General features: G+C 43.8%; 5 protein-coding genes and 1 long non-coding RNA gene across 10 annotated transcripts; 3 read left to right on the top strand and 3 right to left on the bottom strand.

The window, feature by feature from the left end:
- Positions 1 to 38,139: 38,139 nt before the first annotated feature.
- LOC128835536 (interleukin-20-like) lies at positions 38,140 to 42,290 on the top strand. The gene is made up of 5 exons (XM_054025068.1): positions 38,140 to 38,298; positions 38,997 to 39,062; positions 41,407 to 41,559; positions 42,035 to 42,109; positions 42,213 to 42,290. Exons 1-5 carry the CDS (start codon positions 38,140 to 38,142, stop codon positions 42,288 to 42,290), a joined length of 531 nt encoding a protein of 176 aa, XP_053881043.1.
- A 31,547-nt stretch (positions 42,291 to 73,837) lies between these two features.
- On the bottom strand, positions 73,838 to 89,778 carry FCMR (Fc mu receptor). Of its 3 annotated transcripts, none has more exons than XM_054024612.1 (7): positions 89,429 to 89,778; positions 87,328 to 87,660; positions 86,885 to 86,989; positions 83,981 to 84,188; positions 83,681 to 83,799; positions 82,597 to 82,758; positions 73,838 to 75,623 (listed from the first exon to the last, which is right to left on the bottom strand). In XM_054024612.1, exons 1-7 carry the CDS (start codon positions 89,463 to 89,465, stop codon positions 75,577 to 75,579), a joined length of 1,011 nt encoding a protein of 336 aa, XP_053880587.1. In that variant the 5' UTR covers positions 89,466 to 89,778; the 3' UTR covers positions 73,838 to 75,576. The 3 variants fall into 3 exon arrangements, with proteins under 3 accessions (XP_053880587.1, XP_053880588.1, XP_053880589.1); XM_054024613.1 differs by having other exon boundaries at positions 82,597 to 82,722; XM_054024614.1 differs by having other exon boundaries at positions 82,597 to 82,719.
- Positions 89,779 to 89,825: 47 nt separating this feature from the next.
- LOC128835275 (small nuclear ribonucleoprotein F-like) lies at positions 89,826 to 91,300 on the top strand. The gene has a single exon (XM_054024616.1). It carries the CDS (start codon positions 89,890 to 89,892, stop codon positions 90,349 to 90,351), a length of 462 nt encoding a protein of 153 aa, XP_053880591.1. The 5' UTR covers positions 89,826 to 89,889; the 3' UTR covers positions 90,352 to 91,300.
- A 2,368-nt stretch (positions 91,301 to 93,668) lies between these two features.
- On the bottom strand, positions 93,669 to 122,723 carry PIGR (polymeric immunoglobulin receptor). Of its 3 annotated transcripts, XM_054025844.1 has the most exons (12): positions 122,497 to 122,723; positions 119,788 to 119,913; positions 106,737 to 106,832; positions 105,191 to 105,529; positions 104,205 to 104,534; positions 101,929 to 102,252; positions 101,063 to 101,377; positions 99,463 to 99,577; positions 98,579 to 98,697; positions 97,774 to 97,902; positions 96,021 to 96,079; positions 93,669 to 94,330 (listed from the first exon to the last, which is right to left on the bottom strand). In XM_054025844.1, the coding sequence occupies exons 2-12, from the start codon at positions 119,825 to 119,827 to the stop codon at positions 94,253 to 94,255; spliced, it is 1,944 nt and encodes a 647-aa protein (XP_053881819.1). In that variant the 5' UTR covers positions 119,828 to 119,913; positions 122,497 to 122,723; the 3' UTR covers positions 93,669 to 94,252. The 3 variants fall into 3 exon arrangements, with proteins under 3 accessions (XP_053881819.1, XP_053881821.1, XP_053881822.1); XM_054025846.1 differs by lacking the exon at positions 119,788 to 119,913 and having other exon boundaries at positions 122,497 to 122,721; XM_054025847.1 differs by lacking the exon at positions 119,788 to 119,913 and having other exon boundaries at positions 122,503 to 122,721.
- On the top strand, positions 119,924 to 142,626 carry LOC128835932 (uncharacterized). The gene is made up of 4 exons (XR_008444713.1): positions 119,924 to 120,691; positions 136,023 to 136,125; positions 137,394 to 137,466; positions 141,627 to 142,626. It is a non-coding gene; the product is annotated as an uncharacterized LOC128835932 (long non-coding RNA).
- Positions 126,156 to 141,515, bottom strand: LOC128835931 (polymeric immunoglobulin receptor-like). The gene is made up of 12 exons (XM_054025848.1): positions 141,435 to 141,515; positions 136,300 to 136,453; positions 134,721 to 135,101; positions 134,050 to 134,379; positions 133,546 to 133,875; positions 132,271 to 132,466; positions 132,025 to 132,147; positions 131,781 to 131,903; positions 129,806 to 129,924; positions 128,963 to 129,097; positions 127,618 to 127,683; positions 126,156 to 126,604 (listed from the first exon to the last, which is right to left on the bottom strand). Exons 2-11 carry the CDS (start codon positions 136,334 to 136,336, stop codon positions 127,622 to 127,624), a joined length of 1,836 nt encoding a protein of 611 aa, XP_053881823.1. The 5' UTR covers positions 136,337 to 136,453; positions 141,435 to 141,515; the 3' UTR covers positions 126,156 to 126,604; positions 127,618 to 127,621.
- Positions 142,627 to 143,216: the final 590 nt, after the last annotated feature.

The following is a 143,216-nucleotide window of genomic DNA, read 5'->3' as shown; positions in this document are numbered from 1 at the left end:
ATAGTAAACCCCTGCAGTACATCATATATGGTCCTGCACACCTGAGGAATGCAGCATGGGGAATAAATGCGGTGGCCTTGCAGTATACAACAGGAGAAATTGCACTCATGTTCAGTACTATCTTGCACCCCTGATATACAGAGGGGAATAATAGTATTCCCCTACACTATGCTGTCTGGCAGATATTCCACCTCTGCTGAGCCCAGCATGGGTAATATTGCACAATGGCTGCCTAAAACACTGATCATATTGCACACCAGCCAGGGTAATATACAGTAATACTGTAAATATACAGATGTTGCAGTATCTTTATTCCATGCTATCATTCCTGAAATGCAATAGCATTGTGTACTTATACAGAGCATTTGCTACAAAGATTTCCAATTGCTTTACAAAGGTGGGTAAGTATCCTTCCATTTTTTATTGATGGGAAATCTGAGCCAACGTCAGGTTAAGTGTTTTTGTGCGAGATCACACTGTGAGCGAGGGGCAGAGTAGGGAAAAGAATGCAGGTGTCCTGATTCCTGGTACACTACTCTAGCTACTAAAATGTGCCATCTCCAAATAAATAATTGCTCCTGGAAATGACATTTCCAGGGGTCAGGACTGTTATTTTGGTGGTTTGAAGCATTCCTGAGCAGAGCCAGGCCAGTTGGAAATTGACTTGGGGCTTCAGAGAGAAACAGCTGACCTTTGCTGGGCTTTGAAAAGTGGCATACTGGTTGAACTGCTTATCACCACTTTGATGTCAAGACTACATGTAAAGCCACAATTCATGTAACTGGTACAGGCTTTAGAGTAAACGATACCAATAAAGAAATCAGAGGATTAAAGGAAACTTCTGATGATACAGAGACAAAGTGAAGGTCTCCGTCAAGTCTGAACAGAGGGTATATTAGCCTTAGTGATTGCATCACATGGCTGACTCTTCCTCTATTTCTGATCCACTATAAGCTCAGATCCTTTTCGGCAGTACTACTACTTAGGCAGTTATTCCCCATTTTGTAGTTGTGCATTTGATTTTTCCTTCCTAAATGCAGGACTTTGCACTTGTTTCTATTGATTTTCATCTTGTTGATTTCAGATCAATTATCCAATTTTTCAACGTCATTTTTAATTCTAATCCTGTCCTCCAAAGAGCTTGCACCCCTCCCAACTTGGTGTCATCTGCACATTCTATAAGCATACCGTCCACCTCATTATCCAAGTCATTAATGAAAATATTGATTAGTACAAGACCCAGGACTGACCCCTGTGGGACTCCACTACATACATCTTCCCAGTTTGACAGTGAACCATTGATAACTACAATTTACATAGTCTTTCAACCAGTTCTGTACCCACCTTAAAGTAATTTAATCTAGACCACATTTCCCTAGTTTGCTTATCAGAAAGTCATGTAGAACTGTGTCAAAAGCCTTATAAAATCAAGATATATCCTGTCTACCACTTCTCCCCATCCACTAGGTGAGTAACCTTGCCAAAGAAAGAAATTAGGTTAGTTTGGTGCGATTCTTGACAAGTCTGTGCTGGCTATTCCTTATAACTCTCTTATCCTCTAAGTGCTTACAAATTGATGGTTTAATAATTTGCTTCAGTATCCAGGTACCAAAGTTAAGCTGACTGTCCTATAATTTCCTGGTTCTTCTCTGTTGCCCCTTTTAAAGGTAGTTACTATGTTTGCCCTTTTCTAGTTCTCTGGGCCCTCACCGATCCTCCAGGAGTTTTCAAAGATAATTACTAATGATTCCAGGATTGCTTCAGCTAGTTTCTTAGTTATCCTAGGGTAAATTTCATCAGGCCCTGCTGACTTGAATACATCTGACTTATCTAAATATTTTTTTAACCTTGTCTTTCCCCATTTTTGGCTTGTGTTCCTTCTCCCTCATTGATATTATTTGTGTTAAATGTCTGGTCACTCTTAACTTTTTTAGTGAAGACAAAGGGCAGGTCTACACTACCCGCCGGATTGGCGGGTAACGATTGATCTATCAGGGGTTGATTTATCATGTCTAGTCTAGACGCGATAAATCGATCCCCGAGCGCTCTCCCGTCAACTCCGGTACTCCCGTCGACTCCAGAGAGGCGCAAGCGGAGTCGACGAGGGAGCGGCAGCAGTTGACTCAGCGCCGTGAAGACGCTGCGGTAAAACGACCTAAATACGTCGACTTCAGCTACGCTATTCTCGTAGCTGAAGTTGCGTATCTTAGGTCGATTTCCCCCCCTTCCCCCCCCAGTGTAGACCAGGGCTAAGCAAAATAGGCATGAAACATCTCAGCCTTTTTGTTGACATCAGTTATTCACTCTCCTTCTCCTCTAAGTGGGACCTACACTTTCCTTCAGTTTTCTCTTGCTCCTAATGTATTTAAAGAATCTCTCTTTTGGACTTTTATGTCCCTGGCTAGGTGTTTCTCATTTTGTGCGGTAGCTCTCCATTTGTACTTCTCCTTAGCAAATTTGTCCATGTTCCCACTTTTTGTAGGTTTCTTTCTTGATTTTCAGGTCATTAAAGAGCTTTCTGATGGAGCCATGTTGTCCTCTTACTGTTCTTCCTGTTCTTCCTTCACATCAGGATAGTTTTGCAGTTGTGCCTTGAATATTGTCGTTATGAGAAACTGCCAGCTCTCCTGAGCTAATTTATCCCTCAGATTTTCTTCCCATGGGACCTTACCTACCAATTCTCTGAATTTGTTAAAATCTGCTTTTTGAAGTCCATTGTCCTTATTCTATTGCTCTTACTCTTTCCTTTCCTTAGATTAGTGAAATCTACAATTTCATGTACGCTGCCACCCAGGTGCCTTCTACCTTCAGATTTGCAACCAATTCCTCCCTGTCGCTCAGAATCAGATCTAAAATGGCGGCCTTCCTGTTTTTTCTCTCGGCTTTCTGAAACAAAGAGTTGGCCTCGGTACTTTCCAAGGACTTGGGGCCATTTTATTTTTTGCCATATTACTTTTCCAGTGGATGTCTGGGTAGTTAAAGTCGCCTGTTAGTACCAGGCCTTGTGTTTTGAATATTTCTATTAGTTCTAGAAATGCTTTGTCCACCTCCTCTTCCTGATTTGGTGATCTATAGTAGACCCCTGCCATAGCATCACCCCTATTTCCCCCTCTTTTATCTTTACCTAGAGACTTTTTCAACTGGTTTCTCTCTCACCTTCTTCTGGACCTCAGAACAAGTGTATATATTCCCAATGTAGAATGCAACACCTCCTCTGTTTTTTCCCCCCGCCTGTCCTTCCTGAACAAGCTCCACTCCTATGTCTCGCTATACATCTCATTGTGCACTGCGAGCAAGTGGTGCTCTGACCCTGCTCATAATGAAGTGTACATATACTGTGGCCCTGATTTTGCATCCTTTCCTTATGCTGCTGAACCCTTACTCAGGTGAATAATCCCATTTTAATCCCGTCTCACTCAAACCAGTAACATTTAGAAAGAAGCTACATTTTGTTATGGGCTCTGGAGTGGATAAACTAATGAGGGAAATTTTTCCAGTTCCGCTACTCTTGATGGGGCTAGGAGAATGATACTGACTTTCACTAGTGAGCTGAATGCGTAAGCGTTGCTGAAGGGACAATTATAATCCATGTCAGCCATGGGTACTTGACAGCTAAGGCTGGGATTGTGAAAAGCACCTAAAGGGCGGGTAACATTTGCAAAAGCACCTAAATCCTATTATCAAAAGAGGTGTAGCACTAGATTTTTAAAGGTATTTAGGCACCAAAAGGTGCAGACAGGTGCCCAGTAGAAATTTTTGAAGCCCCTGGGCACTTAACTCCCACTGATTTCTAATTTACATTGATTTAAATGGAAATTAAGTGCCTGGTGCTTATGAAAATCCCATTAGGTGCCTATTTGCATCTTAAATACCTTCCAAAACATGGCCCACAGGCACTTAAGAGACTTCCATTGATTTTGGAATCAGGCACCTAAGTCACTTAAGCACTTTTGAAAATTTTACCTCTGAGATTAATTGGAGTTGGGCACCTGATTCCTTTAAGAACCTTTGAAAATCCCACCCTAATACATTTTTGAAGCACAGACATTGCTGATCTGTGTTGATTCTATTTCTCTAATAATCCATTCAATATGGCGGGAACAGGTAACTGCTAAGTAATCTTATTGTGCGCACACCAGGGAAACTTGTCACTGCATGTCATTTCTAATGTATTAATTAGTCATCTGACTCTGCAGTATGTTGTATACGTACTGTTGTTAAACCCCTAGATTTCCAGACTATCAAATCAAGATATTGCTTCCTTTTCTTTCCCAAAATCCCCCGTTTCGCATCTGTGTATGTGTGAAATCCCACCTTTAATTGTGACACTTATGGGGAAACTCATACAGACTCACAGTCCTTGTTGTTCATCTGATGCGAATGGCATTAATTAAGCAATCTTGCTTGCCCTATCTGCAGCTGTGTTCTGATGACTAACAGTTCCTGGTGGGGTCAAGATAGAGGGGATCTCTTTCTTTCTCCAAGCATCACATGAGATTTTTCACTTCTAGACACCTGCTTTTTTAGAAGTCTTGCTCTGAATTTAGCAACATGACTGATCTCCTTAACGGGTAGAGGACCTTACAGAGTACCTCATCCAATAATTTCTGCATCAAGCCCATAACTTCTGTTTGAGTCATAGAATCTCTTTTAGAAAGACAGCCAACAATGTAAAGACTTCAAGCATCCACCACATCCCTAGGTGAGTTGTTCCAGATGTTAATTACCTTCACTGTGAAAAGTTTAACCCTGATTCCCAGTGTGAATTTGCCTAGCTTCTTCCAAACACTGGATATTGGTGTGCCCTTTTCTGCTAGATTCTACTATCAGAAATTCCCCATCTAGGTACATGTAGACTGTGATCAAATCACCTCTTAACCTTTTCTTGGGTAAATTAAATAGAGCTTCTTAAGTCTTTCATTATAAGGCAAGTTTTCCACACCTCAAATCATTATTGTGGCTCTTTTCTGAACCCTTTCCAGTTTTTCAACATCCTTTTTTGAAGTGTAGACATCAGAAACACACTATTCCAGCAGTGGTCTCTCAAATGCCATATATAGAGGTAACACTATGTGTTTATTCAGACTTAATATACTCTTTCAATGAAAGCAGGGTTAGGCCAATGCTGTGTGCATTTTGAAAACGATGTCATTGATATGCTCTGTGTGGCTTTGTGCAAGGCCAGGGTTGAATTTTGCATTTCAACAGGAAAAGGGATCCATCTGAGAAGTTTGTGAATTGTTTGCAGGCAATTTATGAACAGTGAAAAAACCAGGCAAAAAAGGTTGAATAAATGATCCATCATGAATTACATATCAGCTCTACTAATGTCTTATGCTTTGTGTGGCTATGTCGGGCATTGTAGGAGCTTTGGACACCCCTTACAAGAGGGTTCCTTTCATAATTCCTATTTCATGAGCCTCCTTAGTTACACTTGTATAGTAGTTATGCTTAGGGATATAGTAGATTCTCCATCACTTAAAGTATTTAAATCAAACCTGGATATTCTTCTAAGACCTCTTCTAAGTGGATATGGGCTTGATGTAGGAACCATTTGGTGAAATTCTGGTGTGTTATGCAGGAGCTCAGACTAGATGATCATAATGGTACCTTATTGCCTGTGAATCTATGAATCTATAGTACTAACCATCTGAGTATCAAAATATGCTTCACAGGTGCTAATTAAGCCTGGCCATGACACCTCTGAGATGCAGGTAAGTGTTATTCCCATTTGGGGCCAGACCCTGTCACAGATGAAGATTGCTGTGCATATAAGCACAAGGTAAAAAGTGGGGAGCACAGAGGACCTGATCTGGCAATAATGTGAGCACTGTTTTCTCATCCCCGTCTAGAGGCTGGACCACATAGAGGATAACAGCCTACAACTGCTATCCATTACTTTGTTAGCTGAATATGTAGAGGACTTTACTGTGGATCTAAAGGTCCAAGCCCTGCTGACAACCCATGTGAGGCTCAATATGGTTCCACATGGTGGAATTTAATTTGCTTTTAAAAAAACCTAGGAAATCACACACACAAACTGACACAGAAAATTGATAAGGCTGCAAAGTCAAGGACTCAAAGTAGGGAACGTCAGAATTAAGTTGCCTGCACAAACTTAATTCAGCCCCTTTGTGCATATGCATTATGATAGAACCTTTTCATTACATGATCACAAGCTATTTTTTCCACAGGATCCCTGCCTCATTCAGAGTTCAGGGCCAATATTTGCAGAAGTGTCTCTTAATTTTGAGTGCCTTGCTTTTCAGGTGCCCAGTTCGACATCCTTGGGTCTCAGTTTCAGGGTGCTGCTGGGAGTGAGGCTGCCAGCCTGGGTAGACAGATTTGCACTAAAAAGGCTTAAGCTAGGAGTTTTAAAAATAGCAGGACATTGCTCAGGCTCTCAAGCCTGGGAGTCAGATGGGCTTGAGAGCCCAAGCTGCAAATGTCCACATTGCTATTTTTAGTGCACTAGCTCGACCCCCATTAGCGAGTTCTACTTGGGCTGGGGGGCTCCCTTCTAACTGCGGTGTAGACACAGCTTCAGAGCTGCTGAGCTTAGTGGGAACTGCAGGTGCTCAGAACTTCTGAAAATCAGGGACTTTATCTAAAGTTGGGCACCCAGCAGCAGAGACATCCAAAGCTGGTGGAAATTTGATCCTCATGTGTCTTGATTATAGTGGTACAGCAAGCCAGTGGCAGAGATGGCAACAAAACGCAGAAGTTCTGACTTTGAGTTCCCTGATCTATCAAGGTCGTATTTTCAAGTGCTCAACACTTGCAAATGGAGCCAGATTTTCCAAAGAACTCAACTCCCATTTACGCATCTATATCTGGGCTAGATTTTTCAGATGTGCCTAGCTCCAGATGTGGGTGCTGAGTTTAAAATTAAGCTGGCATAATCAAGGTCAGCTGCAGCTCAAACAGGTTCATAGAAATATCTCTGCTAATTTACAAAGGCTTTGCCATTGCCACCCGTGGAAATGCTAAGCTCTTGATTGATTTGTTCTTGTTTCATTCTTTCAGACCTTTGAAGATTGCTAGTGGGATTATGAAGAGGTTCCTTCTGCGCACACACAAAGTGGCTCACCCTATTGTGTGCTTGAGAAATCTTGGACTTCCTTTTTCATTTTATAACATGACCATGAGCATGGGCAGCAGTAAGTGACACATAGGACAGCACAGATGGGGGTGGGTCATCACAAGACCTTACAGGGTAACCCAGGAGCTTAAATATCAGTAACAGTTTTGTAAGAAGGGGTTTTCCCTGCTTTTAAAATTATCTGAGTGTGTGTTACAATGGTGGCCTCCGAGGGACTCTCCCTCTGCTATTCCCTAGTGAAGAATTCTGTAAAAACTAAACCACCCTGCTGGGTTCAAGTGTTACTCACCCAGATAGGAAAATGGATCAGCACGCAAGTATCTATTCAAATCTGACATTTGAATGTGTCTGTTAACACTCTAAACACGGTCTATCTGAAAGGCAAAAAGAGCACGTTTGTGATATGGATTCCCGGAATAACGGTTTCCTGAAACTCTAAATTTTTTTTTTTTAAAGTGTGATTTTTATTTATATGGCTGACAACGAGCCGCCGCGTTTGCAGCTTAGAACACTTGGATCAGAAAAGCGTCGAGGGCAGCAACTGGCTACTAGCGCTTTAGCACAAAACTGTATTTTCATTTTCCATGATTTGTGGGGTGGGCGGAAATGGATTTGACCCCTTGTGCACAAATAGAAATTTTCAATAATAAATTACACTTTAAACAAATCTTATACAAAGACACAAATGGTCTTAATCTCTGTGCCTCTGTTTTCATAGGTTTGTAAACTTATCCATGTTGCTAAGGTACATGGGGATCTTCAGATTAAATACATGTATTATTACTGTGCTATAGCTTAATTAGAGATGTGCTTAAAATTCAGACTTTGTCATTTAAATACTAAATAGAAGGGAGAAGAAAATGAACCTCAGCATGAAGGCTAGGGGGTTTAGCAGTTGATCTTGACGACTGAGAATCATATTACACCCTTACTGAAGCAAAAGGGCCCTTAGGAGGTATTATCAGCTCTGTCTCTCATTTCAGGTATAAAATAAATGTTCAATGCACTTGACTGTCTGGTCTGCAGCCTGCTAGCTTGCTATGTGTAGGGGATGTGCTGTCTAATACATCAAAGAGTTAAAAGTTCTGGCATGGCAGTTTTAGGTTTGCAGGTGTAACTTGGTAGCAGGTGTATATACATAAAGAAGGAGAAGAGAAGATTTGGGTTTCCCCTGATGCATGGATAGAGTAGACTATGAGGTCTGTTGTAAAGAGAAGCTGCATTTTCTACCACTGTAGCTTTTGTTACAGAACAAGTAAATACGTTGCTCTGGAAATCCCTCTGCATGTATAGAATGCCTCAGAGATAGCAACTCATAGAGCAAAAGTTATTTCCACTCCTTCTTGTAAACTGTTGAGAATTGCCTACTTCCAACTTAAATTGAATCGGCTCGTTAGCACCGACCCCCGACCTGGTAAGGCAATTCCCATCTTTACATATGCTGTGTATTTATACCTCCCTACTGTATGTTCCACTCCATGCATCTGATGAAGTGGGTTTTAGCCCATGAAAGCTTATGCCCAAATAAATGTTAGTCTCTAAAGTGCCCCAAGGACGCCTCTATGTTTTTCATAGATAGCAAAGTTAGGATGAATCTGCTGAGCATGTATTTCCTGTTTCCCCTATGGAATTGTGGCTGTGATGTCTCCCTGTCTTTAGGCAATACATTAACAGAGTAACCGTGATCCCCATTCTGGCTTGATCTCCGCTATTTTTGTCTTGGTTGTAACAATGGAAAAGCAGAGGGCTAGGAGGTGAATCCTGGGGGTTTCGTTATAGGGAGGCAGCGCTTGGATGCAGTGTGAGCTCAATTCTTCTTTCACTGAAGGCAATGGGGATTCTGCTATTGATTTCAGTGGCAGCAGGATCGGCCCTGTGTTTGTTTATTGGAGTTTTGGTGCTGTTTTTGAGTTTTGTAATGTGGGAAGTGGCAGATGAATATGAAGTCTGGAAAATCCCTATCACTGAGCTAGGTATGATAATGTAAAAAAAAAAAGGGGGGTGGGGGAGGGAAGAAAATTGGGAAAAAAAAAAAAACCCACCAAGCTTCCTCTGCTAGACTTTAACTCCCTTGTATTGGCTCTGCAGTTTACTGTTTCTGTCCCCAGAAAAAGCAGTTCTGGCAGGCAGCCCTTTCTGCCCAACGTGTATCTTTCGCTCTGATTTTTTAGTGCCAAATGTGATCACTCACAATTATTTAATTCTTCCCGTTTTTATTTATGTCTAAAACACTTGGGGAAAGGGAATCTTTCCACAATCCTAGCCCCAGAACCAGTTTGGGAAAGTTCTGCTCTGAATCCAGGCTAGGTCTCAGCTCTGACACAAACCTTCCAATTTGCTCTCATAGCTCAGATGCCTGCCCTGCTGTGGGAGAGCTGTCAGGTATATAATAAGAATACACAGATATGTATCACTTAAGATAGTTGGCAAAACACCTGGGCCTATCCCTTCACGCACCTCAGAAATGCATCCACTTCTGGGGGTGGGAAGGGGCAGCACACAACACCCTGAAGGGATTCTAGGCAGAATAAATCTACTCAAACTGGAATTTAGCCATCCTAGCTTGGACAAATGTCCCATGGGATCTTTAATGAGCATGAATACATCTTATTCAAAAGTTACCTTCACCAGCAGGGTGCCAGCCAGCTGCATGGTGGGGGGAGGGTATTGGCTTAGGGCAGACTCGGAGGGAAAAGCGCTAGAGCAGGGGTAGGCAACCTTTCAGAAGTGGTGGGCCGAGTCTTCATTTATTCACTCTAATTTAAGGTTTCGCGTGCCAGTCATACATTTTAACATATTTAGAAGGTCTCTTTCTATAAGTCTATAATATGTAACTAAACTACTGTTGCATGTAAAGTAAATAAGGTTTTAAAAATGTTTAAGACGCTTCATTTAAAATTAAACTAAAATGCAGATCTCCCCGGACCGCTGGCCAGGATCCAGGCAGTGTGAGTGCCACTGAAAATCAGCTTGCGTGCCGCCAGTTGCTTACCCCTGAACTAGAGAGTGAATCACTAGTGCCACTTCCTGCATGACCTGCTCCAGCTGGTGGGAGCAGAAGCAACCAAAGCAGGGAGCTCTGAATGTTCACACAACTTTCTACCGTTTTGACTGGGCTTTCTCTGCCCTGTGCTGATTGGCTATTTGCTCCAACCCTCTCCCTCACAGTCTCTTCACCTCAGTTTCACTGCACACTTGCCCTCATACAGTCATAGCATTTAAGGCCAGAAGGAACTACATGCTAATACAGTTCTATCATCATCAATATGATTGATGATATGAGTGATAAAGTCCTCAACCAAATTCCTCACCCAGTCCAATTGTGCGGAGCTGACAAAGGATGTCTGACATGATCTTTCATGCCTTGAAGTAGCTTGGTAGAGGGGACATATTGGTCTGGAAAAATTAACCCAGCCTGGCAAAAATGTCATAAAATTTACCATCCCAGGCACTAAATCATGACCTGGTGGTTGATGAGGATGAAAAGAAGTCATGATATTGTCCTTCTCCAGCAAAAGAAGTGATTATCTCCAAGTGGATGGGCAAGTAGATGCTTGCCAGGCTGTTTTTAAATGCAGGGCTGTATTTCAGAGATGGGATGAGCCAAAACCCTAAATCCAAATACCCTTGTGCTTCGGGGGAAGTTCAGATCCAGATATGAGCTTAGACCCTTCTCTTGAGTATTTCCTTTTTTCATTAGAATATTTATCTTTCCCACTCTGATTCCCCTCCCCCATAGTTGCTTGGTAACTGTCGTTCGCTAGGCTTGCTCCATATTTTATCCTAGGGCTTGTCTACCATATAGGCAAGCCACCTAGTTTTCTACTGCAGTGGTTCTATCTTTCCAGTTAGCCTGAGGTAAATCCTGCAATCACTGAGACAGGGACCCTCTCTTTCATCACAAGCTGACCCTGCTTACATGGAGGGGGGCTTCTGGCAATTATGGTGTCCCTTGTAGATGCATCTTTTTGGAAAAATCCTATCGAATTTAGTAGAAAATGATTCTATAGTAGAAATCTTCCTGTAGATTTTCTTGAGCCACAATATAGAATTTAAAGGAGAATTCTACCCCTGCTACAGTCGGGAGAAGCGAAGACTGAGGGGGACATAACAGTTTTCAAATACACCTCTACCCTGATATAATGCGACCTGATATAACACCAATTTGGATATAACGCGGTAAAGCAGCGCTCCGGGGGTGGGGTGGGGACGACGACTGCGCACTCCAGCGGATAAAAGCAAGTTCGATATAACGTGGTTTCACCTACAAAGCGGTAAGATTTTTTGGCTCCCGAGGACAGCGTTATATCGGGGTAGAGGTGTTCATAAAAGATTGTTACAAGGAGGAGAGAGAAAAAATGCTGTCTTTAACATCTGAGGATAGGACAAGAAGCAATGGGCTTAAATTGCAGCAAGGGCGGTTTAGGTTGGACATTAGGAAAAACTTCCTAATTGTCAGGGTGGTTAAGCACTGGAATAAATTGCCTAGGGAGTTTTGTGGAATCTCCATCATTGGAGATCTTTAAGAGCAGGTTAGACAATCACCTATCAGGGATGGTGTAGATAATACTTAGTCATGCCATGAGTGCAGAGGTCTGGACTAGAAGACCTCTTGAGGTCCCTTCCAGTCCTATGATTCTATGAATTTTATAGAATGGTTCAGGAAAGATCTTGTTCTCTATCACATACTAGATTTAAAAATTTTATTAAGATGATGTTAAAAAAATAGTGAACAGAGTTTGAGCATAGAAGTTTCTGGTTATCAGGGAATAACATACAGATTATCGAGGGTGCAAAGTTTGGTTTAAAATAAGGTGGCATGAGGAATACATAATCTGCAATATCCCTGATTGGGGGTAAAAGGTTGATTGGTCAAGGTATAGACATTGAGATATAAGGGTATGAAGTTCATAAAGTGGCTATGTTCGGGTGTGGGTTATAATGAGTGGATATGATGATGAGGATGGATTGACCCTCATTTGGTGAGATTTAATGTTCAGGGAGTTTATGGTTCCAGTTCATATGATCCAATGGAGAAGGTCACTTGGTCCCTTTCTTGTAGTGGGAGAACGATGTCACTCTGGCTCACGCCTCCTGGTACTGTCGGTGGCCGGTGATGTGCTTGATGTAGATGTCCCTGGACCATCGGATGGCATCTGAGACCATGAGGCGCCGCATGAGACGTGCATAGCATCGACTGATCCCGCAGGTCCGCAGCACACAGTCGTTGCAGGGGTCCCAGGCGCCCAGGGCTCCGACAATCAGGGCGTCCATCTGCACTTCATAGCCCTTCGCTCTCAGGGTGTCGGCCAGGGGGGCGTACTTTTCCAGCTTACGAGCTCTGGCTTCGTGAAATGCTGGGGTCCTGGTCTCAAAGGAGACCGTGACGTCGACGAGGATGATCTTTTTCTGGGCCTCGTCGGTGATGACCACGTCAGGCTGTAGCTGGCTGTCGGTACCGGCGATGGTGCAGTTCACGGAGATCTCCCCCAGGTGTGGCGCGATGGCTTTCACCAGGCGGTTCTGGATGGCGTTGTGGCACAGCTGTCAGGTTCTGGAGTGGGGTTTGCAGCTGCACAGAACGTGGGGCAGGGTCTCGTTGGGGTAGCCGCACTTCCTGCAACGCTTGTCTTGGTTCCCGTGGCGGACGGCTCCATTGAGCGGGACACAGTTGAGCCGGTCACGATGGATGAACCGCCAGTCGGCGAAACGGGTGAAGCTGCCCCTGTCAAGGAAGTGGTTGCTGGCGTCCCACTTGCTGGTCAACTCAAAGGCTTTACCCTGGTCCGGTTTACACTTCAGGGTTTCCACGTACAGCGAGCGGATGGCGGCCTTCAGAGTCCTCTCCAGCAAGCCCCTGGCTGTCAGGGTAACGACGGTGTTGTCGTCGGACCTGATCTGCGGCACCCGGATTCCCAGCTCCTGGCGCTCCTCGCACCACTCCCAGCGGTAGACAATGCGCTGCCCCAGGCGACGCATGGCGTTGCGAGTGCGGGACCACAGTGAAGCGATGTCGCGCCCGTCCGGTCCGAATTCCCCATCCAGGGAGCCGCTCAGGAAGGTGGCGATGTCTTGGTTCGAGGGGCCTCTGCCGATCCGCTTCTCTGTCGCATCACGCAGGGCGTTCGCTGCAATGTTCCTCACCGTGGCGTCGGGACATGTCAGCAGGCAGAAGGCGTGGGTGATCACCGTGACGTTGCACAGGTCACCCAGGCGGGGGACATTGGCACCGTACGAATATTTTCAATACATTCCAAGTCAATGGGAATCTTGTCACTGGCTTCAGTGTGGCCAGGATTTCACCCTCCGGGGTTTTAGCGTGATTTCTATGGAACCATATGGTTTCATCCCTGTCAAATTCTATAGGACTTTTCCATAGGGAACAGTGTAGGCTGCCTCCAGGTAAGCAAGTCATAACTTGAAAGGTTGGCAGGCAAAGGAGTTAATTGCCTAGGGGAAGGAATGCAGCCTTCTAAGTCTGGGATAGAACTGGCTAGACGTGCCAAGGCTTCCCAAGTGTAACACGTGAGAACAGATGAGGCTAATTATCTTCACCTGGCAATTGTCTACCAGGTATTGAGTTATATAAGAGGGAGCAATTGGGAAAGCAGAAGAAGGCATCTTCAAATTATTCTCTGTGTGGCTCCATTTGACTTTGGGGCGGTTCAGGACTGGGCCCTGTGTTGGCTGCTATTGCAGCATCATTTTCTACAGGAACTGCACCTATCAGATAATACAGGAAGCAGGAAAGCCAAGACTTGCTTGCATAAAAAACCCTTTTGCATTCCCTTTCTCACTCCTGTACCCCTCCCAGGTTCTTTGAAGTGAATGAACCACACTCCTCACCCCCACCTTTGAAACCACTTCCGTTTTAATTCTTATACATCCAGCACCAGTGAAACCAGTTTTCATCCCCTTCTAGTGAAACTGGCACTGATCCAAGCAATTATTTCAAATGAGTTCAGGACAATTTCTGTCCAGCAAAACTGAAACTTATATTTGAGAGCTGAGTTATATTCTGCATGTGCAGGCAACTGATTGAATCAGTAAGTTTTGGTTTTGGTGAAAGCTAAATCTATTAGGGCTCTGACTGGCTATTGGATGATTCATTCACTTCTGAGATATTTCAGAAATTAAGCCAAGAGAGCAGTGAACAGGCAGTTTCCCCTCTATTAGCACCATTTATTGTATGCATCATCAGCATATTTTTTTTCCAAACCTCTTAAGCAAACGAAAGCTGCATTGTGGAGAGACGGTTGTACTGCTGGTGTTAGTCCTTTACTGGTAGGAGCAGGCTTTGAAGACCCACAGAGATGACTAATGGGGCCCGGAGTGTGTGCTCTTACTCTCCACGGTTAGCCAAGGCCCAGTCATTTTAACACATAACGAGGTTTTCTGCAGCCTCAGACAATATCAGCAGCGTGTGACTGTTGTGATTCCCATCGCCTCTGCTAGTCTTCATTTTTGCATTTGGGGATTTAATTTATTTATTTGCTTGTCGTGCACTGTGAGCTAAGGGCTTGAGGAGAGTGATTGCTGGGGGACATGTTTGAGCAGGGTCTTGTGTGTGGTCTTCCCATGCAGATCTCAATTCCCCATGGCACCTTTTCTCTCTCAGCCTCTCCTGAGCTCAGACAGCTGCTAACTGTGCTGTACTATGCAGTCCTTGTGCAATCCTTTGGGACAGTGCAAAGTGAGTGTATCAAGTCAGAATCCTAGGGTTTTACACCCGCTTGGCACTCGTTGTGCCCTGGAGTTATGGTAATATGTATTCATTTTTTAGAATCTCATAATTTTTCATAGAATCATAGAATATCAGAGTTGGAAGGGACCTCAGGAGGTCATCTAGTCCAACCCGCTGCTCAAAGCAGGACCAATCCCCAGACAGATTTTTTTGACCCAGATCCGTAAATGGCCCCCTCAAGGATTGAACTCACAACCCTGGGTTTAGCAGGCCAATGCTCAAACCACTGAGCTATCCCTCCCCCAGGTTTTAAGCCAACCTCAAGATTTTGGGAGGGATAACTCATGAGTTTTGAATGTCTGGGGCTGGTAATACTTCATAGTTAAACTGTGGAACTCATTGCCACAAGATATCACAGAGGGCAAGAGTCTAGCAGAATCTGAAGAAGGATTGGACATTTATATGGCCAAGGCATCATGTGAGCTATTCTCTGAGACCAGAGCACAGATACTTTGAAACAAAAGATAGGAAGCCTCAGGGTCTACCAGTGCTAGGATCCAGGGGATGGATCATGTAAGAGATGCTAGCTAATCCCAGCAATGATCTGTGCTAGGCAGTGCACCCAAAAGTACATATGTCCCCCAGAAAATTCTGCTCTGACCCCCTTTTTTGTTGGGCAACTGGATCAATATACTGCACATCTGAGCAGAAATCACTGAGTCTGAGCCCAGAGTCATGAAACAGAGTTGAAAGAGAATTTTACCAGACTAGTCCCAGGTATGGTATGATGGGATAGCCTAATTTTGGCAATTAATTGATCTTTGACTATTAGCGGTAAATATGCCCAATGGCCTGTGATGGGATGTTAGATGGGGTGGGATCTGAGTTACTACAGAGAATTCTCTCCTGTCTGGCTGGTGAGTCTTGCTCACATGCTTAGGGTTTAGCTGATCGCCATATTTGGGGTCGGGGAGGAATTTTCCTCTAGGGCAGATAGGCAGAGGCTGTGGGGATTTTTCGCCTTCCTCTGCAGCGTGGGGAATGGGTCACTTGCTGGTGGATTCTCTGCACCTTGACGTCTTTAAACCACAAGTTGAGGACTTCAATCACTCAGCATAGGTCAGGGGTTTGTTACAGGAGTGGTTGGTTGAGATTCTGTGCCCTGCGTTGTGCAGGAGGTCAGCCTGAGGTCAGAAGGGACCACTATGATCTTCTAAAGTCTGTGAGTCTACGATGTATATCCTGAAAGACTATTGCTATCCAAGTCACTGTCCTTTTCTTCCTCATCCCTTGAATCCAAATGATGTGGATTACTTATGTGGTCAGCTCTTCCGGGGGCAGGGACCATCTTTTTGTTCTGTGTTGAGGGAGGGGTAGCTCAGTGGTTTGAGCGTTGGCCTGGTAAACCCAGGGTTGTGAGTTCAATCCTTGAGGGGGGCATTTAGGGATCTGGGGCAAAAATCTGTCAGGGATGGTACTTGGTCCTGCTAGTGAAGGCAGGGGACTGGACTCGATGACCTTTCAAGGTCCCTTCCAGTTCTATGAGATAGGTATATCTCCATATATATAAACACTTAAGACAGCAGCATCCTGGTCCGGGACTGGGGCTCCTAGACACTACCACAATACAAATTAATAATGATTAATAAGTAATGATGATTTTGTTAATTAAGATGACTGGGGTTGTAGTTCACTGTTGGTGTAAGTGGGTACAATTCCGTTGAAGCCAATGAGCTTTTTACCTGAAGCCAAAAAATGACACACCTGTTTTTGCCTACTGGGATTTCAAAATGGAAACCACATCAGTGCTTTCAATAGGATGAACGTTGTTGCAATGTAGAGTATCTCTAGGGAGACTTTAAAGGGCTTGGAGTCTCTGGCTATCAGGTAGATGGTAAATGCAAAATAATTGCCAAGAAAGGCAAAACTTCTCAAAAGGCGACTTTCTCCATTTCATTACAGACTAAGAAATGAGTCTATTCTGCTGAAAACAACAACCAGCTCATGCAAATTTTTTTGGCTTGGAAAATGGCCCCTTTTAGCAGTGAAAATGGGCCATTTTGAATGAAATCCAATCTTAAACCTTGCAGATTCTAATTTAACTGACGGGTCGAGGAGTGGTTAGTGCAATGAGTGGATAATTCCACTGGCACTCAGAAATGCGTTCGGAGGGAATACCCAGCTGTACTCTTTGTCCAATACATAGGTCTCTATTTCAACAAGTCCCTTGAGATTCAACTGACTGGTAGTGTAAAAATATCTAAGATTGTGTTAGATAATCTTTTGATGAGCTTTCTGCAATTTGCAGTTGCATCCCCAGTTTCATTACTGAAGCCTTGACTCACTGTAAACCTAATATTCTTTTTCAATCTACACTTATTGCTAAGGATACTTGCTACTCTACCTGTCATCACAGGAGAACTTTGCTTGCTGTAAATTCTACCCGAATGTACTGCAGTGATTGAGGACTATTTGAATGGAGTGCCATTGATGTTTATTCATTGACCATTGTCCTAAGACAAAAAGAGTGGCAGAGAATGCAACTGATCACTTTAAAAGACAGGACCTTCAAGGTTATTGCCTGCCTGAAGCATTAGATATTACATGTAATTCACTGTATTTCATAAAGGCACAGCTAATTTTGATGCTTATTGTGAATGCGGGCCCCTCGCCAACCTCTTTCAAAATCCCAGATCCTATTTATTATATATACAGAATAAGATAATTAGTTATAATCATTTTTAAATGACTCACTGCTTAATTTTTTACCCCATAATACCTGTTTGTTGTGGGCAGAGTCAGACAAATGATGTAAAATAAACATTCTGTGAGAATTGGATCAAATGCTTAAATGAATTCCCTTCACATTCTGAACCTCAAATACTTGCAACAAGCTGCTTGCAGATGAACCACAGGCCCAGAGTTATTTGCAAATTGTTGAACAAATAATTCAGAAATGGAGGATAAATTTGAAGATATCACAAGCTGGCTGTGGGTAATATATGAGCAGTAAAAGCGACAACATTCTTCGAATAAGTTATTCCCTTTGAATCCTGGCTCTGTCACTGACCTGCTGAAAGTAAGTTAACAAATAAATAATTCTGATGAATTATACATCTAGCTTTACTTGTGAGAAAGCGACAAAGTTCTGGATTCAAAATTCATGCCTTGGCTGGTAAGCAAATGTAAATCATCCAAGGAAGGATATATGGTATGTAGGTGGCTTTTGTGGGCTTTGAAGAACCTTAAAATTCATCTATGCAAAATGAGCTTCTCACTCATTGAGTGCAACATTCTTTCCTAGAAAGGGCACCCAGGAAAGTTTTTATCCTTTCTATTAAATTGTTGGATCTCTTGCTGAACCAAGATCTGGTACTTTCTGGGACTTACGATACCCTGAGGATCACAAACCTTTTTGAAAATTGTCTGGTTTTCATTTTTCATTCACCACCGCTGCCGTTTACCTTTAGAAGCTCAAATACCAAAATGTCAGATCCCCACATCAAAAGAATTCCTAAACTTTATGAAAACTGAAACATGTTTGTGATTAAGCTAGTATCTAAGATCTTGCCAGTGGAGTAGAGAGACTCTACAGAGCATGTGTGTTTGCCAAGTAGTGCAAACCTCGGCATCTGAGGTCACTGGGGTTTTTTGCACTTTTTATCAGAAAGCTTTTGGCCGTATTCAATTACAAAGCAGTTATTTTTTCACATTTTCTTCCTCGTTTTTGCTGAAATGACAAGTTTAATTAAAATGATCAAAAATGACAACAAAATCCATAGCCTGTGAAATTACATGGAAATGATTGCCAAACTGCGAAATTCACCCCAGTCGGGTGAAAGTTAAACCCTTTGGAAAATTCCCGGAATGTTGCAGTTCTTGTGTGAAAATTTCACAAGACCAAACAATATTTTATGCGTCCAGCTCTTTAAATTAGCGGAAGTTCATTGAACTCCCTCATCTTGGGCCCCAATCCAGGAAAGCACTTAAGCACATGTTTAACTTGAAGTACACAGGAAGTCCCATTGACTTCAGTTGGACTACTTGCCTGTTAAAAGTTCAGTATGTGCTTAAGTGCTTCGCTGGATCAGGACCCTGACAAAGAGAGTGGGTCCTTATTCCAGTCCATGTGATGTATGTTTCAGGTGAAATCTATGAATATGTCCTTTTACCACCTGACGTGATGTAAGGTTAAATTGTAAAGACATTCAACATGCATTTCTCTTTGCGAAAGATGCCAGCTGTGGTTATCAGAATAATGAGCTCAAGTTTTAGCACCGCTGTGGAAGCCATTACTTCATTTTAAATTTTATTTTTCCTTCCTGAAGACTCAATTCCTGTGTTTATCCACAGAACAGGTACAGCACAAGTAGTGGCAATGGAAGCTTCCTCAAAGGGGAAATCTTCAAGGGGTTGGCGTATTTAAACTTGTTGCATAGAGGAAATCCTGACCCCACTGGGAACTTGGCTATTAAGATGGATCAGGATTTCACTGCACGTCTCTATTACCTTCTGTGAGGAAGTCAATCAATTGCGATGGTGATTTTTGTGACGTGGATACCTGGCCACTTAGGACCTGGACTGAGAGCCATCAGAATAATTTCCTATAGGCCACCAATGGGGACAGCTTTTGGGCAGCTTAGTAGAAATGGTGACCAGTGACCTTGCACTGAAAGACTCTAAATCCCATCACCTATTCCTCAGGCCATCCATTTTCCTCGGTAAGGTAGAATTTGAACACACACTTTCTGCCATGCCTGCTGAGCTGTAATTAACAGCTGTAGAATAATGTGCCTTAAATGCAAATATAACTTTTCCAACAGTGTTTTATTTTGTGCCAAGCTGAGGGACTGGTGCCCTGGGCAGATTTGCAGCACTGCTGAACCAGATCAGAGCTACTTCAGACTCCTTTTGCCTCTGTTGCTTGCATATGTTGGAAACTAATTATTAGTAATTAGCAGAGATGGATGTGGATATGAGAAGTAGAGAAGTGATTAAGCCCCTGGGCTAGGACTCAGGAAATCTGAGTTCAATTTCAAGCTCATTCCAGACTCCGCCTCTTTGTGCCTCCGTTTCCAAACTGGAAAATGGGATAATAATACTTCTTGTCTCCCACCTTTGGTCCATCTTGTTTATTTATGCTGTAAGCTCTTGGGGGAAGGAGCTATGGGTCTTTATAGTCCTGTGCACAGTGATATCCTTATCTTGGTTGGGATGTAAGAAATAAAAAGAAGCAAACTAAGATTTTGTTCAATGTTCAGCTAGAACGTGAAATATTTTTTGATTTTCAAAAGAGTTCTTTTATAAACTTTGCATAAGTCTGAAATAAGCATCTGAATTTTGGCTATAACTAAAGGGCTAATTATATTTGAGTCTATTGCACACCAGGGGTGGAGTTCTGGCCCCAGTGAAGTCAATGGCAAAGCTCCCAGTAACTTCAGCGAGGCCAGGATTTCATCCCAGCTGACTGTTTTCCCTCTATCAATCGCAAGTATTCATATGCCCCCCCGTCTTCCTAGTACTCGAGCATGGCACAATCTTTACTGTAATTACCCACACCACACACTTATGAGGTCGACATTGTTATCCTCATTATACAGATGGGGAATTGAGGCACACAGAGACAAAGCACCAGATTTCTAAAGGTATTTAGGCATCTAACTCCCCTGGTTTACCCAAGGTCACACACTACATCTGTAGTGGAGCTAGGAATTGAACCCTACTCGCCCAAATCCCAGTGTAGCATTCTCACTTCTGGAGCACCCTTCAGTCTATAGCATTCTTGTAAATAAGGTCCTAGCTTTCAGGGAACACGTGCTTTTCCATGCTGGGTAGAAAAGCAGTGAGAGAGCTTTTGAGGAAGGACTCCTCCAGGTTTGTAAGCTGATTCAACTGCTGTTTTTATCTCTTGCTCTTTAGAATATCCGTTCCTGTGCTGAATAAGAGTTGTATTTTCTTAAGGTTAGCCATGAGTGAGCTTTGTGAATCTCCAGAATGCAATGGGTCATGTTTGATTTTCAGAATTAATAAAGTGGTTATGGTCAGAAACGTGACTGCAAAGACGGCACTGTTTGTATCATACCTATCAGCCCATATCAGCTCCCAGCGTGTCTTCTGAGTCATATCTGCTCAGTTTACTGAGAAAAACAATTTTCTCCTTCTGTCAGCAGCCTTGCAGAGCTGTGGGTATGTGAGCCATATCTTTCTTTGAGCGTTAAGATTGGCAACTGTATTCTGATGACAGAATCTTGGGTGCTGTTAATAACGTACTGTGCCAAGGAAAAGAGAACAGAATGCAGCCAGATTTTTCTGAAGGCCGGAGTGAGCAGAAGAACCAGCAGTCCAAAAATGTGATTCTGTCTTGTACATAGAGCAATTTCAGCGTGCAAGTTTATTGACGGAGTAAATGTAAAGTGATTTGATTCTGATCTCATGGACCCTAGTGTAAATTCATTGACTTCAGTAGAGTTACTCCTGATTTGCACGGATATAAAGAGAGATCAGAATTGGGCTTCGGATCTAATTTTCTTTTATGATTAATTTCATGACCATTAAACCTCCACTTTTAGGCCGTCAGAACTAAGAGCTTCAGATTAAAGCAGTAATTCTGGGAAACAATTATTAATACTGAACATAAGGAAGCACCTGTTATAATTATGAGTCTAGTATAGTTTGTTAATTTCTGTGGCAGATTTAAGGAAACAAGCAAGCACAAAAGAATCAGGTCATTAATTCTACTTTTAATCCCCCAATGTGTAATGGAAGCAGTTCCCATAAACCCACAGAACTAAAATCTCTTGGCAAATCCAAGAGATTTGTTGCTTGTTACCTGGGAGTCATTGATAATGTTGTTAAATATGTGTGGTCATGAAAAACAAAAAGAAGAAAAACTGGATTAGGGTTATTCCAATACATTTGCATCTTGAAACAGGCAAATTAGACCAAGACTTCCAAACCCCAATGCCTAAAATTAGGCTCCTAAATCCATAGTCAGGCACCTAAATAAGTGAACTGTTTTTTTGAAAATGCTGAGTACCCAGCAGTTCCCACTGTCTTCAGTGGAGTTACTTCTGACTTACACTGGAAGATCTGAAATATACCCTATATCTTTTTCCCAAGAGCAGTGTAAATAGATGAAAATTCTGGTTTACTAGAACATGGTATGTTCTTCAGGCTTGATATCTTTTTCTCCCAATTTTCCTTAACAGTGCATCTGCACTGGTTCTCGTGGATCTTTGCCAGAAGTATTTTGCAAACAATTCCTTAAGATCATTCAATTTGGGTTTTGCTTGTGTCCCACTAAAACTAATGAAAATATATTTATAATAAATGTTTTCTTATCCAGAGATCCCAGTGCAAACCATTACCCAATTTTACATAGGTCTCAGGGAAGGGACACACCTAAACCTTTTCTATAAAATTGGGGAAACATGAAATAACCTGCAAACCAGAAATGTTTAGTAAAATGTTTTCATTTCTGTAGTTTGGAGTGAAACTGCCATGTAATGCAATTGATATGAAGTGCCGATCAATCAAATATCCCATGAAAGAGTATACTAATGCAGCTGATGTGTACAATTTTCAAAAATGCTGAAGTGATTTAAGAGTCAAAGCACCATTTTAAAAAGTGACTTAGGAGCCGGAGTATAATTGAAAGTCAATGGGAGGCTCCTAAATCATGTAGGTGTTTTGGAAAATTGTATCTGAAATCTAAAATTTGCATGAGCTCAGCTATTCCCAGGGAGGTTTTTTGATAAAACAGAGTTTGATTAACTTGGAGTGCATAGTATGGGGGTTGTAATGGCTATACCCCCACTAGTGCAAAGGACTCCACATGCATGGATCCCTTATGCAGAATCCCATTGACATTAATGCCAGATTGGGATCTATGTTAATCTTTATTATTGAATTTCCCTGAACATAGGTGTCTTTCTGTCTCGCTTTCCCACTGTGCTCCCCAGGAGACGGTTGCTTGGTTCTTCACCCTTGGCTCATTCAGTCATTCATCATGCATGACTGTAGCCTTTTCTACAATGACTGCAATTATTTTTGTCGATATCCTTGTGATGCTGCTTTTGCCATTTTCACAGTGACGTGAATTGAGCAGCCTGTTTTGCTCTGGAGTGCTGATGACACTTAACGATAAACACTTTAGTCACCGCACTAATCGGAGATGACTGTGGAGATGATATCGATAGATAAGGGAAGTGGGGTGCAGGAACAGGAGTAGTCTCTAAAGGTTGTTTTCCAGAGGGCGACAGCACTTCACAGTATCATGTAGGGAAGGATATGCTGGCAAGGTGAATGCATCATTTATGTCACTGGAAAAGAAAGAAACACTGGACACTTCAAAGGAAACTACACTAAGGAGAGTTTGTGACTGACGCAGCGTTAGAAGGGAAACTAAGAGCCCACATTTCAGTAATGACACTCTAGTTTTGCGTGTGCATGTGTAGGCAGCTGAGAGTGCGGTGCAGGGGGGGGAGGAATGAACTCAGGTGCTCTATCATATTTGTGGTTTTATTTCAATCTTTCATTTCAGCTTTCGATGCTTTGCATAGTGCTGTCATGTTATGTTCTCTGCTGCTCAGTTGCTGGGCAGCAGGGATGCGCTGTAGTCCTGTGGCCTGAGCATGAGGCTCAGAGCCAGGGACTCTGGGAGTTGTCTCACATTCTGGGCACTGTAGAGTAGGATCCCCTGACTTCTAATTCTGTCTGTTACCTACTCCGTGTGCGATCTTGGGCAAGTCACCAAAACTCTCTTTTAGTTATTTAAACTAAAACATGGCACCTCTCTTAATTCTAAATGCACTACATGGATCCTCCCATCCTCCAATCCACGGGGGAACAAGTAAGTGCCAGAGAGGTGACATTAATCACCGGGGATGGAATCTCCTGGCATGGGAGGAGGATTACTCCCCCCCACGCATGCACGCACGCACTGGGCTTGGGAACTGGCCCCTAGGGTTTGTCTAGATTAGGGGAATTTGCAGTGGTGTAAGAGCAAGCCCCTTTTGGCATTGATGCAGCACAGCTGTATTGGAAGCATGCAAATTTCCCTGTGCATGACATGGTCTCAAACAAAACAGAGCCCTAAATTATCAAGCCATGGTTGATAGTTTATTGCCCTCTAGTGCTACCTAGTGGGATTGGATTCAGGAACTATTTTTTGAACAATTATTTTGATTCACGTGTGTCCAGAAAAACTTTGTTCTATGAAGAACCCCTCCCATCCCCCCCCCCCCCCCACGCTGATGAAAACCCTTAATATTGTAGGCCCTGGTGGAGTCTCACACAGATGGGTATTTATGTTTTGACACCATCTAGCTGTGACGGATCCCGCCACAGTATTTGCAGTCCCCTTTGCAGTTCCCAGGGTGCAGAATGAACTCTCTCCCTTGACATCTGTCTGCAGATAAAATTATTTTTTTTCTCATTAAGTTCTCTATTTTTGGTGTGACTCCTGTGAGAACTGTAGAATGTTTACTCCCATCTTTTAAGGAGAAATGATTTTTCAGCCAGCCTAGTACATCTTGAAGTCACGATGGACCCCGGGCTCAATAAACTGCAATCCTGAAATTACCCATCACATGGCTGAGACACAACTTTTATTATAAAGACTTCATAGAGGAGTTTCCCCAATTAGTTCTGACTAGTCTAAACAGCAGTCACGGGGGAGAGAGAATTTCAACACGATACTGAATGTTGCTGAGGAACATAAAATTTGCTTGCTGATTTGCTCCATTTACTATACATAAGTGCTTTTATCATTAGCCTCAGCGTGCCAATTCCCATTTTACCATTCAGTGCTCTATATGTATTGTCATTCCAGCATGTTCCAGGAACGCCTATTATCTGGGATTTTTTTTCCCTTCCTTCCCAGCCTGTGAGAGAAATGGCTTTAGAAGTTTTTTTTGAGGTATTTTTTTATGTTTTTATGTCCGTGATCAGGAAGTCTTTGTTTTGAGTCTGTGTGAGCTTTGAATTCTGGGCCCACTCCAATGCTCTTTGCAATTAATGGGTGCGTTTCCATTTATTTTAGTGGACATTGGGTCAGACTCTTAGGCCATGTCTACACTACAAAGTTAAGTCAATTTTACATAAGTCGACATCGAGCCTCCGATTTAAGCAAGTCGATCTTGCATGTCCCCACTATGCTTATTGTGGCAGCAGAGTGGATCCTCACTAGCAGGGCTTGCATCGATGCACGGAGCGCTGCACTGTGGGTAGCTCTCCCACAGTGCATGTATCTGAGTGGAATTTTGGGTTGGGCTTGCAATGCCTTATGGGACCTGCACGGGTGGTTATGGGAACATGGCATTAGCCTCCCATGATGCACTTACCTCCCTCCCTGAAAACAATGGCAAACAAACCAAGCCTTTTTCGTGCTTTTTTTCATAAGCCTGGGTTACCCACGCAGATGCCATAGCACGGTAAGCATGGACCCCACTCAGCTGTACACTGCTGTGAACATTACAAACACCTCGTGCCTTATCCTGCGGTATTCACACAGCCGATACAGGAGCCGCCGTGCGGAACAATGTGATGCACGCAAGCAGCCCTGCTGGAAGACAGAGAGCGGAGAAATTCGCAGTTGCTGGTGACAGTCACACATCACCTTGACACAGTTGAGTGCCGCTTCTGGGCCCCGGAAACAAGCACTGACTGGTGGGACCACATCATTATGCAGCTATGGGATGATGAGCAGTGGCTGCAGAACTTTCAAATGCGTACGGCCACTTTCCAGGAACTGTGTGAAGAGCTTTCCCCAGCCCTAAAGCCCAGCACTACTAAAATGAGAGCTGCTCTGACAGTGGAGAAGCGAGTGGCGATAGCTCTGTGGAAGCTTGCAATGCCAGACTGCCACCAGTCAGTGGGGAATCAATTTGGAGTGGGTAAATCTGCCATGGGATCTGTTGTGAGTTTGCAGGGCAATCAACAGACTTTTGCTAAGAAGGGTAGTGACTCTGAGCAACATGCAGGACATAATGGATGGTTTTGCCATGAGGGGGTTCCCTAACTGTAGTGGGGCTATAAACAGAATGCATATACCTATCTTGGCACCAGACCACCTTGCCAAAGAGTACATAAACTGAAAGGGATACTTTTCAAGAGTGTTGCAAGAGCTGGTGGATCACAGGGGCCGTTTCACCGACATCAATGTGGGATGTTCAGGAAAGGTGCATGATATGTGCATCTTTAGGAACTCTGATCTGTTTAGAAATCTGCAAGCAGGGACTTTCTTTCCAGACTACAGACTAACTATTGGTGATGTTGAAATGCCAATCATGGTCCTGGGAGACCCAGCCTACCCCTTGCTCCCATGCTCATGAAGCCGTACACCGGCAGCCTGGACAGCAGTAAGGATGGGTTCAACCATAGGCTGAGCAAGTGTGGAATGGTGATAGAATGTGCCTTTGGACATTTAAAAGGTCACTGGAGTTGTTTGCTTACTAGGATAGACCTCAGTGAAAGCAAAATCCCCATTGTTATTGCTACCTGCTGGATGCTCCATAATATCTGTGAAACAAAGGGAGAAAAGTTTCTAGTGGGGTAGGGAAAATGATCAGGAACAGTCAGCATGGATTCACCAAGGGCAAGTCAAGCCTGATTAACCTAATTGCTTTCTATGATGAGATAACTGGCTCTGTGGATGAGGGAAAAGCAGTGGATGTGTTATTCCTTGACTTTAGCAAAGCTTTTGATAAGGTCTCCCTTGACAGTATTCTTGCCAGCAAGTTAAAGAAGTATGGGCTGGATGAATGGACTATAAGGTGGATAGAAAGCTGGCTAGATCGGGCTCAATGGGTAGTGATCACTGGCTCCATGTCTAGTTGGCAGCCAGTATCAAGCAGAGTGTCCCAAGGGTCGGTCTTGGGGCCGGTTTTGTTCAATATCTTCATTAATGATCTGGAGGATGGCGTGGATTGCACCCTCAGCAAGTTTGCAGATGACACTAAACTGGGAGGAGAGGTAGATACGCTGGAAGGTAGGGATAGGATACAGAAGGACCTAGACAAATTAGAGGATTGAGCCAAAAGAAATCTGCTGAGGTTCAACAAGGACAAGTGCTGAGTCCTGCACTTAGGACGGAAGAATCCCATGCACCGCTACAGACTAGGGACCGAGTGGCTAGGCAGCTGTTCTGCAGAAAAGAACCTAGGGGTTACATTGGACAAGAAGCTGGATATGAGCCAACAGTGTGCCCTTGTTGCCAAGAAGGCTAATGGCATTTTGGGCTGTATAAGTAGGAGAATTGCCAGCAGATCGAGGGACGTGTTCATTACCCTCTATTCAGCATTGGTGAGGCCTCATCTGGAGTATTATGTCCAGTTTTGGGCTCCACACTACAAGAAGGGGGTGGAAAAATTAGAGTCCAGCAGAGGGCAACAAAAATGATTAAGGGGCTGGAGCACATGATTTATGAGGAGAGGCTGAGGTAACTGGGATTATTTAGTCTGCAGAAGAGAAGAATGAGGGGGGATTTGATAGCTGCTTTCAACTACCTGAAAGGGGGTTCCAAAGAGGATGGATCTAAACTGTTCTCAGTGGTAGCAGATGACAGAACAAAGAGCAATGGTCTCAAATTGCAGTGGGGGAGGTTTAGGTTGGATATTAGGAAAAACGTTTTCACTAGGAGGGTGGTGAAGCACTGGAATGGGTTACCTAGGGAAGTGGTGGAATCTCCTTCCTTAGAGGTTTTTAAGGTCAGGCTTGACAAAGCCCTGGCTGGGATGATTTAGTTGGGGATTGGTCCTGCTTTGAGCAGAGGGTTGAACTAGATGACCTCCTGAGGTCCCTTCCAACCCTGATATTCTATGAATTCTATGAATACAAAGCAGAAGAGTAGCACTGACAGTGCATATATTTCTAGTGCAAAGTTAATGCTTTTTATAAAAAACAAAAACACCCCCCCTCTGCACTTCCCTGCAAGGCACAACAGTTTGCTGCTCCAGCCATGGTGGGTAAGGCCACGCGGCATGGGCGAGAGGTCTTGTGGTGCTGCTTTTGTGAAGACATCCTTGAGATCACTGGTTGGAACTTGAGAAAAGACCTCTTTTCTCTGCAACCTGCATGATGCTTGAGGATAGGCACCATGGTAAAGCCCCCCAAATAGTTTGATTTTTACAAAAGCAGCATGGGATTGGCAGGGGGTGGGGGGAGAGGGAAGAGGGAGACAAACAGAAAGCCACCCCCCCCCTTTAAAAAAAAAAAAAAAAAAAGCTGTTTGCAATGCTCGGTGATCCCTTCCAATCACAACCACGGCACGTTTGGGAAATCGTGGTTGTGTGTCCCAGATTTCACCAAACGGCTGGATTACTTGTTGAATTGTTTGCAGTTTAAGGGCTAGCCTTGAAAACTCCCCCCGTTTCCCCTCGGTGGCCATATGCGATATCACTCTCCTGAGGGTAACAGAGGTGGAAAGGGAGCAGATGCTGCAAGCATCTGGGTACAAACCTGGTCTTTATGCTGCAATGCTGTGTGCTGCAATGATGCCAGATGAGTTAATACAGGAGTGACTTGGGAAAGTGTCCTACTGTGGTAGATGAAATAAAGCCCCCTTCCCAGAAACCTTCTGCAAAGGATTGCAGAGTATCTCCATGAAAGCTTCCTAAAGATCTCCATGGAGGATTCCCGGGCCATCCCCGTGCACATAAATAGTCTTTTTCGGAGAGCACCCTCTGCATAGCTGGAGTGGCCACCTATACCTATTACACCTACCTTTTTGTCCAGATTAAACAATAAAAATAATAGCATGTAACCCCTACAGTTTGACTGGAAATGTGTACTCACCAGAAATGCCTTCCCCAGCATCATGCTGCACCAGCAATTGGTCCTGTGAAGGGATTAGCTCCCGGGTAAAAACTAGTTCTTGGCTGTTGGGGAGAATGGATCCTTCGCTTGCCTGCCTCACATTCTCCTCCTCCTCCCCCTTCTCCTCCTCTTCCTCATCAACAATGTCCTCCTTGTTGTTGCTCGAGGTCACTTGGGGCTCCTGGGAGGTATCCACCGAGCGTTTTGGGGTAGTGGTGGGGGTCACTGCCGAGAATCGCATGCAGCTCCTCATAAAAGTGGCATGTCTGTGGAGCAGAACCAGAACAACTGTTCGCTTCCCTTGTCTTCTGGTACGCTTGCCGACGATCCTTTATTTTCACGCGGCGTTACTGTGCGTCCCTGAGGTAGCTCTTCTCCCCTACGGCCCGCACAATCTTGGCATAGATGTCAGCGTTTCTTCTGCTGGATCGGAGCTCTGCCTGCACAAACTCCCCACATAGCAATAAGATCCAGCACCTCCTGTGTACTCTATGCTGGAGCGCGTTTGTGGCCTTGAGTCTCCATGATCAGCTGTGCTGGCGAGCTCTCCACGCTGATCAAACAGGAAATTAAAATTCTAAAGTTCCTGGGACTTTAACAGGGGAGTGGCTGTTTCCTGTGTACCTGGTTTACGTGCAGGGGAGTTGAAAGTGCTCTCCAGAGCGGTCACAGCGGAGCATTGTGGGACACCTCCTGGAGGCCAATGCATTCGAGCTACACAACGCAGTGTCTAAACTATCCCCATGTCGACCTGTAGATGTCGAGTTGAACGCAACACCTCTCATGAAGGTGGAGTACAGAAGTCGACGGTACAGGCCACTTAGGTCAGTGGAAGGGACTCGGTAGTGTAGACACATTATTAAATCGACCTAATGTGCTTATGTTGACCTAACTTTGTAGTGTAGACCAGGCCTTAGTTCTGAAAGTGATGAACATTCCTATCTCTTGCCGAAGAGACTTCCATAGTCAAGATCCAACACCCGAGAAAGTTCTGTCTCCTGCACTCACCAGCCCTCCCAGCTTGAGTGTTTCATTGTTCTAGCAGAATATAGCTGTCATGGGAGGTCACAGCTGTGGAGGAAAGGACATATCTCAGGTAACCAGGGCTTTGAATATCAGGAACGCACCCTAGAAATGGACTCTGCACTCACTGGGGATTGGGGAACCAATGCCGAGAGTAGAGAACTGGAGTTGAGGGCTGCATTCATAGCAACCTGTGTTGCTAAGCAGATGGGTAGTCTTTTTTTCAACATTTTGGACCAAAAATGGCTTTCTAAATTATATTTTAAAAAACAATTTTTTTCATCAAACCACAACTATTTTTATCTTGAAATTTTTTGTTTATCTGCAATTACATTTTTGATTTTTAGTCCCCTTTTCCCTTCCCTCCATTTTCCCCACCCACAAGAAAGCCAGAACAATTTTAATTTGCTTCAAATTAAATTGAAATGATTTTTTGTTTAATTTTCGATTTTTCATCAAAATGAAATGTCCAGGAAAAACCTCATTCTAAACTTTTCACAGAAAATACTCAGCATCTTAGGACCAGCTCTTGCTGCTGCATTTTCTGCCAGCTGTACATTTTTCAGGCAGGCAGGGTTGATTTCTCGATCTGAGGAGTTGCAATAACCAAGCCCTCGAATGTCACCAATGCATAGCTCACCAAGGCAAGGTGTATCTCTGATAGGTTACGGAGCAATTATCCAGCCAGCTGCAGATGAAAGTGGATGATTTTTGCTGTCATGGTTATTGGGACATCCATTGAGGAGTTTATTAAATGCGGAATAGCAGAGCTGAGTGAAAAATGAAAACCTATTCCTCACCAAAAAAGTTGACATTTTGAAGTTTTTTCCATTACAAAGTGTTTGAAATGGACTCTTGGTCCTGCTTTGAACAGGGGGTTGGACTAGATGACCTCTTGAGGTCCCTTCCAACCCTGATATTCTATGATTCTATGACTCGTTTTCCAGTTTTTTGACGTTGTTTTGAAAATGTTTATATATTCTATATAATGTAATTGAAAATTTTGTACAAAAATTTCATTGGCCCGAAACCTGGTCTTCAGTAAAGGAAAAATGTTCATAACCATTTTTAGAACACTTTCAATAACGTTTTGTATTAAAATGTTGGAAGAAAGCCATGACTTTTTTTTTTTGCCAAACATTAAACTCTGAAAATATTTTGATACATTTTTTGTTTTTGATTGAAAAAAAAAATAAGTTGCATTTGAAAAATTGCAGCCATCTCTACTATGGTGAGACCCCATGGGATGAGCCTGGCTCAGTTATCTTTGCTTGTACATTTCTTACATTTGTATCTGATTTATCCACTCGTAATGAAATATTAGCAATCTTTTTGTGTGTCTGTCTGTATTTAAGGTACTTTTATGGCCCCCATCACCTCACCATAGTATCTGAGCACCATACAGTCTTGTAATGTATTTATGCTGATAACATGTGTGCTGTTGCAGTCTATATGATTTTATAAAAATATGCTAATGAGTGAATATAATGTAACTGGAATATGTTTCATGCAAAAGATATCTGGTAAGGTATCATTACAAAGCTTATAATCTACTGAGTGTGTTCATCCTATTTCTATAAATGTATCTAAAACTAGAAATAAGAAATATAAATCTGAGGGCCTATTGTAATTATGCAAAGTGTGGGCAATTAATGGTGGTTTGGAATCTTGATGGCTCCCATCAACCAGGACAATTGACTGTGGATGGCTCTGTTTGCAGGCAAGCCTTCCTGTGAGTCAGGCTGGGAGGAATGAAGGCTTGGGGTCTTAGTGACATGTGATCATATCACCTGAACTGGAATCCATCTTTAACTTGGTGCTTTTCCAGAGAGGAGGGGTGGGGACCCAGAAGGACAAAGGATTCCTGCTTTTTGCAAAAGATATATAAGTGGGTGGAACAGAACAAAGAGAGAGCCAACATGAAGAATCCCCTCGCTACCACCTGAGCTGGAACAAGAGCTGTACCATGGGAAAGAATTGTGCCCAGGCCTGGAAGGTGTCCAGTCTGAGGAAAAAACTTACTGAAGCATCTCTGAGGGTGAGATTATCTGTATTCAGTTTGATTAGACATAGATTTGCATGTTTTATTTTATTTTGCTTGGTGACTTACTTTGTTCTGTCTGTTACTACCACTTAAATCCTACTTTCTGTATTTAATAAAATCATTTTTTACTTATTAATTAACTCAGAGTATGTATTAATACCTGGGTGGGCAAACAGCTGTGCATATCTCTCTATCAGTGTTATAGAGGGTGAACAATTTGAGTTTACCCCGTATAAGCTTTATACAGGATAAAACGGATTTATTTGGGTTTAGACCCCATTGAGAGTTGGGCATCTGAGTGTTAAAGACAAGAACACTTCTGTGAGTTGTTTTCAGACAAGCGTACAGCTGTTAGGGGACGTGGTTCAGACCTGGGTCTGGGTTTGCAGCAGGCTAGCAAGTTTGGCTCAAACCAGGCAGGGCACTGACGTCCTAAGCTGGCAGGGCAGGAAAGCAGGGGCCGAGGTAGTCTTGGCACATCAGTTGGTAGCTCCCAAGGGGGGTTCTGTGATCTGACCCATCACAACATGTCTGTAAGATAAAATATTTTACAAATGGGGAACTAAGGCAGAGAGAGACTAAGTGACTTGCCCAAGGTCACAAAGAAAGTCTATAGTGGAGCAGGGAATTGGATCCAGATCGCCAGTGTCCCAGGTTAGTGCTCTAATCACTGGACTGTCCTTCCTCTGCTTGCCTGGCCAGTGTTTAGTGGACCCACTAATGCTTTTCTTTTATTAGCACTTGGCCTAATTGCTTTTTGAATAGTCAATTCAGCTTTAAAATTTCCCTTCTTTTCATCCACAATTTACATAATTACTGAGTAACAATTTCCCTCTTTATTTCCTTACTGGGATTTGGGAGTGGTTTGGGAAAGCTGGGGGGGCGCATGGGGAAACTGATTGGGTCAAGTGCACCTAGCAAGTGCCCGTTCCCTTCCTCCGAGTGGAACAGATGTTTCCATTGCATTTGCCAGGCAGCAGCCGGGAACCCAGGGAGGAGTGCACTGTGCAACAATGCTGCAGGCTACAGGGAAGCTTTCCAGCACCTCGGTAAGGGGAAACCACAACCTGCTTCAGATTTATTTCCGCTTCTAGTTGCACTAACTGTTTTTCCTTATCATGCAGAATAACAGGGATGGTGAGAGGCATTGATTCTATGGATCGGTGGGGATCTCAGCTGCAACTCCTATTCCACATTTCCATCAACATGGTCTTGAGCAGCACTTGGTAGAAGAGTAAGCTAGGCTTGTGCCGGCACTTGGAGGAAGACTTGGGTGCCTGACATCACAATGGGTGTAAGTCAGCCTTGTACGTTTGTCAAGAGAATTTACCAGCCTGGGCACAAAATCTACTTGTATAATCCTACCATGTGGATGAAAATACTGAAGAGCTTTAATTTGCTCATCAAAAAAAATTAATCACCCAGGTCCTGTGCCATACCGGAGGTCAGGCTAGATGATCACAACGGCCCCTTCTGGCCTTGGAATCTATGAATCTATAAACTGATCCCCAGCCCAAGCTGCAATACCAAATAGCTGTCAATACAGGTGTGTAGAGTGAGAGCCTGAGTCTGTCGACCCGGGCTGGGAGGTTCGCTCTTGCAGGCTGCAAGATGCTATGTAGATCTACCTTTAGAGGAGGCTGGGCATGTCTATGGCTAGTGAAAGAGAATTGTCCATTTCCAGTGGTCCTAGTTGTAACAATCATCATTCTCGATCATGGATTCCTTGCTTGATTCAGCTCCATGGCACTTGCTGCCTCCCCAAATCCCGCACTGTCACTACTGAGACCTTTATCATCTTCCAAGTAAAGCAGAAGGAAACAGTCTCAAGTTAGGCAGGTCCCAAACCATTTAGGACTTTATAGGAGGAACCAAATCCTTAATCACCCCCTGGAAATTAGTAATCAGTGGATTAGATATTGTCCTGCCTTGTACAGTGTGTTATTTCTGCTTTAATTGCATGACATCTCCCAAGTGAAAGGTCGTCTTCTGAGATGTTTAAAGCTCTGAGTCCTGTAGATTACAGGATAGGGATGAATCGTGCACTGACCCTTAGGGGAACAGCCTGGGTGAGCTAACTGGCTTGTCTGCTTCTAACTCCTTTGATTGTGTGAATTTCTGCTCCTTCAAAGACATTTGTTCTGTACTGAGTGCCCAGCAAACCCTACGTGAGCCACTGTGTTTCCACATCATGGAATGTTCAATCAGATGATCAAATGGATATTTCCAGGTCTATAACTGTCCTGCGCTTCCTGCATCATGTCTCTTTACACCTGCATCATGGACCTAAGCCAAATATTCAAATGGCTTACAAGAAAGTGATGAACAATTAGATTTCCATAGCAGTTAATAAATTGCCTGATGTAAGGCCACACAGAACTGCTTACTCAGCTTTCACTCAGTCAAAACTCTTGCTAAATTTAAGGATTGAGTCAAACTTGAGTAAGGAGGTCAAGGTTTGGTTCCCAATGAATACAGTGAAACCTGTATTTAGGCTCAGTTCCCACAGGACAGCACTCTCTAAAATACAAATAGGGCCCTACCAATTCACGGCGGTGAATAACACGTCACAGACCATGAAATCTGATCTCCCCCGTGAAATCTGGTCTTTTTTGTACTTTTATCCTATACTATACAGATTTCACAGAGGAGACCAGCGTTTCTCAAACTGGGGGTCCTGACCCAAAAGGGGTTTGTGGCAGGGGGTTGCAAGGTTATTCTAGGGGGGTCAGGTTATTGCCACCCTTACTTCTGCGCTGCTGTCTTCAGAGCGGAGTGGCGAGAGAGCGGTGGCTGCTGGCCAGGAGCCCAGCTCTGAAGGCAGTAGCGCAGAAGTAAGGGTGGCAATACCGAGACCCCCTGTTATAATAACCTTGTGACCACCCCACAGCTCCCTTTGGGATCAGGACCCCTACAATGACAATAGCATAAAATTTCAGATTTAAATAACTGAAATCATGAAAATTATGATTTTTAAAATCCCATGACCATGAAATTGACCAAAATGGACTGTGAATTTGGTAGGGCCCTAAATATAAAGATCATTCTCGCTGAAAGACAGCCACTATTTGCCACTGGGTGGTTGTTTAAGACAGATGTCACCATATTAATCTCTGCTTTTGGCAAAAATTGCATTGATGCTGCTGGGTTGGGAGCTTTTCTAAGAAGTGGGTGGATTTTCTCTTGGCTGATGTGACCAGAACTCTAACTCTGATACTAGTGAAAAGATGACCCAGGAATAATTACACGTCTGTGGGTAACCTTTTGGGTTGTGCAGAGCATGCACCCAAAGGGCTGGCTTGCCTGAAAATAGGATCACTTATTCCGGTGCTTAAAGGGGAGCTGAGTTCTTCTGAAAATTCTGGCCTCACTGCGGATCTGGAAATTTCCCCTCTCTGGGTGAGAACGAAATGCAAATGGATCCTAGGGGTATGTATATGCTGGAGCTGTCATTTCCAGCTTGAGTAGTCATACCTGTGCTGGCTCTGCGTGAGCTAGTGTACTGAAAATAGCAAGGTAGCCGTCCTTAGCACAATCCAATCCGAGACCCTACCTGGGGGACAGCTAGTCCCTCCCATCACCCGGGCAGCTGCAACCACACTGCTATTTGTAGCACACTAGCTTGATCAGAACTAGTGCAGCTATATGTACCCAGGCTGGAAATGACACCTCCATCTTCAGTGTAGACATCCTCTGAGTGAGGCAAGGAAGCTGCTGTCAGGCATCCCATTGTCTGTCCATTTGGCCTGCAAACCTGAGGGCAAGGGCTCCCTTATAGCAGTGAGTGAAGGCCCCCCTGTGCATCATATGACCACCGTGACCTACACAGCCAAATGAACAGTTGCTGGGAGCAGCATGGCCAACTCTCATGATTCATGATTCTCATGAGTCACGCAATTTCAGCTGGAGCCAATCTCGCCATGACACCAGAAGCTCCAGCCTTCAGCAGTTCCAGCTCTGCTCTCTCCATCCCACACACAAACTCCTTGTCCCCTAAAGGAGTCCAGGGGCAGCCTTTTTTCAGAAAGCCCCTGGCAGCACTATTCCTCCAAGACAGGAGGAAGCCACAGGAAGGGGAAAGGGATGGGTGCTGTCAACCCCCGGACTCCATCAGATCCCTTACGATCTGCAGGTTAATCGACGTAACACCTATGCAAAGCCCTGCCTCTCCCCCGCAAAGGACAAAGGAAACTCCAATACTTTCCACTCCCATGTGCAGGAATAACACCCCCCGTGGGAGAGAAACTTGGCCCCTTTTATTAACCAATTAAGTCATAAAATTACAAAGGGAAATCAAGAAATGAGAAAAGTGGGAAGAATCCCAAAAGTTGATCCAGAGGTGTTTCCTCCCTACTCCTGCATAAAAATGATCAGCACTCTCCAGGTGAGACAGCACATCAAGAAGCAAGCGAATACGTATTACAGAATAAGGTAAGGCACCAATATATTTGTCTATCTATGCAGCCGTCTGTTGTACCTGTCTACAATTCATATATTTATATTCACATGCTCTGCATAGGTATATATGTATATGCATGTGTATATACATACATATGCCTACATAGCTAAGAGATTTTGTTCATAAATAAGCTAATTTTCAGTGGTATCAAAACAATAGTTAAGGTATCAGAACTATTTTTGCTTTCAGTTGCTCCTAATTTTCGGAGGGGAAAAAAATTCTCTTTTGGATGCAAGTATCTATTCTTGGTCTCAGCACGACTATCAGTCTGGGGAAATTTTCTGGCAATTGCCTCCAATCCAGCTGCTTTTGAGTTCAAAACAGTTTGAAATATGTAATTAGGGCTACATGAATTTTTCCATGACAAATTTTATTTGAGAAGACACTTTTTTTTCCCATTCAAAATAAATTATGGATTTTTTCAAATTTTGGACTGAACAAATCAAAAGGAAAGTTTTTGTTTTGGTAAATTTGAAATCAAAATTTGTTTTATTTCAGTTTTGGTTTTCCTTCTCTCCCTTACCGGGAGGGAAAAGAAAGAAATGGGGGAAAACCAAAGAAAAGGGAGGAAACACAAACGAACAAATAAAACAAAACAAAAATTTTCAACTTCGAAATAAATGAAATGAACATTTCAATTTACTTTCATTTAATCAAAGTATTTTTTAAAATTATTTTTTTTTCACAGAAATGGTCATTGCCTTTGAAAAGCCATTTCTCACTGAAAAAAAATTGTTAATTAAAAACTTTTAACCAACTCTCTATATAACAGTGTGTGTATATATGTGTGTGTGTATATATATATAGATATATAAAAATAGCATTTATAAATATTCACATCTATGCTATATGTAATATACTATATATATTGCACATTGTAGTGGGGTAGTTACCTTGCTCCTGCCCTGAAGGGCTTAAAACAGCCCTGGGGGAAGGTTGTGGCTGGGAGCTGCTAAACTGAGTGGATTGGGAAGTGGCTGCAGCTGGGCCACGCCCCAATCAGGCCACAGCTGGCCTGTATAAAAAAGGCTGTGAGCTAGGACTCCCTTTAGCTTCTGAGAGGGAAGGACCTGGCTGCAGAGTACCTCAGTGGAGCAGGGCTGGGGAAAGGCAGAGGAACTGGGGACGCTTCAGCCTGGAAAGCCCAGGCTGTGGCCTAGCAGAGGGCCCATGGGTACTGGGGGTTGCAGAGGGCAGCCCAGGGGTAGGCAAAGGCAGCAGGTCCAAACCCAACCTGGCCTATGATGAGTGGCTGATGCTGCAGTCTGCCCCAGGGCATGGGGGCTAGTTGGTGACTGGCAGTAGCCCACGACTGAGGCAAGGTGGAGATAGAGGGTTGGGGGGTTCCCTGGGGAGGGGAGACCCCAAGAGAAAGGGGTTACTGCCAAGGGGCATCCCCCCAGATAAAGGGGCACTGGGTCCTGGGAGGGACGCAGGGGCCAAGCAGTAGTGGGACACCTGCCTGCAGAGGGCGCTCCAACAGCTGGAGAGCTAATTCCCTGAGAAGACCAGCAGGAGGCACCGCAGGGGTGAGTTTGCACAATCCTTACACGCATATATATGCACTCATGTTGTATGATAAACATGTAACATGAATCTATCTAATATACACTTGTATTTCCTTTCCTATCCACCAAATATTTTTTTTCATGTAGATACTGAAAAATGTGAAAACTGGAAGTGTTCACGGGAATATGCCTTTATGAGGCCTAATGGCTTGGCTAACTGTTTTTAGGGAAGTAGATTTTAAAATTAAAAACCACTCCTAAGCAAACTCCTGTTCAGATATTATGCTGAAGGGGGATCAGGGATGCAATCCTGTCCCATAGATGCCAATGGGAGTTTTGTTGTTGACTTGGGGGGTGAGAGGGGCAGGCGTTCACCCTAGTACAAAACCCGAAGAGTTGGAGAGTGTATTTTTTAAATTGTGTAGCTGAAGGATAATGATGAAATATTTTTCTCCCCATTGATCAGCTATCCCAGCCAGTCAAAGTCTCTTATTCTGTAGCAATATGAAGATCTCCTGCCTTTCCCTCTGCCTCCTTTCTACAATGTGCTGGTTGTATTCGACACCAACAACTGGGAACAAAATCTTCCAATTTGGACCTTGCATGATTTCAATGAACGTTAATGAAATTAGAGCCAGCTTCACAGCGATCAAAGCAACCATTGTAAGTATTGCCCTGTGCGCTGTAGCTGTAGAAAGGCCTGGGCAGTTATGGTTTGACCAACCAATAGCTCTTTAAAATCAGTTATCTAGGGACTGGGTGGCTCAGGAGATTGCAATATGGAGCTTTAGTAGTGACCCAGGGACGGATTCTTCCTTGCGCAGTCACTTACATCACCACGTGAGTGCAAAGTGGGCGTATAATGCTACCATTCAGCTGTGTTAGCACTTTACACTGGTATAAATGCCAACATGAGGTGCAGGGTAATGGAGAATCAAGCCCCCAAAGTTGTCACCATCTGATGTCTCAAGTGCTTTATTTGTGAAATGAATTTTGGTGGTTCTCAGTTCAGTTCCTTTTGAGTTTAAAAAACCGAAAGTAGCCACACACCACAGACAAGAACAAAACAGTTCATTGGACAGTCTCAGCAAAGTGGCCAAGGACCGAGCGAGCCTTGGAGACTGAACTCTTCCTCTCCCCACTGGTCCCTCCAAATCAGGGTTGAGATGTGTGGATGAGCATGCTGAATCTGATTTTTTTCAAGCAGATTTCGCTCTTCAGAGATCATCAATCACCAACATGTAATTCACTTTCAGTTTTTAAGAAGAAAAGCTCTGTTTATATGCTGTATGCATTAGCTGTCTAAACATCCCGGTAGCTGATATGCATTAACATCACTGTATTTTTCTCTTTCTGTTTAGCAAGCCAAAGACGCCATCCGAACCATAAGCATTTTGTCATACCCATACTCTCTGCACAATTTCAATGTAGGTACCATTATTGCCTCTCCGTACAACTTTTCTTTGTTGAATTTATCCTTTACAGCTAATTTTAAGTGGGCCATTTCTCAAGGCTGACTGTAAAATTCCACAGAATTGTGAATTAGTGCTGATTGAAAGGTTCCAAGGGAACCTCTTTCCATCAGAAAATTAGTGTTTTGTCAACTCAAACATTTTCCATGGGACTGTGATTTCAACATTTTGTTTGGGAAAAAGAAAAATTAAAACAAAGTGACCTTTTTGGAACAGAATATTTTGATTTTTGTTTGTTTCAGAATGTATTTTTATTTCAAAATTTATATTTTGTTATAAAATATATTTTAAAATAGAAAAGTTGAAACGAAACATTTTGATTTTATCCAAGTGAAACATTTTGATTGACCTGAAACAGTTTTTTTTGACTTTTGTTTCACAAGAAATTTAGAAATGAACATTTTGTTCTGCTTCAAAATGAAAACAAATTTCAAAATTGCAGAATTTACCTTGAAGCAGAAATTCTGGTTCCCACACAGCTGTAGTATGAATACATGTACAGCACATAGCTAAGTGGACTAATGTGGGCTGATTACATGAATTAAGATAAATGACTGCCTCTTTCTGTAGCCAGCTCTTTTGAAAACAAGATTTCATGTTGAGAATATTGGATAATGAACAGGGGACAAAACCATTTTGCTCAGTATATTCCTGTAGTTGTATCTGTTTGGGTGTGATTCTCTTCAGCTCCCACAAGTGAAGGAGCCTCAGGCTAGATCAGCCTTTGGGATGGGAGGCTACTCAGAGGTGCTGCAGGAAGGTGTTGGTGCTGATAATATAGTAAGTAGTCTCAGACGTACTAGAAGGTGGTTACAGCTGGAGGTATCCTCTTTTGGAAGAGACACGTAGCCAAGTTCTTGGCTGCTTGTTGATATTAAAGTCCTATAGAACTTTTCCTAATAGGTATGGATGATAACCCTGGCAACTTTATCACATTCCAGCTTGAGTAATAACCTTCTTCACACTTACATTTCCCTACCAATTTCAGTCCTATTCTTCACTTGCTGGGAGATTTTAAAGTTTGTGTATTTCTCAAGGTCCAGGCACATTGCAGCAACGAAGGGACATATTTTCAAAAGGGCTCAGCACCCAACAGCTCTTATTGTTCACTTTTGAAAGTCAGGCAACTTATTTAGGTGCCTTAATGGGTCCTTGTCACAGGGTGGCTATGTCCCCTCCACACCATCCCTCATGAATGAAGTCAGTCTAGTTCCCCTGTGCCAGGACAGGTGATCCCATTGGCCAATTAGGAGGGCAAGGCAGCACCTAGGGGCTATAAAAAACTAGGGCAAATCAGAGACCGGGAGACCCAATAAGCAAGACATGCTGAATCAGAGCTGCCTTAGTGGGAGTCGGGGCAGGTGAGGTCTGCCACAGACACTGTATGCTTAGGAGCTGGGAGAAAGCTGAAGGCAGGAGACAGCAAGAGGCATTTGCAGGTTGGTGTCCCTGCAAAGCCAGAGAGGCAGGACTGGAGAAGGCTGAAGGAACAGCAGAGGGAGTTACCTACTGGCTCTGAGCCAGAACCGAGGAAAGAAAGCAGGGGAGCAGTGAAGGAGCTTGCCTGCTGATGTCTCCAGGATCAGAGAGCTGGACCCAGAAGAGCCATGAGAGGGCTGGGGGAGTGAGGGATGCTCCCCTGGTAAAGACGATCTCCCAGCAGAGAGACTGTGGGCTCCCACTAGGAAGAGTAGAAGTTGCACTCCAATAGGAAGGGTTGGGGTGGCTGTCCTGGTACAAGGACAGAAGAGGACAGCTGAAGAATCTGGGCATGGTCAGAGGTGCTGGTGTGTGATATGTGGGGCATCGTGAGACAAGATGTCGGGTGATCTTAATGACTGTTTGCACTGGGGTGAGAAATGAACTACATGTGTTTGGGACTTGTTTGGATGGTGTTCCCAATGTCTGATTATAAACCAGCCCTGAGGAGGGTACATGTGTGTCAAGAGAGCTTGCATAGAGTCACTGAAGTCTCTGAAGGGGAAACTGAGGCAGGCGTGACTATCCTGCTGTGGCCTGCTGCAGGAGAGTCGCTCCAGGCAGGGGCTGCCCTAGGACAGTCCTCTTGGGAGCTGAGTTCTTTTGAAAATCTATTCCAAATCCAGTGTAAACATTGTAGCAAAATGTATCAAACAGAATTAAAAAAAAATTATCCATGCAACTGCCATGTTTAGCACCAAAGATGGCTGCATTTTAGTGATGGGTGAAGTGGTCACTGATTATAGGTGTGGTGTGTGTTGTGGTGTTTTAAATAGCACTTTCAAAGCACTTAGAAATAATATCTTTTCTTTTTCTTAAGTCTGCAGATAGATGTTGCATCATACATCACCTTTTAAGATTCTACGTGGACAAGGTCTTCAAACACTGTGAGACTGAGGATTCTCATGTCAACCGGAAAATCAGCAGCATAGCCAATTCTTTCCTCAGCGTCAAGAAGAAATTCAGACAATGTGTATGTCAGGTTTCAATAAATTATCAGTTATCTCTAAAATGTATGTTAAATCCATTAACATGAGGGATATGAACAAACTTGGTATAGATTAAATAAATCAGCCGGAACATTTCCTGAGGTTCCAAAAAGTTTGCTTAAGAGAGAGTTCATACCGCTAGGGGCTTCAACAAGGAACAGAAGCATCAAAACACCGTGAAAAGAATTGTTCACATGTACTCAACGTTGGGAATCTTTGAGATTTACCCTTGCACCACATAGCTCCTGTTTGAATCTGCAAAATAGTATTTAATTGGGATTTTGGGCTAGCCCTCGATACAGGGGTGAATTTCATCCTTGGATGAGGCAGTCTGATTTAAGGGAATGACGTATTTTGCACAGTTTAGCAAGAGCTAGCCTATAAGCGTCTCCATATTAATCAGAAAGCTACAGCTTGTTAAAAGAGAAAAGCCTAATGAATTTGGTCTTCATTTTCTAGAATGAACAAAATGTGTGCAATTGTGGAGAGGAAGCAATAGAGAAATATAAACAAATTCTCAGCAATTATGGACAGGTAAATTGAGACTTTATTCGCTAATGCAAAGACTCGGGTTCCTTTTTGCTCATTTCAAATTGCCGTCATTATTTACCAAATATTTCTTTCAATCTACTTCCAGCTGAACACCACTTCTGCAGCAATGAAATCCCTTGGGGAGCTGGATATCCTACTAGACTGGATGGAAAAGGCTCATTAGAGAACAGAATACAATAACCAACATGCTATTTGTAAAGGTCCTTTAAAATTGTTCAGCTGCCATGGTGATGAGTGTGGAATAAGGTCTAAATCCAACTTTCTTTGACGATCTTCCTATTGACTTGAATTGGCAATGTAAATGTTTAGACATTGTCTTGCATAAAGAACGAATTATTTCAAGCTCACGTGGTTTTTCAAATCACAGCACTTATATTCCTGATTAGCCTTGAAACCCTTTCTCTGCTATTAAGGGTAGTTTTTAATTCTTTTTAGTTGTGGTTAGATGAGTCTCTTGTAGCAATGTAATGAAATTGGTTAGATTGTGTGCTCTTTGGGACAGGGACTGTATCTTCATCTGTGTTTTGGAAAGCACACAACACACCTTGGGAGCTACTTCAATCTAGATATTAGTAAAGAAGGATGCTTACAACCCTCGGGCTCAATCTTACAAGACCCCCTCAGGTCGTGAACTCCCATTGAAGCTAACAGGAGTACAGCCTTGGGAAGGCTTGTAGGATTGGTCCCTGTAACGGGTTGTGCTCACCACCGTGGCGCCTCTTGCTGGTTGTTCCAGGAATTAGCTCTGTCCAGCAGCAGGGTGCCCCCCTGGTGGTGTCTCACTCTCTTGCTCAGGGGCAAACTGCAGTCCTTTGGCTGGCCACTTCCCTTGGTAGCTAGTGGGGCAAAGGGGAGGAGGCCCAACCCAGGGACCCTATAGCTCACAGCCTCTCCTTCCCTTGTGCCGCTACCTGCGTTCCCTGGGCCACTTCCCTGTAGCCCCAGCACTTTCTCGGCCCCTGTGTCAAGGCCTCAGTCTGGGAGCCAGCGAGACTGGAGCTCCACTTGCTCCCCTGACCCTGCCCAGCACTACTCTGTCCCAGGTACTTCTCTCTACAGGCAACCAGGCCTTCTCCCTCAAGCTCCAGGGAGAGAATGAGCTCCTCTTTTCCTTGCAGCCCTTCTTATAGGGCCCAGCCTGGTCCGTATTGGCTGCATCTAAGCTAGGGTTACCATTCGTCCGGATTTACCCGGACATGTCCTCCTTTTGTGTGCTAAAAATAGCGTCCGGGGGGAATTTGTAAAGCACTCACAATGTCCGGGATTTCCCCCTCCCCTGGCAGAGCAGAGCGAGCGGCTGGGAGGGCTGCAGGAAAGTCCCGGGCTGGACTCCGGAGCAGCTTCCTCCTCCCACCCCCCCCCCCCCCCTGCATTCTGAGCCGGCCGGCAGCTCCTCCTCCTGCAGCCCGCTCCGGCAGCCCTGTGCAGGTCCAGGGACTGGGTTTTGTGTTGTGCTAGGGAGCTCAGCCATGTGTCCGGCTGGCACAGAGCCCAACACCCTGTTCTGAGCAGCAGGGTAAGGGGGGACAGGGAGGTTCTGGATGGGGCAGTCAAGAAACGGGTGGGGGCTTTTGGAGGGGAGTGGAGAAAGTTTTGTGCAGTCAGGGTACAGGTAGGGGGTAGGGTCCTGGGGGGCAGTTGGGGGGGGGTCTTAGGAGGGGGCAGTTAGGGGACAAGGAACAGGGAGTCTTAGGTAGGGGGTGGGGTTCTGGAGGGCAGTTAGGAGCAGGGGTCCCAGGAGGGGGCAGTCAGGGGACAAGGAGCAGGGGGTAGGGGGCTGGGAGTTCTGGGGGGGAGCTGTCAGGGGGCAGGAGTGGGGAGAGGGATCGGAGCAGTCAGGGGACAGGGAGCAGAGGGGTTTAGATGGGTTGGGAGTTCTGGGGGGGGGCTGTCAGGGGGTGGGGAGTGGTTGGATGGGGCGTGGGAGTCCCAGGGGTCTGTCTGGGGGTGGGGGTGTGGATAAGGGTTGGGGCAGTCAGGGGACAAGAGGCAAGGAGGCTTAGATAGGGAGTGGAGTCCCGGGGGGCAGTTAGGGGCAGGGGTCTCAGGAGGGGGCAGTCAGGGGACAAGGAACGGGGGGAGGGTTGGAGGTTCTGGGGGGGGCGGGAAGTGGGAGGGGCAGGGGCGGGGCTAGGGCGGGGCTCCTCCCGTCCTCTTTTTTGCTTGTTGAAATATGGTAACCCTATCTAAGCCTTCCTCTGATTGGCTGGCTGGGTTCTGCACAGTTGCTACAAGGGCTGCTATTAACCCTTTGCCAGCCAGTGAGGGGCAGCTGCCTCATCACAATCCCCTATTTTTTCTTTTTAAACCACAAGAATTACTATTGTCTCTTGAAATAATGCTTAGTGTCATTGTGTCTCTACATGTGAAACCATTTTCTATGTAAGATAACTTATTCTCAAACAGAACTGTTCTTCCCATATGTATTATCTGCAAGACACTCAATAAGTATATATTGTACTGCTCAATTGCACTCCTCTTAAATAAACACTATTCAAAATTATGCTATTCAGCCTGGTCTGTGTTTGTGAAACTTGTTTGACTTATTTGTTTTCTTTGATACACATTCACTATTGCCAGCCCCACCCATTCAAAATTTCTGAGTCAAAGTCTGTGACGGGGTGTCCACCTCGCACAACACTTGGAAGGGGTTAAGATGGCCAAGTAGAGCCTGGGAGCAGGGAATTGATTGACAGCAGGCTCAGCTGGGCGGGAACAGAGGCAGCCTATAAAGTCAGGAAGCTAGCAACAGACAGGGGTAGCAGTCACTCCCTGGGAGGCAGGTTTGGAGCTGATACTCCCAGAGGAATGGGGGGAACCAGGAATGGTAGGAAGCAGTCCAGGGAAGGAGAAATGAGGGCTTGGAGTGTAAAGCCCAGAACTGCTGGGTTGAGGATCCCTGGACTGGAACCTGGAGTAGAGGGGAGGCCTGGTTTCCTCTACCAGCCAGGGCTGATTCCAGGGTTTTTGCCACCAAGTGGCAGGGGAAAAAAAAACAAAAAAAGCCATGATCAGCAGCACTTCGGCGGCAACTCTACTACCACTGCTTCATTCTTCAGCAGCAATTCAGGGGCAGGTCCATCCCTCTGAGAGGGACTGAGGGCCCCGCTGCTGAATTGCTGCCAAACAGCTGGACGTGCTGCCCCTTTCGTTAGCCACCCCAAGCACCTGCTTGCTGTGCTGGTGCCTGGAGCCAGCCCTGCCTGGGACAGTGAATGGGAAGAATGCCTAGGACAGCTGAAAGAAAGACTTTGATATACCCCGGAAGGGGGGTGGGGGAACACTGAGTGACCTGGCTGGAGGGCTGAGTCATGAAGAGGATGCTGTGGTTCCTGGAGGGAGAGAGGGGATGCAGACCAGAGAGAATGACAGAGTGATGGTGTGGGAATGGGTGTTGATCTGACAAGCTAGTCACCAGGAGGAGGTGCCATTTTAGCGGTGAGTGGCGCACCCTGTCACACAGTCCCAATGAGATTGGTTTTTAAAGCCATGACACTTTGAAAAATAATGAACGCTGGATTCTTATTTGCCTTCTGGGTTTTGAGCCTTTAGGTATCACATTTTTCAAACTTTTGACTCCAGTCATCAGGGCTAGAAACTTTGTTTACATGAAAACCGAGTCTTTCATAATTATGATTTTAGGAGCTGGAATTACAAAATCAACTGCAAATATCAGAAGACTTCCTATGAAGTCACAAGAGTTAGCAATGGTGCATATGATAAGGTCCCATGCATTGCAGATGGCTTGTGTATTGTTCCCTTCACAGATGCAGCCCACATAGAAATGAGGTAAAATTCAGCTTGTGCAGAGCTGGCACTAGGGCTTTGCTGCTCTTGAGTCCCACGGAAGTGCTCAGCGTAGAATTTAGGTGAGACTTAAAATGGTGCACAGATGGTTGTTGTGGTTACATCGGGGCTTTGCCTGGAGAAAAAATTCACCCACTGCAACTTACAGTATATGCACTCAGTATGTTTTCACATGGATTATTCATTGACTTGCAAGGGGGGAATTTGTTCCTGGGGGATGCATACCTGGAGGATGGCCTGGTCCATTGCAGCTTTATACAATGGCCATGAAATGTTACCCGTCCTGAGAGAAAAACCAGCTCGTACTCCTTTACTGTAATGCAGATCGCAATGGAAAAAATGAATATTTCACTCATCCTTACTAGTTCCTAGTGGGGGAGTGGGTACAGTGATCTGATGACAGGTGGGGTTATAAAGGTGACCAAAATAGCTAACTATTGATGTCTGTCCTGTGCAGGGGGTATTTATTACACATGTGTAGATGAGCCAGATTCATTCCAACCACACACAGCCTGAGTATCTGGGGTCTATGTGCAGGCTGAGTGCAGGGAGGTTGTGAAGATGGAATTCACCCTGTCCCAACCTAGGTCCAGGGTACCATGCAGTTCCCTTCAGCTGTTATTCCCTCTAGGGGCTGGAATAGTGGCCAGGGTCTGTTAGTGCCACTTGCGTATGATACCGGTGTCACTGGTAGAAGAGAAGAAATAAGCGATTCCAAAGAACGTAAGGGCATTTAGGTGCATGCCACTGGTGCTGCCATCTGGAAACCCAAAGGAGATATTGATGAGATGTCTGGAATGTTTAGCTTCAGCTTGCTGTTGTTGATTTGTAGTCTATGGTGGCCACTGTATCTCAATGTGTTGTTTTTCCTTCTAAGGGGAATGGGGAAGCAAGTCATTTTAACCTCCAATGGGCAGGACTGGGAAGATGGGCACTCTCACGAAACGTTTTCCCAGGCATTTCTTAAGGTGCTTGATATCTTTGTGCAAAATATATGAACCTTTCCAAGATACTGAATGTAAGCCAAGTGAGGAAATGGATGGTCAAAGGCAAAGCAGAAATCCCATGGGGATTCCATCTTTAATTTCATTTCCTTTTCTCACCTGTATATAAATGGGAAGCAGCGTCGGAGAGACGGTATATCACAAGACAAGATAGAACCCATCTTAAAACAAGGTAAAAGATTTTTCTCCAATATATCCTTTTACATTACTAGCTCTGTGTAGTTCATGTATTAATTATCCATAAACACATCGGTTAGGTATAAACACGCATTAGACTTATGCACTAGGCCAAATTCAGCCTTGGTGTGCCTTCAGTAGCATTAAAACAGATGGATTTGTTCCACTGAATATAGGACTAGACATGACTGTCTATCTACGGTACTTATATGGCCCTCCTCACCATGGTAACTGAACACTTCACAATTTGTATTATATACATATGGTCACAATGCCCCTGTGGGGTAGGCTAGTGCTGTTGTTCCCATTTTACAGATGGTAAACAGAGAGAATGAGGGCTTATCTACATCAAGGTCTACCCTATGCATTTTTGTTGGCATAGCCATGTTGGTCAGGGGTGTGAAAAAAACATGCTCCCAGCCAGCATAGCTATGCGCAAACGCCCTGATGTAGATGCAACTATGCTGACAGAAGAATGCTTCCGTCAGCATAATCAATGTCTTTCGGGGAGGTGTCAGCAGAAGAACTTCTGCAGAGGACTCGAGGGCTCTGCCTATATAGTATACCAGTATAGCTGTATTGGCAAAGCCTGTGTAGTGTAGACCAATGGTTCTCAACCAGGTGTACATGTACCCCCAGGGGTACGCAGAGGTCTTCCGGGGGTACATCAACTCATCTAGATAGTTTCCTAGTTTTACAACAGGCTACATAAAAAGCACTAGCGAAGTCAGTACAAACTAACATTTCATACAGTGACTTGTTTATACTGCTCTCTGTGTACTATACACTGAAATGTAAGTACAATATTTATATTTCAATTGATTTTTTATAATTCTATGTTAAAAATGAGTCAGCAATTTTCAGCAACAGTGTGCTGTGACACATCTGTATTTTTATGTCTGATTTTGTGAGCAAGTAGATTTTAAGTGAGGTGAAACTCGGGGGTACGTAAAACAAATCAGACTCCTGAAAGGGGTACAGTAGTCTGGAAAGGTTGAAAACCACTGGTGTAGAGTAGCCCTTAACTAGTGGGCTCTGTAATATAGACTCAGCCTTATTTTGGCATCTTTCACCCCCTCCATTCCTCATCTAATCCTTCTCCCCAAGTACCTGCAGAATGAGGTGGCTTCTAAATGAATCCACCTCACCATTTATTTTTAAAAGTCTTAATGCTTTGTGTAAAATGTCAATAAAAATGACTCAGCCGCATGAGAGGCAATGGAATCCTCTGAAGAGGGCCCCAAACCAAAACAGCACGGGAGTGGTGGTAGGCTTTATTCTGGTGTACTCCAGGAGGGATGAATTTCACCTTCATTCCATCAACTCATCCACTTGCCTATCTCCATTACACCATGAATCATGGGGCAGTGACTTACTCACCAAGTTTTTGTTCCTCCCAGGGAGGAGGATGAACTGTGACAATGTTATACAAGGAAATAAAACCTTATGGTGACAAATTCCCTAACGGCTTTCAGGGGGTTTATGATGTCTCCAAAAAATAAATAAATAAAAATGGATGCATTCATAGCTTTGAGTGTTTAGCTGTTCCTCACATTCCATTTGGGACCTGCTCCCATTGAAATAGATAGCACATACAGGTGCTTAGAGAATTTGGTGCCATAAGGTTAAATTTCCTTGTATGACACTGTTATGGGGTTTTGAGGTGTTCACTCTCCTTCCTGGGGAGCAACAGAAACTTGGTGCCTCAGCATGGGGGAGATGGATAAGACACCTCTCTAGGTCCCTTCCAGCCCTTCATTTCTATGCAGTCTCCTAATTTCAGATCGAGGTACTTATATTGAAATACAAGCAAGAAACAGTCAATAAACCAAACATTTCTATCACCCCTTGAAATAATTGCCATGGTCCCTGCATCTCTTTCTCTCTGGCTTTCCTTCCATTCATCTGTCTATCTAAGTTCAGGGTTACAAATGTAGAAATGATGTCTAAAGGGGCATGTCAGTGGCACATTGGTAAATGGATGAATTGAAGTGAGTCTATGTAAATGTAGAGAATGTCTTAGCAGGTGTAACATGTATGTTGGAAGGAAAGGAGGGACGAAGATGGGTTAGCCTACAGTAACTTAATCTCCCTCTAGACACAGGACTCCACTCTGAATTTGAACCCCAGTGTTTACAGCATCGGTTTTCTACGTTGCAAAATAATGATTTGACTATGTAACCCAATGAGCAATGTTTTATTTCCTACTGAACAGTTGTCATGGCTAGAAGCAAGAGTCTGTAACCTGCAGAGAAATGAAAAGTTCTTGCCTCTTTGTCAACTCTGCTGCACTTCTGCTGTGTCTGAAACTCAGCGCCAGCCTCAAAAAACACCACTTGGGCCACTGTGTGATCTCTGTGAATAGCCATGGAATAAGGCACAGCTTTGCAGCCATTAAAGAAATGACTGTGAGTATGGACTATTTGGAAATGCATCTGCAGCGGTAGCTCAGAATCATGCTGAGCAGCGCTATTGAAAGATCACTTGTAAAAGCAAACCTTCCCGCAATAACGTCTATCTGATGCTTTTTATTTCTTTCCCCCTCCTCTTCAGCAATCTAAAGATGAACATTCTGACATCAGAATCTTACACAAATCATATTCTTTGCAAGACACTGCGGTACGTTCAATCTCTATCTACTGGCCAGGTGAGTTTGGAGAGGGGGAAGATGGAATTTGAGGGGTAACAGCCCTTGAAAGAGGGTCTGGCTTGGATTCTTCTCCACACCCTGTTGCTTAGTCTTGATTTGCACCTTCTTTGATGCTCAAACCTCCCTATCTATCCGCACCTCTCCCTTCCCCCCCCCCAAATTGGCCTAGAATTCATTGAGGATCCAGCCCTAGTGACCATAGAGGAGTCAGATGCGCAGATACTATGGTGAAGGGCAGCAGTTTAAAACCCAAAGATACAATACAGAGCACCTGTTGTACATTGTGCTGTACTGTGCTCATTTGCGGTGTAGTGACCTTATTCACAGATGTAGTCCTATTGATGTCAAAGATCTACCCATTTGAGTAAGGACTACTTGTATGAGTGAGGGTCTAGGACTAGAAGTGAAGTGAGGCACAGTTTGCTGAGGGTTAAATTCATACATGTGCAGAGGGTTAGCATAAGACCAATGCAACATTTAAGTCCCTGTGTAGCAAGGGTGAATTCCATCCATATACTTGGGTATCATGTAGACAGATGGCTACATAATACATGACTCCTTGGTTTTAACAAGGATTTTTGCCCTATGTACTGAGATGATTTTCTTTTTAGCCTATGGACGGGTGTTGTTTCCTTCGTCACTTGTTAAGATTTTATCTGGCTACCGTTTTCAGCCACTGCAAGGCATCCAGTCCCCGCGCCAGCAGGAGGGTCAGCAGCATAGCCAACTCCTTTCTCAGCATCAAGAAGGACCTGAGGCTCTGTGTTAGTCAGAGGGACTGGGCCAAATTCTGCTCACAGCCACACCAGTGCAAACTTGGAGTAAAGCCACTGAAGTGAACAGAATCACTCTGGATTTGCACTGAGGTAGAAAATCTGGCCAATAATATATAGAATAAGTTCTAATTATGGGCCAGATTCCACTCCCATTACTTGCCCTGAGTAGCTCCTTACTCTGGGAGGAATCCCATGGGATTACTTGAGAAGTATGGTACTACTCAGTGTGAGTAAGGGTAGCAGAACTTGGCTCTACAATGAGGTATTGTTCATGCCTGCGTATCTGTCATTAATTACCTTCCCTTTATCCCTGTCCAGCATGAAGTCAGCATGTGCCACTGTGGAGAGGATGTGAAGCACAAATGTGGACAAATCCTGAGCCAGTATGAAAAGGTAAATCACGCTTTGCTTTCTGACATAGCTAATGCATGTGCAGAGAGCTTCTCATGCTGGAAGCAGGAGTCTGGCTTTATTAGATGACAGCTGAAATGATGCTGACTTGGGATTCTATCTTTCCTCTCTGGAGCACCACTGTGGAAAGTGCCCTCTGAGACTCTCTTGCTCTGCGGCTGCCCAGGCTGTAACTATTCTGTGTTATGTAAAAAAGCCATTAGTCCTCAGAGCTGTCAATGCGCTGAGTTCCTCTAGGTGGCACCCACAGACTCTTCAGAGCAGTGCGTGTTGTCTGGGGTTCTCCGCTCAGTGTCCCCTCCTGGATCCCTTGTTCTGATCCTACGACCTTCACTCTCAGCCTTGTTTGTTTGTTGTTGATTTCCCAGGCTTGGTTGATTTCTGGGTTCTGTGGCCCCACCCTCACCGGGTAGGGAAGACCTTTGTTGCTTTGGTGGAGCTCTGCCTCCCAAAGCCAGTCATCAAATAGGCTGGCACCTTTCCCCAGCACTAAAATTAACTTTAAAATAAAAAAAGAGAAGAAGAGGAAACAAGCAGCTGAGGTTCAGTGTGAGGATGGGGAGGGCGTGGGTGAGCGCACGCACATGCACGAGAGCACGTGTGAGAGTTATTTTCATCCGTTTGTCAGAGTGGCAACTGAATATTTATTAAAAGAAGAACAGGAGTACTTGTGGCACCTTAGAGACTAACAAATTTATTAGAGCATAAGCTTTCGTGGACTACAGCCCACTTCCACGAAAGCTTATGCTCTAATAAATTTGTTAGTCTCTAAGGTGCCACAAGTACTCCTGTTCTTCTTTTTGTGGATACAGACTAACACGGCTGTTACTCTGAAACTTGAATATTTATTGCTGTCTTGGTTGCAGACACTGGTTCTAGGGCCTTGTTGGGAAACCAAATGGCCCTTTAAAAATGAGCCTCTGTTGTTATAACTGAACTAGCTGTTCAGCGAGCAATCCTCTCTGTTCCCTTTCAGATGGACGTAGCCTCTGCAGGTCTGAAGGCACTTGGGGAGCTGGATACCCTATTGGACTGGATGGACAAGGCTGATTAGGTGGAAATCTAGAACTGCCATCCTGCAGGGCTCCATCTTGCCACCTTAGGAAAACTCTCATTGAATACAGCATGAGTAAGACACAGGATTGGGTCCTAAATCAGGCTCTCTAAAGAGTTCTTTCATGGCCTGAAATCCTGCTTCCATTGAAGTCAATGGGAGAGTAACTGTGAACCTCAGTAGGAACAGGATCAGGCCTTTCATCGGCAGAGCTGAGGGTGCCCAGCACCTCACAGGAGAAGGCACTCAGCACCCTACATGATCACACCCAGAACCTCTGTGGCTCCAGTCCAACAAACGCAGCTGTGTAACTTGAAGCATGTGAATAGTCCTAGGGAAGACCTCTGTGCTCCTGCTTAAGTGTTCAGCAGGATGGGGGCCTGTGGGCCCAGTTCAGCCCAGGTGTAACCCTCAGGTCTAATTAAGCTGCGCGACCCAGTCCTTGTTTTACCTTGTTTTTATCATGCCATGCAATTGGCTTTTATAATTTCTTATGATAGAAAAATATTTTCTACAATGCAGATTCCCCCCCCAGTTTTTATGATTTAATAATTAATTAATTAATTTGTACTAATTTTATTTATTGGCCCTCCAGCTTAGTGTTGTTCTGGGCTAAATTTATATACAATGTACCTTTAACTTATTGTTAAAGCCAGCAAGCGTGGTGTGCTCCCCATTTGTGTTACATTTGTGGGGCATCGGACAGGCGTGTATTGTACGAACCCCTCCCGCTTTTCTGAAATAAAAAGTACTGGAATGATGATATTGTGCCTAGCCTGCGTGTGAAAATGTCCCTTAGCCAAACCCCAAACAATAATACAGCGATTAATAACAGCCTGTGATTATATAGAACCATCCATTCAAAGAGGTCAAAGCACTTTACAAACATAAATGAATTAAGCATCCCAAGAGCCCTGTTTAGGCAAGGTAAGAGTATTCACTATTTACAGGTGAGGAAGTAGAGGCAGAGGAGTGAAGTGACTGTTTAAAGTCAAACAAGAAGGTTCTGGCAGTTCTGGAAAAAGAACCCAGGTGTCCTAACTTTCATCCGTTGTTTTAAACATAAGCTCATCCACTAGTGTCCCCCAAATGTCTCCACTCATGTCCTTCTCTAACCAATCAAAAAGTGGCTGCCTGAAGAAATAGCACTGACATCTCTCATCTGGGTAGGCATTCATACTACTTTCATCACCCTGGTATTGGAGTGCCTTCCTGCTATAATGCATTAATAAATGAGTCAAGATGAACCCAGTTTCATTTATTTAGGGCATCCATGAGAGCATGCTTCCTATGCGGCCCATAGGCATTTTGTGGTTTCAGGCCTGTGGTAAGTGTGTGTAACAGATTATCACGGGCATTTTGCCAGAGCACTCATGTAATTGATGTTCCTGGTATCACTGTAGTTTAGGATGTTGAAATTCCCCCTACTGAACTTGTCCCATGCTGGAAAGTTCAGCTCAGGGGTGGGAGCAGCATCCGGGGTTTGGGTTTGGCCCGTTTAGTTCTGCAGAGGAAAAGCTCACGTCAAAAACCATCTAGAATAAGACATGCCTCTTATACCAAAAGGCTAGGCTGCTTTCCCTGGGACAGGAAGCGAACGATCTTTCCTTGCCTCTCAGCTTTCAGAGACCGCTGGATGGCACAGTGACTAGGATGGTTCCAGCAGCTAAACAGTCATCCATCAGATCCACTTCAGCATTGCACATACCCTCATGAGATGGAGGTTTGCATTTTGCAGTGTCTCCTTTTCTCTGGGTAACTGGCCAGTGTACTCGAATGGTCACCAAACCCCGGACAGGGCCGGCACTGGCTTTTTTGCCACCCTAGGCCGCCCCCCCCACCGCCCCCCGGGGGGAAAATAAAACTGGAAAAATAAAGCAAGTTCAACCTCGCAGCTGAAAAGTCAGAAGACAAATACAAAGACCCCAATATTTATTGGAGGAGGGGAAAACCTCATTTTTAAACTCACATGATTTTGGGGGACTGGACTCAACTGGGATTTTTGAACATTTGGGGTTGGCAACACTGTTTGTTAAGAGACCCTACACAACCAAGCACTGGAGCACTGAGACAGGACTTTACCAATTAATACCCCCAGATACTGAAGCCTTTGGAAAGGGCTCAGTGCCCCGCACTGGCCTCAGGGACTGCAGTCAGCACCATTAATAACATTGTCAGTTCCTACCATTAAAGTGCTGAGGTTCATGTGAGCCTCCTTTTCACGCCTTGCCCCTCTCTTCCCACAATGCCTCACTCTTCATGGGCCGATAAAGTATCTTCCAAATAACCCTAGTCACCAAAGTCTTCCCCACCTCCGCTGCTCCATTGGTTGGCCTGCTGCTGGCAAAGGCAGTCTCTAGTAAGGCCATAGAGGTGGTTTTCCGTGGCTCTTCCTCAAGTGGTTTCTTATCCTCCTCACTGCTCCTGCAGGGAAGACTCTATTTTACAGAGTTGTGTAATTCTATCCATGCCATATGGAAATAAGCTTCCCATGTCATTAAACAGAAGTTGCCTAATGCTTGTGATTTCATCACTGTCAGCCCAATCCCAAGAGAGTCCAGCAAAGACCTCATCCATCCTGTGTGCATCTAGGTTGCACTGCCTCTCCACGTACGTGTTGGGTCTTTGTAGCAGGTGCAGTTAGATTTTTAACTGGAGCCAACTGAATCGTTTGCTGCAAAGAAGGCTCTTTTTTCTGTTTTCAAACTGACTCCGATTTCTAAGGATGCCTTTGCTACTCATAAGTGTTTGTGTGAACGCACGTCACGCTAACTGGGCTTTACTCTGATTCGTTTTAAAAAGGAAAAGCTTAAAGCAAAGACATTCCGAACCTGAGACCAAGTCCTTTTGGAAGCTCAGAAAGATGGAGCAGGGACCTTCTCTTTGTTCTGGGTTTGTACAGCACCCAGGACAACATGCCCAGAGCTCCTGCAATATAAACAGCGCAAGATGTTAAGGTGGATAGATAGATAAATATATGATTATAACTATTAAAATCCTATTTGAAATGTCCTTATGTCTAAATTGGAAATGAAACACAACATGCAAGATATTTTTAATCATTTTAAGGAAGCATGTGGTCATAATTTGCCTCGAAAACTCCCCATTCTCTTTTAGATTAAAAGTTCCTGTAATTATTCTGGCTAAGTCAGCATTTCTATCCACCATATCCCACCCCATTCCCCCACTGTGGTATATAGACTCTATATAACCTTGCTGTTCACACATGGGGTCCAGTCCAACAGCCCTTACTCACACAAAATAATTCTTACTTGTGTGAGTAGCCTCATTGACTTGTGTTGACTTCATCGGGACTATGTAGTTGACTAAAAACTATCCATATGAATAAGGGTTGCAGGATGGGCCATTATTTTGTACTAGACATTGCTGGCATTGTGGTCATTATCTCTGAAGTTAGTCAAAAGTTAAAGAAAGGATATAAAAATACTTAAAAAAAAAAAAAATCATACAATGCTGCCATCTAATGGCAATCCTGATGTTGCAATAATTGAAATTGAAAAGATTAGTTGAGTGCAGATTGTGCGCTCAGAAGGGAACATGAGTCCAAACATTGCTTCCTTTTCCACCATTGTAACTCCATGGATTTTCAGCTTATCGCTGGTGTAATTGAAAACAAGATCTGGCCTGTAAACCCTGCTTTACAGAGCTTCAGGCTAGATTTGCCAAGGTATTTAGGCATTTAAAGATACAGATAAGCAACTATTGGGATTTTCAAAAGCTCCTAAGTTGGTTAAATAATATATATGGAGATATACCTATCTCATAGAGCTGGAAGGGACCCCAAAAGGTCATCTAGTCCAGCCCCCTGCCTTTACTAGCAGGACCAAGTACTGAGTTTGCCCCAGATCCCTAAGTGGCCCCCTCAAGGATTGAACTCTCAACCCTGGGTTTAGCAGGCCAATGCTCAAACCACTAACATTGTGGCTTTTGCTTAGGACATGGAACAGCAGATATGATTTTTGTTGCTCACCAAATACACTACAATGGTAAACTACAAAGAGATGCCTTATTGAAATCAATTGGAGTTCGGTACCTAAGCTGCTTAGGTGCTTTTGAAAATCCCAATAGATGCCTATCTGCATCTTTAGGTGCCTAAATACCTTTGAAAATCTGGCCCTTACTGTACATAGCATTGGCTTTGTCTCGCAGTAATTATGCATTTCTTTTAACTACAGATTTTGTTTGCAATATGTTGCAGGTCAGGAGTTTACTTCTGATTCTTTCCCTATTATCACGCAGCATACAAATGAACAGAAAGGTGTGTCATGGACCAGAGGATATCAGGTGAGAGCAGGTATGAGAGTGTAGATTTGTACAAACAGGGCAGATTTGCAAAACATTGATCGGGGAGAGTGGTGGAAGAAGTTTGCATGGCCACTGCCTATGCTGGTTCTACCCTGGAGATAAGCAGAAGACTTCACTCTCAGGAGCTAGTGGCCTAGCATCATTTGCCAGCACTAAATTAACACAAAAATTCATTTAATATCTAGGTAGCTAGCTAGATTTATTCATATATAAGCATTAAATCTGAATTTCTGCTCTCCTAAACTACTCTTTTTCTTCTTCAAATAGTTTCCTATGCCAAACTGGACCCTGCCTGGGGTTACCTCCTCTGATGCTGTGTGTAATCTGTCTTGTCACAAACAGGTCTATGTATTTTTTCTTCCACTTGTCTCACTGTCAACGTACTGTACAATAGTGTCTCAATCCAGAATGGGTGTTTTCACCCCCATGTGCTTTGAGATCACTTCCCAGAGTCGGTGTTCAGCATTGCGGTGCCTGAGGGCAGCTTATACGATTATATTCGTCACATGTTTCCTGTTTTCAGAGCAACAAAACATGAATGGAGTGGTGACTTAATCACTTCATCTTCAGGTAAAGCTGCATGTCACAGAATAAATCCAGATCAGGTTCTTGATTCCTGAGAACAGTTCCAATGAAAGCAATGGGACTGCTTCTGTATTGGCCTGATCCAATGGAAAGTGAAAGTCTTTCCATTGACTTCAGTGGGCTTTGGGTCAGCTAAGCAAGGACTGCAGGATTGGGCCTCGCATCTTGGCGGGCCACACATTCATGGTCCGGACTGAATTCCTCTCAGGGTCCAATACACTTAATTCCAATATTTTTGCATTAATATCATTCACCAGATTAAATTGATTTAATCCATTGGGAAGAAGGATGGTCTTGGGGCAAGTATCAGGGGGTGTAGCCGTGTTAGTCTGTATACACAAAAACAACAAGGAGTCCGGTGGCACCTTAAAGACTAACAGATTTATTTGGGCACAAACTTTCGTGGGTAAAAAAACCTTTTTACCCACGAAAACTTATGCCCAAATAAATCTGTTAGTCTTTAAAGTGCCACCGGACTCCTTGCTGGTCTTGGGGCAGACACACAAATCTGGGAATCAGCAGATCTGGCTTCAATTCCTGGTCTCAGGCTTCCTTGGGACAGGTCACCTCCTCCCTCTGTGCCTCAGTTTCTCCCTCTGTGAAATGGGGATTGTATTTCTCCCCAACCACGGATGGGGGAGGGGTTGTGAGGCTTGACCCACTAATGTTGGTAACAGGCCTTGAGAGACGCAGGTAGGGATAGAGCTGGTTGGAATATGGTGTTTCAGTGAAGCTGAACCGTTTTGTGGAGACTTATTGGTTTCCACAAAAGTTTTGTTGAGAAGGTTTTTAGGTCTAGCCGGGGTGGGGGAGAGGGAGAGTCTCTCTAAGGGTAGGTCTACACTTGGAGCTGGGGGTGTGATTCTCAGCTGGAGGAGACGTACTCACATGAGCTCTCATCGAGTTAACAAGTTAAAAATAGTGTATAGCCGCGGCAGTGGGAACAATGGGAGAATGTGCCCATCTGAGATGCTAGGCACCTCCTTGGGGTGGCTAACCTGTCCAGCCGTTTGTGCTGTCATGGCTACACTCTATTTTTAACATACTAGCTTGATCACAGCTAGCGCAGGTATATGTCCTTGAGCTGGGAATAGTATCTCCAGCTGAAGTGTAGACATACCCTAAAACTGGGCAGCTCGGGTAGTGGCTGGGATGTGGGAGAAGCAGGTTCAAATCCCTGTTCTACATGGCTTGGAGTGATCTGGGATGAAAAGCTCTGGTCTGATTCAGGCAGAGCAGGGACTTGGACCTGGCTCTGCTACAGCCCAGGTCGGTACTCTAACCCCATCAGTTTACAGATCATATGTCCTTGTGTTTTCATTCCAATGCAGAACAAAAACAAAGTTAGAAACTTGTCACACAACAGAACTGTCGTTCCCTGGGCAGCTCTAAGAGTTTTAGAAGCCCTAGGTAGAGACTGAAATGTTAAACTATTGTTTAAAAGATTGTGTAGTGTCATATGCCTTTTTATCATCTGTAATGAGATCACACTAAATATATTTGGACACATGCACAATCAGTGAGTGAGTCCAAGTTTTAGAAGGAGGGATTTGAAGACAGGATTCCTGGGCTCTGTTGACGTGTTCCTGTGATACTTTGTGGAAATAACTTGTACATTTTCATGTGCATCAGTTTCACCCATCTGAAAAAAAAAAACTTACTTCCCTCGGATGCTGGGAAAAGTAATAAACTCCCATTCATAAAGTACATGTGTTAGGTGTTAAAGCAGTGTCAAACAGAGCTGAGTGAATAATTGATTGTTTGATTTGGGAGGAACAACCCAAATATGTGTTGTTTTCATTTCATTTTGAACCTATGCTGATTTTTTTTTTCTTGCTGAAACAAAAAAATCAAGCAATTTTCATTAGGGCTGAACAAAATGTATTCAGTGTGGTTTCAAAATGACATTTCAAAATGAAACTGTTTGGAAGTGAAATGTCAAAACAATTCATTTAGAAAATATAGAAACAAACTGTTTTGGCTTTTTCAAAAAAAATCCTTGTTTTCCATTTGGCTGAAATTATTCACCAAATTTGACCCATATTTGTGAATAGTTTCTGTTGCCCCAAAATTGCGTTTTTTGGGACTTTACCGTTCAACCAAAAAAATTCACGCAGCTCTAGAGAACTGCGCTATCTGATACTATAATTCCCCTTTGCTTGCAGTGTAATTGCCTGAGTTTTATTTGTCTGCAGTATCTTTGGTGTTCTGCTCCCATCGTATGTCAAATGCTAGGCAATAGATAAGCAAGGTGAGTAATTTAATGGAGACTTAGAAGGAAGTTCTGCTAGTGGTTCAGTAACTGGCACTTTCTTCTTTTGAGTCCATGCTTAGTCAATGACCGAACTTAGGGCTAGGTAATGTTCACGCTCTTTTTTGCAGAGTGACACAACACAGGAGTGTGGGCAAGAACAGGGCAGAGAGGGAGATGTTTCCAGGTGGGCTGAGGATGGAGCTGACTTTTTTTTTTTTTTTCCTTCTCAGGAAATTCCCAACCTTAAGCACTTCCCTCCAGCTTCCTTGCTTGCCACTCCCCGGGGGACACTCTCCATGTACACACCTTTTTCCGTTGCACCAGAGCCATTTGCTCATTTCCAGCAACTCTGTGCAGGCTTGGGCCTGTCACCCCACTCATTCCTTTCTGTATCTAAGTACTTAGTCCATTAGGTCCTTTTACAACAAGTGAAAACATAGTGATACAAGAGAAACCGGTCCAAGCAGCAGTCTCCCCTTGTGGAGAAGTATAGGGAATATAGATTTTATATATAATTTTTCTATTGAAAAGATTAAGTATTGTCACTTTTTTTTTTTTAGCTACATTCAGGAACAGTAGTATTTAATAGAAATTGAAGAGGTTGGCATCATGGCAGATCGATAGGATTTTATAGGGTGAAAACAACAGAGTTCTATAGAAATTAGAGTTAATCTAATATTCATTCAATAGGGATGAAACCAGCAGGGTTTTACAGAAATGACTCTAAACTCCTATAGATTTCAATAGAAAATGCTAACCATTCAGTAGGTTTTGGGGAATGTTATAGAAGGCATTTAAGTTTTTGTTAAATTCTATAGGACTTTTCCATAAGGAATGGGACAAATTCATCCCTGTATAACTCTTTGAACCTTCTGGTTGATAAGCTAAATAGATTGAGCTCCCTGAGTCCTTCACTGTCAGCATGTTTTCAAATCCTTTATTTATTCTTATGGCTCTTCCCTGAACTCTCTCCAATTTTTCAACATCCTTCTTGAAGTGCGGACACCAGAACTTAGGGTGACCAGATGTCCCGATTTTATAGGGACAGTCCCGAATTTTGGGTCTTTTTCTTATATAGGCTCCTATTACCCCCCTCACCCCCATCCCGATTTTTCACACTTGCTGTCTGGTCACCCTACCAGAACTGGACACAATATTCCAGTAGCAGTTGCACCAGTGCCAAATAAAGAGGTACTATAACCTCCCTATTCCTACTTGAGAGTCCCCCGTTCATATTACCGAGGATCACATTAGCCCTTTTGGCCACAGCATCGTACGGAGATTATCCACCATCACTCCGAAAGTCTTTTTTAGAATCGCTGCTACCTAGGATAGAGTCCCCCATCCTATAAGTATGACCTATATTCTTTATTCCTGGATGTTACTAGACCTTACAAATGGCTGCATTGATAAGCTTAGGGGACAACTAACGCAACTGTGATGTAAAGCTGCCCTGAGGCCACAAGGGAAGGGCTGGTACAGGGAAAACACACAATTAACATTCAAACTATTTTCAAAGAAGAGAGTTTAATCACTACAGTCCTATTCAGTATGGGCCAGACTCCTCTCAGGTGTGAAGCCAGAGGAGTAAACTCAGGAATTAATTTGGCTCTGACTTCCACTCTCAAGGAAGGCTCCACATGTGGGTCTTAATGCTGAAATCCCAGAACCCTGACTTTAGAAACAAATATCTTCCATTGTTGTATGCAGTATTGTTGTAGCCATGTCAGTCCCAGGATATTAGAGAGACGAGGTGGGTGAGGTAACATTTTTTTATTGGACCAACTTCTGTTTTCTCACCAAACTCAAGTTGGTCCAGTAAAAGATATTACCGCACCCAACCTGACTATTTGGAAGAAAACAGCGGACAAATCATCAGTGGCTGAATTTCTTTCTTTCTTTTACTAACATCTCAATGTGCATGTGCTTATAAGTGTTTGTGTCGATATCTATACACATATTGTATATATACGCACACACTCTCTCTCTCCTGTGTGTAAATATACACACAAACACACACACACACACACACACAGACACATTAATTAATTAAAAGTCACACAGTCTCCATAACATTTTATAATACACTTAGAGAGGGTACCATTCACGTAAAATGCTTAACAGATTATTTTAAAAAATAATTCCAGAGAATGTCTAGACGTACCCTATTCTCTTTAGTTTACCCCATCATAGTCTGTCAGATGTATACATCATAAAGACAGAGTGAGTCCAGTGGGATATGGGAATATGAATTTCTTTCTATCCTACTGCTCAAACACCTCTGCCCCTTGTTTGACATCTCCACCAAACTTTCACCAGCGGATCAGACTCCACAACCTCCCACTTGTTCTAGAAACATAAACTGAAAAACTTGCATCCCAGAGAAACTTACGTCCCAGCTTTGTTGAAACTATTTCATCAGGACTATTTCCTAACTTGCGTTATCTACAGACCATTCTGTCTATCTACCCCACCATCTCATTGACAAGATAATAGTATAAACACAGCTATTTTTAAACCCGTGCATTGATAAATTGCTTCTTCATGCCTCCCTACCCTTTTTCGATGTAAGGCCAGGACAGGAGCTATGAGAATCACTTGTATTTTTAATGGTTTTTGGTGTCTCAGAACTTCAGCACCACCTGGGGTCAAGAAAAGAGATTAGAATGTGGAACTGCCCTAAATTAGATTGTGGAACTGCACAAAAGCAGGGCTAATCAATTATTGTTTGTCAAGGTCCACATTTCTTGTTCAAGGTATTGTCAAGGTCCAGACTCCAGAGAATATAATACCAAAACGATAACAATAATGATAATAAGTAAATAAAAAGATGTTGCGGTCTGTTCAAAAGCATCTGGCAGTCTGGATTTGGCCCATGGACAGCTGATTGACTACCTCTGCACTAAAGCAACTCATGCTTGATACGCTAAAGGTCAGATTTTTAGAAACACTCAAGACCCAAAGTGCTGAAGTTGAGCTCTTTCGAAAATCTGGCTGTAAGTGTCACAAGGAAAATGACGGGGTGCTAAGCACATCTGAAAATCTTGCCCTAATATGTAAATAAATATTCCTGAGTAATATCCAGTAATGATAATGGAGTGGAAAGGAGTTTCTACAGGTGTCTGGCTGACTGAGTTTCTGGTGAAATGATTATTTCATTGCTGCTGGGATTTCATTACGTAGTATAATTAAGGAGGTGTTCAGGTGCCTAGAGCCTTGGAGAGGCAATTTTTGTTAATAATTTTACGTCTAAATAAATAAATAAGGAGTCTGGGTGCTGGTGGCTGCCCAGTTGCTAATGGGGCTGATTTGTTCCTCCTTGACTAAGTCGCAGGTGCAGCATACTGTAGGGTTACCATATTCTGTGCCTCCAAATGGAGGACACTCCACGGCCCCCGGCCCAGCCCCGCCCATACCCCCGCCCCAACCCCGCCCCCTCCCCAAAGTCTCCGCCCCCTCCCCTGCTTCCCGCGAACATTTGATTCGCGGGAAGCCTGAAGCAGGTAAGGGGGGTGTGGGGGGGAGGAGGCGCGGCCCAGCCTGGCCCCCCGGCGGCTCCAGCCTGGGTTGGCTCGGGCCCTGGGGTGCCGGCCCCGGCCGACCACCCCCGGCCCGCCCAGCACTGCCGGCCCCCGGCGGCCCGGCGCACCCCCGGGCTCCCCGCGGGACTGCCGGCCCGGCTCCCCACGGGCCCGGCTCCCCGCGGGCCCGGCTCCCTGCGGGCCCGGCTCCCCGCGGGCCCGCCGGCCCGGCTCCCCGCGGGCCCGCCGGCCCGGCTCCCCGGCTCCCCGCGGGCCCGGCTCCCCGCGGGCCCGGCTCCCCGCGGGCCCGCGGGCCCGGCTCCCTGCGGGCCCGCCGGCCCGGCTCCCCGCGGGCCCGGCTCCCCGCGGGCCCGCCGGCCCGGCTCCCCGCGGGCCCGCCAGCCCGGCTCCCCGCGGGCCCGGCTCCCCGGCTCCCCGCCGGCCCGGCTGACCGGCTCCCCGCCGGCCCGGCTCCCCGCGGGCCCGGCTGACCGGCTCCCCGCCGGCCCGGCTGACCGGCTCCCAGCCCGGACCCCGGCCCGGCACCGCGCTCCCGGCTCCCCGTCCGGCCCCGCGCCCAGCACTGCGCCCCTAGTTCCCGGCCCGGCACCATGCCACCGGCCCCGCACCGCCGGCCCCGGCCGAGCACCACCCAGCCCTCCCGATTTTCCCGGACATGCCCGGCTTTTGGGGATTTCCCCCCGGACGGGGATTTGAGCCCCCAAAAGCCGGACATGTCCGGGAAAATCCGGACGTATGGTAACCCTAGCATACTGGGAATCACTCAGAACCTGTAGGACACTGTTGGAATATAAGAAACCTTACGAGAATGTCAGGCTAGCCTGGGGAGCTCTTAAGGGAGGTTTTAGTTAGTCTCCTGTAGCGGCTGGGCTCAAGACTAGAACTGGGTGAAATTTTTTGACCACAACTTTTTTCTGTGAAAATTGCAGGTTCAGCCACACTGAAACAAATGTTGTGAATTTGTGTCGATTTTTGCCAAATTGATCATTTTTGGGGGGAAAATTGGGAAAAAATCAAATGTTTTCAATATTCTGATTTGAAACAATTTATTGTTTCAAAATTTAATTGCTTAAGAACATAAGAATGGCCCTGCTGGGTCCCTCTAGCCCAGTATCCTGTCTTCCGACAGTGGACAGTGCCAGGTTCCCCAGAGGGAATGAACAGAACAGGTAATCATCAAATGATCCATCCCAATGATGTCACCCAATTCCCAGGCTTCTGGCAAACAGAGGATAGGGACACCATTCCTGCCCATCCTGGCTAATAGCCATTGATGGACCTATCCTCCATGAATTTATCTAGTTCTTTTTTGAACCCTGTTATGGTCTTGGCCTTAACAACATCCTCTGGCAAGGAGTTCCACAGGTTGACTGTGCGTTGTGTGAAGAAATACTTCCTTTTATTTCAGAGTAGCAGCCGTGTTAGTCTGTATCCGCAAAAAGAAGAACAGGAGTACTTGTGGCACCTTAGAGACTAACAAATTTATTAGAGCATAAGCTTTCGTGGACTACAGCCCACTTCTTCTATATGCATCCGAAGAAGTGGGCTGTAGTCCACGAAAGCTTATGCTCTAATAAATTTGTTAGTCTCTAAGGTGCCACAAGTACTCCTGTTCTTCTTTTTCCTTTTATTTGTTTTAAACCTGCTGCCTATTAATTTCATTTGGTGACCTTTAGTTCTTGTGTTATGAGAAGTAGTAAACAACAATTCCTTATCTACTTTCTCTACACCAGTCATGATTTTATAGACCTCAATCATAGCTCCCCTTAGCCGTCTCTTTTCCAAGCTGAAAAGTCCCAGTCTTATTAATCTCTCCTCATACAGAAGCCATTCCATACCCCTAATAATTTTTGTTGCCCTTTTCTGAACCGTTTCCAATTCCAATATATTGTTTTTGAGATGGGGTGACCACATCTACACACAGTATTCAAGCTGTGGGCATACCATGGATTTATATAGAGGCAACATGATATTTTCTGTCCTATTAGCTATCCCTTTCTTAATTATTCCCAGCATTCTGTTCTCTTTTTTGACTGCCACTGCACATTGAGTAGATGTTTTCACCCACGAAAGCTTATGCTCCAATACGTCTGTTAGTCTATAAGGTGCCACAGGACTCTTTGTCGCTTTTTACAGATCCAGACTAACACGGCTACCCCTCTGATACTATCCACAATGACTCCAAGATCTCTTTCTTGAGTGGTAACAGCTAATTTAGACCCCATCATTTTATATGTATAGTTGGAAATGTTGAAATGTTAAAAACTGTTTAAAAATGTTAAAAACTGCTCAAAATTGAAATGAAATATTTTGGTTTGGGTCAAATTACAAAATATTTTTTTTGTACATTTTGATTTGCTGAAAATGTGGGAAAAATTATTTTTGATTTCACCCCAAAACAATTTTTTTTATTGTTCAGGATTGTCAGTGAACCAAAAAATCCATTTTTTGTGCCGCTTTACTAAAGCCTTTATGGCAATTTTGGTTATTCTTTTGACTTTTATTGTGGTTCCTTTCCATGTACTGCACAAGGAGTAGTAGGTTATATCACTTTTTTCCCTAGCTTGGGCCCTGGGTCAACATTTTCTTCAATAGGACTAAAGTACATGCGTAAGTGTTTCTCTAATAGGGATGGACTTAAGCATGTTCTTAAGTACTTTTCTGAATCAAGGTCTTGGTCTGCAGACATTTTTAAAAATGAAACAAACCAACTCACCTTCTTGGCCTCTGTGTCATTTAGATAGAGATAATCATCTTATACCGAATCCATTTACACATCAGTATAAACTATATGCTATGCTCTTGGAACCTCTTTCTAAGGTAAATATTTTGTCTTTATCTTTCATTACCCTCCTGCATACTCAGGTGCACAGGGCATCCACCAGTTTCCAGCATTTATTTTGGTCTTGTGCTGGTCTGTTGAGGCTTCTGAGACACATGTTGATAGATTTGGCTTCTTTCTCTTTAGTTCTGCATCATGTTTCTCTAGGTCACCCTCTTTTCAAGTGGTGTCCATATTATCACTTGCTGTGAAAATGGTGTTGGTGGCATCTTTAAAGCGTGTCCTAAGTATGTCCATTGTTGTCTTCTTACCATGGTAGAGGTTTTAGATTGGTTTGCTCTCTTTGAATTTCTGATGTTGCAGGAAACTTTCCAATGAACTCTGAAGATCATTTCCAGTTATTTACTCCGGAATAAGTTAATCTTCTTGTCAATTACTGTTGTCCATTTTTATCTCTCACCCTCTCTTTCAGCACCCACATAAAAAACTAACTTCTACTGTCAGCAAGTCTGTTTATCTTTAATAAAAACTTAGTAAAACATCTGTTTAGTTACAGTCTTTTGTTAAAAGGAGCAATGGCGTGAAACTTAGACACTGCATTATTGCAAAGGAAGTAGGTCCTGAACCCACCTCCTATTCAATTTCAAAATCATTATAAAGCTGCAAGTGCATGAAGTCACTTTCTAATTACTCATGACTAGGGTATTTTTTTGGGGGGTGCTTTTGTGAAACTGTTGAAATATGCAAATGAAGCCTAGACAGGAAGGTAGGAGAAGCCACCCCCACGCTAGTGTACCTAACAGCTGAAAGGGTTTGCAGGAAATTTCCTTTCACTTGTATAAAAAGGACCAGAAACCTGCAGTTAGAAGCAGAAATCCATAAACACCAAGCTACAGTCTCCAAGGAATTCAGGTAAGAAATGGAACTGAGTATTCTGCTTTATGCTAACATAAAAATAATGGTGCTATATTTTTAATGAACTGTATATTAAAAACCAGCATGGTCTAGTGGTTAGAGTATGGGATAAAGATTCAAGAAACCTGGGTTTTATTCCCAACTATTGTTGACTTGCCACGTGATGGTGGGAAAGTGTCTTCCATTTCTCTATGCCTCCATTTTCCCATCTGTGAAATGGTGATGTTACTGATGTATCTTTGTAAAGTACTTTGAGATATCTGGATGAAAAGAGCTATATAATAGAAGATTTCTTGTTGTTTATTTTAAATGGGTTTAGACATTGAACATGGATTGTCTACAGTCTAGACTTTAGAGGAATTAAATTATTTCACTTAAGTCTATGAACACTTTCTGTAGCAACAAAAACAATTTTAAACTATGCTTGAAAAACAGGCAAAAAACCCGCCTTCTTGAACATGAAATCAAATTTTGTGACTGATCATATTTTTGCCCCGGCACAATCTAGATTCTACAGTTGACCATTTATACACAGGGAAGAATTAGAATGACATCTAAATGTTATTTTCCCATATGAAATCACGTACAAAGAGCCTAGAAAGATCATTTTAAATAACCTTTAGAATAATTAGTAGGTCATTAATAATGACACTGATTACTTGGAGGGTTTGCTATTCATGTGGACTATGCATGAGATCCCATTGTTCTCTTATATTTAATATGAAAGTAGGAAGGATGATCTTGTGGTCAAGTGAGAGGATTGGGAATCAGGACTTCAAGGGGTGACTTGATTACAGTCTTTAAATACCTACATGGGAAACAAATATTTAATAATGGTCTCTTCGATCTAGCAGAGAAAGGTCTAACACGATTCAATAGTTGGAAGTTGAAGCTAGACAAACTCAGTCTGGAAATAAGGTGTACATTTTTAACAGTGAGAGTAATTAATCATTGGAACAATTTACCAAGGGTCAGAGCAGAATCTCCATCACTGATAATTTTTAAATCAAGATGGGATGTTTTTCTAAAAGCTCTGCTCTAGGAATTACTTTGGGGAAGTTCTATGGCCTGTGATATACAGGACGATAGACTAGCTGATCCCTTCTGGCCTCGAAATCTATGAAACTTCTGTTTCTATTTCCCAGTTCTGCCACAAACAGCCTGTTCAGAAAGTCAGTAAACCTCTGTTTCCCCACATGTAGAATTCTTACATACCTTTCAGAGGTGTTTTAAGGGCACATTCATTTATGTTTATAAAGTGCTTTGAGATCCTGGTATATAAAGTGCTCAGGAAGGGATAAGTATTATTACAGAATAAATTCATGTCCCTCTGGATTATAGAAGCTTCAGAAACCAAGTAAAATGGAATGAAAACGGTGGTGTCAAGGGTGAATTTGGCCCATTACTCTTAAAATTAAACAAACTCACTCTTGTTGGTAGCATGGTCACTTTTGTTCATGTTTTCCATAAACAACATACCTGGCATTTAATAACATTTAAGAGTTTTAGACTTGGTGAGCAAAATGGATGGCACAGTTGCTCCAGGGAACCGATAGAAGTCCCATCACTTGACTTAAGACTGTGATTCAACAAAGCCCATAAGCACATATATTACTCCATCACTATTCAGCCAAGTGTTTAAGTATCTTATATATTACTATGCTGACTTCTACTAGATTAGGCTCTGTCCCATTGAGTCAATAGGCTGAAGAAACTATCAAAAGAAAGATGAGAAGATAAGGAAAGAAATTGAGAGAGAAGGTGGGTGAGGCTACAACAACACTGCATACTTGAAAGAAATTGAGTCATTCATTTCTAATGACAATTGAAAATGGCAAAGTGGGATACATTTGGAAGGCATTACAGAGAGAAAGGATCAAGTGGAGAACACATTGAATCATACTTGTATAAACAGCTAATTATGCTAACAAAAGACTTGGTTTCAGAGGTGCCAATCACCCGTAACTCCAGTTGAGGTCAGCGGGAGCAGCAGGTGCTCAACACCTCTGAAAATCAGTCTCAACATGAATGTAACATTGCAACCCCCATTTCTTTTTAACAGGGGCAGTTTGGCCTTTCTGTTTTGTAGAATGATGATGACCATGAGGCGTTTCTGCTGCCTGGTTTTGCTTCCATTTTTCTTTGGTGAGATTCTAACCGTGGAAGGAGGAAGGCTCCGCTTTGGTGACTGTGAACTGAGTGGTGTGTCTTTCCAGGAACTAAGGGACTACTTTGGTGCAATCAGAGGAGCCACCGTAAGTACCACCTGGAAATGCTTGTTGGCTTCCAATCTGTTCACAGGAAATCACAAGTGCATATTGAGAAGTCTGAATTAAAGGAGACCAATCAGAGCATTGGCTAACATGACATCTAGAAGCAAATTCAGAGGCAGAACAGCTGCAGGCTCAGATGAACTGAACACCACATTGAATTATTCCTATAGAAAATGAAGGGAATTTGGAACCAACGTTCTGCTTTCTTTACCATTTATAGTAGTCATTAGGTTGGAACAAATGCCCAGTTCAATGTCATTTGAAACCAATGTAACAAAGAAACAGTGACCCCGAGCAAAACTCTCAGGTGGCTGACTATAATTTTAAGCCAAAAATAATGGAAACTGATTTCCCCTTTTCATCCCTTCACTTAGGGTGACCAGACGTCCTGATAAAATCGGGACTGTCCCGATTTTGAGGAGTTTGTCCCGCGTCCCAATATTTTGTTTCGGGATTGTTTTTTTTTTTTTTTCACACTCACCCGTCCGGGTCTTCGGCGACAATTCAGCGGAGGGTCCTTCAGTCGCTGACGGTCTTTGGCGGCATTTCGGCGGCGGATGCTTCTGCCTTTCACACAAGGTTTATTACCCGCCGCTGAAGACTATCAGCCATTGAAGGACCCTCCGCCGAATTGCCGCCGAAGACCCAGATGGGTGAGTGTAACAATTAGAAGGGCGCCCCCTGCGGCGGTCCTGATATTTTCCACTTAGCATCTGATCACCCTACCTTCATTCAAATGATGTCTCTTCTTTTTGTAATTGCAGCAAACCGAAGACCGCATGACTGACGTTGTATTGCTGAAGAGAGTTGCTCTGCAAGGAGTCCCGGTAAATGCTGTAATTTGTCAATAAATCCTGATGCTCAGAGTAGGGAAATTTCCTGCTCTCTCTCCTCCTGGTTTGAATTCACCTTCACACACACACGCTTTTTTTCATTTCTAGTGGCGCTTTTCATATCTTCCTCTTGTCCCTTCCCCGAAGGCGGCCTTCAAGATTCCATCACCCTCTATTCCTTTCACACCAGCCTCTTCTCCTTGTCCTTTGCCTCTTACTTTGCCCTCAAGACCGGAAATCTTGGAGTCATTTTTCATCCCAAACATCTGCCTTACACAGGTCATGTGTCTAAAAGACACCCCCACACCTGCTTTCCCTCTTCCTCCAGAATGTCCTGCCCTGTGCCTGTGACTCTTCACATCTGAATGTGATCTTTTCATTTCTGCAACTCTGCCTACACCTAAAGCCCTTCTCTCCAAGACCCTGTGTCATTTGTAATCTAAAGATCTCACTCTAAGAGCTGCCTCTGCAGTTTAGCCTTCCGAGTGTTTCCCCTTCATGCATTCTATGAAGAATACAGTATAAAGAGCAGATATCTTCCTCTTCAAGCTGCCCCTGAATCTATTTCCTATTCTGCTCTCCTGCTTTGTACAGAACTTCCATTGGCCTCCATTGGAGTGTGCATGTCTGGCATGAGACTACAGATCCGATACCCCTGTTAGTCACAATAGACCCAAAGCTGAGCTCAGAGAGAAGCATTTTGCCCAGCTTACGTTGCAATGATCTCATGGACAAAAGCCTGCTGAGAGCTTGCTAGATGAAACATGAGAGTGAATACAATGGAAAATAATCTTGGAAAACGGGCCTGGCACCCAGGGCTCAGTGTGGACAGAGGAACCACTTTATGGAGTTCAACTGCTTGAGCATTGTGCTGAATGGCCTATGATTTCAAGATTTACTTTGCAAATATACGTGTGTATCTTTCATTTAAGTTAATGCATATAACAAGAGACTTTGCATGCAAATGAATAAGAGACATAGGATATTTGGACACTGCGATAAGCCTCATGTCCTCTCCTCTTGCCTTAGATTTCAGAGAGCTGCTGCTTACTCCGCCATCTGTTGAGGTTCTACATTGAAAGCGTTTTCAAGCACCATGAAGCAACAAGCTCCCTACTTCGCAGAAGAACCAGTAGGCTGTCTAACTCCTTCCTCAGCATTAAGGGGAAACTGAAATACTGTGTAAGCATGGAGCCTATATCAGATTTCTTTAATGCCATGAAATAGGGGCCAATAACATCACGAAAAGATGGAGCCTTGGGTCCAATAGTTATAAGAACAGTGTGTGAAATATGTTTTAAAAAATAAAACTTTGAATAAAATAAGCTAGCGCAGCATGTGCTGTCTGTTCGAATAACACCTACCTGCTGGGTGACTGAATGATTCCGGAATTAGAAATGGGACAATAGGCCCAGATCCTCAAAGGAGTTAAGTGCCTAAATACCTTTAAGGATCTCGGCCATAAAGCTTTTCACCTCTAGGCTACCTATTGGTAAACACTGACCATGGGTTTGACAGCTTTTCTGAAATGGATCTCTGCCTAGTGGACATTGCTGAGAAAAACAGCATCATAACTGGTGCTAGTTCCCATTCTTTTGCAGTCTAAGCAAAGTAGGAAAGGACTGACTGGGCCGTGGAGATTGAGCAAGCTTTCTCTTCTGCAAGCCAGGGTGGGGGCAATATAAGGTAGCCTGCTTAGCTCCAGAGCACGGACGTCGCTCTCCAGGGCTGCTTCTAAGCTGGTCCCAAAAATAGGCAATAAACAAATTTGCTTGCTTTGCCCAATAGTTCTAACAATGTATTTGTTTTCTTTTACATAGCATGATCAGAGGAAGTGTTCCTGTGGGGAAGAGTCAAACAGTAGATTTCAACTCATCAGAGAGGAATATGAAAAGGTAACTTGGGGGATTCTCCCATCATCCATTGCACAATTGATTTCTGTCTCTGTGGGGGTGGGGGAACAAATAGTACACCAGCTCATTATTAGTAATTTGTATTATAGTAGCACCTGGAGGCTGCAACCAAGATCAGGGCCCCATTGTACTTGACGTTACACAGACACACAGGGCAAGACAGTCCCTGCCCCACAGAGCTTAGGTCCAGATTTTGAAAGGTATTCAAGAGGTGTTGTACTCGGTGTTGCAACATCTAACTGATTTAGGAGCCTAAATCTCATTTTTAAAAAGGATCTAGGCACTTTAGGAGTCTAAATCCCATCAACTGTTGCCCAAGTCATTTTTGAAAATGGGAATTAGGCTCCTACAACTCTTAGGCCTGGTCTACACTGGGGGGGCAGAATCGATCTAAGATACGTAACTTCAGCTACGAGAATAGCGTAGCTGAAGTCGACGTATCTTAGATCAACTTAGAATCTCTTACTTTGCGTCCTCGCGGCGCGGGATTGATGCCCGCAGCTCCCCCGTTGACTTTGCTTCCGCCTCTCGCCGAGCTGGAGTTCAGCAGTCGATGGGAGAGCGATCGGGGGTCGATTTATCTCGTCTACACTACACGCGATAAATCGATCCCCGATAGATCGATCTCTACCCGCGGATCCGGCGGGTAGTGTAGACGTACCCTTAGATTTTTTTGAAAATTTTGCCCATTGTTTTTAAGAATCAGAATTTGCAAATAGTTGCCACATACTGATGTCTAAGAAACCAGTTTTCCTCCAGATTTTACTTAGAAATTAACTGTGGTAATTGTATGATGCCTATTGGCTAAATCATGAATTTTGATGGTGGCTACCATTTCAGTCTCCAGTCTTCAATTTATAAGATTAAGAGAAAATCAGTTCAAAAAATTAAAATGAGTTCCTTTAGTAAAGTCCTGCGAGATAACATTAATTACATAAGTCAAACGGGTATATACAAAACCAAATCACTATGATCAACCTTTAATTTTATCTACAGCTTTTTATGAAGGCACTAACAGCATGACTTGGTTTTATTTCTTTAGCTGGATAGAAACGTTGCAGCAAACAAAGCACTGGGTGAGCTGGACGTTCTCTTCGTCTGGATGGAAGGGATTAAGAACTAAGAACACGGAGAAAATCAAGAACACAGCCTATTTTTTATTTCAATAACTTATTTATTTCAAAATTATTTACAAATCTTCATGTTGTTTTTGCTTTCGGTAATACAGAGTAAACGGATGTAGTTCCATGGAAGCCCAGGGAGGTCTGACAGTGTACATTAGGTGACGATGGTCCTGTGTATGTTAATGGTTTATGACTGAAAGAGGCAGATGTCTGCATGGCTCTAGGAGAAATTCCCCAAGATCCTGATCTTTAGAATCTCAAGGGATCTGGTGATGTAGGCTGTGAGCTACTTTTCATTTTAGTTGCACAGCTAAAGCCGATTGCCTGATCCTGGAATTGTGAGCACTCACTGCGTCTCAGCCCCAGGCCGTGGGAGTGGAGTGGAGATGTCACATCAGGAACAAACTGATGTTGTTTCCATTTCACAGGGCCCAACAACATTATATCACTACTTGTCTGGTACTTTCTATTAACGATGGGCCTGAACCAAACGCTGGATCTAAATCAGTTCAGGAGCATCTCTTTCAGCCATATTGTTGCACCAGTTACATTAAGAAGCCAGAATCTTCACCCACCGCTTCGATAGATAATTTTTTAAATTGTTCTTTGCCTCTGTACTGCTTAGTTCCAATCAGGGCTAGAAATGGAAGCACCTGAGTACTGTGAGAAACACTCTTCCAAAAGCATTTCCAGCCTATCTGGAAGGAGGAGGTACCAGAAAACTCACAAGAGCCCCTTTTCTTTCCATCTGAAGGTCGTCCTCAAAACTGTAACCCTTACTCCCCTGAATGGTCCTGTTAATTTGAATGAGACTGTTTCTCTGAGTACAAAAATCAGGCACCACACTTTCCAGGTCAAGTGGCCTTATTCTCCTTTCACTTACATCCATGTAGGTCAGGAGAAACCCCACGGTAGTAGATAGAGATGTGTATCTATATATCTGGGGTGAAATCCTGGCTGTACTGAAGTCAAATGGGAGTTTTGCCATTGGCTTTGAAAGGGGCCAGGACTTCACTTCTGGTGTCAGTGAGATGAGAATTAGTCCCAAGAGGTTTAGATAAACTTAGATAAGTATTCACCCAAAGCGGAACCTTTTGAGATTCCCACATCACATTACGCACAGGTATAAGTGACAAGAGCTTATCAGACACTAACTTATAAAATATCTTAGAACTAAAACTACATTGCCATCATAACACTCATTTGAGATCTCTAATGAAAGTGTTTTGCAAGTTCCAAATGTTATTTATTTTAAATAATCTCTATTTAAATAATCTGTTTTATTTAAGATGTATTTATAATAAAACGTATTTAAGGTGTATCTGTTCTTATATAACTAATATGGCATGATCGTATTGTCTGTTTTTCAGTATGTACATATTGTACAAGCTACTAGCAGTGAATAATGTCATTGAGAAACTGACATCAGATGTAATGACAATATTTGTTCTTGCAATATTTTAAATGTCTAACTGTATTTAAGATGTATGGTCAAAGTTCTTTGCTTTTTCGCAGCTAATAAAAATTTAATAGTTCATTTCAAAACAGATGTAGTTCATTTCTTTCTTACAGATGTTAGGGGAAGGGCAGCATCTGAGAAGTGGGAGAGGGCCTGTTTTGTCCTCCTGTCTTCAGAACAGACAGGACTTAGCCATGAGAAATATAAGGAGGATTACTTATTGACGCTACCGGACACAGATGGGCCCTGTGGTTGTCTTTCGCTCCCAGACTAACACAGCCCATTCTGTCCAGTGTACCCACGTGGGGGTCATACTTAGTCCTGGCCAGGAGTCCCAAGTCATGGAAGGGAATGGTGACTAGAGAACAGGATCCAGTATCACTGTGAAGGTCACTGTGAAGTAGTCTGGGATGATACCTTCTGCCTGGACCGTAGCAGTATAAGCTCCCCCACCACACGACACTAGTAGGGGTATACACGGGGGGACCTCTCTAGGCCTGTGATATTAGTTTAGGGTCTGAATCTGATTTCACTTATACTACTATAAATTAAAAATGACACTCCCCTGAGTGAGGTAATATCTTCCATTGGACCAATTTCTGCTGGTAGAAGGTACAAGCTACACAGAGTTCTTCTTTAGACCTGGGGAAGGAAGCGGAGTGTTGGAACTGAATATATATTGGGACAGATTGTTAAGCAGAAAGGGTAACGCGTTGGAATTAAACATAACTTCACTAATGTCAATGGATTTACATCAGTGTTAAATTGGGATCAGGCCCGGAGTCTCAATAACAATAAGCACTCCCTAAACATTTCTCTAAAACATTTTTATTTATTTGAATGAAAAACGTGTATAAAGTAGTTGGAAAGGGAAAAAAAACAAACTCTGTTTTCCATCCAGTTTCATAGCTGATCAGAGATTTAGCACCAAAAATGCACTTGATGAAACACGAGAAATTTTTGCAAAACAATTCTCCTTCATCTTTTTCTGGGCACTGGATTACCAACTATATTCACCTAGTTCAAGCTGACAATGAAGATGAACTTTAATGCTATATCAAAATGCCAATGAGCTTATAGGGTGAAATCCTTTCTTGTGCAAAGAGCACAAAACCGAGACAACACGTCAGTCTATTAACCTAATTTGAGGATTTAAGTGGTGCTTCGGTCCTGCACGGGCCCTCTGCATAGGAGAAATCTTCATCCACAGTCAATAAATATTGAGGGGAAAAGTTTACCTCTGCTTTTAATGTTTACCTGAACCTGCGTGTTTTGGCAACCATCTGTACAGACCAAGCTCTGCAAAGCAAGACCACGATCTGCAGAGCAAACTAGAAAAATCACATTTAAACAACCACAGCAAATCCATTGTACCTTTGTAAACTTAGCATTAGCACTTTGTGTGGAGAAAGCATGTAGACCAGCTTCTGCAGAGCAGTGTGGTCACAGCATCAAAGTAATGCTTTGACATGTAAGGTTCAGGTGCTGATTGGAGGCGGCTTTGTGTGTGCCTCAAGTCCTTCCTCAGCTGTGCCTGGTGACCGATGTGCTGTCACAGCAGCTCTTATAAGTCAATTCTGCAGTGATATGAGTCATGAGGTACATGAGAACCTAGGAAAAAACCATAGACAGTAGGTGGTAATGAGACAAGTGTCTTTTTTTATAAAATATTACATCTAGCAACGGGTCTAGGGTAATGCAGTGGTAGGAGGCAGGGAGGAATACTGTGACTACCTGCTCAGCTCCGTTATGACTAGAGGTAGTGGAATAGATTCTCAGCCTTTTGCACTGCAGACTCCTGTAAGCAGGGCAGGGTTATACTGGTAAAGTCACCACAAAAGGGGTTGCATGGACAGAAGGGGGTGTGAGGGAAGGTACTGAGATTCAGCGGAACAGGGTGCTCCAGGATGGGCAGGAGAATCCTGGGGGTTCCTCCCTGGACTGATCCCCGGTGCCAAGGTACTGCTCCAGCTCCTTTGGATCCCACGCCCTTCTTCCCAGCCCAATCCCAGGCCCCAAGGCAGATGCTCCAGCCCCTCTGGGTCCTGCTCTGATCTCTGTGCCCCTCTCTGGGGGTGAGTTTACGCAGGAATGGATCCCTGCCAGTTTCCACTGCCCCTGAGAGGGGTTATAGAGATAAAACTATTTTGGCCAAAAAAAAAAAAAAATCACACCTCTCGTCAATGTAGTTATGTCATAAAACGTGTAAGTGTAGCACAGGCCTTCATGACTTAGGACCACAGGCAGAGATGGCCACTGACTATTTTAAAAGGCATTACGAGGGAGCTCATCTTACTGCCATGTGTGACTTTGAAACTCTTCCTCACAAAATCCCACTGACATCCAGCGGAACCAGTGTGCCCAAGTGACCTAGGTGCTTCTGAAAATCCTGCCTTTAGGGTTGATGGAGCCTGAGCTTATTCCCTAGTTGTTGTTTTTTAAAGTGGTCTGAGAGAGCCAGGACAACTGTCTATTGTAGTGGGAACACAGTCTAATGAGTTAATCTGAAGCAACTCTTGGCTCTCAGTAAAGATTCCTGGCACTAGTGTGCCTTGGCGGTTGGAAAGACGTAATTAGCAGCAGCCGGAGCATCATAATGTTTATACAGCATTTTTCAACAGTAGAGCTCAAAGCACTTTACAAACGAGGTTACTCATTCTCCCTGTTTACAGCTGGGGCAACTGAGGCACAGAGAGAAGAAGCGACTTGCCCAAGGTCACCCAGTAGACCAGTGACAGAGCTGGGAATAGAACAGAAGTCTCCTGTATCCCAGTCCAGTGCTCTAACCCATAGGCACATTGCCTCCCTGCCAAGATGATGTAACTATTACAGGGTTTTGCAAATTTGGAAATATCCACTGAATGTCTGAATAGCCAAGCCTGCAAAGAAAAAAAAATGACGACACAAATTACAACTCCCCAAGCAAATTTAACTGCATTTTTCCAGCTTGCTTCACAATTTTCTGAAAAGGCAGGTCTCTCACCTGTTTCATCAATGCCTAAAAAGCCTTGTTGAACATCCAGTTATCTGGCACCTTCTTTCAATTATTGCCAGCAAAAAATGCTGAGTCTTGTACATTATGCAAGTGCTGTGCATTTCCCAAATGAAAGCATTTCCTGCTGTCTCTGCTCATAGCATCACTACCTGAACATGTATCCAGCTTGACTGGGACAAAAGAATAAAGGAATAGGGTGTGTCTGCCCTGTTGAGCCTGCCCTGTTAAGTAGGGACTATTATATCCCTGCCTGTAACCTAACATTGAAAATATCCATGATCACAATCTTTACGGTGATCATCATCTATCCATGCCACTATGTCTTTCAGCGCTAACGAAGCATTCCTATATTTATGGGTCAGTTATATTAATTGAGGTCATTATTTTATTACAATTTTCTAGCTTTGCTATTTAATAGTTTGCCACACACGGACGCCTACTTTGGGCATTCCAAGGGGCTATATGAAGAGGATGACATTTAAAAAGAGAAACTGAGTCTGAGTATCGGAAAAATGGCCTCACTGGGAGATCTATTAGGCAGTGGAATAGCTTAAGAAAAGATGACATTCTTGTCATTGGGGATATTTAAACAAGACTAGAAACATTCTTTAAAAATGTACCCTATGCTAGCCAATAAGTATCCTGTGCCAGAACTAGGTAACCAAGCCATCCCTAATTTCCATGATACAGATCCGCGCCTCAGTTTCCCCACTGAGTTCCTTTGTAAAGTGCATTGAGATCTACAGATGAAAAGCCCTATGTAAGGGCTAGGTATTATACCCACTGAGACATTGCTCTGACTAGCAGCCTGAAAAATGGCAGCATTATAAAGGTTAAACCTGTCAGACAAAAATAAACAGTTAGTTAAGTCACGTCTTGCAAGTTACTTCCTAGTGTTGCCGTTTATTGCGTAAGCTGAACTCACCACTGGGAAGCCATATATCATGCCAAAATTATCTCTCTTTTGTTGTTGTTGTTGATGACTGGTGAACTTTTCTCTAGAAGAGGATAATGGAACTAGTCATCCCCTAGAGAGGAAGGAGGTATAAGCATGAACCTGGCTTCCCTTCTGTTACTGCCGAGAGATGAGATTTGTTAGGTCTTAGATATGTGGGGCTGGTTGCACCGAGATGGCTGGTGAGCGGAAGGCGCAGTTGGAATTACTAATGGGTCGTTTGCAGTAGTAAAGGAAAGAAAGTGCCCTTTGAGTGGTTTTGTCTCTTTGTTTCTCCCTCTCTTGCACCCTCTCCATGGGCCTGAAATACACATTAACCCTAGCACCTCAACAAGAGGGAATGTATGTGGTGGTTAGCACCTGGAAAAAAGGATCTGGAATTAGAGCCTAACAGTCTCTCCAGCCCCTTCATGCTAGGTATAATGGAAAGCAGTTCTAAAAGCCTTGATACCCATAGACATATGCTTGCTCCAGGACAGGCAGCATTGCAGCACACAGCCATAAGCCTGCCTTCTGAGGACCCCATCATAAGCCCTATTGTAGGGGACATGCAGAGGGCCGGAAGGGTATGTTGCAGCGGGAGATTTGGGGCAGCGCTGCAGCTCATAGGGCAGCCTGGGGAGGTTGCTGTAACCTAGACAGGCCTCTCCAGCCCTCAGAGCAGCCTGGCAAGGTACTAAAGCTGCCAAAAGCGTCCTTAGCCCCACTTCCCTCTGGCCTGGGAGTTCTGTGTGGTGCTTCTTAGCGGCACAGCACCGAATCTCACCTCTAGATTCTATTCTGAACGCTGCCATTGAGCTCTGTGTGATCTTGGGCACATCATTCCACCTCCCTGTGCTCCGGGTTCTCCAGCTGCAAAAAGGGGCTAATAACAAGCACTGAGAGGGGAGTCTTATGTAACTGGCTTTTATATCACTGGGTCCTGGATATATGAATGCAAAGTGTTCTTGTTTATCCCCTTTATTAAGCAGACATGTCCTCAGAAGGCATCCTCAGGAGTTAATCATTGTCTGCTGCAGGTGGACGTAATCTTGACAGCAGTATTAAAAGGTGGGGTTAATAGGTGTGGATTTAAGTTGCATGTACTGTTGGGTGAACCCCAAAATGTTTGCAGATTCCATTTGGATAAGTGGCCAAACCTTTTGGGTCTGGAAATCAGGGCTAGAAATCTCACAAGAATCTCATGCTGTATTTCAGCTCTTCCATTGCTGCTTCCAGTTGGAATCAGTGCAGAGGCAGGAGAAGACATGAAAATTAAAGGGAGAGGTGTGGGGGAATAAAATTAACCCAACTTTTTCAACTTATTGTTAATTTAGCATTGTTGGATCAAATTCACCTCTAGTGTAACTTGAGTGGAGTTACTTCAGGGATGGATTGGGCCCAAAGTATGAAAAATGTAATATACACTTTGGCTAACAAGAGGCTGGACATAGTCAATCGGATGAGCTGTATTTTTAGCCCAGTGAATGGTTTGTTAAGTTGACTCCCAGTTAATTGGATATCTGGGACCAAATCCAGAGCCAGTATAAGTGGCTATAACTTCACTGAAATCAATGGAGTTTCACTTGATTAAGCCAGGACTCTGTTCTCTGTGAATTTGCTGTCTGATTCACCATGCAAAGTCCCATAATGCATGGCAACTTCTGTAGCTCTAATCTCCATCTCCCTGGATGGAATGGAATAGCTGCTGCAGTGATAGCAGACTGCAGTGTCCTTCATTCCAACCTCTTTTATGCGTGGAAAGGATTGCCAGGTTGCTGACATCTCTGTAGCTTCTGAGCTTCGCGATGAAATGTCATTCTCATCTGAAGGAACAGTGTGGGTGATGCAATGCAGAAACTGCGGCATGCCTTGTTGGAAAAGCTTCAGACATGGGAACGGCTTTGATGAAAGGCCAAAACATCTGGATATCATCAGGCAGCTTGAACTGACAGCTCAGGTAATTGTGGATGATTTTATCAGCCTAATTATATATCAGAGAGAAATTCCTACTGAGAGGAGAAGGAGTGGTAGAGAGCTAAAGGCCTATAAATAGCTCACCTATTTATACACCTACTGCAGTGTCCATGTTATTTCTTTCTTGGGGTGGGTGGGTCGGTCAAGGGAAATGGCTTGGTGATCTAAATTCAGCTATCTAATAACTGGATTTCCTAGCACCCCATGCTCATAGTCCTTTCGTGATAGTTCTCAACTCAAGTAGGAGGCTCAGTACTGAAGTCCTGCTGAACAAAGCAACCATGTAGTAAGCAGCAACTTGCTATAATGACTCAGAGTTGAGAGTCCAACCTGACTGCTAACACATTTCACTCTGTTTCCCTTTTCACCCCCATCAACAGCTCTTTCAGTCAATATGACCACCCAAGGTTTTTAGTTTGGGCCATCACCACAAGGTTGTCTCATCCAGATTGCTGCCGCAATAGGGTCCCATCAGGAATGTTTGATGGTCTCAGGGCTGGCCTTACGGGTGAACGCTGTGGTCAGGGAAATGCCATGGTCAAGAAGCAAGGAGTGAGGCAGGCCTGGGATGCAAAGCTACAGATGGGAGCTTGGAGCAATGTGTGAGAGGAGACAGTTGGGCCTGGGAGCAATGGGTAGGGAGTCAGGGGCACCAAAATACAAGTTTGACCAGGGTGCCATTTTCCCTAGGGCCAGCCCTGGATGGTCTCTTGCTCACCCATGTCTAGCCTGTGCACACAAGCCATAGCTGGTGCAGACCAAGTCTGCCCAGTTCCATAGTAGTGTGCCATTTGGAACACATTAGCCCAGCTCTACCAAGACTTCACTGGCTTCCTGTGTGTTTCCAACTGTTGTAACTGAGCTATGAAGATGGTTTGCCTACCTGGCTAACAGCCTGCCTCCCTGTGCGTCATCCAGACAGGTAACATTAGCTGGGATGCTTTTACTGTCAGCCCCCAGATCTGAAATTCTCAGTGGTGAGTCCTGGAATTTATTCCCTCTGTTGATCAAACAGAGCCTGAGTTTGCTGCCCTTCAGAGCCTGATGCAAGGTTTGTCTGTTTGCATAGGGCTTTGCCTAAGGAAGTGATTAGATAATGTGAGAAGGAGCAGAAGTCAGTCTGGGTCTGTGTTTGTTAGCCTGTGTATTGCTAGTGAACACTGTATACATGTGCCCCCTAAATTAATTTAAGATCAACATCCTAGGCTGCAGTCGCCTATTGGTTAATGCTCTGCCCTAACATGCAGGAGACCAGGCTTCGTTTCCCAGGATTACCCCACAGAGGCCCTTTGGATTTGCATCTGTTGCAGAGGCTGATCCTGTATCCGAATTGTTTGTGCTCTGCACGGTTACACTGCCTGGGTAAGCTGACAACAAAAATGACTACACGACCCCAGGAGGGGGGACCGAAGCCTGAGCCTGACTGAGCCCCGTCACCTGGGGGCGAGGGGACAAAGCCAAAGCCCAAACCCCACTGCTCCAAATGGGAGGGGGCAACACCTGAGCCTCACTATCCAGGGCAGGGGTGGGGGGCCAAAACCCAAAAGCATCAGCAAGGAGGTGGGGAGCCTGTAACCTGAGCCCCGCCACCCAGTGCTGAAGCGCTTGGGCTTTGGCTCCGGATGGTGAAGCTCAGGCTTTGGCTTCATCCCCGGGTCCCAGGAAGTCTAACTTCTGCCCTGGCGACCCCATTAAACCAGGGTCATGACCCACTGTGGGGTCCCACCCCACCATTTGAGATGTTCCTGCAGTCTGTAGAAACACATCGGTATCACTAGACTTGCCACTTTCATTTTCCTTAGCACTGCACTGATGCTTGTTTGTCCAGCTGCGCAACTTTACTCCAGTAATTTTTGTAAATCCATCCCCCGCCCCGGCAAACAAAACGCAGGGAAGGGAAGGAGCAAGACAGGATTCACAAGGCTCAGGCTGAACCTGGGAGCATCTTGCACTGCAGCCAAGTGCGTTACTAGCACAATGGAGGTGTGTGTTACATAAGCCAAAGGGAATGGGATTGTCAGGGGTGTCTGATGGGCGTGTGGGCTGAGAGCTTTCAGGATATGATTACGGAACTAGCCTCAGTCAGTGGTGCATGTAACATGAGTAACATTAGACAATGAGGCCAATTCTGCTTTTAGCACGATAAGGGTAAAGCTGGGCCGTGTGGGAGACGGAACTTTCTTGGGGACTGGTCCAATACTGTGGAATAAACTCCTCCGGGAACTAAGGGCCTTCACAAACCTCATCACTTTTCACTCCAAGTGCAAAGTGTGTTTCTTTGACCTCGCTTTCTCTAACATAAATTCACAGCAACGGGTATGTTTAAAAACAAACAACAAACAAACTTAAAACCCTACCAAAACAAGACACTGCGCTGCATATGCTTCTCCCCCTGTGGAGAGGATGACAGAACAAACAACAGGTGACAGATGTTGGTCATGATGTTTAATGCACTACTGGGAGGCACCCAGATTAGCCCAGTATGAGAACCTGCATAGAATAGAATAGTGCAAAGTAAAAATTCAAAGTAAGTCAAGGGACTTCAGTGGGTTTACGCTAACATTAGACTGTTGTAAATGAGAGTAGAATCTTGCCCTCCGACATTAGTGAGCATCTGCTGTAGATTGGAAAGACCATAGGTGGAGAATTAGGGATTGAATAGTTGTGGGTGAACTTACTGTTCCTGTCAGCTCCCTCGAGCCTGCGGGGTAACACGCTGTAGATATTTTCCATTGGAATGTGCCCTTGGCCATGTTCGAGCGCACTCAACCTCTGATGTATTCCATAGGTTTCACTGGAAGCTGCTTCTCCAAAACATCCAAACATGTAGATTGTAATGCCTAGAAACCAACGGCAGTCAGCAGGTCTACAGGCTCAATACATTTAACATGCGGGATTTGTTATAGTCGCCCTGAAATACACTAATGGCTGGATTTTGAGAGTGCTGAGCGTATGCACCTCCCACCAGTGGAAATGTGCCATGTTAGCACCTCTGTCAATCAGACTCTAAAGGAGTTATAATAATGGTGTTTCTATAGCAACTTATAGCCAAAGATTCTGCTCACCAGACTTTACAAAATGGATGACAAGTTGCTTACATTGTCTTCACTGAAATGCAGCCTCCTCTGGGATGGAAGGCAGGCATATAGCCACATAACACAACAATTCAGGTGAGCAAATGAAACAGGTTAAGTAAACGAAAAAGCGCGAATTGAAACTATAGGGCAATTTTATGCAGGCAGAATGTAATTAGTCAAATTAGAATTTGGCTGGGACATGGCAACTAACACTCAGTCGTCAGATATGGATGTTCACAACGTAGGTTTTATGTTTCAGCTGAAATTGTTTTATTGCCTATCTAGCTGTTTGGTTTGTTTGGTTTTTTTCCCTAGAAATGAAGCCAGCTGACTGGTAATTTTTCCCTTGATGTGATAGGTGCAAGTGTGGTGGGTATGGCACAAGAACCAAAATAGAATAGAATAAAATATTTGTGCAAACATCAGCTATTTTCACGAGTATTCGTGAATTTGATCCACTTTACCGTTTTGCTTTTGCAGCTACCTGCAGTTTTCATAGTGAAAAATAAAAACATTATTTTCTGCAAGAGGCAAGGAATTATGTGAATTTATCCAAAGCAGAAATCAATCCTTTTCAAAGAGAACTTATAGTTCTCCGACTGTGGAAACTGTCTTGTCCTTTCTTTTTACCACAGAGTGGCAGGTACCACAGACTGGTATAAGAAGTAGGTGACCTTTCTCTTACCTTTCTTCCCTCGTAGCTGTTTTCTAACAATTATCACAGAAGCCACAAGCAGCAGCATTATCAGGAGAATTGGTATCAGGATTTGAAAGACATCATTCCCATAATTGCTTCTCAAGAGGCTGGAAAATATTGAGTCAAAGGGGGAAGTGGTTTTACTGCCAGTTCTGACATGCAGATCCACTCCTCACACGAACAGCGTGGTTGACCCGGTAATATTTGTAAGCTTGAGAGGAAATGAAATAAGCTAGGGGAGAGTTCATGCTGGAAAATCACAGATGGGGGAAAGTTTGTGGAACTCACCGCTTTGTATGCCTGGGATGTGCATAGCCGATTGTCCTGGAAGTCTTTGGAATCCCCTTTGTTATACTTTCAGACGCTGCATTGGTAACAGTGGTGCCAATGACGTCTGCAGGCGTAATTATGGTATTTTCAGGGAATTTGATGCCAGGTGCAGCATAGGAGGTATATTTTGCCCGTGCTCCATTAGTCATCTGTGGTTGTGTGACTCCTGGGGGAAAGCATATTAAAATGAACTGTTGCTACATTTCCCATTCTTGAACATGTGTATCTTTTCCAATAAAGCAAGTTTCAAAGTCAAAACTAGGGATGAGTGCGAGGGGCAAATGCTGATCTCACACCTATATCGATCTGGAGACACTCCATTGACTTCAGTGGAGTTACATGGATTTACACCAGGGGTTCTCAAACTGGGGGTCGGGACCCCTCAGGGGGTCATGAGGTGGTTATGTGGGGGGGTCATGAGCTGGCAGCTTCCACCCCAAATCCCGCTTTGCCTCCAGCATTGATAATGGTGTTAAATATATTTAAAAGTGTTTTTAATTCATAAAGGGGGTGGGGTGTCACACTCAGAGACTTGCTGGGTGAAAGGGGTCACCAGTACAAAAGTTTGAGAATCATTGATTTACACCAGTACGAGTGAGACCCAAATTTGGCACGGGCTTTTTGTTTTTTTAAACTGTAAAGCTCTTGAGCAATATTCTGCTCTCATTTCCTCAGACTGTATTCAGTAGGTGGGCATAGCTGAGGTTAGGATTTAGTCTTTGTTTGCCCTTGAGGATCAAAGATGCTAATTGTAGGACTGGAGCCAGTCACTATCTTTGAAGGATATTACTGATGATCCATGATAAATAGACATTTACTGCAAAAGATCTAGATTCTTGAACACAGCGGACATGGTTCTGCTCTCGTATAAGAGTAATTAATCATTCATCATTAATTAATAATAGAATAGGCTGGAGTCTGGCTGGGAGAGAATATATGGACAGACACAATGACCTTGCCAAGTGTCTGCATTGGAGCCTCTGTGGCAAGTACAGATTTAAACACCCTACGTAGTATTATGACTACCAAATTGAAAACCCTCTAGAGAATGAAGAGGCTAAGATTTTATGGACTCGGGCCACTGGCACAGACAGAATAGAGCAGGCAAACGGGCTGAACATAGGTGTTGTAGAAAAGAAGACAAATAAGGCGATGATAATTGATATGGTCCTACCGGCAAAAAAACATAAAAAAAGAAACAAGACAAGAAGATAGCGAAGTTTGAAGAACTTTCCCATGAAGTGGAATGATTATGGAAAACTAGAACAAAGACAATCCCAGGGATTATTGGAGCAATTCCTCAGGGTATGAATGAGCAGCTCAGGAATACATTAGGAATGTAATACATCCCGATCGGTGACCTCCAGATGTCAGCGCTCTTAGGCACTGTGAGAATTTTAAGGCAAGTCATAGGAGAACCAGTGCATCTGAGCACCTAAAATGCAGGAATTCTGCAGAAAGTTTAACAAAACTCCTGACTACTCAAGCCAACAGAGTCAGTTTGTGGTCAGGATTTATTATGACTCCTAGGGATAAATTTTAGACAGCAGCTTTCCGCTTTTAAGCTTAAAGATCTTTTATGTTTTGAAAGCTGTTTGTTTAAAAAACAACCATCCCCATTGTTAATATGGAGGGATAATTAATAATAATTAACATACCTACCTCATTAAAAATGTACATTCTTTAGAGCTGAGAACATGTTAGAAAAGAAGTCAGTATTATTATCCCCATTTTACAGCTGGGGAAGTTGAGGCACAGATGAAGTGACTTGTCCAAAGTCACCCAGCAAACCTGTGGTGGAGCTGGGAAGAGAACCAGAGTGGCAGATCTACAGCTGGCATAAATTATTATGCACCAGCTGAAGACCTGCCTCAAGTTTCCAGAGCCCCAATCCAATGCCCTATTCATTAGGCCGCACTGCCTCTCCCTTACACCCATTGTCCACAAATATGACTTCATTGATTTTAATGCAGTCACTCCACACACCAGTCTAACTGAGAGCCAAATCAAGACTCACACTGAATATAACCATTACAGCACAGCCAGGTCCATATTGTCCTAGTTCTGGCAATACAAGCCAACAGCCCCAGGGAAAAAGGAATGGAGGAAACAAGCCCCAGTCCTAAAAGAACGAGAAGAAAGGATGTGTGGTACACAGCATGGTCTGGCCTTCGTGCCTGTGCACTCATACAAGGGAAGATCTAAAGCCCTATTAACTAAGATCCAGGAGCCGGGTATTCTGAATATATTAGCAGCGACAACTGCCACGTGTTTATAAATTTAGTCAGAGAGGGTAACAAAAAACTACAACAACTTGTTGAGTCCTAAGAGGCTTAATCTTGATGGGAACATTCAAAAATAAATGCCTCAGTATTTAGGATTGGTTGATGATTTTCTTTTAGAGAGGAAAGAAAATCTCACAGGGAAATCAGCAGACTGGGCCTCAGGAGATTTGAGTCTGCCACAGCCTTCCTGTGTGAGCCTGGGCAAGTCACTTAGACTACCTTGGGGCTCAGATCCCCATCTGTCAAGTAGGGAGGATACTTCCACCTCCCAGGGAGGCTGTGAGGATAAAACCCATTAACAATTGTCAGGCGCTCTGATACCACAGTGATGAGGAGGAAGCAGATAAATTCCTAGATTAGATAGACAATTATACATTAGTGAATCCAGTGCTGGTGAAAGGTGCCCTGAAAGCTATCTAACAGGCACAGCCCAGACAACTGTGGCATACGTGCATCACCTCATTAGTGTGAACTTGAGAGATCTCCCCCACTCTAAGGGAGAGATGGGGACCAGTTAGTGCCAATTCCCTTCTCTCTCCTCCCGTGAGGCTATAGAGAGGGATGCAGCAAACCTCACCTTGAGCGTCAGCACCTTTGTTGCCAGACTCTGTTGGTACCACAATAGGTCTGTCGCGTCTCAGGGGTTCAGCAGACAACAGGCCCATTCTGGGGGGAGCATTCCCTGCATGGAACAGAACCAGATGTGTTCCTAGAGCACATGCTACAAAGTCACGATCCAATGTTCATTACTAAAGCTAGACTGTAAGAGGTACTGCACAGAGTGATCATGCATCACCAGTGACACTGTACAACCGGAATGATCCTGTACAGAGTGATCACATAGCCTCAGGGGCACTGTGTCTGCAGCGATACTGTACAGAGTGATATTGGATTAGCAGTGACACCATTCCGTCAGAGTGATACTGTAGCATCAGTGACATGGTACCCCTGCATGATACTGCACTGTAGAGAGAGAGAGAGAGAGATACTGTACAGAGTAACTATGGAGTGATCCCGTACCATTAGAAACCTTCAGCTCCACTTGGAGGGACCTTCCACTGCCTTTGTCATTTACAAATCCTGTCCCACACATGTACAGCCCCGTGTCCTCCTCTTCCAGCCTTGTGATTGTAATTTGAAATATTTCTTCCTGAGGCGCCTCGGTGATGGATATTCTATTCCTGTAATTCTCACTGATGTATGGAGTGGTGGAGATGATGGTGCCACAGGCCCCTGTCTCGAGCTCCCTGCACCAGAATTTTCGACTGGAAATGTCCTTCACAGGACACTTTATGGTGACGGATCCTCCAACCTCACCAGTCACTTGAATGCGTCGTCTTGCTGCACCTGAAACTGATGACACAGAGAAAGAAGTCACAGGGCCTGAGTCACATTTATGCTAAAGGGACGTCACACAAAGGCACTGTCTTCACTAGGCAAAAAGGTGGGTCCTGACCATGTAATAACTCACACAAGGTAAAATATGAGTGAAGACAAGGCCTTAGGCCCCTTTATAGAATCATAGACGTGTAGGACTGGAAGGGACCTCAGTAGGTCAGCTAGTCCAGTCCCCTGCGCTCAAGGCAGGACTACAAAATAACCAGACCATTCCTGACAGGTGTTTGTCTAACGGCTGTTCTTAAAAACCTCCAATGACAGAGACTCTACAATCGTGGTGGGCAACCTGCGGCCCGTCAGGGTAATCCGCTGGTGGGTTGTGAGACAGTTTATTTACATTGACCATCCGCAGGCATGGTCGCCCACAGCTCCAAGTGGCTCCTGTTCGCAGCATTCACTTGATCAACATTATATGTCTCTGAATGGCTAGGGTCCTGATCCTTCCATCCTGTTTGTCACTGCAACGTCTGAGTTCCGCTAGGGCATCTGTTTGAATTCTCCTTGTATTTAAACGTGAAGGTTCCCAGCTCTGGAATTCAATCCCCCTCTAGTGTAACAGTGCCCAGGTCTGTCAACCTTCAGCATATACCGCAGTGACCTTCTGTTCAATGTTTGCCTGAGGGAGGGTTGATCTGAATGGGCGGGAATTGTTTTCTGGTTGGGTAATGCCCTTTTCTGTTGGCTTTTGGGGAGTGAAGACTGATTTTCTGGAGCACAAAGACCCAACAGGCTTCATGTCAGATCAGGCTCCATGTTTTTATTGCATGTTATTCATGTGTCCTGAGCTAAGGAAGGGAGGGCACAGTTTATAAATCAATCAATAATTCAGTAAAGTAAAACATCTGGGTATGGGCAGGGTTCCCCATCCATCCATCTATCTGTGCAGTAATCCCTTGCTGTGATCTATTTTCCTGGGCCTAGCTTGGTAAAAATAGCAGACATTATTACAGTGAGGAAGCTAATGGCTTGCTAACCACAAAACAACATGCTGTAGGAGTGCTTATAATTATGCACAAAATCCAGCAGTCTCTGATGCAGTATGGGAAGGAGTTGCTTCCAGATGGAAAACTTGATTGCAATCTGAGTTTTGCTTGAGTAAGGATGGCTGGCTGGACTTGACCCTCTGGGTAAAATCCTGGCTCCTTTGAAGTCAATACCAAAACTCTCATTGACTTCAATGGATTCAGGATTTCACCCCTATATCTTTAACATACTGGATCCAATTTACGAACATGAGTTCACTTGAAAGCTTTTAGGTGCCCAGTATCCCAACTTAGCTAACATTAAGTTAACGTTGTGTGCCCAATTAACTAACTTAGGTTTGTAAATCACTCTGGATTAGAAACAAGGCTCACATGATAAACATCTCTAAAATGAAAATGTTCTTTTGTTCTGCAGAATTAAAGCATCTCCAGCTATTCAATGTTCTTGGAAAGCCACAGAAATATTTCATGGTCCAGCGTCGAACAATTCCTGACATTTCAGGTTTACTCACCTGCCAGACCCTTCATTCCCCCCCCCCCCCTCAGTTTTACAAATCACATTGGACGTTCTTGGAGGGTAAAAACCCTCTGCAATTTATGATAAAAGCAAACAGGCCCAGTAAACTGTTTAACTGTAGATGCCCCAAGTCTAAAAACAAAGCTCAAACATCTTCTTTGTTCTTACCTGCTATCTCCATTTGGACTCTGTGACGCGCTTTTTTAATCTATACAACTCTTACCTTGCAGCAAGAAAAGTAACATACTGATGAACTCCATCTTCTCCCTTTGTAAAACAGGAGTTAGAGCACACTCAGTGATGGCTGCTTGCTTCCTGTGGCACGTATTTCCAATAACAGAAAGGAGGAAAGCAACAAAAAGAACTCGCTATGCTTGAGGTCCTGTATCAGATCCTTTCTCGCGCTACAAATACAAATGGTATGCAAACCATAAAGGAAGTTTTATAGGAGGCTTCAAAACATATTGGACCAAATTCATCCCAGCTGTAACCCTGTTGTGAGGTTGCACCTGGACTGAATGATTTTCTTTCTTTATTTAGACTTCTGTCTGATCTGAGCCCCACATCAAAGGGCACGCCGCCCCCACCATCCAAAGCTCTGGGTGCTTTAGACGTACAGTTAAAAACACAGGAGATGCAAAGTAAAAACCAACCCAAAGCAGCAGCACTTGTTCCTCTTAACGTATGTCATCTGATCATCAGTCCTGTGATCAATGCAGCGTAAACCTTCCTTTACACCCTGGGCTTGTCTACACGGGGGAAAAGCCCAGAGTAGCTGCTGTGCACTCGCTAGTGTTCACTAGCTACTCTGTGTGGATGCTCTGCCTGCCTGCTAACAGTGCTGCGAGTAATTTTTGTTTTTACCGCTGCCTTGTGCCAGGCCGCGTTACCATGAGCTTGCCCCTGAACCGCAAGCCCTTCCTGAATGGGCTGCAGGGGAAGCCGGTGATGGTGAAACTGAAGTGGGGGATGGAGTACAAGGGCTACCGGGTGTCTGTCGATGGCTACACGAACATGCAGCTTGCAAACACAGAAGAATACATAGGTGGTGCATTGTCAGGACACCTTGGTGAAGTTTTGATAAGCTGTAACCACGTCCTGTGCATCAGAGGAGTAGAAGAAGAAGATGGAGAAGTGAGAGAATAAGCTTGTATATTTCTGGAAAATAAAGATCAGTTTTTCACAAAAAACCCACAAAACAAACAGTGCCCTCAGCACACCCAAAGTTAAGCTAATGCACACAAAGGCACTCTGAGTCAAAGGAAGCTGCAGCATGTGTAGACATACCTGAGCTAGCTTTGATCTAGCTCGCTCCAGAAACATCCACAAAAGCACGGGTGGCAGCATGGGCTGCGAAAGCCCATCCAGGACTCTGGATATGTATACGAGTGACTAGCCCAAGGTGCACTCTGTGCTGCCATGGCTTCACTGCTATCATTTTTGGCGCTAGCTAGATATCTATTTTGGGTATGTCTACACATGCTGCAGTGACACCTCTGCAGTGTAGACATGCCCGTAGAGTCAGGCCTATTATGCTTAACATAACCAATATGGCATGAGGTTATTTCAACCCTATTTGAACTACCGGCGGCCCAGAGTTCAGGCTGAGCTTGGATGTTCCTGCTTTCATGTTCTGCTTGAGCAAGAGTGTGGGAAAGGGAGCACCAAGGGGAAGTGAGAGAGACAATCCGGTGGGAAAAAACAATGAGTAAAGCTGGGGAAGACAGTGAGGGAGGGTGAAAAAACAAAGGGAAGGAGCCTAGATACAGAGAGCAAACTCTCTCTTTCTCTCCCCTGGTCCTTCGAGCTGAGGTGCATAGGGCTTGTGGAGGGAGGCAGCCTCGCTTTCCTGCTGTCCTTCTTGGAACTCTTCCATGGTTCCCGGTCTCCAGGGCTGTCCGCCTGGTACCTTTCGGCCGCACATTATTAAAATAAAGACATGTAGCATCACTGACCTCCAATCAGTGCTTTCACTGAAGGAATTAATAGGGTAGGGTGACCAGATGTCTCGATTTTATAGGGACAGTCCTGATATTTGGGGCTTTGTCTTATATAGGTGCCTATTACCCCCCGCAACCCCTGTCCCAATTTTTCACCCTTGCTATCTGGTCACCCTGTAATAGGGCGATACATGAGTGGCCCATAGCAGGCAAACCCTTCCTTTGGCCAATATGTATTTATATCCCTTTTATAAGTTGTGAGAACCCAGTCAGTGTCACTTAAAAAAAAACCCCAGCCTATTTTTGCTTATAGTGTGTGGTACAGTAATATAGGAAGCGTTCATGCATCTCCGAGCAGGTGGTGTGAGGCAGGGTCTGCCCCTTTTGCTAGTTTCAGTGTTATTGCTAGCATCGTCCCCTCCTAGCAAAGCTCTCATGCTTCCTCCCAGCTCTGACAAACCACAATGGCTTTCTCTGAAGTAGGCGGGTGGCGAGGTCAGGAAATAACACTGCCTACACTGTGGGTGTCGTCATGGAACCCTGTGGAACCGAGAACTTGTCAGAACATTTTCTTTAACATGAAGACTATGGGCCTGATTTTCTTCCTGTTTACACCAGTTTCACATCATGGCAATGCCACTGACTTCAGGGCAGTGACGTCCCCTTGTTTATACTGGTGTTACTGAGAGGAGAGTCAGACCCAATAGACCTGAATCAAAGCCCATCAAAGTCATTGGAAAGACTCCCATTGACTCCAATGGACTTTGGATCAGGACCCATGTTCTAAACGTCTGAGTGGGGTTTAAAACTCTTCACTTCTCCTTTTTCTCCCACTCTGTCTCATGCCTCCTCTCCCTGAAACAGCCTCCCGCTTTCCACGTGTCAAGCACCCCCCTTCTGAAAACCCTCCATGAAACTTTCCAACGTTTTCCCTTGTACCCGCTCATGTGTGAACCACCGTCCCATGTTTTGTATTTGTCTATGTTTGGTTGGAACCTCATTACGGCAAAGGCCCTATCTAATGTCTTCAGCAAAGTGAAATGTGTTCATTCACTGCCCTGGGTAAGGACAGTGCTTAGGCAGCTGATTGGCTGAGATCACCTGCTTTTCATGCTGACCAGTTTTGTCTCGTTGTTACTTTGTTCCCCTGTCTGTCTCCACCTCTTGTCTCTCCTCTTATACTCAGATCGTAAGCTCTTTGAGGGACCTGACCCATGACTGTGGTCCCTAGGAGTACTGTCATAGAAATAATAGTTAATGTATAAAACTTTTAATAGTTCACAAATAAGGCAGCAAGAGAACAGGTTGGTTATAGAAGTACAAGGATCGGGCACTAACCAAAGGACTCAGACTTGTTTGTACGTTGTGCTATTTTTTTATTAATGTCTCCCATGGCTTTTCCAAGTCTCAGAAGCAGCACAGAAACCAGCACACAGGGCCCCAGATGCTGCAGTGAGCATGAAATAATTCAAAATGTCCCAAACACAAGATCTTTTTGCCCTAAACTTGCTGCCGCCCCAGCTGCCCTTCACTGCGATGAGACGGGAGTCTATGTCAATAGATTGCTGGCTGGTCAGGTGTGTTTTCTGTACTAAATGCTATGGAATGAGGAAGGTCAGTATCCCTACCTCAAGATCCTAACCAGATCTTTTGGTTCTCTGGATGAAGGATTCTATTGATAGCGAGTGTGAAGCTGTTTGTTCCCTCTGCTTTAGCCCATCTCCATATCTGAGATAGCCACTGGAGTTCAATTGACAGTCAGTGCCGGTGGCCTGTTACCCTGATGATCTCAGAAGGGAGACGAGAAGGCCCAACCAGAGGGGATCCTGGCACCTAGAAGTCAGGATGGCAAGAGATAAGGGTTTAATCTGGGTCAGATTTTCTTCCTCAAACTAGCTCCTTTGCACCGCGCAAGGGGCATAAAGAAGCCAGAATCGGGCCAGATGAGAACCCCCTTGGTGAAAAGCCAGGCACCTCCATTTCCTGTGCCAGTAATCACCCATCCCTGGTGTAGGGGAAGTGCTGGGGACAGGAGAGGTTGGGCAGCTGAGCACAGTTGTGCTCTACCAATTCTCAGTTGGTGTATGGTTCCTTGAGGACCAGTTATGTTAGTGCAGACCCTGGGAGGAACATAGGAGGGCTTGTTATGAGTGATCTTGGCACCTAGAAGATGGACCAGCAAGAGATAAGAGTTAGATGCCAATCTTTCTAATCCCCCTGTGCTGCTGTAATTTACCCTGAGATCTTGACTGGTTCCCAGACAACCCGCATTCTTACTCCACTATAATGAGCAGATCCCAGCACAGGAGAGAATCTAGCCCTAACTGTATGTGTTACAGTATGGCATAAATGTACCTGGTATCTCCAGAGGTTTCTGGTTTTGAGTGACAAAAACTAGGAGATAACCCCAAATCCCAAGTGTTTTTTTTATCCCTGGCCAGCCCCTTGCAAAAATGTGCCTCTTCCCATGGCATTCACTCCATGTGGTATCAGAAATTGAACAGAATTACTGATTTGCTAAAATACAATCAGATTCTTTATTGGCTGTGAAGAAAAAACAATTTCAGGCTACTTGTCTGCCCTACAGCTACTACCTTATAGATTAAAAAGCTCACAGGAATCAAAAGAGAGACTCACATTGTTCTAAAATATCTCCTGGTGCTTTAAAATCAAAGGAAATGTGAATCTTAAATGCATCCTTAGGTCATTGCCATCCTTGGGGCTTGGTGAACTCCAAAAGGTGTGAGCTCAGCCTGCAGGAAAGCAAAGGCATTAGAGCTTTATTGATATTTCACCTCAAATCTGCTTGAAACGAGATCCTTTGCCTTAAAAAAGAAAAAAAATCAAACTTCTGAGGGTTCAACTTCCCCAAGGCAACTTATTTTTGGCCAGAAGATTCTTATTATATCACCACTCACAACCTCATTAAAAATCTTTGAGGAACTGAAAGATCTACATGCATTAAAATGTTTGCTTGACAGTAAGAAATAGTGCAACTTGCAGATCTGTTGTTCACTGATTCAGAACACAGGGGTGTTTTCAATCATTATTGCTTTTTCCTTGTACCATCTTCAGAAGCGATTGTACTGGGACAGTCGAGGAACTTGCTAAGCCTCTCCCTGGGCTATTTTGTTAGCTTGAAGCAGGAATGTGCTGTAAGCAATATCGGCTTCCTCCTTGGAGCCCTGAGTAAAAGAAGAGGAATCACATTATTCAGCCTTCCCCAGAAGAACCAAGGAGGCAGCAGACACTTAGGGTGACCAGATGTCCCAATTTTATAGGGACAGTCCTGATATTTGGGGCTTTTTCTTATATAGATGCCAGTTACCTCCTACCCCCATCCCAATTTTTCACACTTGCTGTCTGGTCACCCTACAGACACTGAAGGTGCTATGCAGAGCCAATGTGTAAAGAGACCAATGTATCCAATGCGAACAAGGTACCCAACATTGCTACCACTGAGAGAATCCTTTTGTCATACTGTTGCCTACTCAAGAGGTTCAGGTCCTTTGGATCAACTTCAGAGAAGTGTCCCAAGTTTTGGAAACCTGGAATTCTTTGCAATGTGCCCTTCACTGCAGCCTGTTTTAGTTCTGTTGAAACTGGCATAAGATTTGCCTGTTCTAAAGGAAGTGTCATAAGCTGCTGTATTTCCAAAATGTTCTCATATCATAAAGACACTTTGCACTTCCCGAGTGACTTTCAGCTAAGGATCTCAAAGAAATTTACAAACCAGTGAATTCAAAGATACTAGAAGGGCATTCTTCATGAGAACTTTGGAACTTGTTCCCTATTCTCACCTTCTTGGTCCAAAATAGCCCAAATGTGGCTTTCTGGCAATGCTGCAAAAGCCTATTTATTCTCTAACGATTTGGGGGGCAAGTTCCTAAAGGTGTAAGGGGCTTTTCTGATGCTTTGATTTACTGGTTGGGCTCCTGGCACCATTAATTGTTAGGGCACCTAGAACTATTTGTTGTGGACTTTTTTTTAATAGTTGTTGACAGCTTGAGGAACGCTAATCTGTAACTAAGCCTTACAGCACTCGGGCGGGAGGTGAGAGTACCTTTATTTCATTTTACAGTTGGTTAAAGTGACTTGCCTGCAGTCACACACACAGTCAGCAGTAGACTTTGCAAAAAGACACAGGAATCCAGGCTTCTAGTTCTCCTACTAAAACCACCATACACAGGGCCGGCTCCAGGGTTTTGGCTGCCCCAAGCAGCCAAAACAAAACAAAACAAAACAAAACAAAAAAACAAAAAAAAAGCCGCGATCGCGATCTGCCGCGGCAATTCGGCGGGAGGCCTTCACTCCCAGGCGGAGTGAGGGACCGCCCGCCGAATTGCCGCCGAATACCTGGACCTGCCGTCCCTCTCCGGAGCGGCCGCCCCAAGCACCTGCTTGAGAAGCTGGTGCCTGGAGCCGGCCCTGACCATACAGCACTCCTTCCCGGCGTTAGAGAACTACCTGGTTTAACAGGGAAGAACTCGAAAGCAGCTGGATCCCTGTGGCAGGCTCACAGCTTCCATTGATCCAGTAAATCTGACAGTTTTGGATTTATCAGTCTCCTCACCTAGACTCAGGCTTCCAGAACAATAACACCTGCTAATATTTCCAGCTGAACTGAAACCACGAATCAAAGCTAAGTGACTGCTGTTAAGTTCTATGCTCAAATGATGTAGGTGCAGTAAAGGGTTAGAAACTCCAGTGGAGAGGCTGCAGGTGTGATTCTTAATAGGCTGCTAATTGAGAAATAGTTGACCATAAATAGGGCATACAGGAGAAAGAGGAGCTTTTGCTGCTGATGCTCTACTGCCGGAAAGAAAGACTAGGCTGCATGCAGCACCTTGGGTTATATATTCTAGCAGTTCTTACCCTTTTCACCTTCGGTGGTTCTTCTGCACCTTCAGCATTGCCAGGGGTAGTTATAAATTCTGAAAAGCATAGGAGATGTTAGGGTACTCTGCATGGGAGATCATGCAGTGTAAGCCAAGCCCCACTTATTCAGTAGCTCCTACATGCACTAAACTGCTGCTGATGTTCAGGGTACAACTTCTTCTCTGGGAGGGATGTCAGGCTGAAGCACTAGCACTGTAAAGCTTTTGCAAATGCACCCTCGACACCACCTTTCCCATGAACCAACTGTGCTGCACCTGCATTACGTGCTAAGCATCCCTGCGTATTGAGCCAGGGAAGCCTCTAGATTTCTAGGGGAGAACAAACATCTTTGATGTTTCTTTAAAAAAGTTTTATTTTCTGTTTCCAAAGATGACAATCACCAGTGACTCTACTGCCCACACACTGAGTTTGATGGTCTAGGTACTGGAACTTTTAGGCTTGTCATTCAAACAATAACCCCAACTACCAAAAAGATAAAAGAGATATTAACTGTTTCTTGTGACTTTAGTACTTGTGAAAGATGCCGAGATCAGAGACCAAGTCTCTATTGTTCCTATTTGTGCTTTTATATAAGAATGGCTATAGGGGGTCAGACAAATGGTCCATCTAGCCCAGTATCCTGTCTTCTGACAGTGGCTGGTGCCAGATGCTTCAGAGCAAATGAACAGAACAGGGTAATTTCAAGTGATGCACTCTGTCATCCCGGCTTCTGGCCGTTGGAGGTTTAGGGACACCTGGAGCATGAGGTTGCATCCCTGACCATCTTGGCTAATAGCCATTGATGACCCTATCCTCCATGAACTTAACTAATTCTCTTTTGAACCTAATTATACTTTTGGCCTTCACCACCTCCCATGTCAACAAGTTGCCCAGGTTGACTATGTATTGTGTGACTACGTTCTTCTTTTGGTTTGTTTTAACCCTGCTATTAATTTAATTGGGTGACCCTTAATTCTAGTGTGTTATGTGAAGGGGTAAATAACACATCCTTATTCAAGCAGAACTGCCCATTGTATTCAAGGTGTGGGCGTACCAAGCATGTGTATAGTGGCATTAAGATATTTTCTTTTTTACTATCTATTCCTTTTCTAATGGTTCCTAGCATTCTGTTAGCTTTTTTTTTTTTGACTGCCACTGCAGTCAAAAAAAGCAGATGTTTTCAGAGAACTATCCATGATGAATGCAAGATCTCTTTCTTGAGTATTAGCAGCTAATTTAGCTAGTTTTGTGTGTGTGTAGTTGAGATTATTTTTTCCAATATGCATTACTTTGCATTTAATATTGTAAGCACTTCTGGGAGAATTTGTTTTTAGGGGGGAGGGATAGCTCAGTGGTTTGAGCGTTGGCCTGCTAAACCCAGGGTTGTGAGTTCAATCCTTGAGGGGGCCACTTAGGGATCTGGGGCAAAATCAGTACTTGGTCCTGCTAGTGAAGGCAGGGGGCTGGACTCGATGACCTTTCAAGGTCCCTTCCAGTTCTAGGAGATGGGATATCTCCATTAAAAATATGTAATACTTTTAGTCCATTGTAGAAACCATCCAGTTTGCAGTTGCTGGCTAGATACATTTTTTTTTTAAGTTTTGCTTTTGCACAACAAAGTGAGAAAAGATCCCAGTATCTTTTCTGTAGCCAGCAGCCTCAATGCAGACTCCTCTTTATATGTACTATCCCCTAGGCCAGTCATTTCTTTACCTCAAGATACGTTATGGGTGGTAAATATGGGACTTACCATCCACTCCTCCTAGCTGCGTCTCCTGAGCACCACGTATGCCCACGTTGTCCTTCGCTCCATAATCTCTGGAGTTCTCAAATTCTGACAGGCTAATGTTTGTTCTGTAGCTTCCAACCGAAACCAAATCTGTTAAAAGGGAGGCAGGGAGCAGACATACGCACACGACATTATTTAATACAATGAGCTCTTTTGTTTTATACTCTCAAGGTAAATGTCTCACTAGTAGCCAGACTCTCTCCCTCCCCAGCCACGCACACATCTATTAGCACTGGATGACCTGCAAAAGATTCTGATGCTAGTAGCACTCAGATATTTATCTGAGCCTCTTTGGTATGGAAACCAGGCTAGATGTCTCAGGAGGACAGGCTTTCTTCAAGCTTTCTGCTACTGCCTGATTTTTAGAGAGAGAAGGCAGTAGATCTGAGCACAGGGCTGGCGGAGCGGATGTTCTAATGCCAGGAAGATACGGCTCCCGTTATAGCCTCATTTTCCCTGTCTATAAAATGGGATGGTGGGAGGGTCAATCAGCTAGATGTAAAGTGCTCTGAGGTACAAAAATATTATTGAGTCCAGCCATACATATACTTTGCCAACAATGTTTTATATGGCATTGCTTTGTTCTGGGGCAAAAGGCTGGGATGCTGTTCCCACCATTCCTATATGAGTGCTCTGACAGGGGAAGGCTCATAGGAGCAGCCCATACCAGTACAGAGATTGTTGTACATGTCATACACCCTCTACCTCCAAATCTACAGTATTCCCTAAGCCCCCTGGAAGGCCAATAAAGAAAGTTAGGACTCACCTGTGCGCTTCAGGAGCCTAAATTTAACAACCACAAAGACTGTAGCAAGGAGCAGACACACAGCAGCAATGGGGAGCAGGACTGAGAGAATCACCTTAGAGCTGTCATGTTCCTCAGAGCTGGAAAGGGAGCAATTGAGCAATACACATGTGTGATCTTTGTGACTTTATATTGCTCTATACAGGGCTGTATAACACAGATGAACCAGCATAGCCTAGAAGATCTATATAGAAAGCTTGTGCACAGTTACGTATGCAGAAATGCTTCACAATGGCAAAATCATGGATGGCCGAATTCAAAATTCAGAATCAAGTGGGATTTTTTAGAACAAAATCATCATTGCATTCACATAGTGATATTCATCTACAGATGTCAGAGCTATTAATAAACAATTAATAAAGCATCTTGACATCCCAATGAGGCAGATAAATATCTTTATCCCCATTTTGGAATGGGTGAATTGGCTTCTCCTGATCCCAAAGGGAATGAGCGTTCCAGGTTCCTGGACCCCAGTGTGCTGTTCTAGCTACTAGAACATATTGCAACCTTTGTACCAACAGAAGCCTTAGAAGAATGAGTATTTGCCAAATGACATTATGAGAAATGATGGACAAAAGTCAAAAAACTGGAGTTCAGAGTGGATAAACATTCAGAGTTTGGATGGTTACCCAAAGCTGAGCCAAAATTTTGATATTGGCAAAATTTTGCTGGGAAACATGAACGGACAGTTTCTGACAGTAATTAGTACTCATTGGAATTGAACATATCAGAATACATGAGAACTATAAAAAAAGTTTGGTTGTAAAAATGGACAGGTTCGATGGTGCAGGGGAATTCTTATTCTTTTCCAAACCACTTTGGAACAAAGTCTTCGATGGACTGACCTTGGTAAAGAGTTGTTATCTATGACCCCGCCTCTGTTTTGGGGATCATTACTATTTTCAGAGTCTGTGTTGGAAATAGTAGCATCTTCAGATTTTGCATTGGGAGAAATTGCATCTTTAGTTTCAAACAGTAGTAGATGGGAGTGGTGGGTTATTTGCATCCAGCATCACAGCAAAGAGAGAGAGAGAGAGAGAGAGAAACCAATATATTGTCAGCACTTGATTCATAAATAAGACCATTTTCAAAAGTGCCTAAATCTCTTTTTCAAAATGTTTCCATTGATTTTCAATGAGACTTTGATTCCTAAGTGACTTTTTAAAACAGGAGTCACTTTTACCAAATGACCTCATAAGAAAATCTTGAGTGGTCTTCCTAGCCATGTATTAAAAAGATTGTTTTTAATCCCTAGCTGTGTTAATAGTATGCTCCAGAATACGATTCAAATATTTGATATGCGTATCACCATTTATATTGCATGTTACTTTTTGCATTTCACTCAGCAAGGACACTGGTTCCTTTTCATTTCTAGCCAGTTGCTCTTTCTGGTTCTCATGCATTAGTTAACACAAGGATATTGGGTTTAGGTTTCCAACACCACATGGTTGTGTTTGCCCCCAACTTCCTCCAACCCTCTATCCCAAGAAAAAATCATCTGTATTTTAAATGTACTGAGACGGAGTTGAGCAATCGAGTTCCCCCTCTATTAAATAGCACAATAGTCCTTATTTTCTTGTTCCCTGTGCTCTTCTCTATGTAAACTGTAAGCTTTTTGGGGCAGGGAGTCTCTCTTATGAGCTCAAAGGGACCCTGCTCTTGGCCAAGCCTTCTCAGTGCTGCTGAAATATAAATAATAATACTAATTAATAAATAATAGGGGGCTGAAATGTAAAAGTGGTGCAGACTCAATTCTTTTTCCAGACTTGTTACAGTGACTGGAAAATGGAAGAAGGTAGTAACAAATGTGTGAATGAGAGTTACTGCGATAAACGTTGTGAATACTGTGAGATCCTTAGTGAAACAGAAAGTGTGGTCTGTCCTAGGCAGAGGAGATTATGATGTCACCACTTGGTTGTTGTTTTGAGATAGTGCCTCTCAATGGAATGACACCATTATGGGCAGGGCCGGCTCCAGGCACCAGGCACCCAAGCACATGCTTCGGGCGGCACCTGGTAAGGGGCGGCGGAGGGAGCGCGGCGCGGCATTCCGCGGGGCGGGGGGGGGGGGGGCTCTCCGGCAGCGCAGCCCGGCGCTCGGTGGGGGGGGCGGGCTCCAGGGGCCCGGCGCTCGGCGGTGGGGAGCGGGCTCCGGCGGCGCGGAGCTCGGCAGGGGGGGCAGCACGGGGCTCAGCGCTCGGGGGGGGTTTCCGGCGCTCGGTGCTTGGCGGAGGGGCGGTGCGGGAGGGCGGCGCTCTGGGGGGGGTTTCCGGCGGCGCTCGGCGGGGGGGGCGGCGTGGCGCTCGGCGGGGGGCCTCGGGGGGCAGCGCATTTTTTTGCTGCTTGGGGCAGCAAAAAAGCTAGAGCCAGCCCTGATTATGGGTGAGCATCATGGCTACAGAGAAAACCTTGCCTGTTTTGTCCTGCAATAAATCCTGAAGCTCACCTCCATTTACTGTCAGAAACACTGCCATGGTTTCCCCATAGTGACCAGAATGGCTCACTCCACACCAATACCACCCTTGGTCTGTCTGTATTACTTGGTCAAAAGTTAGGTAGAGTGTCCTCTTCTCCTTGTCACAGTTGACAACCAGGCCGGTTTGGTTTTGCTCAGAGGAGATGAGAGTTTGGCAGCCAGTATTATGCCACTTGCACCAATATTTCTGGTAAGAATAATATTTGCATGGATAAGAGCATGATATAGTGACCTGTGTACCAATGACTGCATCAATCTTTTTCAGTCCTGTTAAACCAGGTTGCCCTGTTAGAAGGGAAACAAAACAGTGAGGCTGATATTAATGACTTGAACATTTAATATGCAGAAGTACTGTTATCAACAAGGTGTTGACAGGAATATATAATTACTATGTAACTACATGGTATAGAGTGTATCTATGAGGGTAAATGCACCTTATATTGCTTTCGTAACACTTAAATGTACTATATATGTGTATGGATACATATATCCCTATGTACTTTATAGTGTATATATGGCATTTAAATAGCATTTGTGTCAGAAAAGCTTGAAAAACAGTGAAAATGTTTGGTGGGAAATTAGTGAAAACTTTGCCAAAAAATTTCAAATGTTGTCCAAAAAAAGTTTCTGTTGAAATCTTGTACTTTTTTGAAACATTTCCATCAACTCTTATTTGTACCTTGAAATGTCAAGCTTTACCCATTAAGATTATGAAGCTAAGAATTAGAAAATAGTTCTCAGGAAAACAAAGCTCTGCTCTTTGATGCTGCTTTGGGAGGAACAAAGATAATTGCTTGTGCTGGCAGAGACACTAATCTCTACATGCACTTTCATACCATCTATAATCTTCAGCTCCTTCGTAGATTTCCTTTCCATATCTCCATCCGTCATACACCAGTAATATCCTGCATCCCCTGCTGTCAGCTGGTTCATTATTACCGTGAATGTTCCGTTTTCCGGGTTATCATGCAGGACTATCCTTCCTTCATACGAATCTATCATACTCGCAAGGTTGGTTATTAACTGATTGCATCCATTCTTCCTCCATTTGCACCAGTACTTGATAGTGTAATTTCCCCGTGGATCATAGTGGCATTCGACAGATACTGAACCTCCTATGACTCCATTTATTACGTGTGGTCCCTGGGGGACAGATGTCTCTGGAGATACAAAATGGAACACGTTCTGTTAGACTCCTCTCACACATTTCATGCTGTGATAACATGCATGCTGCATGTGCCTCATGTGGTTGTCTGGTTGGGTCTGTTCCTTATAAAAAAAACATTTTAAAGTAAAGTTAATTGCAGGGATGAAATACACCTCTACCTCGATATAACGCTGTCCTTGGGAGCCAAAAAATCTTACCACGTTATAGGTGAAACCGTATTATATCGAACTTGCTTTGATCCACCGGAGTGCGCAGCCCTGCCCCCCCCCCCCCCGGAGCACTGTTTTACTGCGTTATATCCGAATTCGTGTTATATCAGGTCGCGTTATATCAGGGTAGAGGGGTATAACAGACTGACAACGCTGGTGACTGCAGAACAGAATAGTCACAGCCTGGCCAGTGAGAGCTCAAGTTTCCCTCAGACACTGCCTCCTGCCAGCCCCCAGTGGAATAATGAGAGTCTTTCCCCTGACTTCCGTGGACTTTGGATCTGGCCCTTGTGCCTCAATCCTGAACTGGAGGGACCCCCCTAGAAGCCAGAGAGTAGTTCAGTCCTCCACAGACCTGTCGTTCTGTCAAGAGAGCCAGCAAGGACACCAACGATAATGGGCATTTCCTTGTTGATTAAGGTTTAGCATGACTGGTTCATGAGAAGTTTTGGGGTCCCCTTCACTTGGAACCTGTGGAGAAACCCGGGGCACAATGGCATGGCATCAGGCCAAACAATGTCTTCTACAAACATCCGGGAACCCAAACACAAGTGGAGCAATAAGAGCCACACATATCTCAAGAGGAACAGCAGCCACTAAAGGCAAGTCTATACAAGCTCTGCATCGGTGCAGCTGCGCCGCTGTAGCACGTCAAGTGAAGACAGAAGACGCGCTCTCCCGTTGGCATAATTACTCCACCCTGGCGAGTGGCGTAAACTATGTTGGCAGGAGAGTGTCTCCTGCTGACATACCACTGGTGTGAACAGTGCAAAACTTGCATCACTCGGAGGGTGGGGTGGGGACTTTTTCACACCCCTGAGCATCGTAAGTTAGATCAACTTAAGCGGTAGTGTAGACCTGCCCTAAGACTGTTAGTGCATCCAACTGAGCATAGAAATACCTTTGGCTTATTGCCTATAGCATCTACTCTTTGCATTTGTGCTTCGGAAACTAATCCAGAATGAAGCAATGAGGCTAATTTGCAGCAGGCAGATTATGCAAAGGGAGATCTATTCCAACATGCAGTAGTCTCCCAAAGAAAGTGGTGGAAGCCCCATCGTGGGAGACATTTAAAACTAGACTGGAGAATAGATTGTAGGGAGCGATCCTGGGATGACTGAGGGGGTAAACTGTATGGGCTCTAACCTTTTCTAAATTCTGTAGTTCTTTCTCTTCATATTGGATCACTATTTCTAAAAATTGCTTAGGCAGGGCAGTCTACTGGTTAGGAAAATGTGTTTTTTCTTCTACAGTCTGCATTTAAGATAAGCCAGTTAAATGGGTCAAGCAGGACCTTTGCTCATCCCAAATTTGTAAAGAGAATTTGCCTTTTGCATGGGCCATCATGACCTTCTCTAAAGGCTGGTTCACAGAGAGGATTACTGCCTATCACTGCTACCTACTAATGGAGTTACTCCTTCAACTCAAGCGATGGCTTTTCTGATGAAGACTCGGGTTTAAACCCCTGCTGTCAACACACAATGGAGATTGCAACATAGAGTCTTTAGGAAAGGGACTTTTGTCTTCTTATTTGTCTGTGACGCACATAGGACACTGTTGGTAGCTAAATAGATGAAAACATAAAAGAACAACAAGCACAATTCTTATTCTCTCTAGATAAAATTAAGAGTATCAGTGAGATTTTCAAGGGAAACTCAGACCCTTAGGAAATAAAATATTAATCTCTTCAGACTGTTGGAATGGCTGAAATCTACACACCCTGCCCATCGCTCACCTTGGTAGACATGCACATCCAGTTCTTTGGATTCTCCTTTCTCTCCGTAAGCCCCAACCCCACACAAATAGACACCTGAATCTTCTTTCCTCATCTGGGTTATATAGAGGCTGAATGACCCAGCAAGCTCCTGAGGGCTCAGCAAAACTCTCCCTTTGTAGTTTTCGTTAACATTCCCGTAGGTATCGATGACATTAGAGCAGCCGATTTTCCCCATTTTGCACATGTACTTCCTCTCACTACCATATTCCGTGCCAAATGCGCAGTTGATGGTCACAGAACCTCCCAGCTCGATGTAATAGAGTTCGGCTTCTTCGGGCACGTTTGGACCTGTGTGAATGATAGTCCAAGTCAGTATCCAGAACCCAGACTGTATTGTGGTTTACAACACTCTTCTATACCACTGCAGTAATCCTACTCTTCTATACTTCCCCAGACTGTACCAGAGTCTACTCCAGTAAGGTATACCCTACTGTACCATATCTCTATACACATTCCCATACTTTTCAACCCTGCATTATTTAGTACCAGGCCACCCCATGTGCACTGCATTGCAGGATATCTTAATGCACCATGCTTCTGTGCACCATATCATATGCTTCTACACTATGTCATATGGCACTGTTTACTCTCCCATACTACAGTAGACCATATTGTAGTGTCCTGTACTATGCTATGCTGCACCACATGATCGCATATGGTATTGTAAATTACAACCTTTATTTTTGCTGACTTAACACTTTCCACTCAGGAGAGTAGATAAATCAAGGAATTTTGGCTGCCTTGAACAGAATTAGTGTACATCTCCATTTTGATATGGTACCTTTACATTACAGTGATGGGGGTGCTAGAAATGCAGAGATCTTGGTTATTACTCAAGGTACCAATCACTTTGCTCTCTTGGATATTGTCGATGGATAGATTTCCCAAATACAATTATTTTTCTTTTGTAATAATAATATAAGAAGCCCCCAGGCTGTAGCTACCCTTGGAAACATCCAGCTTCACTCTGAAGGAAAGACCTCTATTTACGAGACCAATGCCACATTTATAAAAGCCGATGTCCTTTTCCACTAGCTTTGAGATCTCAATGGTGAAGATGCCTTGCTCTGGGAAGTCTGTGATTGTCGCTCTGCCAGCGAAGTCTTGAGCAGTGTAGCCACTGGAAGAAATGACGGTCACACATTGCCGTGTTGATTCCTTGCACCAGTATTTTCTGTCATGTCGGTTCACACTGGTGCGAGGGTAGAAGCATTTCACAGTAACTGATCCTCCCAGCAAACCGGTCACCTGCCTCGGTCCGAATATGGGGCTTGAACTTGAAACTGGCAAGAGGAAACATGTTTCATGTTATTCACCACAAGTCAAGTCATTATTACACTAGCACTGTCAGGCCCCAATGGAGATAGGGGCTTCACTGAGCTAGGCACATAGCTACAAACACAAAGTAAGAGACAATCCCTGCCCCAAAGAGATTTCAGTCAAAATAGCCAGGACAGACAAAAGAAAAATTAAATGACTTGCCCAAGGTCACACAAGGAGTCTATGGCAGAGCTAAAAATTAATCTCCTGTGTTCCATCTAGTGCCTTAGCCACAAACCCCTCTTTGTTTCTGAATGTGCTGTGAAATTTCTGTGGCAATATAGTTGGTAGTTATTAGTGATGATTAAACTGGTTTGGATGAAGTAAGAACCAATTCAAACCTTCATGCCAAACTTGAAATGAACCTCACTGTTTTAGCTGACTTGGCTTTTTAACGTTCTTTTAATTTTCTTGCAACCTTGGATTTCAATCATAGGCAGAAATACTAAATAGTTGTGAAAATAGTCACTGCTCTGATTATTCCATAATGGCTCAAAGCAGCATATATCTGAAATCTTACAAAGCAGTGGGTCCCTGTCAGAGCTAGGCAACTCTTCCTTAATGATGGTTTCATCTGCTAGTTTTGTTGAAAACCCAAAACTCAGGTTTTGCCCATAGTTTCACTGAGGTTCAAGAACCTTTGAGGGGTCGGGGGAGGGGCTGAATTTGCAGAGATCCCTGGGGCTGATTTTATCTTTTAAAAGAAACAATGCTAAACACGATGGGTATTATATTATTTTGGGCCAAACTCCGGCAAATTGATTGGGCTAAGCTTTAAATTGAAATTTTAGGTCCACTTGAACCCCAAACTCAAAGTGAAACTTGGGGTGTGGAATCCAAACCACAAAATGGTAGAAAGGTTTCTGTGAGCCCCCATGGACAAAAACTGCAGTGCATCACACAGCTCTTGTTCCCAGGAGATTTCAGACCAAATACCACACCAAAGAGAGAGAGACCAAGGAATGGGAAAGTCAGGAAATCAGATATATCAGCTGATTTGCCTCTAATCCGAATGGTCTCAAGAGATCAGCAAGGGCTATAAATAACATTCATCTATTTGGTCATAACTATGTCTTCACTGATATCTGCTATATAAGATTAGCCTTACACTGACTGTGCTAAATGTCGGCATGTCTCGCACTCTTAACTTAGTCACTATTAGATACTTACCTCTTGCAGACTCAGCTTGGAGGAAGGAGAGCAAGAAGATGAACACCAAGAAAGTCATTTTCCTTTCAAATGCCTGGTTCCCCAATCTCCTGAAATCTGTAAATAACCACATTCGGAAGGTCACATTATTTATTTAGTTGGATATTTAATTTTTTTTTAAAACCACCCATTGAACTGATCCATGATACAAACACTTTGAGTCGTGAGTTAAGGCACGTGCACGGAGTGTTACCAGAAACTTAGACCTATAGCCATTTGTACTAAAGGAAAAACAGTATGATCTCGGGTTCACAGCAGGTAACTGGAACTCAGGGTACTTGTGTTCTTGGCTCTACCGTTGACTAGAAATAAGTCACCTAATATCCCCGGACCCCAGTTTCCTTCTTAGTAAAATGGAGTGTCAGGTTGTGTGGGGTGCAATGCAGATCAGTGAGGGGTTGAGTCACTACCTGCCCTGTAATCGTAGGTGCCTCAAATGCTATGCTACTGTAACTCCATGCCTGGGATGTTCACAGTGAGCAGCAAACATGCAGGTCACACCCTGAGTGTCTCTCTAATGGCAGCTCTGATCCAGCAACTTGAACCCAGCAGTCTGCCAGCAACACACCAGTCATACTCCTGGTCTCTGTCAGCCAAGGCTGACAGAGACCAGGAGTATGACTGGTGTAGAGTGACCCCAGCACACTCCCAGTCCTGAATTTTCCAAAATCATGTGCTCTGTAATGTCCAATCCTCTCCTGGGCAGTTCAGAAAAAACAATGTTTATTTAAAGTCACAAAAGAATATCATAGCTTATAAACTTCACTGGGGCAAATACACCCTTCCATTTAAACACAGCACTGAGTTAGTTTATAGTAAAAAAAAACCCAACTGTATTAACAATAGGACATAGGTTAAGTGATGCCAAGTAAAAGGAATAAAGTTAGAAAGGGTTACCAACAAACACAAGTGAAAAAACACATAGCTAAAAGACAAACTTAATCTACCAAGGTATAGGCTTTGTTTAAAATGTTTTGTCTCACCAATCATTCTCCTTCCCAACCAAGGCTGTTTTTTCCTCTATCAGGACCTTCCACAGAAGTACAAGAGGCTGGCTTCCCTTGTCTTCCTAGGTGAAAGATCTTTGCCTAAGTGGAATTCAGTTCCTAGAGACTTCAACCCACCCTGGTTGAAGGACCCATCCTTCTCAGTTCGCAAGAGCTCTGTTCCCTTTTGTCTGCATATCTCTGCTTATATCTCCCAAAATATAATGACTTTGCTTCAAGAGACAGGATGACTTCATTCTTCCCTTCCTATGGGCTTTCCATCTCCCTGTATGTAAACAGAACTTCCATTGTCTTGATTCCACCAAGTATACTTTTCATAGGAAATAGATAAATAGTTATTACGTTCCCTCCTGTCCAGGAGAGACCTGTTTCTCCCTTTGTTTGGACATAGACTGTAAAGCCTTATATCAATGAGTATCCATAATTCCTTATATAGTTTTAATACATACATTTTATGATGATATTAAACACCAGTGTGTCATTAGTTTTCATAAACACCTACTTGATACACTTTAATAATACAATAATATTGTATACCATCAATTGATTCAGTTGCTTATCACTTGAGGTTCACCCCCACCCCCCATCTTTATAGACCAGTGAACCTTCACAATGTAGTCTCTGGAAAGTAAAAACCCAGACCAAGTTTCTCTCTCCTGCTGGGGGTGGGCATAGATGTTCTGCTATGTCCTTGCCTGTTTGGTAGCTTTGTTTATCTGTGTGATGGGGTGTCGTTCCCCCCCCCCCACACACACACGTGCCCTGAAGGGGTTAATGGAGGCCAGATAGGCCAATGAACCTATTAGGCTGAAGGCCAGGAGGAAAGCTCTAATTAGGGGAAGCTCACCTGTGCAGGAACAGGAGGGGTTTCTATAAAGCCAGGGAGCTGAGAGAAGGCAGGGGACTGTAGGGAGGTAGTCTATTGTCACTCCCTTGGATTTGGGGGTTATAGAGACAAGTAGCCAATGGTGATTCCCTAGGAGGAGGGAATAGAGAGGCTGGTAAACCCCAGAGATAGGGGAGTGCCGGGGTAAGAAGCAGCCTAATGAGTAAGCGGCAAGGTTGGGGACTGAACTGACCTTGGTTGTGTGTGGTAGGATCCCTGGGCTGGGACCCGGAGTAGAGGGTGGGCCTGGGTTCCCTTACCCGCCACTGGGGAAGTGGCACTGGTGGGGCAGTGAATGGAAGACTGCCTGGGTCACTTTGTGAGTGACAGAGACTTTGAAGAACTATCTCCTGGACAGGAGCGGCGCCAGGGTTTTTGGCACCCTAGGCGGGGGTCCTTCCGTGCTCCCGGTTGTTGGCAATTCTGCGGCGGCGGGGGGAGGGTCCTTCCACACTCCCGGTCTTGGGGGGCAGGGTCCTTCCGCACTCCCGGTCTTCGGGGCACTTTGGCGGCGGGTCCCAGAGCGAGTGAAGGACCCGCCGCAGAATTGCTGCCGAAGACCCAGAGCGCGGAAGGACCCCCCCGCCGCCGAATTGCTGCCGAGGGCGGCAAAATGCTGCCCCCCCCAAATCCTGGTGCCCTAGGCGACCGCCTAGGTCGCCTAAATGGAAGCGCCAGCCCTGCTCCTGGAAGGGGAGAACACCAAGTGACCTGGCTGGAGGGCCGAGTCACGGAGAGCAAGAAAGGGGCTACAGACCAGATTGAGAGAGAGAGTGACGGCATACAACCGAGGAAGTAGCATTGACTTGGCGAGCTATTCCCCAGAACAGCCAGGAGGAGGTGCCAGACCTGTGGTGAGTGGAGTGCCCCATCACAAACTGATATGTAAAAATGGGCCTTCATTGTCTCTGCCTGAAGACAGGGCTGGTCAGAGAATCAAGTGGCCATTCCTTTGTCTAAGGTACACAGTACTTATGCATTGCTAGCCACACACATTTTAAGAATATAATTTTAGCACATATTCATAACATTTTGCACAAACCCTGTGTATACATCATGCCAAGAATATTAATGCTCAGTGCGTTATTGGTTTTCCAATGATACCTTACCGGACACCTTTTTAGATACAGATTGTAATCATGGTTGAGTCGGGGTACACTGAATGGATCAGGCCAGCTGAAACACCTAGCCTGATACCATTAGGCCTCTAGCCATTCGGCGTCAGGATGTTCTTAGAGTCGTATGGGGATAATCATATTTACCTGCCTCCTGTGGGTATTGCTATGCTAAATGATTTAATGTGTTAAATTCTTTATTATCTTTGCATAAAAGTCACTATAGTTTGTAGGCCTGCTACAAGAAAGATTGCTTGCAAAGGTCTGACTTCCATCCATTAGAGGGCAGTGGTATCATACAGAAAGTACCATCTAGTGTATATTCCTATCTACGGTGCAATGGCATTCTAAAACAATCCAGTCTGGGCAGTGTTAGCACATGAGTTTCTATGAGAATAAATGTACTGTAGATCTCTGCCCAGCTGAAGGTTCCCATGGATAATTTACTCTGGAGGACAAGGCTTGGACCACAGCATTCCACAATGTGATGTTAATTATTTTTGACTCTTGGTACAATCTTTGTTTGGAGAATGGATTCATCTGGTGGTGTGTTCTGTTCTGGAGACACTCTCTGTACAGAGAATGAGTGAGACACCTGGATTCTGTAACCCCAGACAGTCTGTAAAAGCCAATACTTTTCTACAACAGTTCAGTATTTGTAAGGCCTAGTCTTGTATTCAGGATGGCAGCCTGCACTATGGAATTACCAACAGAGGGTCCCGTGGCACCTTTAAGACTAACAGATGTATTGGATCATAAGCTTTCGTGGGTGAATGCCCACTTCATCAGACGCAAACATTCACCCACGAAAGCTTATGCTCCAATACATCTGTTAGTCTTAAAGGTGCCACAGGACTCTCTGTTGCTTTTTACAGATCCAGACTAACACGGCTACCCCTCTGATATGGAATTACCTTGCTTCATGTTCCCTTCTGCCCCTCTTAGTTATTTTGTTATGAAGATCACCTCAAACCTCCTGTGTGTGTGTATAGACATCATTATGCTAAACCACTGCTCAGAGCAAAGAATTAGGGCTTGTTGACACTTACAGCATTACAGCTGTAGCACTTAGTGGAGATGTTACCTACACCAATGAGAGAGCTTCACCTATCAGCACAAGTATTCCACCTCCCTGAGAGGCAGTAGCTATATCAACAGGAGAAGCTCTCCTGTCCACATAGCACTGACCAGAGCAGGAGTTGAGTCAGGATAACTGCATTGCTCAGGGATGTCTATTTTCCACACCCCTCACCGACGGACTTATACCAACATCGGGGTAGGGCATACCAGGGCTCAGTTTTCTCCAAAGGACAAATGGGCCAGATCTAACCCCCTCCCCCATGTTTTAGGTTTTAAAATCCAAAGCAAAATCTGGACCCACACTTTTCAGATGGCTCCTAGCCTTATTATGGGCTGAACGCAAACCTAGATCCAAACACCTCTGAATTTTGAAGGGGCGGGAGAAGGCGAGAGTAGGGAAGCCCGACTGGGATCTGGATCCAAACTCTTCAACTTGGGCCCATTTTGGAACAAAGCCCCTTTTCAAGAGTTTGGTGCCTCAGTTTCTCCCTTCTGCTTTTTAACATTATTCTCCCAGCAGGAAGAAAGATTGTTCACTTGGCATCACGTTGGTTGCCAAATCCGTGCCTTAAAAACCTGCTTCCATAGCTCCCGTAAGACTATATTGGATTTCTGACCATTGGTCTTCTTCCTTTTTCAATCACAGGTGCAGATCTAAGCAAAATTGTCCTTTTTTCCCCCACCCCTTCCTCCTCAACTTCTGATGAGTCAACAGGAGATGCAGGTACTCAACATTTCTGAGAATTAGGTTTAAACTGCAGAGTACTGGTCATACCCCATCTACCATACTGTGTCCACTGCTACATAGCATCCAGCCAGGGGAAGACAGAGTAGGGCCCCCAAAATGAAACCAGGTGTCAAGGATCAAAATGCCAAACATCGGGACATTAAAACGCTCCTAATCAAACTGTGCACATCTTAATCTGAGTCTGTCTATAATTCATATGTTTCTCAAACCTTCATATGTCCCAAACCTTTAATGGTTTGGATGGGCTTTTGAGTGATGGGCTGGAGGGAACTGGGGTTCTTAATATTTTAAACCAGCTTGCCTATCACTGAATTTGTGTGTGTGTGTGTGTGTGTGTGTGTGTGGCACGCAGGCAATGCATGATCAATGACCCATCAACTAATCCAGGTACCTGTCGTGTTTCATTGTTCAGTTACCAAGAATATGATGGGTGCCAAGAAAAGTTTGTGCAAATAGCCAAACTGGTTTATTTTCTGGGCATCAGGTGACAGGCTTTATTTTATAAGGGGTTTTTCCCAGCAAAGAGAGGGTTTTATTTCCTCCTTCAGATAAAAGGTGTTCTGTTTTGCTTTCTTTACCTTGCTGTGATATCTAATTGCTCAATGGCTACTTGTCTGTAACTAATAATTAACTCCTGGAGCATGAAAAATGTCTTTAACTAGCCACCCCCAGAAGAAGTTGGTAAGATAAACATGACCCACTCAGCTGCAGAAAACCAACTCAACACAAAAATGGGCCCTGCTTTTTGCAACAGTGACTGTGTTTTATTGGAGCTGGCCTTTCCAGCCTAGGAGAGGTGGGGAAAGGCCAGGACCCCTCACCCTTCCTCCTCCTCCTTTTACAAGAAGATTAAACAGCCCAAGGGAGAGGTAATGAGAGAGGTGAAAAACCTCTGTGGAGTCAGAAGTTAGGCTGGGTTCATTGCAAATAGTCAATCATTCTGTGGTTCTTTATGGTCAATATTTGTTGTTAGGTAACAAAGGAACATCAGCTGTGGTCTGTGAGCTCCTTGGAACACAGCTGTAGCCTTGTTCAAGTTAGTCTTTAAGGTGCCACCAGACTCTTTGTTGTTGTTCTAGAATGTAGGAGCATATTCTGGTTTGTGCATGTGTGTTAAATTGCATGTGTATGCATAAGATCATGCAAGCATCCATGCGTCCATATCAACACAAGTGCACGTGTGTGCCTTCCTGTGTGAGCACAACTATTCACATGTGTAGGCAAACACAGTTGTGATCACTGAAATCATCCACTGTGTTACTGGCAGTCAAATCCTATTAGAGTCTTAGTTTGATTCCTTCACTGCAAACATGGCATTTATGGAGAAAATTTCCCCCAAGTAACAATCCCCAGCAAGTACAATCAGCTGTTGCGTAAATTGCTCTTTGTCTGGTACCTCCATGGCAAGAGTAAAGATAGGTCTGAGGTTAATCTCACTGGAAACCCCCTTTTTTCCTGCTGCATATTATGCACTGCACCCAGGAAGAATGCCATTTCCCAGGTACAGACAAATGGCACAAACCAGCTTTGCTGCTATGTCTACAAGACCCAGGCGCTATCCAAGATGTTGGAAGAGAATTTTATCAAACCTTTGTTGCTGACAGGGTTCTTCCTTCATGTTGCTTCCGAAGACCATTTGCTGCTGGATTTGCAGTACAGTGCGAGACTGAACATCAGGCCACCCGCAGAAGGGAAATTAATATAGTACTGGTGTGAAGGAGAATGCAAGTAAGTACCATTGAAATTCACTAAACTTTACTGCTTGTGCAGACAAGAGGCACTTGGAGGGGAGAGAGGGTCAGAAGATGAAGCAATCAGTGACTGTTTGCCGGGCACTGTCAAAGGGACTTCAGAGGACTAAAAGCAAAGTGATAGGCCATATATATTGCATTCTGACCGGTGATGAAGAGGGTTTATAACATCCATGGTGCGTGTTTGGTTTAGAACAATGAATATGCTCTAAACGTTTATTCTTGCTGCTGCTGCTGCACTTACATAAATTTGACGTCTATTGAGAAGTGCACCAACTCGAACACTCGACTAAGCCTAATGAACATGGTGGTAGAGTACTGAGACTGGTTTCTGTCTAGTGAGGTGTTTGTTTGTGCCCAGTCTGGGCACTACAGCCCATCTGCATAGGTATCTCGTAAAGGTTTTTATCATGGGTTTTCAGGAGTACAAGAGGAGAAAAATAGTCTTTCCTTGATAGTACGTATCAGGATGAAATCTTGGCCCCGCTCAAGTCAATAGTAAAATGCCCATTGACTTCATTAGAGCCAGGATTTCATGCCACGTCTCCAAAATAGTGTCATCTGCACCTCTGTTGTGAACATAGGAATTGTCAGACTGGATCAGACCGAGGACCCACCCAGTCCAATATCCTGTCTCTGACAGTCGCCACCATCAGCTGCTTCAGAGGCAGGAGCAAGAAACCCTGCAGGAGGCAGGGATGGGATCACGTGTCCACAGGGGAAGTTTCTGCCTAACCCCTCATTAGAGGTTGGCCTATGCCCTGAAGCATGAGGGCTTATATCCCTTCCAAATGTTTCTGGTGAAAGATGACCTTGATTGTGCTGAGATTTGGAAATGGTTATACGTATAATTAACAACTCTACTTTGCACTTTGATCCAAAGGTCTCAGGGCACTCTGCAAACTTCAATTATGTCTATTGACATTTCATGTGAGTTTAGTTGCAATAGGCCGGTGCTGTGTAATTAAATGGGATAGCCTTTTATTTTTCTCATTCTTACCCCAGCTCCTCCTTAGAGATAACATCCCTGTCCAGACTGACCACTTCTCCAGAGGGATTCTGATCTTTCTCAGATAAGGAAGAGCACTTCTTGGCAGATCAGGGTGGCCCAAGGAATTGTGAATGGGATAGACCCCTTCACCCATGGGTCATCAGGTCAAATACTTCTTAGGCTGGGACTGGCCAAAAGTTTGGTGGCTCATGTGCAATGAGCTGGGGAGGGGCTCAGTCCAGTTATTGGTGGAGAAAAAGCATGCAGCCCACCTGCCATACCTGCCCCCTTTGTGGACCGTTTCAGCGAAGAGGCCCAGGATTGAATGGACCCCGGAGGCTGGACTTTGCTGTCTCCCACTGATGGGCTCACTCTAGGCCAGGTGTGAGAAATGTCAGGGGGGTGGTATGTTGGGGGGAAGCTTGGACTGCCACTGCTTGTGCTGTATCTATGCATATGGATTGAGGATATCAGGCTCCAGGGCTGCCAATCCAAGAATCTTCCACCAGCATTAAAAATCACTTGTCAAAATGCACTTAAAAGTAGAAATATTAAAACCACAGAGAGAATCTGCGTGGAGGGAGTGAAAGATAGGGTTACCATATTTTGAGTGTCCAAAAAGAGGACACTCCACGGGGCCCCGGCCCCGCCCCTAGCCCCGCCCATGCCCCCCCAACTCCGCCCCCTCCCCTGCTTCCAGCGAACATTTGATTCGTGGGAAGCCTGAAGCAGGTAAGGGGGGTGGGGGGAGGAAGCGCGGCCCAGTCTGGCTCCCCCGGCGTCTCCAGCCTGACTCGGCTCGGGCCCTGGGGTGCTGGCCCTGGGCCGGCCCCCGGCCCAGCACCGCCGGCCCCCGGCCCAGCACCGCCGGCCCAGCACTGCCGGCCCCGGCCCAGCACCACCGGCCCGGCCCCGGCTCAGCGCCCCCGGCCAGGCCCCGGCCCCCGGCTCAGCACCGCCGGCCCGGCCCCAGCCCCCGGCCTAGCACCGCCGGCCCCTCATGTCCTGATTTTCCCAGACATGTCCGGCTTTTTGGGATTTCCCCCCGGACGGGGATTTGAAGCCCAAAAAGCCGGACATGTCCAGGAAAATCCAGACGTATGGTAACCCTAGAAAGAGGCTGGTAAGGAAGGGATGAAATGAAAAGATCTTGTATCCCCACTGTGATGGGAGACAGCAGGGCTGCCACTGTACAGGGAAATGCCACCAATATATGCACAATGCAGCAGGAGGAAGCTTTGGTGCAGAAAGCGTCAGCTCCGGGGCTGCTCTCCTGCAGGTCTGTCCGCATTCTCTAGTGTTTTCTTCTGGTTTGCACTGCCTGGATGTGCAGCGGACTGAAGCTGCTCTCTCTCTCTCTCTCTCTATCTCTCTATATAAACAGAAAGCAAAACGTTTGAAGAAAAAACAAGCTGTGCCAGTTCCCACTGATACTCTTTGCCTCTCAGCAAATAACTGGCATGGGAAAAAACATATGGGTAGGCTTGTTTTATCTAGCAAGGCACAGGTGTGTGCTGGCCCTGTCTGTAAATTCCCCTCTGCAAAATTCAAAGGTCAAAATCCTCAGCTGATCTAAATTGACAAAGCTTCATTGAAGTAAATCATCTACTCATTTATATCCGCTAAAGATGTGGCCCATAATTTTTATTAAAGGATACGGCTTGTGTTTTGCTATTAAGGTGGAGGGGGGAATCTGATTGTGCTTTTATTTTAACGAGTTAATTGCATTACGACCATGGCACCACCCCAGAACAGTGCCTTTTCCAAGTCCAAAATACCAAAGCTTTGGATTCATGCAACAGGATGAGGCAGGCACTATTTCTTCATATGTGTATGTAAAGCACCCAGCACAATGAGGCTCTGATCCTGATTGAGGCTTCAGGACATTAGTGTAATATTAATAACAAGAATCAGACCGTTGGGTCATCTAGTCCGTCCTGCTCACCCTCCTGGCCAGTGCAGGATTGTTCCTGACCGTGTATTTTCTATTGCTTTGACCAATCTAGTTTTAAACACACCAAGCAATGACCTCTCCACCACCTCTTTTGGAAAGGGCTTCTAATATGCCTCTGTTCCACACGGTAATAGATTTATTCTGATATTCATCCTCCATTATCCTTTTCTTAATGCTCTGGGATGAGTTCTAATTGTCACCATCCTGAGATCTCCAGAGGAAATCAAGCAAAAAGGCAAACAAGAATGTTAACAGCTTCACCCCCATGGCCAGCCAATATAGACCTCACCAAGGACACATAAATGCTATCATAAGGAGAATGAGTCACTCTTGTTAAACAGACTAGACCATTGATGTGAGCCAATAGTTATAATGATTATAATGGCCTGTAAAATACCTCTTTGCACTGTTTTACTTGGATTAGACTGAAGTTTATTCTACTCTGCAAGAAGGCAAAAAGCCGATTAGATATTTGCATACAAAACTTTCTGATCTCTTCCTGGTTAAGGGCAAGAATTTGGACTCCAGTCCAGACAGTTTCTTAATACTGAAAAGTGCATTATCCATGTACGTGGAGATACAAGAGCAGTTTTTGTGAAGGATTTTGTTACCTTCCATGGGGTTCTCATGGTGTACATTTGGACCTGCACACTGTGTACTTCTACCTTCCAATGATTGTTCACCTGGGAGAATCTGTCACTGAATTCCCCCTTAGCCAAAATGAAATTTACATTTGCATGAAACATATATTAATCATCTGAAAATCTTTGTTTCCGGTTATTGTCCATGTTCTGCTTGTTAATTATTATTTATATTGCATTAGTGTGTCCGAGCCCATTGATGGACCAGCTCCCCAAACACGGAACAAAAAGACAATCCCTGTGTAGGCCTGGGACCTAATCAACCCCCCACCCCCACCCCCATATTAAACCAGCCTTGCGTGAAACTCAGGGATTTCACTACTACTGCTGATAAAGAATTAATCTATCTAGGCTCTTGTAGGGTGTCCATCCTTGTAGATGCTGATCACCTGTGAGAACAGCCTCTAGATATGTGTTTGCATTAAAACCACTCATTAATCTATTAGCCAAAAAAAGGCTAATTCCCTCATTAAAACATTAGCGGCCCATATGTACCACTAAAATGATAGGTTCTATCAGCAGCGCTATTAGAAGCACAATCTTCAAGGCTTTTTTAGTACCAGTGGGACATAAATATTTACTAGCAACTTGATGTGTGACTCAAGGTCTCTGAGTGTGATATGCCACTTTTCAGAACCCCCTCCCCCCAAGTTTGTATCTTTTGAATTGCGGGTGCGTTTAAAGCAACTGAGATGGTCTACTGCCCACAGTTCAGCTGCACCATTCCTGGAATCTTTGTGGCGAGTGAGGTCTCCATGATCCCAAGAATGCTACAATTGCTTTAGGCCCACTTCCCCTATGTGGCAGATTTCTGGGCCGCAGTCACGAGAAATAGACGTGTCCGAAACTGGGAATGGGCGACAGGGGATGGATCACTTGATGATTATCTGTTCTGTTCATTCCCTCTCTGGCACCTGGCATTGGCCACTGTCGGAAGACAGGATACTTGGCTAGATGGCCCTTTGATTCTTATGTTTTTATGTCACCTCTTCCAGGGCACAATACAATAAATGTAGCCAGTGGAGAAAACTGGATGAAAGAAAAATGTGAAGGCATCACCTGGAAAGCAACAGTGCAGCTTTTAACTGGAAAGAAGAGCTGCATGGAAGGTAGCCCTGCTCATTAGATCTGATTAGAGATTTAGGAAGAGTGTGTTTCTGTGGTTAGAGCAAGGGATTGGGTGTCAGGACTCCTGTCTTTTCTCAGCTCTGCCACTGCCTTTGTGTGCAACTGTGGATACATCTGTGTCCCTCAGTTTCCTCATCTGTAACATGGGAACAGTAATGCATACTTGATGTAGGTAGTATAAGAATCTGAAAGGGCTGGCAAAGAATAGACTACCTTCCCTCAAGGCATGTTGCAAGTCTGAATTCACTAATATTTTTAAGTGCTTTCAGATTCTCAGTTTAAAAATACTGTAGAAGTGGGAATATGAATCTTTCTTTGATTTTAACTTTGTCCTTTCTATCTTTGTATTTTTCTTCTTGCTCAAGTAAAACAGTAAGAAATCTTTTTAAAAAGTTGCTCCCAGGGTTGATCTCCTGATCTCAGTTATACCATTATTACTCCATTGACACCATTGGAGATGCTCCAGATTGCACTGGTGCAACTGAGATCAAGATCTAGTCCCAGGATTTCTTAAGAACTGGTAATCAGCTGCTCTTGCTGCAGAGGAAAGTGCCAGAGCTCCTTCCAAATTCCATTGACTCAGCTCTGTGAATGAACCCTAAGGAACTGGTATATGCTAGCAGTACAGATAGCCTGAGGCCAGCAGTCTAATCCATTAGTCATTAACTATTGCTCTTAACAATGGCTAATGTCAAGGGAACATTACTTGATCATTAAAGCAGTAAAAATACAGTGTACAGTTTGTAATTTTACCAAAGGCACTTTTTTAAAAAAAATTGCTGCTCTCAAGCTGGTCACATTCACCAGAAACATGACCAGAATTAGTCACCTCCGTGTAGAGGAAGGGTTTTCTTTATTGTCCATTTGGAATGGACTTTTTGTATCTGCTCTAAAGTAGTGAGGCGCGTGAGTTGGAAGGAGGCATTAATGGCTGCAGCAAAGCGTCCCAGCATTGAGTAGCTAATCATGATGGTGGCAACTTTCCTGAGTTTTTAAAAATTAGTAGTGGGAAAGTTCATCGCGTTTTGCTGAATTTTGTGAGTGTTTTCTAAATCAGACTGTTTCTCTTCCCTCACTTTTGCCTCAGGTGAAAATGGAAGTTGTGCTGTATTGCACCTTGAAAGAGTATGAGGAAAAATGAATTTTTGGGTGCATCACAAAGTAGTAGCATCCGTTGGTCTTTCACTCTTTTTTCCAAAGCAAGACCTGTTCCAGACAAAGTCAGTCTAATGTGATTTTATAAATATAGTGGATAATGCTACTTCTAGACATTCTTGAGTTTGTAGGCTCCTTCAACATAACTCAAAATGGTTGAGATAACAGAGATACAATAGAATAAGAATGTTTCTCCCCCTCCCCCCCACTGCCTTTTAAACCAATGTGTACCACAAAGCAATGAGTAAGACACAGCAATGCAGTTGCCTGGTACAGACACAGATAGTGACCTCTTTTGCTGAGCCATAGTCTATATGCATCCTCAGAGGTTATATCATGAGTAAGGCTAAGATTTTGTCAGGGGTATTTTTAGGAAAAGTCATGGGCAATAAAGAAAAATTCACAGAAGCCCGTGACCTGTCCCTAACTTTTACTCAAAATATCCAATGGGGAGCTGCGGAGGTCTCTGAAAATCACAGATGCCGTGACTTCCGTGCTCCGTGACAAAATCGTAACCTTAGTCAATGAGTAGGGATATTGAGGGGCTATTCCCTACCCTTTTTTGAAAGTTGCCACAGGCTCTTCACTTTGCCCATGCAAAGTCACCAGAAGTGTGCAGATCTAGACTTCTCTTGTGTACAGAAGGATTCTGATTACTTAGCTGCCTTGTAGAGTCCTTTTGCTGCAAAAAAAAAAAAAAAAAAAAGGAAGCAGGATGATAACTAAGGAAGAAAACCCAAGCCGAGGGTCTGACCCTGCAAATCTTTACTAGCCCAAGTAGATTTTACTTGGGTGAGTAGCCAAATTCAGTGGATACAACTGATCTGTTTGCAAGCAAACTAAAATGAAGATTGAAGTGCGATAAGGGAACATTCTTGACCCAAATCAGCCTCTGAGAGAGGCTTTGACTTCACCACAAGTTTAATTTTATATTTAGCAAACAAAATTTTGCTTTTACAATGGATTTATAACAAATAATTGACTATCGAAGACTCACATTTGTCAGCCCCACAGGAGAATAGGGGCTAAAAACCCAGAACCAAATGCTGAATGCCTTAGTCACACCTTAGCAGAGTTCACTGAGGTAAAACATTCATTGAAGTCAATGGGATTTTGCCTTAGTAACAACTGTAAGATTTAGTGGTTCCCTTGAATTTACTAAGAATTAGAGTATTCCAGAAGAGATAATGAAAAAACTGACTAAATAAGACGGGACCTCGGGGTCAGGAGAATCAGTGGCATGAAGAGAGTAGGAGGGTAAGTTTGCTGATGGTGAGACGGTAAAGCTGTAAGCAGAAACAAGACAATGAGAACCCGGTAAAGCAAGAGCTGCATTTCATTCTGTCTCCTTTTACAATGTGACTAACGTCTAGCACTTCTGTATTTGGTAGTGCCTTTTCTTCGGAGGATCTCAACGGGTTTCTTATGCACACATGGAGAATATCTGCACCCCTTTGAAGGTAAATATTACAACCATTTTACAGATAGGAAAACTGAAGCACAAAGTGGTAGTAACTTTTTCATGGTCGCATTGGAAGCCACTGGTAGATCACCCAAGAAGCTTGACTCCCGTTTCTGGATTATAATTACTAGACCACATCCCATGCAATGTTACATTCTTAGGTTGTGAGAATTCAGCCAATAGGCTGCATTGGCAATATTTAGATATTAATATAGCAGATATTAATGTATTAATGTAATTAATGTACTGTATTAATGTAAATCAGATATTAATGTAGCAGATATTTCAGTGGGATCACCACCATATGCATTTAGAATGATTAACTTTTATTGGCTGGAAAAGGAAATGCAGCAAGTCCACAGAGATAGAACATTTCTAATGCATTTTATGGCACTCTGAGTGAGCAATTCATCATTGCCATCCTGAGCAATCACAGCCATCCTGAGCACCTTTAGAAATGAGGAAATACTTCAGGTTCTGAATATGTCCCTTTATGGTGTTGAATGAATAGAAAATAAATAATCATCATGAAATTGTGATGCGCTAAACAGAAAGTGTCCCAGGATTTATGCTAAAATTGACTATTTGCCTGTCTTAGGGTTTTCTATAGCACCCAGGACCTTAGTATCTACACACTGTGTGCTAAAATACACATCCTAATGTTTGGAATCATTGTAACATGTATAATCATCATAGCATGTTTTAGGAATTACACTCAGAAGATTTTCACCATAGAATATCAAGTGACTAACGTCAGACAAAGACTGAAATTCACAGTACCAGGAGGGCAAGCTCTCAGATGATTTGGTCTCGTGTTTAATCTAAAATGTGTCACACTGCAATATACCATTTTGCCATGTCTCAAATATTCGGGATTCTTACAGTTCACATGTCTCTAATTTTCTGTTCGTTGTATTTGAGCTGCCTTACTTGCAAAGGGAATAGAATGATAGTTGAATGCCATTAAAATGTCAAGCAAGAAGTTCTTTTAATCCAAAAATACTTGCTGTCTTGCTACTGATTGCACAATATAAAGGTTGACAAAAGTAGCTATTGCACCAGTGCAAATATTTTAGGATTAAATAAAGGTAGATGCTGTTTCTACATACTCTAAATGATAACGCGGACTAATAATTTTATTAGCATATTTGCTGGGCAAAGTCAAAATGTTGTTGTGCAGAAAAAGCCCTTCTCTGATGTGGTATAAATGGGATATATGATGGTAGAGGATGCAGTAAACTTTCTATTTTCATGGCTTAGGGATAATAATGTATTACCCATCCATTGACTGTTTCCACCACTTCCCATATCTCTGCCTATTGTGCAAACATGATTGATTTTTAGAGCCCACCAAGGGAATTAGCTACACAACTCCCACTGTAATTAGCAAGAGCTGGATAACTAAACTCCCTAGTTGGCTTTAAAATCTTGGCCCTTTCTACACTAATGATCCAAAATGCTTTAATAATCTGATAATGATCGATCTACAATGTTTTAGATTATTACTGTAGAATACAATAGCACTTTTTAAATAAAGAAGTATTTTGTACATTTCCCTGCAGATAAGAAACAATAAAAATCTTGGGGCCAATCCTGCAGTCCTGACTTCTGTAAAACAAACCAAAAAACCCCATTGAAATCCACAGTGTCTCTGTCTGTCTATCTAGATTTATATATGAATAAGGCTCCCTGAATTTATTCACACTGGAAATCATGCTGTAAATTATTCTGCTTCTCCATGCCCCACATGTAGCTTACAAGGGATTTCATATTTTAGGGAGACAAATAATAAACATTACTCACACTCACTGTTGGTTCTGCAGACTATTTGGGTGACTTCTTTTCTCTGTCAGTCTGGTCACTTTAACTCTGCTTCCATCTCAGCTACCGGACCTCTGAGGATCCTGTGTGTGTGGGTATGTCCTGCCTCCTTCTGTGCAGTCAACAGGACACTGAATTCTGTAAGAATTGAAAGTGATTTAAATACTCCTCTTAACTCTAGCCCTGAACTTCTACCTGTTGAGCCTTCTTAAAGGAATATCCTCTAAAAATGCAGGCAGGTAGGAATATCCCATGTGACTGTTCAAGTCTCATTTTAGTTTTGCTGATGTGTTTGTTTATTTACATTGTCGTTTACTTTTTGATTAAATGGTGCAATAGTACTCTGGTGGCAATGCAGTTATTATTGGACTATGTGATTACTCCAGGTGTGGGAGAGTGCATGTTTGTGACCAGCCCTCTCTTGACGCCCATGATCAGGGGAAAGAATCTTGGAGTGGTTTTTGAGCCAGACTTAAAGAAATTCCTAGGCCTCTCCTCTTGCTTGCTGCTTGCTGGATAGGCTCCCAAAGCGTGGACTTAACTGGGCCACCCACACAACAATGTCCAGCCACCTTCTTTCCCCCATAGGTGCAGGCTTTTCTGGGCCAGCTGCAGGAAAATGGCTTGCCTTCTTTCATCTGCCACTAGAGTTCCCAAATGGGGGCCCATGGAGCACATGCTGGTGGCCTGCAGAGAGCTGACTGACCACATGGTGTGTGTGGTTCCTCTTTCTCATTTCAAGCTGCTAAACTGGATTAAAATAAGCTTAAAAATACATTAAGAACATAAGAACGGCCATAGCTGGTCAGACCAAAGGTCCATCTAACCCAGTATCCTGTGTTCCGACAGTGACCAATGCCTGGAGCTTCAGAGGGACTGAACAGAACAGGGAATCATCAGATGATCCATCCCCTGTCGCCCATTCCCAGCTTCTGGCAATAAGAAGCTAGGGATACTCCAAGCATGGGGTTGATCCCTGACCATCTTGGCTAATCGGTCCATCAATGGCTATCTTTCCATCCCCCTTCCATGTTCAAAACCTGAGCACCTGAACTTGCCAAGATCTAACCAGTGCCCTTAAATCCAGAGAGGTCACTGGGGGACACTGCTATTTACTTCTCTCCATTCTGAAAACTGGCCATTTATTACTACCTTCTGTTTTCTGTCTTTTAACCCTTTACTGATCCATGAAAGGACCTTCCCTCTTACCCCATGACTGCCTACCTTTCTTAAGAGCCTTTGGTAAGGGACCTTGTCAAAGGCTTTCTGAAAATCCAAGTACACTATATCAAATGGATCACCCTTGTCCACATATTTATTGTTCCCCTCAGAGAGTTCTAACACATTGGTGAGACATGATTTCCCTTTACAAAAGCCATGTTGACTCTTTCCCAACAAATTGTGTTCATCTGTGTCTGAAAATTCTGTTCTTTACTATAGTTTCAACCAATTTGCCTGGTACAGAAATTAGGCTTACCGTCCTATAATTGCCAGGATCATCTTTGGAGCCTTTTTTAAAAGTACTTATGTATTTTCCTAATGTTAGTCACATGTAAGCAACTGCTGAAGCTCCCAGGGGCCTGTTAATTGATTAGCCATGGGAAGGCAAGTGGATTCCTCATCATGAATGGGATAGGATGTGTCCATGGATCAGTCTTTCCATAGTGGCCCATGCTATGAAAAAAGTCTGAGATTCCCTGATCTAAAGATCAGGTCCTAAAAGGCTCAGTTGAAATCCTAGGTACAGAGATTCCCAAAGACTTCTATGGGAACTGGATCAGCTCAATGGTACAGTGCTCTTTTATTCCAATTTTGGGAAGCAACCAGTCCCCTCGTCCTGGTGGGCCTTGGTATTTGCAATGTCACACGTCTTTACAACACAGGCCTTTCTGGAGATGGGGGCAGTGCAGTCCTGAACTGATGCGCTGCTAGCGGTTCAATCACATACATTTCCCTCTCTGCATCCAAATAACTTGCACCCGCACACCTCAGCCCTCATGTACTGTGTGGAAGCTCATAGAGCTGAGATCTTCATGACTCACTTTTGGTGTCATGGTGCTGTCATTCAGCAAAGAGCTGTCATTCAGCAAAGAGGGGAGCTGGTGGCAGAGCAGCCTCAAAGAATAACAAGATGAGATGGAAATAGAGGGGAGAGAGACAGGGAAGAAGAGAAGGGGGGAATTAACCTGTGCCAGCACGTTATTTTTTTCATGAAGACAAGTTTCCAGCAGTTTATATGAAGTGCACTTGATGGAACTCATACTGCTTAGTCACCTGTGGTCATTTCCAGCCCCACTGCTCAGTGCTGAGAAAATTAGGAGATCTACATTTGCTAGGGATCAAGTTTTTCAGCTCTTCAGAAAACAATGTCTTTCAGTCTTTTCCAAGAAGACCCATGTAGATCGCCCTTCCAAATCAGCAAGGCTCTGCAAGGGTGCAAGGCTACCCACCCACATAGCCCATAGGCAGATAGAGATTGTCCTTACTTGCATTGTATCAGTGATGAGCACCTTGTGAGCGTTTAACAACTGAAAAGAAATAAACAAAAACTCTTCTGCCATCTTAACTATGGAGTCTTTACTGCTCCTCATGAGAGGGAGGGATTAGGCAAAGATCTCTTGTTAAGTAAGGTGCCATCGGAAACCTGACCACATGGCAAACTAAAATGATAAAGTATCCCTTTGTGAGGGATCAATCATTAATTTGCTCTTGGTATGAACTAATTGTTTTTAAACCATGATTTCCTTTAAGCTGAAATACAACCCTAAACTTTCACTATTCATTTCCAGAGAGCTATAAGCAGAAAGTTGCCCAGATGTAGCAGAGGAATTGTCACCACACAAGGGGAGCACTGTTTAATTTTTAAACAACATCTAGGCCATCTTGTTTGGTTTCAGTCTTACCAAAATCTGGGCTCATTATTTCTCTGTAGACGTTTCCAATCAATCTCTTTTGTTTTGGATGTCTACGTGCCATTGCCCTATGCTGTCTTTCCTTCTCGTCGCTGTTTGCCCTGAGGAATAGAGGTTTTAAGAGCATCTGTGACTGAATAGTTTGTAACTGGCACCAGTTTGGCATTTGAAGAGTGTGCAAAATGAATGCAATGCACACAGTGGGGGGTATGAAAGGGTTGTTGCTGGAAAACTAACCCAGAAACTGGCCCGGTGACTGTAAATGAGCTGGAATTACATGAGCATATTTACATGGCTTTAACTGACAAGGAAGCGTCCTCCTGCCAAACTACAGGCTTCCAATGCGTTCTGGTTTCTCAGACAACAAACCTTAGCTGTTACTTCTCAGTCCCAAGTATGGTGTATAACATAGCACCTAGTTCACCCATTAGAACCAAGGACATTATTTGGATCTGAGCTAAAGTCAGGCTAAAATAGTTTGATAATGGGTAGCTCTGAGGTAGAGATGGATTAAAACCAGGACCAGTCATCCAGATCCCCTGCACTTTAGATATGAGTCTCAGATCTCAACCGCCTCTGGTTTTAGTTTTGCAATACAAAACCTGCTGGGTGAGGATTTTCAAAAGCCAAAACCACTCCTCAGTTTTTGCCCATCTCCAAGATAAATAAACAGTGTTTCAGTCTGACGTTCATTCAGGCTTGCTACCTGTACACATTCATTATGGCTAATGTGCCACATGGATGCTTCTGTGTTCCCCTTGCAGTCCCTACATATAGCCTTCAGTCGTTAATGTTTTGCCTGTAGTATACATATAAAAGAGACATGTTGCTCAATAAGAGTTACATAAATATCTTGGCTGTAAAATAGACATTTTATTCTCTGTTTAGCAAACAATTCAACTAAATGTGCAGTCTGTAGTTCTTCTGCACTTTATATAATGTGCAGTTAAATGAAATGCATCCTGTTGCGGATGGGAATAAGCTAAGAGTTGAGCTGAGCGATCTGCAATTTATAGCGATGTCTATCTTGTAAGTCAGCTACTGAGTTTGTGAATACCCTGATTTGGAAGATAGGGAATCCTGCCCTATTTCCCTTGAGACTTCAGCAACTGGTACTTCATTGTGTGTAGCCAGCAGATGTCATTGGGAGAGCAACAGCAACATTTTCCATTGGATCCCTGCAAAAACAGAGGAAAAAATATTAGCTGCTATCGTCTCTGGCTAATATTTTCAGAAAAGATTTTGGGTGCTTCTATCTGTAGTGCCCAACCTGAGATACCTTTTAAAAAGCACTTGTACAAGAGCTGGGTATTATGGGACCTGATTTTTCAGAAAGTGCTAAGCACCCACCCTCTAAAACTCAGGCTCTTTTAAGTTATTGCAAGATGGGCACCCAAAATCAATGAGAACTTTTGAAATTCTTGGCCTCTGTTCATACTTTTTTGGACTCTCAAAGTGTAAAATGTGATAATTGCTTTTGCTACTAATTGCTTCCCCCCCCAAGCCCTAGATTTTAAGCAAATAAATTCTCTCTTTTATATATCAGAAACCTAAAAACATTAGGTTGAATAAAAATCCCTTGTAAAAAATACTATATTATTCTAAAATAAGGGCCCACAAACTATTGTAATTTGTACATTTTTGTTCAGGTTTCTGTTACCATCTGCATTATTTTCTAGATTTCCGACATCATGACTGACATTTTGCAAAGCCATTTTCAAAGGATTTGGATGGCTAATTCCCACTGAAAGGAATAGGAATTATGTCTCCAGACTCCCTAAACAGCTTTGAAAATCTTGGCATACATCAGTAGAAGATCTGCTACCTACTTCTATTGAAGTCAGTGGACGTTTTGCTATTGGCTTCATTGGAAGTGCAAACATGAACTCTATTGTTTGCCTGAAATCTATGGTTGGGTCAGTCTAATGAAATTTTGCACTCTCTGGGCCAAATTTTCTGCTGGTATAAATGGTACAACTCTTTTGGTGTCTCACCCATTTACACTAGTATGGATTGGGCCCTATATATTTTCACAAAATGTCATCAAATCACTATAACTTTCTTCCTGTTTTGACCATTCCTCAGTGGAGAAGAGTAAATTTTACTGATATCAAATGCCACAAAATGGGGATCTCTTAAGGTTTTTCAATGGTCTCAGCTAACATTCTGAGAGAACCCCACCGTTTGTTACCTTGTTAGAAAAACTTAGAGACTTCATCTGGGTCACCCGGATCTTTCAACAGTCGTGAAGCATGTTCTGCGCACACGGAACAGAAGAGTTGGAATGATTGCAACATAATGAACAAAAAAGGTTTCTGTGTAGCCCTGTGATAGGTCATGAGCAATCAAATATTTTTAATTGACTGCAAACAGGAAAAGAGGGAACTCACTGGCTTTGAGTAAGCAATCCAGCAATACATTTATAATCTTAATAAGCAGCCTGTTCCAAAGCCTGTTAAAGTCAATGGCTTAAAGCCATATAATTAGGCAAAGAAATGAGGAAGTCTTTTTTGTTCTATTCAGGATACAAAATTACATTCCTTGACCAGCACTCTACCTGCTGTATGTAGACATCTACTGACTATTCTGTATGAAGAACAGGAGTACTTGTGGCACCTTAGAGACTAACAACTTTATTAGAGCATAAACTTTCGTGGACTACAGCTCACTTCTTCGGGCTGTAGCCCACGAAAGCTTATGCTCTAATAAAGTTGTTAGTCTCTAAGGTGCCACAAGTACTAATGTTCTTTTTGCGGATACAGACTAACACGGCTGCTACTCTGAAACCTGTATTCTGTATGAGTACAAATATAGGATATTCAATTAAGGTCTAATCCGGCAAACCCTCAGCATGGAACTCCCATTACTCCTACACTTCCAGGAGAATTTTACCCTTAGATATATTTCTTGTCTATAAACTGGGGAAAACACCCACAATATAGTATGGGACACCACATACCCAGTGCTACAGAAAATCCTAAAATAGCTAGACAGATACTAAGGTTGGGGGAAAGAGTTCAAGTGATTTCATTTAGCTCCCACTGAAATTAATGGGATTTGAGTGCCTGTAGGGTCCTTAAAAAAAATCTCAGCCTAACCGGTAAACGTGGGGATAAATTAAAATAGATCAAGAATCAGAAGTGGGATGAGGCAAAAAGTAGAATAAATTCCAAGATACTCAAGGTGGTAAAAAATGTTAAGCTTTTGATATTTCAATAAAAACTTTTGCAAGAAAAAATTTGTTTAGGTTTTTTTTTTTTTTTTTTCCAACTCACTTATGGAGTGGTCCGCATTTTAAAAAAACCCTGAAATTTCAATGAAAAATTTCCTGAAAAGTTTTGTGGGTGGGTTTGTGGTCTTGTGTTTGTGTATGCGTGCGCATGAGTGCGTGTATGTGACAATATTTCTGCATTTTTTTGACCAGCTCTCCCTGACTCTCACTGACCGTGCCTTTTGCACAGACTTTAGCTTTGTTTTTAACTGTCCTCTAACCAGGGAGAGGATATTTGAGCACAGAATCCAGAATATGTGTCTACCTTTGTCATGGCCCCACACAGGTTCATATTGCTTTGCTGGATCCATGGTTTCCTCCATCATTTGCTCTTCTAAGCACTTTAAATCAGTCAAGGTTACTTTTGCTTCAAGGTTTCTCACAGAACTTCCGTTCATCTCTAAAAAGAGATACAAAGATGCCTGTTGGCTTCAGTAGACATATGTTCAGGCCTATAGTTTCTTGTTGTTGTGTTCCTTGTGACTGAATAAGAAATAGCTGCCAGACACTGCATTCATTAAAGTTCTCTTTCAGTTTCTAAATTCATCTCTTATAAGACAATAGATTCTTCAGTGAGATTTAACAGCATTTTCGTGTCCTGGTGAAGGATACCAACACAGAACATCTGCAGGTAATGATTATTCTAGTAAATCTTTGCACCATTGGGAAAGGAGCTGCTATGCTATGGGTTTGTATCAAAGAGCAAGCGGTGTGCCCCTTATCCTGCACCATTAAATGTCTTTAATGGAAGCTTTTGTCATTGACTCCTATAAGTGAAGGATCGAGCCCTTTATACTCCTAATTTCCCAAATGACAATGGAACAATAAAGCTGTGATGTTTGTTCCCTGCATGAAGAGCAGGCTTTGCTTTCCGTTTTGAATGATCTTTACTTTCGATTAAAAGCAAGAAAGAACAAAAGTGAAGTCTCCTTGGGAGAGTTCACTGTGTATGTGTCTGCTGTGACAGGCTGCATTGAGCTGAATACAAAATGCCGGTTTCTGCAGAGGGCAGTTTTGAGAGATTTAGAAGTGTTGCACTCACAAAACCAAGGCACATGGCTAAACACAACACAAAAACCATCAGCAGAAGGTTGCCACTCTGACTTACCCTTCTTCTTGTGACGCTTGACTTTAATAAATATAAGAGTAATAATAGCAACAAGAAGCAGCAGCACAATGAGGGCTGGGATCACAACTGGAAGCAGTTGCAGTTCACTTGTTGATGAGCTGGAAAGATAAAGTACCAGGATTAAATGCGATTTAGTGACAGGGATTGTGCGCATTAAGGTGCCTTAACATTGGCTGGGTTTGCATGTAGCACAGCTGCTTGCTGCAGGCTGAAATGTGAACCAAAAAAGTGGTAAACACTCAACCCGAATTGAAGGAGAACAGTCAATAAGGCCAAGTGGCAAATAAGCCATTAGATCTGGAGTTCGATTCTGAGCAAGTCCTATCTGTAGCTACGCATGGCTGTGCCCCACTCAGTGGAATTTATAGTGCTGGCTGAATTACATCCTGCAGAATGCAATCTCATGGCTCCTGTTTTACAAGTTCCCAGGTTTGGTTACAGCTCTCTCTTTATAGGTTCTTACAGTTCCCATCACCATGGTATCAGACAGCCCCTGACTACTGTCTCTGTGCAAAATCTATAGGGCTACAGTCAGACTGGAAATCTCAAGAGCTCCATATGCACAGAGTAAATTACGTTTGCTACTAAATAGAAATCTGGGACTTCAATCCATCAGAATGACATCTTGCCTATAGATGATAATGGACTACCCCCAATCACACAGGGGGTATGGGAATGGAAAAAGTGTTCTTTTGGAAGATGGTGCTGCTTGTATTCAGCTCTAGGGGAAGCAGGAGCTGTGGTGAGAGGCTCTGTCTGTGTTACATTTTATTATACAATGTGGTCTTGCCTCAATCCTTTTGGGTACTGCGCATGTAATGCTAATATATATTTTCTCCCTGGTGAATCCCCAAAGCTCCTTACAAACAGATAAACAAAGTACAGGAGGGAAATCCATTCACCCACCACCGAAATGTAACAGCTGCTCACAGCAACATTACATATACAGTTTGGGACAGGAAGTGAAGCAAAATATTTGCACCCAGTTAAAATGATTGGGAGGATATAAGGAAGCAGAAACTTAGCCTGGGCACTGGTCTTAGCAACTGCAGAAAAGTGACATGGACTCATTGCTGACCACAGTGGCACCGCCTCCAAAACCAGTGCTTGCCACAACACAGCCTCCTCCAGCACCCCAGTGGGGTATTGATTGGCTGCTCACTCAAAGGGAGGCGTGGCACCTACTGAATCACCCACATCACTTCCTGCAGCACTGAAGTTTCCCTGCAGATTTCCTCTCCCAGTACTAATCACAGGAACATAAGAATGGCCAGACTGGATCTGACCTGTGGTCCATCCGATCCACTGTCCTGTCTCTGGTCCTCTGCAGATGTTTCAGAGGAAGATGCAAGAACCTTGCAGTCGGAGGACATGGGATAATCTGCCTCCCATATTAGGTCTCCTCTTAATCCATTATAGAGATTGGCTTAGGCCCTCAAGTATGAGGTTTTATATCTCTTTTAAAATTGGTTCGCATTAATTATATTACCTGTATAAATGTCCAATCCCTTTTTTACATCTTGCTAACTTATTTGGCCTTAACAACATCCTGTGGTGAGACATGCCACAGTCTAATTACTTTTTCACACAATGTGTGTTTCCTTCTATCAATTTTGAATTTGCCACCTTTTAGTTTCATTGAAGGTCCCCTGGTTCTTGTGTTCTGAGACAGGGAGACTAGAAGCTCTCCCCATCAACCTCCTCTGACCATTTATTATTTTATAGACTTTTATCATATCCCTTATTAGTCATTTCTTTTCCAGTCCAGTCCTGCTTAGTTTTTTATCCCATCAGATCTCCTAGCACAAGGTGGAATTGCTGCAGGATCAAATATTTTTCTATTTTCTTCATATAAAGTATTTTAAATGAAGTGAATCCAAAGAATCTGAATAGACTTGGTGTAAGTTGACATTGTCAAAGGTGATTGGGGTAAGAAACATGTTCATTACCTTACCTTTCATAAACTGCATTGCTAAAGGTTACAAATCTGTCTTCAGGGGTTGTTTTTTCCAGTATTCCCTCCGTGACTCTGCTCGTGGGATATGTCTGACTTATGACATTTACATGACTGGGGATGCTGTGGAGAGCAGACGTTGACAAAAGTATTTTAAATGAAGTGAATCCAAAGAATCTGAATAGACTTGGTGTAAGTTGACGTCGTCAATGTTGATTGGGGTAAAACATGTTTGTTAACTTACCTTTCATAGATTGCATTGCTAAAGGTTACAAATCTGTCTTCAGGGGTTGTTTTTTCCAATATTCCCTCCGTGACTCTGCTCATGGGATATGTCTGACTTATGATATTTACATGAGTGGGGATGCTGTGGAGAGCAGACGTTGACAAAAGTATTTTAAATGAAGTGAATCCAAAGAATCTGAATAGACTTGGTGTAAGTTGACATTGTCCATGTTGATTGGGGTAAGAAACACGTTCGTTAACTTACCTTTCATAAACTACATTGCTAAAGGTTATAAATCTGTCTTCAGGGGTTGTTTTTTCCAATATTCCCTCCGTGACTCTGCTCGTGGGATATGTCTGACTTATGACATTTACATGACTGGGGATGCTGTGGAGAGCAGACGTTGGTGATACTGGCCTCACAGATGCAGATGGTACTGGAGCTAGTGAAGAGAATGATTCTAAGAAAGAAAATAGATAATTTCAGGGCTTGAATATTTACCCTTTGCACGTCTGACATTTTTTACCTGTGAAATTCACAGTGCATTCTTCCTGGTAACATTTTTCCACCCCTTTCATTTCACCTTTCAATCTGTGTCATGGACAAACATGCAGCACAAAAGGGACCACGTCTTTTTCACTGTGGCCTTTGACTGTACAGAATATTACGTATAAGTATTAATGAAATCCATGATCACTTTTGGCAAGTCAGACACTTTTGCCAATGGTCGCTATTTCTACCTTGTAAACTCTGGAGACTGCATAAAGACACCATCTGTTATGTAGAAATGTAAAATGGATACAGCATCCCTATTGCTGAAGTAGTGACCTCAGTTATTGGTTGTTTTGGGTTTTTTTTTTACTGTAGGATCCAATATCCAAAGGCTGGGAAACATCGCTATCTTTTTTCTATATTGAGGGTCTAAAGACTGAAAAGTATTTTTCTGACAAAACTTGTGTTGTTTATGCCTTAAACTGGGGGTGTGGAGGTGAAAAAAACTAACTCACTGATCCAATAGGGGAATTATTAAAAAATTGAGGTTGAGAAATAAGTTTGTCAGGTGATCTTCGAGGCAAGAGCTGTGTCTATCTCTGTGTTTCTCTGGCACCTACCACAGTGGAACCCTGATCATGACAGGGCACTACCATAATATAAGAAGTAAATAATAACAATATTTAATATGATTTCTCTTTAGGGAGAGCTTTTCAAAGGCATCAAGTATAGATAAACATCCAACTTCCATTGAAAGCCAGTGGGAATTGGGCACCAAACTCCAATCTGTGCATTTGAAAATCTCCCCCTTAGTCTTGACTTTACCAAACATCTCCATTTCTGTCCATTAATTGTCTATCATTAGGCTGCTATTCTTTGATCAGCAACAGGATAAGAATTAAGCTGAGCAAAGCTTATTAATCAGTGTGATGACTTTTCTTATCACCTGTGGCTGGGAGGGACACATGGGCTATGATAGGCGAGAATAAAAGAGAGAGAAAGAAGGAGGTATTAATCCCAATGGGCAAAGCCCCTCAAATCACATACCGTTTTGAACGAGTAACTTTATGGAGGATGTTTGCTCTGTGTCTCCATCTTTAGCCCCACACCAGTACCATCCTGCATCCGTTTCTTCCAGAGGGCTCATCACTACTGTGAAAGTCCCATTGTCCTGGTTATCACTGATTATCCGAATTCTTCCTTCAAATGCATCCTGTACAAATCCACTGGTATTTGACAAAAGGGAGCATCCCGCTTCCTTCCAGCTGCACCAGTATTTCATCTCATAATTCCGTTGTGGATCATAGTGGCACTTGGCAGACACCAAGCCTCCTTCAGATCCATTCAGGAGCCTGGGTTCCCTGGGAAGGGTTGACTCTACAGGTTGAGAATATACTGGGTTAGCCTTACAGACTCTTTAACTGATACTGCTGTGAATTTCCAACAAACACATGTTGGTTTTGGGGACCTTGAATGCAAATACAGTGCTGCTAGCAAATCTCTGTGTACAGCACCTTCTAAAAATTAATTGGTCTTTCTTTCTAGACTTACCTTCAGTCACTTGTAGATCTATGGTTCTTGCACTTTCAGAGTCACCAGGCATGGCCACCCCACACTTATACAGTCCAGAGTCCTCTTTTTTTAGTCTGTTTATCAAGATTTTGAAAGTACCAGAGCTTTCTTCAGGGTTAATAGAGATCCTTCCCTCGTAATTCGTGGCCACATAACCATCAGAGTCCGCTATGACAGAACAGCCAGTTTTTCCCAGTTTGCACCAGAATTTCTTTCCACCGCCTTTGACATTTTCAGGTTGGCATTGTATTGTCACTGACCCTCTGAGCTTCCCAAGCACAAGCTCTGGTGATTCAGAGACATTAGAACCTGTTTAAATAGAACATACCAAAACATCTTAATGCAACTCCTATGTCATGTGGAACAATTTCCCTTTTTCTTCATTTTAAATTTCTTAACAGCTGTTTCAGTAAAATCAGAGTGCTTTGGAGAAAAAAAAAGTTCTAATCCTACAGGTAAATAACTGGGTCTTAACAAGGGGATGGGAAGGTATGAAGAAAAAGTCAAAGTTGGTGCAACAACCGCTGTCTTAGGTTGAAATGCTCATGAGTCAACACTTAGGACAGTGGAGCTAAACGACTCTGTAAATGTGGCACCAGAATATTTCAAGTCTGGTGTTGCAGACTCAGAAGAGAGATTTGGGTCTGTACCTTTTGCAATCAGCCTGTTGTGAAGGTCCCCAGCTACTGTACTTTCCAAAACTGTTAGATTCATGCTGACGAATAAGGCTTTATTGTTGTTGCCGATGCCATATCTGTAAGCCCCAGCGTCATTCTGCTCCAGCTGTCTCATTTGTATTGTGAACATGCCATTCTTAGGGAAGTCGGTGATGGCTGCTCTGCCTTTGTAGTCTTTTGAGATGAAATTGTTGGTAGAAATGATGGTGTTGCAAACTCTTCTGGTTCCTGATATTTTACACCAATATTTTCTGTCATATCTGTTGGCTTTAATGGGTGGATAGACGCATTTGATAGTGATTGATCCTCCAACCTCACCTGTCAAAAACTTTGGTCCATATAAGGCACTTGAAACTGTTGTTAAAAAAAAAACGTAGAACATGCATTAGCCAATTAGAGGGCCAGAGCCTCAGCTGGTGTAAGACAGCATGGAAGTCAGTGGAGTCTTACTGATTTTCACCCGTTGACGATCTGACCCAGAAAGTGTAATAGTTATTCTGGATAATGTATGTTACTGTAGATCAGATCCAGGTCTCTCAAATCTCCTGTTTATTAAACTTTGCTTTAGAGGATAAAAGGTTGGATAAAACCCCTTGTTTGCATTGCGTATCAGCACATAGCCAAAAACACTGAGCTCCTACTCAAATATTGCACAGTCTTTAGCCAGGTAAAACTCCTATTAATGCCAACAGGAATTTTCCCTGAGTTAAAAGCTGAGTGATGCATGCAGTATTTTGGCCATACAGATTATGGGCTATATTTAGTGATGAGCAAATCCCAAAATAATCATAAATAGTTAGTATTTACAAGGCCTGTTGTGCCCCTGCCTTGCAGCCTATGTTGTCATTGACATCTGTATAAAATGCTTCCAAATCTGAATTCTCCATTCATGGCAGTAGTAGCATTTTACACCTACTTTGCAAATGTATCTTTCCATTGGCTTGTGGGCTTTTGGTCAGGCCTCAAATGGAGATACAGGGCTTGCTGCCCGGTTACCCCACATCTCATGTAGTAATTTACACCAATTGTAAAACACTATCCTTCTGATCTGAAACCTTTTCATACCCCTCTGCACTCACTTTGCACTGATATTAACGGCTGCACGAGGTGCAGGGCAGTGGAGAATCAGGCATTTAATCCTGAAAGCACTTTACAATTAACTAATTTTCACAACACCACTGTTAGAGAGAAAAGGTGGGTGAGGTAATATCTTGTATTGGACCAACTTCTTCTCCAGAGATATGTGTAACTCAAAAGCTTGTCTCTCACCAACAGCAGCTGGTCCAGGAAAAGCTATTACCTCACCCAGCCTGTCTCTCTAATATCCTGGGAATGACACAGCTTCAACAACACTGCATTCAACACCCCTGTTGGACAGGTAGGTGTGTCTTTTATCCATTGTGCAATGGGGACATATGACTCCAGCAGCCCTGCGTAAGGCTTAATGTTCCCTCATTTTAAAGCCAGATTTACCTTTGTCCCCTGCAAGTGTGGTGTTCTCTCACTTTTATTATGGTGATTTGCATCAGGAATGTAGTTCCCAGCTACTCACCTTGTAGCAAAGTTAATAAAACAATGAAGACAGCCATGTTTAATCTCCAAAAAGCGTTCACAAGGCAGACATCTGAATTTGACTCTGGATGTTTAACTCAAGATGTCCTTTCAGATTCAGGTGGAAATCTGAAGTCCTGACTTTTTCCTTTTACCTGTCATCAACCGTAAGGAAAAACAGATAAAAGTGTTACTGGGATTTTCCAGGGACTGTATGGAAGTGAGGCACCCAAACTGCACTGAAATTTCAACGGGAGCCAGACATCTAACTCCCCGATAGGGATCTGAAAATACGAGCCAGTGTGAAATGTCACAGACCCAATGGGAGGACGTTTGTTGAAGATGATAATGCTTTCGCACTTGGCTGCAAGGATCTCAGAGCCTTTTGCGTAGAGAAGCAACTTGCCCAAAGTCACACCGTGAGCCAGTTGCAGATCTGGGACTAGAACTTGCATGCCAGTCTCTGAGGCTCCATGGGTCTGCTAGCTCCTGGACAGCTGCGTGTCCACACAGCCACCTGCAGTGAAATAGGGAACATCAGCCTATGAGCCCTACAGTTTCAAGCACCACCAGCTATCCCACCCATGGCAGTCATGACTGGTGGAGCCTACTGTGTTCTCTGATGGGCCCTGACACACTATTTTAGGTTTAGGGAAAACACCTGGAGACTGTCTGTGCAGCTAGTGGGCTCCCTGGTTTGCAGCTGCAACAGACCTTACTGCATGCTCCTGATCCCTTGCCTTGATCCTGGTTCCTGATACCTAGCCTCGGACCCCGGTCCCTTGCTCTGCACCTGACCCCTCACCGTCTCTCTGTTCCACTAACCCAGCTTCGGCAAGCTCACATGGCTTCGACCCAGCTCATCGACCTCAACTCAGACCTGATCTTATGGCATGAGACTGATATGTCTGGCCTTGACCCTCTAGACTGAATTTGGATCCCATTCTCAAGTCCTCTCCAACCCAGGCCCTGGCCTTGACCTGTGCCCCAGTAGCTGGGATCCTAACAGAGTCCAGTGCTGTAATCCCTAGACCAGATTCTAAGTCTTGTTGCATGCTCAGTTCAGAAAATAAACAACTTTTATTATTTGTACAGTGATGGACGTGGACAATAGGCCAACGACACCAACCAGGAACTAAACCCATGGCGGAGGATTTACAAAGTGAGGGTAAGAGCTGGTACTGCCTTTCACAGTACCACACATACTGAACTAATGCAGCATAGCGGTATAGAATCAGAGAGCTTTCAGTATTGTTCTGAAGGTGAGAGATGAGGCCTGGTGAATAGTGAACAATAATAATACCTAGCTGTTATACAATGCTTTTCATCCAGAGAGTGACCAAGGTATCATTATCCCCATTTTCCAGATGGGGATACTGAGGCACAAGAGGGTATCATCCAGCAGATCAGTGGTAGAGCCAGGACTAGCCCCCAGATCTCATGAGTCTCAGTCCAGTGGTGTAACCACTAGACCACCTTGGGATGGGAGGCTGTTTTAGGACAGGAAGAGAGAACAGTGCAGGTCTTCCCAGAGGATTCAGGGGGCCTGCGGCAAAGCAATTTCAGGGCCCCTTCCATAAAAAAAGCTGCAATACTATAGAATATTATATTCTCGTGGGGGCCCCTGTGGGGCCCGGGGCCTAGGGCAAATTGCCCCACTCCCCCTCCCCCCCCCGGGCAGCCCTGGAACAGTGAGAGACAAACAGGTTGAACTTGTATGATCCTGACATTGAGTGATGTTCAGTTTCTCAGGGAAGCACAAATCTGCCTAAATAAGGGCTCTAACTGGCCTTTCTGAGTCCAGGAGCAGCCAAAGCAGTAGAGAAGAAATTAAAGATTTTTATCAGCTCAGCAAATTCCAGCAGAAACAGCAGGTGGTGCTTTGGGATTCCCCAAAAGTTCCGTACCAAGGGGAGACTGTCTTTTATTTATGATCTGCAAAAAATGACTTTCTTCCTCCCCTTCACTTCTTGTTGGAATTTTTTGGACAGCTTTGCTGCCACTTTTAGCTCTGAATCAAGACACTGTTCATGAATCCAACTCCCCGCTTTGGGGCAGACAGCGTTTGGAGTTACTTCCCCACTTGAGTTAAAAATTCACTTGGTGGTGTTTCGTTCTGAACAGGCTTTGTTACAGTTCTTGGCTCAGGAGTTGCTCAATCAGTGCGGTTAAAAACACCGCTTCCTACAGGCGCACAATGAAGGTGCACATTTGTAGTTGTGAGGTTAGTTGGGTCACCTCAAAGCATTTCTGGAGGCAAGAAAAGGGAAATGAAAAAGTTGTTAAATCCATAGTTGAAACCAACCATGGGTTTGGGCGACTGCAAAACTATTTAGCCACTTCTGTAAAGCAGTTGTCACGAAAAGTTCTAAAGGCTCATGGATCTTCTGATTGTTCACGGCAGGTATCTGCTGTGTTCTAAGCATGTCTCTTTGAAACATGAATAGAATATCAGTGCCATAAAGGAACTCCATCACATGTTCCAGTACAGGACTGGAACACAGCAGTGAAGTGGCTAAGTATTATCATGCCCGTTTACAAAGGGGGAAACTGAGGCACAGAGAAGTAAAGTGACTTGCCTAGAGCCTGTTGCCAAATGGAGAATAGAACCCAGGAATTCTGACTCCCAAGTCTATGCTCTAACCATTAGACTTTGCTGCCTCTTTGCCCATGGAATTTCCTGCAACCACCAATGTTAGGGAGGGTGCAAGTTGTTAGAATGCAGGCAGATTAAAAATATTTATCAGTTAGCTTCACTTAGCTAAAAATTCAGGTAGAATACAACAGCAAAATTAACCTCTTCCTCTTCTGAGATCCTTAGGCAGGTTCAAAAAGAGAGCAGAACGGGTGGTGGTGGTGATGATGAAGGAGTATTACAGATAAAGATGGGACTCAGCCAAAACTCTGGGTCTGAACACCACTGAACTTTGAAAACCCAGATGAGATTTTTGTGTCTTGTTTTCTTCTCTTATGACGCTGTGGGCTCAGTCCTGTCCTCTGCTGTGCTAGGGCCCAATCCAAGTCCCTCCCTATAATGGCAACAAGATGTGGGAAGGGACATACTATAGGGAGTCTGACCCCACATAAAAGCAGCGGAGCAGGGTCCTGGGTCTATAGGAGAATGCAAGGGGCTGGGCCAGTCTGAGGCACCAGTTACCATAGTCTATGCCACATGGTCTAGAGGGTAGGATGCATGTCCCCACCAAGCCACGCAGCTCCTATATTGCCATCAGCAATAAGTGCTGCTTGGCATGCATGTTGCTCCAGCTCAGTCATGTGAACTTAGCTCTTGCTACACTGTAATAAACCAATGAACCATGTGCAATGGGGCTGGGGAAATGTGTTCTTCTCTTTTTAGGCCACATGCTGAATTGGTTGTGATGAGGCAGCTGGCACGGGGAGTAGGAATCATCCTTACTTAACCCCTAGTTCGCAGTTCATGAGACACCAAATACAGCTCCACTGGCCACCTATTTCTTCATTTCATTTCATGTCTCTCTGTTTCTCTCCTGGGCCAGTACTGCCTTCAGTACAAAGGTAAATAGCCCTGGGGAGCTTTCAGTACATGAGGCAAAATCAATCTCATTTTCATCCAAACAAAATTACGCGGCTGCCCAAGTTATTCAACAGCCTCAAAGTCCAAGTTCATAGTAGCCTGCGGGGGAAGGGTGCACCAATTTTAATAGAAATGAATCCGACTCGGTGAGGTTCTTTGGCCTGCGTTAAGCAGGAAGTCAAAGCAGATGATGATAATGGTGCCTTCTGATATTGAAATCTATGATACCAACCAACATCAAAAGGCTGTTTCGTGAGTAAGCCTGAGCCATGTATAAAACACCATGGGCCAAACTGTGGTCCCACGGGTGTCAACTCACATTGACTTCAACAGGACCAGACGTTAGCCCTTGGTCCCTAACACTGGACATTGCAAAGCTGGTCTGGCAGCTTCGCTGCAGGAGTCACTTGGTCGTTACCACAAAGTGTATTGCTAATAGAGACAGACCAAGGACACCCAATTCATATCCAGATTTCAAAGGCACCCAAAGTTCAGCAGGTTCAGATGCAAGGTTCTGGTTTGGGCCCAACTGCAGCTGAAGATCTGTTGAGATTTGCTGCAAAATCTCATGAGAGTAGCCACTGTTATTTTGTTCATGTTGATGAAGCTATCACATATTGGCATTGTCTGTTTATTAAAGTTCTGATTTGGTGCCTATTGCCATGGTAGCTGGGTACCTCACAACTGGCTTATAAATAAACAAGTTTAAACTAGTACGGCTCAGCAAAATGGGTGACTGGGAAAAAATCATAATAGTCGGAAACCCCTTGCTACAGGAATAGCCAGCTAATTAATCAAAAGTATGACTTTTATCCCACGCCATGATGATCACCAGTCTTGGGGTTCGGAAAGGGTGACGGTCCTTTACCAAGAGAGGAAGTAAAGGGATGAGTTTACAGGCAGAGAGAGAGACACCCTACTTAGTCTTCCTGACAAAATGGGAATCATGTTACCATCCAAAATAAGCCATGTCTTCTTTTTGTTGCACAGCACCAGTGACATTTAGTAATTCTGTAGGATGCTTTGCACAAGCACTTCCAGTATCAGGGCAGGGCCAGCTCCAGGTTGTCCGCCGCCCCAAGCAGCGGGGGGGGGGGGAAAGCCGACCGGCAGCACTTCGGCAGCGGACATGCCGCCCCAATAGCAGATGGAGTGCCGCCCCTTTGTATTGGCTGCCCCAAGCACCTGCTTCCTTAGCTGGTGCCTGGAGCCGGCCCTGTTTCAGGGTAATTTTTAGCAAAATGGAGCAAACTGCATTAAAAATCACTATAGTGCCATTACTGGAGTTTACAATGATCTATCTATTTATATTTCTCTCTATATTGTACACATCACTGCAGTATCATCATTAGTTTCATATCTGTTTCATATTGTATAACTACAGTTAGTGATGGCTGGTAAGACCCAAACATGTGTAGGTGAAAGTGACACGTGGAGTGCCAATTTATAGTGGCAGCTAGAAATAATGATGCATTGAATACAGTAGACAGCATCTAACATTCTACCCTAAGGAAACGCTCTTCTAAACAGATTGGCAGTAGATTAACACTTTGCTCCAAGAGCAAAATGATTTTACCTACCTTAAGTTACGATGAATCTTTACTGTAGACTTTCTCCTATGCCACATCCCAAGCTGGCTTTAGACACCTGAGGGCTCTCCCACCTGGCAGCCCGGTTAGTATGTGTTCAGATCTTGATGTTTATTCCAATTTTTTATAAATGTCCAAAACTTACATATGGACCTATTAAGCTTTTCTTCTTCTCACATTCAGGCCTCTGGAATAGTTCCCTTTCCAGGCTGCTGTCACAGATTTGACACCAAGAAGGTATCAGAAGTGATCGAAGAACTTGACAGGAATGCGAGAAGTGCCATCCGCGCATGGAATATGGAACCTCAAACTTCTTCTTATGTATTCAGCTCCCTTTGTTCACAAGTGTTAATGAGGTAATACATTTTAAAAAAAAAGAGAAGTTATGATCAGAAACAGCTAGGATGAAGGAAAGGAATTCCCCTGCTTTCTGGGCGACTAGCAAACGTTTTAACATGAAGCAGCCTGGTCTTCTCCATAGCACAGAGTTAAAGTAAGTCTAATATCCTTTTAGATCTGATGATATGTTACCAACCAAGATTCTAATGTGAATTCATTCATTAACTTCTTTTAATGGAACCTTTTAGCATCCTTTCTCTGCCCCCCTTCCTCAAATTTGCAGTTCAAATGAAAGAGAACATATTAACTTTCTAAAGTGCACCATTATTATTGTTATTGTAGTAGTACTTAGGAGCCCTAGTTGTGGACCAGGATTCCACTGTGCTAGGTGCTGTACAAACACAGCACAAAAAGATGGTCCCTGCCCCAAAGAGCTCACAATCTAAGTAGAGTGACTACTACATTGAGAGCGCAGCATGAATATTGCCTCTTGATATCACAGATGCTGCAGAACAAACACAATTACCTGGAAACAATCCCTTTTACTGAGCAATTTGAGCCTATTTTTAAGCATGTCTAGCATCCAAGTGCAGGTTTCCAATCTAAACCAAATGCAAATGCCCCGCAGATCAAAACTGAAATTCCTGGTAAATTCATGTGATCTCCTGGTGAGTAATCTCTAAAGGAATTTTAATGCACACCCAGAAGAATGTTGAGTGAAATCCTTAAATTGAAACTAATGAGCGATTAGGGTTTAGCATGTCAGTCTTACTCAACAAGAGGACATCCCCTTGACATTAAGTATCAGAGGGGTAGCCGTGTTAGTCTGGATCTGTAAAAAGCGACAAAGAGTCCTGTGGCACCTTATAGACTAACAGAAGTATTGGAGCATAAGCTTTCATCGGTGAATACCCACTTCGTCAGATGCATCAAACGAAGTGGGTATTCACCCACGAAAGCTTATGCTCCAATACTTCTGTTAGTCTATAAAGTGCCACAGGACTCTTTGTCCCCCTTGACATTGTAATCCATGCAGTAGTATAAGTATTGACTATTAGATTAATGTACAACCAGTGCTTGTACTACTGGTAAAAAACATTCCCCTTCCCCCTGTGCTGCTAGTCCCTCTGCAGGGCTGCCATCTGCTCAGAGGGAGTCAGCAATTGCATTGTCTAAATACCAAGGAGATAGAAAAATTATTTAGAGAGGTCCAGGGGAGTCATAGGATGAAGTCCCTGGACTAACAGTTCCTCGTCTCTAAATACTAGATACTAAGGTACTAGACCTATCTCCCCAGGGTGTTGTGGGGAGAAGAACATAAGAACGGCCTTACTGGGTCAGACCAAAGGTCCATCTAGCCCATTATCCTGTCTGTGACAGTGGCCAATGCAAGGTGCTTCAGAGGGAGTGAACAGAACAGGGAATCATCAAGTG

This window comes from Malaclemys terrapin, chromosome 4 (genome assembly GCF_027887155.1).
Source record: "Malaclemys terrapin pileata isolate rMalTer1 chromosome 4, rMalTer1.hap1, whole genome shotgun sequence".
NCBI classification, from domain to species: Eukaryota; Metazoa; Chordata; order Testudines; family Emydidae; genus Malaclemys; species Malaclemys terrapin.
This window is presented reverse-complemented; position numbering and strand designations above follow the sequence as displayed.

Bases quoted from the DNA above. Each gene is read 5' to 3' on its own strand.
- LOC128835536 (XM_054025068.1), top strand. From the start codon at position 38,140: ATGAAGATCTCCTGCCTTTCCCTCTGCCTCCTTTCTACAATGTGCTGG. The intron at 38,299-38,996 runs GTAAGTATTGCC...CTTTCTGTTTAG, and splicing joins CAGCGATCAAAGCAACCATT to CAAGCCAAAGACGCCATCCG. The intron at 41,560-42,034 runs GTATGTCAGGTT...TTCATTTTCTAG, and splicing joins AGAAGAAATTCAGACAATGT to AATGAACAAAATGTGTGCAA.
- FCMR (XM_054024612.1), bottom strand. From the start codon at position 89,465: ATGGAGTTCATCAGTATGTTACTTTTCTTGCTGCAAG. The intron at 86,990-87,327 runs GTACGGGATCAC...TGTTCCATGCAG, and splicing joins GGAGCTGAAGGTTTCTAATG to GGAATGCTCCCCCCAGAATG. The intron at 75,624-82,596 runs GTAAGTTCACCC...GTTTTTTCCTAG, and splicing joins CGAGGGAGCTGACAGGAACA to GTTCTCATGTACCTCATGAC.
- LOC128835275 (XM_054024616.1), top strand. From the start codon at position 89,890: ATGTCATCTGATCATCAGTCCTGTGATCAATGCAGCGTAAACCTTCCT.
- PIGR (XM_054025844.1), bottom strand. From the start codon at position 119,827: ATGGGCAAAGTGAAGAGCCTGTGGCAACTTTCAAAAAAGG. The intron at 105,530-106,736 runs GTAAGTATCTAA...TCCTCTTGCCAG, and splicing joins CCAAGCTGAGTCTGCAAGAG to TTTCAAGTTCAAGCCCCATA. The intron at 102,253-104,204 runs GTGAGCGATGGG...TTGTATCTCCAG, and splicing joins GGATGTGCATGTCTACCAAG to AGACATCTGTCCCCCAGGGA.
- LOC128835931 (XM_054025848.1), bottom strand. From the start codon at position 136,336: ATGGCTGTCTTCATTGTTTTATTAACTTTGCTACAAG. The intron at 132,148-132,270 runs GTAAGTTAACGA...TGCTCTCCACAG, and splicing joins AGCAATGTAGTTTATGAAAG to CATCCCCACTCATGTAAATA. The intron at 129,098-129,805 runs GTAAGTCAGAGT...ATCTCTTTTTAG, and splicing joins CAAGCGTCACAAGAAGAAGG to AGATGAACGGAAGTTCTGTG.